Raw genomic sequence first — 144,179 nt, forward strand, 5'->3', positions numbered from 1 at the left:
TTGACTCGAATCATATGGTATTTAATTCAAATCATGTGAATCAAAAATTTCATTAAAATTGTGGAACCATGTGTTTGTAAGTTTAATCAGAAAGTGATCAAATCTAAGAAAGTCATGCCTAGACCTATTATGGTTTTGATGATGATGGCAACTCAAGAAGATATATCTCAACTTTGATAACAACTCATGAAAATGCAGGATGCAACTTGAATTTTATGACAACAAAGCATAAAGACAAGCAACTACTAATAGCGGTCAAAGATGCCCTAGATAGTTTGTGAAATTCTGGTAAGACAGACCCCAGATGTCATATACGATGTTGTGACATCTGGTCTGTCATCAGCTTGGCTGAGGCAGTACATACAGATCCCTCAATTATTTATTACATATAACATCCAGAAGTCTGGAAGTGTTGGGATCCCATATCAGTTCAGTTAATATTAACAAATCTGCTTAGCAGAGATTCTGTGTTAGCACAGTCATTAAATTACACACTGATGTCATGCACGATGTTATGACATCCAAACTGAACTTACAAATAAACAATGCAAAAACATAAATAACACAACAGAATTGTTCACCCAGTTCGGTTCAATCAACCTACTCTGGGGGCATACCAAGCCAGGGATGAAGTCCACTATTAGCAGTATCAATTCAGAGCTAAACTCCCAGTTTACAACTCCTCACTTAATCACTACCCAATGACCCCTCTACCTAGGTTCTCCCTAGATATGGAATATCTCCATTCCACTCCCAATCATAGCAATGATGTCTAGCAGTCAGCAACTCAGCCACTGCATCGACAGCTTAATCACCAACAATTTAAATATACATAATGGAGTAGTTCCAAGAACACAATCTTCACTCATTGCTTCACAGCTTCTGAGTGAATAAAGTAAACCTCTTACCTACAGGCTTCGAGGCACAACTCAGTGACCATCCCACAACCTGGGTGGTTCACTTAAACAACAAACCCTAATGACTACATTATGATCGTTAGGTTTACAAGGCTACAAAGATTCCTATATATAACCTGATCCTAGTTGGACTTGGGCTTAAAATCGCAGCACTCCATGCTGTTACAAATCAGCAGATTTCTTCTGCTACAAACAAGGCCTTTAGATCATAAGTTACCTAATTTATCTCCTAAATTAGTAACTGCTGAAACTTCAATCTTAGATTTGATTCTTCAATATTCTGACTTGATTCTTTGACCTTTAAGACTGCGCCACATAGGATTACATAATATCCACATAGAATATTCTGTATCTTTTAAAACCAAAACTGAATCTTCCTTCCTCAGTTCTGCAGGCGCGATGTCATGGTTAATGTCATGACATTCCTTGTAACATCTTGTTTTAGTACCTGTTTTTGTTCTTTTAATATTCGCAAGAGTACATTATATTACATTCAGCTGCTATTATGTTTTAGCCAAGCATGGATGCCAATAAGACAATAATACAGACCAGAGCACTAACAATCTCCCCCTTTGGCTTATTTTGGCTAAAACTAAACATAAATAATAAATACACATTAACTCCAAGAGCAGCTGCTTCAACTTTCAGGATACCTAGGCTGAACCACATCATAACATCTTCAGTCTGCTTCTACTTCTGTCTTCAAATCTTCCTTTGTTGCTTTTGACAGTAGCAAAATCAGCGTCACATCATAACATCTTCAGTCTGCTTCTACTTCTGTCTTCAAATCTTCCTTTGTTTCTTTTGACAGTAGCAAAATCAGCGTCACCTCTCTCCCCCTTTTTAGCCATAATATGACAAAGATGTATACAATGTCATAATATGCAATGGAAGAACCTGTAACTCCCCCTGCACATGAGGAAGAAGATACGAAAACCAATTCTTGCCACTGTAGTTCTCCAAGAACTAGCCCTTGTAACTCAGAACACAAATCACAATTGTGTTCATAACTCAGATCACAAATCACAACTAAAACGTCTCCCTTCTCGAAGACTGAACAAGAAGATGCATGCTCATTGTTATTGCTGTAACACCATTGGTAGAGATTCATGATTTCCCCACCCTGTGTTATTCTGAGCAGATTTTGGTAGAGGAACCCATCGCAATACCAAATCTGGACGCACCCAACACAAACACACACGAAACACATCTTTGAGAGATTTGATATCTGAAGCCTGCTGCGAAGATGCTAATTTATAGCCATTGGAGAATCATAGGAAGTAACGATAGTCTTTGGTCTTGTTCAACGGTCAAACTATTAATTAGGAAACAGTTCTAAAAGCAATTACTCTTTCCAAAGCAGTTTTTCCTTGTTTGACTCTGCAGAATCAATGTCTTTAACTATGTCATGACATCTTGTCAGACATTGTCCCTCTTTCACCCCTCAAGCACATAGCTTAAGATTCTTTAAGAGACTTGGACAAAGCATCCTATGAACCACGTAATAGACCTCCTACTCCTTTACTGACTCACTAGTCATAGACTTCTGTTGTTCTGATCACCTTGAGACTGTATACTGCAACTGTGAAGAGCCTTCCAACACTTGTTGACATGCAGCCACTAGAACAGTTCAAGATTTGTGGATACCAGACGCACATGGTTAGATTCAACCATTCCCATAAAAACTGACTGTAATGATACATCTTGTTAAATAAACCTTTTCATAAGAAACTTCCTCTAACTAAGTTGAAAAAGCTCCTGCTGACTTGGACCACCTTCATTATGATGATAGAGTATAACAGACCAAGATAATTTTCTAGAATTATATCTTGAACTAAGAAGACACTCCCCCTATCTGAGATAATTTGTGCTTCATACAGGAAAACTTGTAATGATGAATGGAAAATATAAGACGCATCTTCATATCTTCAAGAGCGCACCCTCTGCCCAACTAACTACCTGACACACTTCACTATTACAAAGTAACTCCTTTACAAAAGATACTCACATCAGAATTTAGATGTTATAACATCTTGTATAACATTAAGATACAGTTGAACAGTTCAGTACATTCAACTAACTCCACTTCTCTTTCTTCAACAGATTCAAGTCTACCACCTTATCTCCACCTGAAATAATCAACAAATAACCCTTTGACACTTGATGCTTCCATAGAAAGGTTGCCACAAACTCAACATAAAGAACTGCCACTTCTTCCACTTGTTGATCATAACCCTACCAAGTTGCACTCTGATCATGGTCTGCCAAGATAATTTGAAATCCTCCTTGATATGATGTTTCTCATAATGATTAACATACTCTCCAATTAGAATTAGAAGAATCCTTTTTATCCACAACTATGTTGATCATCTCACCAAACTTCTGTCTTCATAGTCATACTCACTACTGAAGTCTTCATCATGAAAGTAAACACGAATTGCCAGAACATGTTACCATCACCAAGATCAGAATCTGCTCATTCTAATCCACATTAAGTTAGAACGGTCACTTCAGACTTAATGTTGCTTCTTCATCCTTCACATGCTAGATTCTAGATAATTTTCCAAACCAACAAGATATAGTGATGTTATGACATCACGCAAGAAATTAGTTTATCAGACTTGAAATCTCATCAATATCTCTGAGTGTTCCACCACCTACACTGATTGATGTCTTGTCATACTTCATACTCCCCCTGAGAATTACAACATAAGGATGTTTTGAATAATTGTCCTTAACCTGAAGTATTCTTCATTTGGAACTGCCACACTTTCCAAATTTGGAATCCTTAGTTGGCTTGCTACACAAGATCCAGACTGCCACTTCATGTACCTTGAAATAGAAGAAACTTCTAAATAGCTCTTGAACATCTCTTCAACAGATGGGTCTAAACCTAATCTTTACTGGTGTCTTCAAGTGTTGTGATGTAACATACAAAACAAAGCATCACATACATCTTCTTCTTCTTGAATCAACTCACCAGTCAACCATTGCCTTTCTTAATGCTTAATTGAAGATAACACAGAACTATAATTGATGCATAGATCAAATCAGACCATGGACACTTCATACACATACTTAGCTCCCGACAGAGTATATGAATCTGTATTCAGGCTGTACATCCAATAAGTACTAAGTCTCCCATCAGAGCACCTATTAGTCACTCAGATAGAATTTGCTGCTCACACCAGGTCCTTCTAAATGATATCTTCTTCATACATGAAAGCATTCTTCTTGAAAATGATGTTACAACATCTGTTATGACATCATTCATTTAGACTCTTTGGATTTCTCATTCAACATCTCCTGTATGACACTTGGGGAAAGACAAAGAAAGCACGACCAACATCATCAACTCAGCTACACATCAGTCATGATTAAGGGATAATATATGCCATATCTCAATAAACTTTTCTTCAGACTTCTCTTCTGACTTTGAGATAATGGATGCCACAATCTGTACCCCATGAAGAGATTCCCTCAACAAGGTTTCTGGAACAGATTCACTTATGACATAACTCCTGAAAATACCTCAGATTCCACACAGTAATCTGACTCCCTTGAATCATCACACAATATTCAAAACCATATTTCACTATGCACGATACACAGTATTCAGTTTTCACCACTAACTGTTCTATGATTAAGAAAACAATTCACACATCTGGTTCCTTTGACCAAAAGAACATACCAGATATAAGCTCATCTTGAATTTTCATAGAGGTCTTGAAAAGAAAACCTGAATGAATCCTTTCACTTGCACTGAGCTCTACTTCCAACTCCCATAAGCTTATGCCTGAAATAAACTGACATTTGGGATGGAAGGTTCAGTTGATTGTATTCTGACCAATCAACACGAAAAGCAGATGTCTCCTCTTCCAGATCAGGAGTAGGTTCCAAACAAATGTACTCACACTACATAAGTTTAGCACCAGAACATCTGTTCTTCAACTGGTAGCTGCATACCAGTATGCCATCAGTTCCTTCTTCTTGGAACACACAATTCTTGACAATCTTGAAGATCATCAAACAACTTTGCACATGAATATGAGGAATACTGATCATTTGAACCTCTTCAACCTCAATAACCATGCCTTTATGAGTGGACTTGAGAAAAGATTTCAAGTATCTTTGACACTTGTACTAAAGTTGAGAACAATCTGCTACAAATTCTGTTGAAAACCATATAACCCTAGAGATCTTCTTTCAAAGATAGGATTATGCATCAGATGCTATGCAGCAGAAAATAGCCATATATCAACAGAGATTACACAATGCTTACTCCCAGAACCAGTTGTAAGCATGACATCCAAGAATTGCAGCTGAACAATCCAACAATATGCTTGCTTCTTCTTCAAGCAACACAACAAGACCTAACCAATATTCTGACCAGAAAGAAACAGATAAGCACAAAGAATACCTTATCATTAACTTCACTCCCGCATGGAGGTTTTGACAATCTTCTTCTCTGTACCTTGCTATATGCTGAATAAAACACCCCAAATTCTTCACTCCCGCATGAATCATTTGGATATCCTTGAAACCAGTAACACCATCTTCCCTTGCCAAGAGAATACACCTGTTTTGGTCAGTTTGGTCCAGTCTTCCACACATAGGTCCATCCTCCACTTCTAGGGACCATACAATATGAACATGAATGTTCAAATAATCATCTACCTCCAACAACCAGAAAGTATCTCCCATGGATCTCATCCAGAAATAGACAGGATGCCTGCTCTGATACCAATTGAAATTCTGGTAAGACAGACCCCAGATGTCATATACGATGTTGGGACATCTGGTCTGTCATCAGCTTGGCTGAGGCAGTACATACAGATCCCTCAATTATTTATTACATCTAACATCCAGAAGTCTGGAAGTGTCGGGATCCCATATCAGTTCAGTTAACATTAACAAATCTGCTTAGCAGAGATTCTGTGTTAGCACAGTCATTAAATTACACACTGATGTCATGCACGATGTTATGACATCCAAACTGAACTTACAAATAAACAATGCAAAAACATAAACAACACAACAGAATTGTTCACCCAGTTTGGTTCAATCAACCTACTCTGGGGGCATACCAAGCCAGGGATGAAGTCCACTATTAGCAGTATCAATTCAGAGCTAAACTCCCAGTTTACAACTCCTCACTTAATCACTACCCAATGACCCCTCTACCTAGGTTCTCCCTAGATATGGAATATCTCCATTCCACTCCCAATCATAGCAATGATGTCTAGCAGTCAGCAACTCAGCCACTGCATCGACAGCTTAATCACCAACAATTTAAATATACATAATGAAGTAGTTCCAAGAACACAATCTTCACTCATTGCTTCACAGCTTCTGAGTGAATAAAGTAAACCTCTTACCTACAGGCTTCGAGGCACAACTCAGTGACCATCCCACAACCTGGGTGGTTCACTTAAACAACAAACCCTAATGACTACATTATGATCGTTAGGTTTACAAGGCTACAAAGATTCCTATATATAACCTGATCCTAGTTGGACTTGGGCTTAAAATCGCAGCACTCCATGCTGTTACAAATCAGCAGATTTCTTCTGCTACAAACAAGGCCTTTAGATCATAAGTTACCTAATTTATCTCCTAAATTAGTAACTGCTGAAACTTCAATCTTAGATTTGATTCTTCAATATTCTGACTTGATTCTTTGACCTTTAAGACTGCGCCACATAGGATTACATAATATCCACATAGAATATTCTGTATCTTTTAAAACCAAAACTGAATCTTCCTTCCTCAGTTCTGCAGGCGCGATGTCATGGTTAATGTCATGACATTCCTTGTAACATCTTGTTTTAGTACCTGTTTTTGTTCTTTTAATATTCGCAAGAGTACATTATATTACATTCAGCTGCTATTATGTTTTAGCCAAGCATGGATGCCAATAAGACAATAATACAGACCAGAGCACTAACAGTTTGTTCAAGATCTCCTCCGAATAAAGCTAAAGAGTTAGGATTTAATGATCAGTGTGGTATCCTCCGATGATGGCGTCCTACTTGAAGGTATCTCAAGCCTCGTCTCCAAATAGATTCAAGAAAAGTGCTTATGTGATTGATATATTCGACAGAGACTTGAAGATTCATAGTGTGAAAGTTGACCTGGTCGTGTCAGAGAGATCAATGTTTTGTTAAAACACGAGGGTGATTTTGTAAAGTATTATGGCTGAATTACACACTCATTAAAACTCTTTTTAGAGCCTCTATTTCTCCAATAAAAGCACCTAAAATTGTTTTGGAGTCTAGCCAGATGAATTAGAAATTATCACAATGATTAGGACATTTTTTTGAAATGTCCAATCGATTGAACTATATAACCAATCAAAATGATAAGGTAAAATTGATTCTATAATTGATTGTGACGTTGTATTAAAGAAGGGTAAAAATGATCTATCAAATATTTTCAAAATGGTTACAAATAATCAATTATTTAGGTCATCCAATCGATAGGAATAAGGACCCAATAGATTTTGGATAATTAATGTTGCCCATGGATAATTTACTTTTTTGAACCATTCTTTGGCCTTTAAATAGAAGTCTTTGCGTTCACTTTTTCACTTATAAAAACGTGATTTATCTCACCTTTCTCATTCTCTCTCTCTAAAATATTTTTCTTTCTCTCACATGAATTTGGCCATAATGCTTTGATAAATGCTCTTGTGTTTAAGTGAGGAAGTTTGTTCTATAAAGAGTAATATTATAAATTTACCAAGAGTTCTTTTTTATCTTAAGTAAATACTTCTCCCTCTAGGAAGTTTATGTTTGGGTTCAAAGTTAAACCTGTTAATATCTTTGGTTGGGGGATTTAGTAATAAGTTTTTGTTTGGCTCGTGAGTTGTGCCACTTAAGGAAAAACTCTCATTCTGAATTCTTGAAGATAACCAATGGAAAATATTCTTATTAGTTCTTGAGCTCAACCCAATATAAATTTTAAATTGGTTCAAGATCATCCTAGTGTAAAATCTCAGTTCGGTTCGTGGCCAGCCCATATAAAATCCTAGTTTGGTTTAGAGGATATCCAATTCAAAACACTACATTGGTTCGAGATAAGTCTGCATAAAATCTCGATTTAAACTAGGAGACTAACCTCTCGATGCTTCATTTGTGTTTGGAAGGAAGACTTACCACTTTAGTTTAGTGTTCGTTGTTTTGCTTGGAAGTAAACCCGAAACTTCTTTTTCTTTGTATAAGGGAGTTCGTAAACTTAGCTTTTTATAAGTTCATAAGCAATATTAAAAACTCTCAAGATCAATTCTTAGGAATATGAATAGGTCACTTAATTTAGATTGAACTTTTATAAATCCTAATGTCATCTTTTTCCTTATATCTTTATTTTTTATATATTTTCTTTAAATTGAACTTTTATAAATTCTAATGTCATTTTTTTTCTTATATCTTTATTTTTTATATATTTTCCTTACATTGATTTAGTGATAGACCAAAAACCATAGATAAATGTAATTTATACCTAGAATTTCGTATGTCATTAAAAACTAGAGAGACAGTGACATTATCATTTTAATACCCCGGAAAGTCAATGCAGGTTTAAAAAATTAAAAAAAAGGTGTCAGTGTTAATTTAACAGAGTTGAGAGGTGACTGTAATTTCCCATAGAATATAAATCCCCTAGAATATAAATATGGTCTATTCCTATTTCATCTAATTCCATCTATTCAAATACAATATCTATGGCATGGAAAAATAAGCTGCAAAATCTTGTTGTTTTCCTCTTCCTCCGTTTTTTTATTCACTCCTCCTTCTCTCTCTTATTCACATACAAAAGAGGTAAGCACTCCCAGCTCCATCAACAATGACGTTGCTCCCAACTCTAACGAATTTTCCCCTCACGTTCTCCAGTCACAAATACGGTAAAAATTATTTTCTCGTTCCATCTTTGTTATGTTTTCTCATTTTTGTTTCACCGATTTTTTTTTCACTTAGGTGTGTGGCTATTCTTAATTGTGCTTTTGTGCGAAGAACCAACAGCGGAGCTCTAGAGCGACCATCCTTCGAAAAACACTTCCATTGTTGATCAAGATGTATACGTACATGGTACCCCTTTCCTATATCAATCTCTAGGGTTTATTCTAATTATTATAGTTCTAATATATTGATACTCTTTAATTTTTTGATCATGTGAAATTTAGTCTGCAGATGTAGTGTTTCTAGGGTTTCAAATTTTACTTTGGGATTATGATTCAATAGATTTCCTATTATGCATTGGTTTTTTTGTTGCAAGTTACTGGTCTCACATTGTTAAAATATTAATAGAAAAATCAATAAAATATATCAAAGAATGTCATCTAGATTAGAATAGAAGCTTTGAGAGATTAGCCTTGTGTAATGTGTGAATATTGTAACGATATAATTCAACATCATGTGGAAAATGAAAATAAATTAAAGGCTTTCTTGAATTAGAGGTTTTAGGATTATTGATTCCATCCTTTTGAATTAGTTCTGTAAGCTTATAGTTTTGGTCAATAAGTCATTGGCTTATGAAACTCAATGTTAATTGTACAACTAGGTCAATAAGTCTCTATCATATGTAGTTCAAATAGGTAGTCTATTTATTTTTCTAATATCATATTATCTGATATAGGAATAGGTTAAGAATCATATAATCAAATGCCTACATCAACATATATCAAGAGAAATTGAAGAGGAGAAGATATCAAGTTAAGTATAAAAGAAGAAGAGGTATTTTTATACATGTTTCCTGTGTTATGTTTACTGTACTTGTTTTCACTATGATCCAATCATATATATTCAGCCTCACTATTATTTTACTTTTGTCTCTGGTAAAGATGTAACAAAAGAAACTATTGTCGAGCTAGAACTTGCATTATTAATCAAGACGAGAGATCACTCTAAATAGAATGGAAAATTTCAAATCAGGTATTGGGGTTCTTGTGTTTATGTATAAGCTTGTTTAATTACCTAGATTTTGATTATATTTTCCTTTTTTATTATCCAATTATATTTTGTTTGTTGCACTAGGTATTGGCCCGTTACTGATACTTGTATGTATATGTTTTTGTTTTGTTTCTCTTGATAGAAGATAGGTTCACCCTACTATCTTTATAAACTTCCTTTAAATAGGATTTTGTAGAAAATGGAATTTGAAAAAGTGTTATTAAATCATTAAAGATGATACTTACCAAAATCAATATTCAATACTACATGTATTTCATTTGAGGTTGTTAGCTATACAATGAGGGTTTAAAGCACAAATTGTTTTCTGTTTCTTATTGAGAAAAGAACAACACTTAGTTTAATATTGGATAAATGGTGTCTCTCTCTCTCTCTCATAATTCTTTTATTTTTCTTCAAATTTTGGGAAGAATTATGTCTTTAATCTCTAACAAGTTTTAGTGGAGATATGAGATCCTATATAAACAGATTAGAAATTATAAAAAATACTCTAGAAGGGGAAAATGTTAAGGTGAAAATATAGAGGTTTCATGGATCCTAAACTGAGGGATGATTACCCTTTGGATCTTGCATATTCTATGGCTGAGATTGCCAAAAGTTGTGTTGCTTGTGACTTCAATTCAAGACCAAATTGTTTTAAGATTATCATGGTTTTGTCTAAGATTCAATCCTCTCATTGGGTTGGGATTCGTTTAATGAGCTGGAACACTCCAAATTTGTTGGCTAAGCTTCTAATAGCAGATATATGTAATGATTTTTGATACCATGCCTCAATTGAGCAAAAGTTTTAAGGGTTTATTTGATCTTTCTATGTGAAGAATTTCATGTAGGCATTTTTTGTTTCACATCACATGTATGGTGCATTCATTGAGATGATTTTTTTGCTATTATAAGTCTGCATGCTTTTTAAATAATAAACATTATTGTTCGTTTGATGGTGGAGATCAAACCTTCGACCTCCTTATGACTCCATAACTTAATTCTCCACCCCAGTCTCTATAATACCCCTTTTAAACCCCGCGACAATTAAATAAATATATCAGAGTAACATGGAACAAGGGTGCCACAATTCAAATTTCAAACAAACATCATATGTCATTGTCATGCATTTATTGAGGAAATTCAACATAATTCATAACAACTCATGTTAACACAGCGGAAAATCAGTCATACAAAATAGTTCAACATCTTTAGAAACTATATCCCATAAACTCAAATAAAATAAATAGAGTCATAAACATAAACTCAAAACATCACGTTCCCCAGTGTTACTATATCAGAGCATGACACCTGACGCTAAACTAAACGCACTGACTCATGAGTTAATCCTCACCAAGTCGAAAAGTCGCTATCCTCAATTTGAAAATAACATGTAAGGGTGAGTCTCATCGCAATTAACAAATATTACTGCATTATAAATAACAACACATCATATTTATATTATTCACCCAATTATATTATATTCAAACAATTCAACAAAACACACAACCAACACATCATCAATTCATAACACTGAAACACATTTAATCATGCATATGAATGAACTGACACTATGCATGTGGTACCAACATCATCAATGGGAATAACCCACCGACCGATCCAACATCATCAAGATACGGCCCTGCCAGCACAAATTCCACACAATGGGAATTATGTTCTTCACTGAATCTACAACATCATCTGGATTCAGCCTTCAACATATGATCATGAATGAATGCAAATATATACAACATACTTATAACATCGTCGATTTGATGAACATCATCGTCTCTTCTCTTACCATTCGTCATAATTATCATCATCAAGCGTGTTTACATATATATTATCATTATTCAAATACTATCCAATCATCATCATCATACAACCGACAAAATCATCACATGATTATTGCATCAAGCATAACATGTATATTATCACATCTCATCACATATATGCTCAATACATCATTCACAAAGCAATAAAATCATGATTCAAAATAATTTAAATTTACACCTCATTTCATCATTTAAACACGTAGGTTACTTCATGAGGTTCATCATACTCAAAAAGGCACTCAAAACAGGCCAACGGTTCAAAAGATACGTTATTTCCAAGTTCTAATAATTTTCTGCGCTCCAGGGTCCGCTTAGCGGCCACTAGGGCGCTTATGGCATAAAAATTCAATCACCCCGCTTCAAGCGAAGCATCACAGAGGCGAACCAAGTTGGGACCTCCGCTTAGCGGACTGCCTTCGCTTAGCGAGCCCTTTTATTTTTCTGGAAACAATCAACACCCGTTTAGCGAGCCTAACTCCGCTTAGCGGGCGTGCGATTCTGCGGATTCTCAGGTCTGCGACAGACCCTGCGATCTCACACATCCTAAGTCCAAAATATATTCTAAACATCATTTACAGACAAAGTCATCAATTGCATCATCATACCTCATCATACATCAAAACAACACATTATTAACCAATAATTCAAGCAATTTCATCAATTATAACATCCATAAACCTAACATACAATCCAATTGACCTAAATAATATCCCTAATCAATATTATCATTCAAAACACGATAAGAGATGTTAACCGGAGAGTCCCCGCTTACCTTAGTCAAAAGTTCTTGATTGGTCTCTCCCTCTAATGCTCCTCTTTCACGTTCTTCGAGTTCTCAATTCTTCAGTTCTTCTTTTCACGTTCTATCCTCTTTTCCAACTTCCTTCTTATTTTATGAAAAATAACATTATAATTAGTAAAAGTGCTTTACTAATATAACACCCCCCTTCTTACTAACATCACACATGGCCCAGTGCCATAAACCATTATTTTCTAGTTATTTTCATAAAACCAAAATAATTCTAATTATTAATTCAATTTTCAATTAAATTAAAAATTAAAATATACGGGTGTTACAGTCTCGAACTCTTTATGACTCCACTACTTAGTTCTCCACCACAATCATCAGACCACTCTTATTTCCTCTAGAAGTCCACACACTGAGCTTGTAAATCTATTATATTTTTGAAAATGGCTACTTCAATTTGTTATTATCTAAAATAGTAAATTTGAATTTCCAGTATTATTTATGTTAAGGCCAATTGAAAAATGATCTTGATTTGCCAAGGTCAAGTGTAATATTGCTTTTAACTTTCAAGTCAAACAACTTTGCTGGCTCTCAACATGCCTCTTTCTACTTCTTTTGTTTTCAATTTTTTAATGTTTTTCTTAAGGGTTTGTTTGGTTCAAATGAGAGGGAGGGGAGGGGTTTTAATGGAGGGAAGGGAATGAGAGGTGAGAGATTTTTTTAATCAGATAAGTGTTTGATTCAAAATAAAAGAGGGGAGGGGAAGTGAGGGGTTTTAGTTAAAAATATGTTTGGTTCAGGAGGGGAGTAGAGACGTTTTATTAATAAATTACATTTTTATCCTTATGATCTTATATAAGTGATATAATATTTAAATATGAAAATTTCATAAATAAATTTTTGGTCATAAGATTTTTAATATTGAGGGACTAAAACATTATAATTTATCATAACGCTAATAAACTGAGTACACTTGATTTAGATTATAACTCTCCGACACAAATGAAACTATTTGCTAATAATAATTTTTAAATCGTGATGAATCATCTAACAAAATAAATACATAAAATAAGTTATAATTCAAATTAATAATTTAAATTTTTTTATAAAATGAATAAACAAAAAGTAAAATAAAGTGAATGATTTAAAACTTCATATAAAAGAAAATATAATAGGATAAATAACAAAATTAGAAGAAAAAATAAACATAAATAAACATTAAAAAATTATAAAAATAATGCAATAATTATGATAAAAAAATTGAAAATAATTTGAAGATGGATAATAATTATAATAAGTTGATGGAAACAATCGAGAAAAATCACATAGAAGATAAGCATTAACACGAAAGAAAATATGTAATTTTAAAATATTAAAATTAAATTGAGGATATTTTGGTAAATATAATAATTTTGTACTTATTAAAATTCATATTCCCTCCCCTCCAAATCCCCCCCGATTTGAAAGGACACAAAAAGTATAGTTTGGAGGGATTTTGCTCCCCTCTCATCCCCCCTCCATTCCTTTCCTAAAATTTGAACCAAACATATTTAATTAGAAATTCTCCTCCCATCCCCTCTCTTCCCCTTCATCTACCCCAAACCAAACACACCCTAAAGTTTTAAAGTATTCCTCATGTCGATATTATAAGTGTCACATTTGATTGTTTCATACTCCTTCCAGAATGAAATACACAAAAAAAAATGACAAATACTTTTAGAAATGAAATATAAGCAAATATCAAATTATCTCCTATTTAATGACTATTTATAAACGATCCCTCATTTATTTGTTTTTGTAATTTCCAATTACCCAATTTATTAATCTTTAAGGATAACTTAGGCAACTAGCTTTATTTTTTTGAAAGTGAACATATTAAATTTGATTAATTACCTATATTAATATGTATAATTTAGTTTTATTATGCTAATATTTTATTCTAGAAGGAGGAGGGGATACAAATTAAGAAAAGACTAATTAACTTTTTTTACCAAACTGTCTTTGTTATGCATAAATATATTAATCATTATCATAAATACAAAGTGTAATTTATAGAAATAGATAGAAACAAAGTACATGTATACAATACTCTTAATATTAGGTATTTATTGATATTGGGTCACAAGAGGAACATAAAATTAGTGGGATTTATTTAATTGAATGTGGAGTTCCCACCAATTTATTCTGCGAGCCATGCTAGAAAAAGAAAAGGGTAGTAGGAGATGTATCGCATGGACTTTCTAGTTGATGCTGATGGGAGGAAAAGGACGATGTATAACAAAATCACAAGCACAACAAAAATCACTGCCATAACCAAAAAGAGATTGGCCAACCAACTAAGTTGACTGATAACAGTGTAGAGACCAGCCATGAAAGCCAAAGTTAGTGAAATAAGAGCGATTCCAAGAAGTGGCATAACAATCTTGAGAGTGAAAGTCACCAATTTAGTCAATCCAAGTGTTGCCCAAAAGAGTATGATAGTAGCACTAATGGAACTGAACAATGATATTGTGATGAAGAAGATGAAAAAATGGAACATTGCATGATATAGGTTGTGTGCTTTTCCTTCTGCTTCACCTGGAACAGCAAAACAAGCTGCTACCGAAGCAGTGATTATGAGGGTTGAAACCAATATGAGTGTCTGTACCCTATCTTTATATTGGGTGTCGGAGCCTGTCAAAAAAAAATATTGTGCAGTATTGTTGAAATTTTCTTTACTTTCATTCGACTTCGAGCCACTTTTACTTGACTCGGAGCCAGTCTCATTTGATTTCGAGTCACTTTTACTTGACTTCAAGCCAGTCTCATTTGATTTCGAGCCAACCTCATGCCACTTCCACTCACTTTCATTCGAGCCAGTCTCATTTGATTTTGAGTCAACCTCATGCCACTTCAACTCACTGTCATTCGGACTAATCTCGTATGATTTCGAGTAAACCTTACGCCACTTCCATTTACTTTCATTCGACTCCTCCGATTTTGATGAGCTTGAGTCACTTTGTCTTCTTTCAAAATTTGGTTTTGCGCCAGCAGAATTTAATGCAGTGAGTGTAAGTTGCTGCAAACATTAAAATGAAATTGTTTAGATAGTTACAACAGTTTCATAGATTAAATAATAGGAACAATACCTAGAGTATTAAGCTTATGGTTTTTTCTGTTAAAAACAAAAAATGCAATATTAATATGCAAAACAGTACACCTTAATTTGCATTTTATTTCATAGTATCATAAAAAAAAACTTTACAAAGTATTAAAATTTGCTATTAGAAAATTTGTTGTTGTATTATAATCAATTTTTGACTCACAAAAGAAACACTAAGACAAAGTATTCTAACCCTTACACATATTGAGAATCATTAACTAAAATTTGATTACTATGATTGTATGTTATAATTTTGTGAGCATATAACAATACTACTTACCTGTCTAGTGGATGAACTATCAAGTTGGGAAATTTCATTAACAACTTCAAAAGCTGTTTGCTTTTTTTGGTTAACCAGACCATAGTCCACTCTTTCATCCCAAGTTAAGTAAAAAACTGTTTTGGGATGACACGATTTTGCAGCCAGATGTAAAGGTGTATTTCCTTCTTTATCCTTTTGATTTATCATATAAATCTTATCAAGTTCACCAATTTGATCACTTTGTAGTAGGTAGCGTATAACCTCATGGTTTCCCTTTTTCGCTGCCATGTGAAAAATATTATGCTCATGAAGAGTGTCAAGCATCTCTGTTGGATAAGGACAATATTCTATTTCTAACAACTTCTTCACTACTTCCACATGTCCTCTATAAGATGCTAGATGAATTGGAAAATAACCATATTTGTCCCTTTTGATGGTGCAACATTTACATTTTCCAAGTAATAAATCAACACCTTCACGGTAACCTATAAATGCAGCATAATGAAGAGGAAGCCTTGTATGTTTGTCCCTTGAATGGATCCAAGTTGGCTTGTTTTCTAATATGATCTTCATCATTTCTAATCACATATATAAACATCAATATTATCAGTTATGACATTGCTTAAGGTCCCTAGATATTGAAACAAACTTAAGTTCCACATTAAAAAAGATACAAGACCTAAAGATGCATGCATTTTTTATAGGTATCTTAGCAACAATTAATATCAAGTACAATATTTGATTACCTTGATTCCGCATCATGATTGCTGCTACAATGGGTGATAGCCCCTTTGGCTTAGCTTCATCCTTTGGGCAATTGTCCAATATTAATTTGACCGCATCGTTGTCCCCATTTTTAACTGCAAGGTAAAGTACTGATTGCTTTGCATGGTTAACAAGATCTAATGCATATTCATGACAATAAATCGACAATGGATTTTCCGAACTATCTTGGGTTTTGAAAATTTTGAAAATTTTATCCCTTCCAATGCTCTTGTCACGACACAACATTGCCTCATGTAACATAGTGTTTCCTTCAACATTCTTCAGTTTAATAAATTCTAATAGATTCCCCATAATTACCTTTTCATTATATTTTCCTATTTCATACAACTTTTGAGTGTATTCTGACCATGCCATTTTTATATCAGGACGTTCCTCATTAGCATAACTTGCTAATAGCTTTTCAACTGTTGAGATGTGTCCACCTCTTGCAGCAACATGTAAGACACTATCATTGTTTGTGTTAAATGTGAACAAAAGTTTTGGAGCACGTTCAATTACAATGGTCACAATTTCATCATTGCCATACCAAGCTGCAATATGCAACATAGTGTTTTTCTTCATAGGTGTCCTAATTTCTGCTAAAGGAGAGGAATTCAACAATCTCGTTGAACCAGCTTTGTATACCTCGCTAAGCAATTCAGTTTGATTCTCATTCTCGCAACATCTTGGAAGGATGTCAGTCACTTCAGATGGTTCACTTTCAATATCAGTTTCTTGACTTACACGTTCTGTCTTTTTCAAGAAATCACATTTAATTGTCTTTTCAAAGAAATCACTTTTATCTACCGGCGGAAAATTATAGAGAGCAGTCTGGATCATTCGGACTTGGTCTTCCATGAAATGTAAATACAGTGGAATCTTGGCTAGTTAAAATTATCAAAAATTAAAGAAAGAGAAAATTTCAATGACAACTGCTCTCTCTCTCTCTCTAGTGAAAATCAGACCGGAGAGAATCTAGTCCCAATCGAGAACACCCTGTAATTACAACTTATGTTAGGAGTTTAGCAAAATGACACGAGAAATTATATACTTCATCCAGTGTTAAATATAAGAAAACAAATGGATAAACAAAAATTAATTAGGTTAAAATTTAAGTGTTATTTGTACCGAATATTAACAGATTGCAATTTAACAAGAAGTTTAAATAAGTTTATCTGGAAGACATTTATGCTGAAAGTGATCAAGAAAAGAGGATGCTTGAGTGAAATATATATGAGATTTTATTTCAAAATATGAGACTGTTTCAACCAATAAAAGTGAGTAATAAAAAAACTATTAAAAAGAGAGTCTAATAACAAATAAATCAAAATCAGACCGCATGATTGAACTGACTGTCCTAAGACATGTGCTTATGTTTGGTCCAAATAACACAAATGAATGTTACTTTTTGATTTTATAAATACGACAAACTTCGAACTAATAATAAGTTTGTTCTCAATTCAATGAGATTATATGAGTTTGATTTCTTAGTTGTAGTTTATATTATTTTCTAATGAAAATATATTAAATGGATAATTTATATATATGTTAAATGAGTAATATCTAATTGATTTATTATGTTAAATAAATTGTAAGAGAATTAAGCTTCACAGTTAGTTAGAATAAAAGTTGACATATATTATGAATGCATTATTGCAAGTATGTACTAATAATTATGTAAAAAAATATTCTCTCTAATGACTATAATGATTATTAATAGGGTAAGTTTACAGCTAGGTAATATAAGAAATGAATGAGTATTGAAATTAGACTTGAATTCAAGTTGAGGCGGTGCATCTATAAATTTGACATCTGTATATTTTTTTTAAAGTATGCATTCTCTAGTGTTTGCTATGTTCTTTTTTCATTTATTTAATTTTTGCAGTATTAACACTTTTTAATGTTTAAAAAGTGCAATGCTTGCAAACGGTTCTGCTTTGATTTTTTATTTTTGAAACGGACCAAAGTTTTAGCGTACTTTCAAAACTATGTCTGTCTTAATTATTTTATTTAAATTTTTTGTAAATTTTTACAAATAAATTTAAACAAGTTAGTATATCTGTTTGTCATCTCTATTATAAATATATTTAATATCAAATAGCTAATCATAAATATTTTTTAATAATAATTATAATAAAGATTGCTAGCTTAAAAAAAACAATTTAATAAAGGTATACAAATATCTTCGGTAGTATGGCTTGGTATTGAGAAAAATGAGTATAAGCAGCCCATTTACAATAAGTGTAATCAACCCATGTAATCAGAAAAATACTATATAATTAATAGAATATGTGCTAACAGAAAAACGAAGTAAATATAAAATAGCAATACTATGCAAACAAAACATTCAGTCTAAATATAGTCAAATAAAGATATGCAGAAAATATAGAGTAAGGAAGGAGAAGATGTAAAGGTAAACTAACATATTGTATTTAAAATTAGCTCTGCAAATATGCTTTCCCTTGCTTGATGTATCGGAAGTAATAGTATCATAGTATTGTGTGCAATGTTTATTACTCCTATATATTTATAATATTATAATTGATTCTCTAATTCTTTACTTGTTTAATGTTGCTTATCTATTTTTATAAAAGATGAAGCCACTATTGCCATGTGCAAGCAAACTAATTACTACAATTTAAGAACAATTCTTTCCCCTTTCATAATAAAAGTTACATATTCTTCTTTTCTTGATTTTGACGATTACATGCAAAAACGATTCAAGCTTTCTTTAAGTTTCCTATAGTTTCCATTTTATTTGGTAGACATATTTTTGAAAATTTGGGAAGTAAAGGATTAACGTTTACGAAAATAAAAGAGAAGAATAAGATGATTTTCTGCAGAATTTTTCTCTGCCCACAAACTGTGGAAAATCGTTTATTCACTTGCAACTCCAAATTCGTTGAATACAAGTTGTATTAAAAATTAGGGGTTACTTCCTCTATTTATAGTTTTAGGTTTACTTTCTTCCTAAGGCAAAGTCTAAAACATAAAAGCTCAAAATACCTATTTTAGACTCAAGTCGAAATATAGTGTGAAGCTAACTGCTTCGACATTTTGACAACCTAGACTATTTCAACACAACCTTCCTTCTGTCGAGCAACCTGCTTCGACACAAGGAATTACAATTTAACATACCACCTAATTCATTGTGTCTAAACTATCTACATTCATCGTAGCTCTTAGTCTTCTGAATACTTCGACCTGTGTCATACCCCAAAATTTGCCCGGTCATTTCATGTCTTTTAATTCATCAAGGATCAAAATTAAGAATCATGGGGTTTGACATCCCTATTGTCAAACCTGCGTTCTTATAAGATATCCTGAGTCAAAATGGGGGTTAAAATCAGAAAATGCTTGAGCTCAGTCATCTAGCTCATCTATTCCGTCTTCTTGAGGTTTTTTAGTCCTTTCTCACGAATTATTCATATGGTTTATTATTTATAATTAGTTTAATCATTTTATTATTATAACCAACTATTATTAATTAATAGTGGTTCTAATAATATTATTACTAAGATTATTATAATTATTTTTAATTATTATTGTTATAATATACCATTGATTAATGGGATAGTAATTTATTTGGGCTAAAAAAAAAAGAGTAATTAGAATATAAGCCCATTAGAAAAAAAACCTAAGTAACCAATATAAAAGAAAATATTTTTCTAACAACAAGGGGAGGATTGGCCGCGGCAGGGGCGAATTTTTTACATTAAGACCTTGTGAAAAGTCTGTAAAAAACCGTAAACAGAAGGGAGATGGGGATGAAGCATTGACTCGATTGAGACCACACAAGGCATATAAACAGGTTCACCGAAGGACTCTGAATGTGTTGCCATAATCCCCGTCGTCCAGAACACCTGGAATCGCGTTCACCGTTGCCTCGGTTTAGACTTTTTTTTTTGCTATTTCAATTGTTACAATTTAAGCATTATGAATATGATTTGATACCGGATTTTAGTTCACAGGGACGTGTAGATTGTTTCCGGACACTTTAATTTGATTTTAAGTGCAGCTTCTGAAGAACACCATTGTTAGGGATTAAAAGCTCTAAATTGGGATTTTTCCATAGAGGTGAAATTAGCCCGAATTAATGGTACCATCGTGTTCGGATGATAATTTACAATCGATTCATGTCTTTGGAATGTATTTATTTGTTGTCTTTTGTGAGATTCAAAATTACAGGGGTTATGGCAACATACATAAACCGTTGCCAAAGGTCTTCTATTTTTCAGGAAAAAACATGAAGGAGATGATACTGTGCGTGCTGATTTTTTTAAAAACAGCATTCACGTCGTTTGAACGTTTATGTACGATGTGTTTCTATTTGTTAACACCAAGCGAACGTGGAGCGGATGGTAAAGGCATATGTTTATCACAGTCCAAACGGGGGTTCGATCCCCGCAGGCAACATGTTATTTTCCTTTATTTTGCATTAACAAAGTCTGCAGATCCTAGGCGTATCATTCACCTGAAGACCACCATACAACCTCCACCAGTAGCCTTTAGATCCAGTCAGTGGGAGATCCAACGCTCAAGAGGTTCACCTCTACCATGGACTTTCACAGGGCTGTTACACTGGATGATAGCCAGGTTTTCTATATTATTTTTTTTATTCTATTATTTATTTATTTAGATTAGATATTAAGTAATTGTAATTATTTAATTATTTTATTTAATTAGGATTAAAAATTAAATTAGGATTAGGTTAATGACTAGGGTAGGATTTTTCTCGATTATTTCGATTATGTCGATTTAATTTATTTAATTATTTTTAACCATTATAAATCACAAAAATCCCTATAAAGGTGTAAGTATTAGGGTTCGCCCAATCCCATTGGCCACGTGGCCAAGAATATTAGGATTTAATTTATTATTCGTTCCGACTAAATCTATTGGTCGCTATGATTAATAATCGATTAATGTAATTAATCAAATCCTATAAATTAAAAGACACATTATTTTGCTAAATGGTTTTAACCATCTTATTGGTTATGAAGATTAGCATATTTCCCAATATCAATTCGTTATTATTTATAATCGAATCTATCGATTATGAGGGGTAACGATAAATTCAAATTAATAATTAAAATACATTAATTCATTATTAGTGATAACCGAATCAATCGATTTGAATTGATAATGGTGCAAAATCCTAATCTTTTAACTATGGTGATCAAACCTATTGATCATTGCGGTTAATTGTGCCAAATCAGGGTTGTACGCCCGAAACATCAAAAATACACTAAACCACGATACTACAGGATTTTTATCCTAGGCAACTCAAAATGCCCTTTCAAATCAAATTCAAACTGCGATAGGCAATTCAAAAAGCCTCAAAACAATTTCAAAACAAGGTCAATCTCTATAATCAATTCTAGGGCGTACAACCCGTTTCCCGAACTACGTTGACTCTGATTCTCCCTAAGGAGATACGTAGGCACTTGGCAACAAGGCGAGTCCCCTTCCTCAAAATCTCAATTTCCCCCCTATTCACTTCCTTAGCTATAAACCTCAATAATTTTAGCCACAAACCTTTACCTTAGATTCAAAGCCAATAGGGAAGGGTTGAGGGTGCCTAACACCTTCCCTCGACCTGAATATAGTATCTTACCCTGATCTCTTAACTACGTAAGGTTTCCTATTCGCCCTTTAGAATAGGTGGCGGCTCTCTAAGTAAAATTTTTAGGCAGGTTGCTACAGCTGGCGACTCTGCTGGGGACACACTTAATGGTGAATTACTATGCTCCTATAGGTTTTAGCAGGGTTTAGGTTTTTGGCGAAACATTTAGGTTTGTGGCAAACTTTTTTCAGGGTTTGGCTAATTGGCCAAAATTAGGGTTATTTTTAATATTTAAAATTTTTATTTTATTTATTTATTTAAAATTTCACTTTTTACATCAATTATTAAATACCTGGCTATTTAAATAATGACTGTTTGTTTAAATATTGGGTGTGCATTGCATTCTTGTTTAAATTGTAAGCGGCCGGATTTCAAGGTTAGTAAATATTTAAATTTTATTTATTTATTTTCCTCTGCAATTTCATTACTGCAATTTAATTATATATTTATTTAAATGAATATATTTTTTCCTACTATATCTGTTGGGTTATATAAAATTGTTGTTAAACCTTAAGTGTGGGAGTTAACTTTGAGACCAAAAGGGGACATGAATCGCCTTACGAGTCTCACTGATAACTCCACTCGGAGTGGGTTAGGTATTTGGAAAGGTCCGAAACGAAGCTTGACTTTGTGGAGGGCTGGACTGGATACTTAGCTGATCTCTCCGGGAACCTACCCAAAAATTCGAACCTCATGGATAAAATGAGTTGTTCTAAAATCCGAAGAGACAAAAGTCTTGGAGGCTACGAACGACCCCATGAGACCTTCTAGAACACTCCCATAAAAAGGTTGGCTCCCTAGAGCCCCCTACGTCGGACCTATGAACCTAGGACTTTTGTGCTTATTATTTGTTTGCAATATATACTTCGAATATCTATGCGTTGCGATTTTGCAGGTATTCCTAAATGGTCCCTAGCCTGTAGGGACTCAAATTTCTAAAGACCATGTCTTTCCCACGAAGGACATCACCATCTATGCATCCCCTAGCCTGTGGGGATTTTACTCTTATATCCTCATATGCTTGCAAGACCATGTCTTTCCCACGAAGGACATCTTCGTGTACGCACGTCGATTGGCTTCTTGATGGCCATGAGACTAAGTGACTGTCATGAACAGTCACTCCGTGCCTACATCTGCGCATTCCCTAGCCTATAGGGATTCTAACCCCAAAAAATGTGTCCTTCCCACGAAGGACACCTTCGTTAGCATACGTCAATTGGCCTCTCAATGGCCATGCGATTCAGTGACTGTCTCGAACGGTCACCCCGTGCTTGCTACTACGTACTCCCTAGCATACAGGGATTTTCTGTTACATCCACGTGTTTCCACAATGACGCGTCCTTCCCTGAAGGACAACTTCACTAGCATGCGTTCGATTGGCCTCCCGATGGCTATGAAATCTAGTGAGTGTCCTGAACGGTCACTCCATGCTTATTCCCGCGCACCCTCTAACTTGTAGAGTTTGGGATCTCCGTTTACACATCACATCCCTAGCCTGTAGGGATTTCCCTTCGTCCATATCGTCCTTAGATAGGTTGTGTTTCGCATAGAGAACCTTCCCACGAGGGACAAATTCATTGGTACACGTTGATTGGCCTCTCGATGGCCATGAGATTTAGTGACTATCTTGAACGGTCACTAGCCGTCATCTTCTGCATACTCTCGAATCCGAGGGATTTCCTTTAGCGTGTCATAACATTTATCCTGCAAAGATTCCAAGAGGGTCTAATGTCGCCTCTAAGGCTATCCCTAGGATCATATGTTACACGTCTGCATTGCATACACGGAGTTACAATACAAGGAGTCTCTCACTTACGCGTGCATTTGCATTTTCATGCATTCATACACTCTCATTTGCATTTTCTATCTTTGCCCGCATCCATACCAACCGTGCTAGCCGGTTTCCCGAAACTCAAAAAAAAATCAAAGGATCGTAGACTATGGAGCAAGGAGAATAAAAGATCTTAGTCTTACTAAGAAACAAAAAAAAGAGGATGTCTTTCACCATGCCAACTGCATGTCCATGCCTTGTCATAACAGGATTATGAATACAATAAAGGTTTTCATCGAGCAAGGATCAGTTCAACAAAGAGTTCCCTCATAGATACACTCAAGATGTATCTAGTCATAAAGGGGTTCATCTTAGAACATATCAAACTTTCAAGGACGCTCTACGATAACCTGGGGCAAGGGTCAGTCCAACTAGGGCAATACCCTAAGCAAAGATGCATGACTACAATGGAGGGAATGCGACGTATGTCGACCCCACACCAAAGGAAAAGGGGTTATAGGTGATGCTATCCTTGGGAAAGGCAAAAGAGGTTCAGTCAAAGGAAACTCATGAAGTTCCGATACGACGAAAACCCATCGCTTACAATTACTTCCGACAGGTTTGACGTGCCCAAAAAGAATTCGAGGTTACCCGTTACTTCTACAAGTCCACGAACTAAGGAGTAAAACAAAGTCGACGGATTCACAAAGGAGATTGCCCTTAGGATTAATAGGTGTATCTTTCTAGTTGTATTTCCTACGATCACAAAACGCTATTTGATGTAAAACGTTGTACTTTTCGAATAGTAATTCAATACAATAATCATGCATGTTTTGAAATCAATTCTTTCGCTCCGCTCTTGCATTACTACGACTTTCCACTCGTACGCTTCTATTCTATTTTCAATTTCAAATCTAAGAGTATTAACAAACTTGAGGGAGAATGACGAATACAAATAACTAAGTCCAGCTAAACATATGCTTTCAAAGTAAGACCGAGCCGAGGATGTACAGGCATTGTTTCATTTCCCAAACAGTGGAGATATAAGGATGTTAATCCCTTGTTACCCCCTCGAGCCAGGAGTTGGAGTTTTGTTTCTACTTTTCAAAAAAAAAAACCTTGATTTTAACCAGGGGCAGGGTAGATTTCAATTAATTCAATGGTGTATTTTGGTTGTCAAGAGAATCAATCAAGCCAAGCAAGGGTTCAAGCATAAGGATCGAGCAAAGCAAAGGTTCAAGCATATCTTCTTCCTCGCATTCATCTAAGATTGAGGAAGCAATGGAGATAATATTCACAAACTCTTCTTCCTCATTACATCATTCAAGATCGAGGAGGTATCAAAGGCGAAGCTTACAAATCAAAATCAACATAGCGGTCACAACATGCAATATCCAAGAATCAATCTCAAAAGGAGCTTTCAAGAATAAAAAACGCCCGCTAAGTCAAAATGAAAATTCCATAAAAGGAAACAAAAAGACTTAGGCAAAATTGGGGCATCCCGATGGGTCAAATTCAAAAGAATTAGCTCATGCAAAAATAAGGGATAAAAACAAAGGCGAAATACAAAGGATAATCTTGTGACTGCCACAGCTTCTCATAAACGCTTGGATCTTTACAACATTTTTCAGTGCTTGGATCTCTACTAAGGCCTCCGCGCAACATCAAAACTGATTCTCTTACAAACAAAGCACATCCATTGGATTAAGCGAATTTTAGGACTGGGAGAACATCAAGGAGAAAGGGGTGGGCTAAATAAATTTTGAGCCTTATATCCATTGTTTCTTAAAATCGTGAACCAGGCCAAGATACAACATTCAAAAGTCCTAATTGAGGCAAGGTTAACTACGAAAGCATATTAAGCAGGATTTGTTATACTGACTCCTATGTTTGTTAACACTATTTCTAATCACTACGCTTCTTCAAGCATTCATTTCTAATCATTCAACCTTAATTCATAACGAACCTCGATTTCAAAACTTGCATTTGCATTACATTGAAGTTACTTCTCAAAAGGTACAACACCGTCTACGAATATACACTTAGCATAAAGGTGATCATTTCTGATAAAGACTCTTGAATGGGGAAACCACGTCTAGAGGGTTTTCCTAAACAGAGGCATACAACCAAACATCCTATTAACTAGGGGCATTCTTCCTAAGGTTCAATTGACTTGGGTTACATCTCGAAGCAATCTCAATCAGGGGCATGTCAAACATGGGAAGAATTCAAATTCAAAAGGATATAACACTATGGGTAACCCTCCATATCTGGGAAGTCAAGGGCATACCCTTCAATCTAAACGTCGAAGCATATGACAAGGTTATTTCCTGGGGCATTTCCCTCATAAGCATCTTCTTCCACTAAAATAATGGGGCAATGGATACTAAATCCATAAAGCGCACAACAAAAGACACTTTCATATTCTGCAGCTTCGAACAAATCTTCCTCCTAACTACAATCTTCAAAATTCGAACAAAACAGGTATTGGGAAATCGCGCTAGCATCACACCCTACCTTATCCAACAACCTCACAACATCTCGCATACGCTTTGGTTATCAACAACATATCATTCGAGTACCATGCAAGTACATATAACTCATGCATTACATACAATGGCTGTTACATTACACCACACCTTTTTAGGTAGTCTTCTTTAAGACAAATCCTATGATCATTTCCGATAACCTTTTTAGGTAGTCTTCTTTAAGACATTCTTTCCTAAGAACCTCTTCAGGTAGTCTTCTTTAAGACGTTCCAAGAATCCTTTTTAGGCAGTCTTCTTTAAGACATTCTCTTCCTACAGGTAGTCTTCTTTAAGACATTCTACGAACCTTCCTAAGTAGTCTTTTCTAAAGACATCCATTATCCTTTCCAAGAACCTTTTTAGGTAGTCTTTTAAGACATTTCTTCCAACCTTTTCAGGTAGTCTTATAGAAGACATTATTTTGTTCCACTCGTTACATCAATCAACATATGCATAAGCATAAGCATTATCCCATGCATCGAAACATCCAATTCAGAACTCTGGTGCTAAGCTACATTGTCCACCTGCTTCCCGGTAACCTTACCGATGATAGCAACCCTGTTGAACATTTCATAAAACATATACATACGCATTAGCATATACATATCATCTAACATATTCACATACTGCATATCACAGAGGTCCAATTTTCATGTACGAATCCAAATCCTATTTCAAATCCTATTTCAAATCCTATTCAAGTTCCTAGTCCAATTCCTATTTCAATTCCTATTCCAATTCCTATTCCAAACTGATTCCTCATCCTATTCCCAACTCCCATCTTTCGAATCCTATTTCATATCCTATTTCTAAATCCTATTTCAATTCCTATTCCAAATTTCCAATTCCAAACCCCAGCTTTCAAATCCCATTTCAATTCCAATTTCAAATCCTATTCCAATTTCAATGACAATTTCCAACCAAATCGTAACCCTCGCGTTACGTCTTATCACGGCAGTGATAACGGCAATTCCAAACCAAATCGTAACCCTCGCGTTACGTCTTATCACGGCAGTGATAACGGCAATTTCAAACCAAATCGTAACCCTCGCGTTACGTCTTATCACGGCAGTGATAACGGCAATTTCAAACCAAATCGTAACCCTCGCGTTACGTCTTATCACGGCAGTGATAACGGCAATTTCAAACCAAATCGTAACCCTCGCGTTACGTCTTATCACGGCAGTGATAACGGCAATTTCAAACCAAATCGTAACCCCCGCGTTACGTCTTATCACGGCAGTGATAACGGCAATTTCAAACCAAATCGTAACCCTCGCGTTACGTCTTATCACGGCAGTGATAACGGCAATTTCAAACCAAATCGTAACCCTCGCGTTACGTCTTATCACGGCAGTGATAACGGCAATTTCAAACCAAATCGTAACCCTCGCGTTACGTCTTATCACGGCAGTGATAACGGCAATTTCAAGTTCAAATCGTAACCCTCGCGTTACGTCTTATCACGGCAGTGATAACGGCAATTTCAAGTTCAAATCGTAACCCTCGCGTTACGTCTTATCACGGCAGTGATAACGGCAATTTCAAGTTCAAATCGTAACCCTCGCGTTACGTCTTATCACGTTAGTCCCTTGGCAGTGATAATGGCACCTTCAATTTCAAGTTCAAATCGTAACCCTCGCGTTACGTCTTATCACGTTAGTCCCTTGGCAGTGATAATGGCACCTTCAATTTCAATCCAAATCGTAACCTATCGCGTTACGTCTTGTCACATTAGTCCCTTGGCAGTGATAAGGACACTTTCAATTCCAATTTCAACCCCAACCATGACTTATTGCGTTAGTCCCTGAGCAGCAGTAAGTTATGTCTTGTCACGTTAGTCCCTCGGCAGTGATCTTATTCAAAATTTCAAGCAAGGTTACATTTTTCTTTTCCAAAGTTACTAACTTCAACTAACGATCATGCGTCATCCAACTAATATATTTCATTCATACATAATGCATATACATACATCGCTCTCATTTATTTTGAGAAGCTCATTGCATCATACATCGCATGCATCATACCATTGCATAAAATTCAGGTTGCCTCTTTCAGGCTATGCTCCGATCAAAACACAGTGGTTTCTTAAAAAAAAAAAAAGCAGTTGCTTCGCATCCTAAAAAATGGTATTTACCTTGGGTGGCATCTGTAAGCCCATCTCCCACGGAATTCTTTCCCAACAAAGGCAAATTTCAGGGCATTTCAGTGTCCAATCATCTTCTACCTTTAGATCACGATAGGCAGACGTGCCTATCTGACTCTTCAGGTTTAAGAAGATTGAACAGGGGCAGCTGTCATACCCCAAAATTTGCCCGGTCATTTCATGTCTTTTAATTCATCAAGGATCAAAATTAAGAATCATGGGGTTTGACATCCCTATTGTCAAACCTGCGTTCTTATAAGATATCCTGAGTCAAAATGGGGGTTAAAATCAGAAAATGCTTGAGCTCAGTCATCTAGCTCATCTATTCCGTCTTCTTGAGGTTTTTTAGTCCTTTCTCACGAATTATTCATATGGTTTATTATTTATAATTAGTTTAATCATTTTATTATTATAACCAACTATTATTAATTAATAGTGGTTCTAATAATATTATTACTAAGATTATTATAATTATTTTTAATTATTATTGTTATAATATACCATTGATTAATGGGATAGTAATTTATTTGGGCTAAAAAAAAAAGAGTAATTAGAATATAAGCCCATTAGAAAAAAAACCTAAGTAACCAATATAAAAGAAAATATTTTTCTAACAACAAGGGGAGGATTGGCCGCGGCAGGGGCGAATTTTTTACATTAAGACCTTGTGAAAAGTCTGTAAAAAACCGTAAACAGAAGGGGAGATGGGGATGAAGCATTGACTCGATTGAGACCACACAAGGCATATAAACAGGTTCACCGAAGGACTCTGAATGTGTTGCCATAATCCCCGTCGTCCAGAACACCTGGAATCGCGTTCACCGTTGCCTCGGTTTAGACTTTTTTTTTTGCTATTTCAATTGTTACAATTTAAGCATTATGAATATGATTTGATACCGGATTTTAGTTCACAGGGACGTGTAGATTGTTTCCGGACACTTTAATTTGATTTTAAGTGCAGCTTCTGAAGAACACCATTGTTAGGGATTAAAAGCTCTAAATTGGGATTTTTCCATAGAGGTGAAATTAGCCCGAATTAATGGTACCATCGTGTTCGGATGATAATTTACAATCGATTCATGTCTTTGGAATGTATTTATTTGTTGTCTTTTGTGAGATTCAAAATTACAGGGGTTATGGCAACATACATAAACCGTTGCCAAAGGTCTTCTATTTTTCAGGAAAAAACATGAAGGAGATGATACTGTGCGTGCTGATTTTTTTAAAAACAGCATTCACGTCGTTTGAACGTTTATGTACGATGTGTTTCTATTTGTTAACACCAAGCGAACGTGGAGCGGATGGTAAAGGCATATGTTTATCACAGTCCAAACGGGGGTTCGATCCCCGCAGGCAACATGTTATTTTCCTTTATTTTGCATTAACAAAGTCTGCAGATCCTAGGCGTATCATTCACCTGAAGACCACCATACAACCTCCACCAGTAGCCTTTAGATCCAGTCAGTGGGAGATCCAACGCTCAAGAGGTTCACCTCTACCATGGACTTTCACAGGGCTGTTACACTGGATGATAGCCAGGTTTTCTATATTATTTTTTTTATTCTATTATTTATTTATTTAGATTAGATATTAAGTAATTGTAATTATTTAATTATTTTATTTAATTAGGATTAAAAATTAAATTAGGATTAGGTTAATGACTAGGGTAGGATTTTTCTCGATTATTTCGATTATGTCGATTTAATTTATTTAATTATTTTTAACCATTATAAATCACAAAAATCCCTATAAAGGTGTAAGTATTAGGGTTCGCCCAATCCCATTGGCCACGTGGCCAAGAATATTAGGATTTAATTTATTATTCGTTCCGACTAAATCTATTGGTCGCTATGATTAATAATCGATTAATGTAATTAATCAAATCCTATAAATTAAAAGACACATTATTTTGCTAAATGGTTTTAACCATCTTATTGGTTATGAAGATTAGCATATTTCCCAATATCAATTCGTTATTATTTATAATCGAATCTATCGATTATGAGGGGTAACGATAAATTCAAATTAATAATTAAAATACATTAATTCATTATTAGTGATAACCGAATCAATCGATTTGAATTGATAATGGTGCAAAATCCTAATCTTTTAACTATGGTGATCAAACCTATTGATCATTGCGGTTAATTGTGCCAAATCAGGGTTGTACGCCCGAAACATCAAAAATACACTAAACCACGATACTACAGGATTTTTATCCTAGGCAACTCAAAATGCCCTTTCAAATCAAATTCAAACTGCGATAGGCAATTCAAAAAGCCTCAAAACAATTTCAAAACAAGGTCAATCTCTATAATCAATTCTAGGGCGTACAACCCGTTTCCCGAACTACGTTGACTCTGATTCTCCCTAAGGAGATACGTAGGCACTTGGCAACAAGGCGAGTCCCCTTCCTCAAAATCTCAATTTCCCCCCTATTCACTTCCTTAGCTATAAACCTCAATAATTTTAGCCACAAACCTTTACCTTAGATTCAAAGCCAATAGGGAAGGGTTGAGGGTGCCTAACACCTTCCCTCGACCTGAATATAGTATCTTACCCTGATCTCTTAACTACGTAAGGTTTCCTATTCGCCCTTTAGAATAGGTGGCGGCTCTCTAAGTAAAATTTTTAGGCAGGTTGCTACAACCTGCACACCCTTCGTCATGATATTTGCAATTTGATTCTTAGTTCTGTAGTGTTTCAGATTCATCTTCCTTTTAACTACCTGCTCTCGAAGATAATGAAACTTCATTTTGATGTGCTTGCTTCGACCATGTGCTATCAGGTTCTTCACCAGATTGATAGCTGACATGGTGTCGATCTTCATGGTAATTGCTCCATGATCTTCTGCTATAATATCTTCGACCAGATTCACCATCCATGTTGCTTGACATGCACAAAGGGAAGAAACTATGTACTCTGCTTCACATGACGATAGTGCCACTACTGGTTCTTTTCTCGAACTCCAAACAATTGGTGCTCCACCTAGCATAAACACATAACCAGTTGTGGATTTTTTATCCTCAGCATCATTGAACCAACTTGAGTCAGTGTAACCCACTAGTTTACATTATTTTCCCTCATCAATTGCGGGAAACAAAATGCCATAGTAGAGAGTTCCTTTCAGATACCTTAGTATCCTCTCCGTCGCGACTAGATGTGATATCTTTGGCTTTTGCATGAATCTACTCACCATAGCCACACTGTATGCTAAGTCAGGCCTTGTGTGACAAATGTATCTCAATGACCCAATAAGTCTTTTGTACTGGGTTGGATTGACATCATCTTCATCTGATTCTTTCGACAGTTGCAATCTTGGTTCTGCAGGTGTCGAAGTCGAGTTGCATTCTTTCATCTTAAATCTCTTGAGAATATTACTTGCATACCTTCTTTGATGCATCATCAAGCCTCTACTACTCTTGTAGAATTCGATGCTAAGGAAATATGAAATGTCACCCAGATCATACATTTCAAATTTCTTGCTAAGATCACCTTTGAAGTCTTCGATATATTTCTTTGTTCATGAGATTCAAGCGTCCCCTTGAAGCTCTTCTTTAGTCAATTTCGACAAATCTTTAGATTCTTCTATGGCTACCACTATGTGGTCGAACTTAGGAGCCAATGAACTCAAGATCTTTGCACCAATTGATCTTGATGTCAACACTTCTCCACATACCTTGATTTGATTCACCAGTTTCGTAACCCTAGTGAAGAAATCAGTTATGCCTTCACTTTCTTCCATCTGAAGCAATTCATACGCTCTTTTGTGAGTTTGTAACCATACCTCTTTCACCTTTTCTGCACCTCCAAAAGACTTTTCAAGAATCTCTCAAGCTTCTTTTGTAGATTCTACATCACTAACCTTTTCAAAATTATCTATATTCAACCATTGATGAATTATAAAGAGAGCTTTATAATTCTTCTTCTTCAATTATTTATGTGCAGCCTTTTGTTCACCCGCCTCGACACTTCGACAACCTAAACTATTTCGACACAATCTTCCTTCTATCGAGCAACCTACTTTGACAAGAAATTACAATTTAACAATAATCCTAAAAACAAACTACTATAAATTTAACATATATATTTTATATGAAACATATCAAATTAATTATACTTAAACTAGATATATTTTGCATAATAGTGATCACATGATATATTTTTATCTGGGAAGAAATGTATGCTATCAACTTTAACTAAATATATGCTATCAATTTTATGAAGAAATGTAATAAAATTTGAGTTTTTTCTTTTCACATATTTTTTATAAACTTGACCTGGTTGTAGGGTTTTAAACATTTTACTAAAAATGCAGTATTTTCATATGGAAGGGGCACCATAGTAATGATTTTTTTTGCATTCAGGCACAATCAATCAAGGTTGTTTTTGGGACAATGCATATATTCTATGAAGATCTTGCAGCTGATTGAAAAAGGAGAATACTGAGTTTGATTCAACTCCAAGCCCATACTGCAGGAGTCTGTAAATAAGGACTTGCTAAACTTAGAATAACAAGCATTCACAACAAGAATATATGGGGTTGCAAATAAGATTTAGGTTTTGAGAGTAGTTCAAGTTCTTTGTATTTTTTTTTATGTCACTCATGTATCTTCTGATACAATGAGGTAGACTGATTGTTCTCGCTCATGAGCTTGCAAAGAGTTGAGTATTATTCTTGGTTGAAGCTTTTAAACAAAACCAAGTATTGTTTATTGGAAGTGTAATCTTCTTTTTGGTTCTTGATACAATCAGTGGGATTGTGCGTGGTTTTATCACCGAGGTGATTGTGGGAAGTGAGAGATGGTTCTCATATCTAGGAGGTTCCTATGTAGAAATGGCATAGAAGTAGTGATTAGGTGATAAGTTGTAAAATGATATTGTTTAAGCTTTGAATTAATACTATTATAGTGGATTTTCTTCCTAGCTTGGTAGCCCCCAGATTAGGTGAGTTGCATCGAATTGGGTTAACAATTGATTGTGTTTTTTTATCTTATGTAATTTAATTCTGTATAGTTTCTATTTTGGTAAAAGAATTTTTCTGTCAGTAGGTGATGTTATAACATTTGTCCTGACATTGTGGTTTGTGTTAAGACATCTGTATTGTAAGTGCCAGAACTTCACACATCCTCTTTCAATTTTTGATAAAAAAAGTTTAGGCAACGAGTACGAAAAATTACCATATTTCAATGATTAAAGAATATCAGCAATGCTATGCTTACACCTATTCCTACATCAAATACTTACACCACATGCACTGTTCACCGTATTTATACGGTGAACGATATTTTTTTAAATAAAAAAATATTTTTATGAACAGTGTCGTGAACAATACATAAATAGTGACGTGAACAATGTCCTTAAACAGTGCATGAACAATGCTTTTAGTAGTAAATTAAAGTTGGTTAATAAAATGTAAAAAATTGGTTAATGAAGTGATGAAGCTGGTTAATAAACGCCCAAATATTAAAAATAATTTTTAGTAGTAAAACAAAGTTGGTTAATAAAATGTAAAAGTTGGTTAATGAAGTGATGAAGGTGGTTAATAAATGATCAAATATTAAAAATGATTTTTAGCAGTAAACAAAGTTGGTTAATACAATGTAAAATGTTGGTTAATTAAGTAGTTATGATGTTGGTTAATAAAATTTAAAATATTGGTTAACGAAGTTATGAAGTTGGTTAATCACATAATTTTGTATCCATACTCCCTTAATATAAAAAAAACGTTATTTTTTTCTTAAATAACTTATTATATAATATTGGTGAACATTGAAATATGGTATTTGTGTAAAAATAGCATTTTTCAAAGAATTTTATATCGATACTTATTAACACCGAATAAATCGACTGTCTTGCAAAACATGAACATGTTCCTTTATCACCTCATTATGCCTTAAATCAACGCTAATTCGCAATTAGAGAGAATAAGTTTAGTCTGATCTTAGAAGACTTGAGTCTGGTTTATGATAAATTTTAAGGTATGAATCTGACTAATGACTTAGTATGAGTTTTTTTGGCTTAACATGGTCTTTTTAAAAATCTGGCCTTTTCTGAAAGCCTTTTAAAAGCTTGTTTCACATTAAGGCTTTCAAACAATCCATTTTGCACTCTAAATTCCGTTTTCTTTCCTTTTCATTCAAATAAGAGATTTCACATATATTTTTAATTTTTTTCTTCGTGATTTCGTTGTCTTAGTGAGACGTTGTGTTGGTCTTCGTCTAATTGCAGCGTCATTTTGTTTTCCCGTCTTGGCGCGGTGTTTGTATGATTTAGATTGACATATTAGTTTCGACTCATTACATATTTAATTAATGACGTCATCAACGCTGCAGACTCTAAGACATGGGTATTCTGAGCATTTCAAATTTGTCATATTTATAGGCTTTGTCATATTTGTAGGTTTTTTGCCGTTATATGCTATTAATATGGATGATGTGTACGTTTGTTCGCAGCTTCATTCTTTTCAGTTTATAGTACTTTTGAATTTGTATTATTCGATGTATTCTAACAATGTTGTTTTTAGTCCAATTTTTTTTTAGAATACGACATTTTATATGTTATTTATCCTATTTTTAATAAATATGCATATATAGATCCGACCTATAAGGCCTCATAGACGTTTTTAATTGCTTAGGTTTGACCTAGTTAATTAATTAGGCTTTTATAAAAGTGTAAGCTTATATTGAATAGGTGAGACAATAACAGACTTAAATAGGACAGGATATAGGTCCATGCAGACTCATATGTCATGTTCTCATCCTTAATCGCAATTTCGTGCCTTCTCTAAAACATAGAGACCAAAGTTTTTTCAATAAGAACTTCTTAGTTAAATTTGGTGATTCAACAAATAAACCTGCCTAAATATACCTACTACCATAATGGAAAAGCCAAATCAAGCCAACCTTAGATTCCATGCACCTTCATTCAACTTATTAATCACAATCATTACTTCATAAACCTTATCAAAAACATTCATGACTCGCAAAGAAGATCTTTCATTCATAGATGCTTATCTTTTATCATTTGTTCACTGTGACTGTGACTTCATGATGGCAAGTTAGGATCCAAATTAGGAATACAAACCTCTCACTTTCAAAGGCTAGTAAAAATTTAACCCATACCACACAATCATAGACTATATAATTCCAAAACATGGGGACACAGTTTTGTACATTCAGCATTTTTTGGCCACATAACATAACAAGTGGACCTATTAAAAGATAGTTATATGCCAAAGCATATCATTATAAAAAACTCTAAATCATTTCAAATCTGATTCTTCTACCTTTAATTCCTCTACAGCCTTCACCACAAGTATTTTTGAGCTGAAACACTTTATCATTATCTCTAGTTACTCTCTTCAACAAAACATAAAACATGGTATATATTCACTTCATCATAGTAAGTTTCCAAACCTTATAGCTTTGTTGAAAGCTTAATGTTTTGTATTGTTTTGGATAGGTTCTTGTTGCAAGTAATGGAGAGGACAAAGGCACAGAAGATAATGCTGCAGTCGATTTTCGAGGTCGCCCTGTTGACAAAACAAAAACTGGAGGGTGGTTAGCTGCAGGACTAATCTTAGGTAATTCTTCCCAATCCATAGAAATTGTCAAGGTTGAATATCAATTTGGTTCCAACATACACATATATATCTGATTGTGTGTGTCTTTGCGTGCGCGCGCGGGTATGTAGGTACTGAACTTGCAGAAAGAATATGTGTCATGGGAATAACCATGAATTTAGTGACTTACTTGGTTGGAGATTTGCATCTTGATTCAGCTACTTCCGCTACCATTGTTACCAATTTTATGGGAACACTCAACTTGCTTGGCCTTCTTGGTGGCTTTTTAGCTGATGCAAAGCTTGGCAGATATGTTACTGTTGTCATATTTGCATCCATAGCAGCAATGGTAAATTTTTCAATCTTGGAATATTATTATTATTAATAATGCATAATCTTACTTTTTGGATTTACTAGCACACCCTTTTCTCATCTTAAGTGGAATTCACAATTACTATTAATTAAAATGACACTGATATAACAATTTTTAACTGTTTTTTGGATGAAATTTTAACTCTTTCACTTACCATTGAACTGACACCTCGAAAACCAAACCGCCACTCAAAATTCATGCAGATAACATGCAAACACTTCTCTAGCTGTCGCCATGAAGTATGAACACTGACACTGAATACAAATGTGACATGTAAACACCATTAATAATTTAAGGAAATTGCGACATTAAATATATCAGTGTCACGTGTTAGACACCAGACACGCTTACAATTCAATCTGAAGTATCTGTGTTACATAGGCAGTAACTAACTAGTTATTTTTTCTTGTGAATCATTGTCTTGCAATAGGGAGTGTGTTTATTAACTTTAGCTACAACAATTCCTAGCATGATACCACCTCCATGCAGTGAAGTAAGAAGAAAACACCACGAATGCATTCCCGCCTCAGGAAAACAGTTAGCACTTCTCTTTGCAGCACTATACACAATAGCTCTAGGCGGCGGAGGAATAAAATCCAATGTGTCTGGGTTCGGATCCGATCAATTTGACACGAGAGATCCAAAAGAAGAAAAGAATATGATATTTTTCTTCAACAGATTCTACTTTTTCATAAGTATTGGATCCTTATTCTCGGTTATTGTCTTGGTCTATGTTCAAGACAATATAGGAAGAGGTTGGGGATATGGAATTTCAGCAGGAACAATGGTGGTTGCAGTTGGTGTTTTGCTTTGTGGTACCCCATTTTATAGATTCAAGAAACCACAAGGAAGTCCTTTGTCTGTTATATGGAGAGTATTGTTCTTGGCTTGGAAAAAGAGGACTCTTCAACTACCTTCAGATCCTTGTTTACTCCATGGTTATCTTGAAGCTCAGGTTCCACATACAGATAGATTCAGGTATTTGAAATCACTCTTGTAAAGTAGTGAATAGTAGTATTAGTTAGATGAACATGATTAGAATTCTCTTCAATTATTGCTTACTAATCACTTTTAACATGATTGTGATGATTATGATTATTATTAGTTATTGGTGGTAGGAAAAGTGTTTTGCTTTTTTAGAAATCATGTTGTCTTTTCATGTTTCATTTTCAGAAAAAGACATTACTTATATTTGATTAATAATATTCTACCAAAATATCTTTAGGAATATAAAAAGATGCTTAAATATGTTCTTTCTTCTAAAGTATGGTAATTTTGGTATGAGATTCTCCACAAATATTTTGTCTTATTTGATATTACATGGTTTATCTGAAATTGTCAAGATCGAGATCTTGCATAAGATAGAGATCTTGCATAAGATCGAGAGAGGAATAATAAGATTGTAAAATATAAGATCATAATTAGGATTGGAAGATTCTATCCAAGTATTTTTTTGATATTACATGGTAGCAAGACCATAAAGCTTAAAATTTTTACAAAAATCGTAAGATACTAATAAAACTTAAAATAATACTATACATTTGATGTGTCTTTTTACACATGATTCTACTTAAAATCTCGATCGTTGGAGATGAGTGAGATCACAAAGTCGTAAGATTTTAAGATTTAGATCGAGATTTTGACAACCTTGACAATTACAGCTGTGTGAAATATTGACAACATGCAGTCCATTTCAGCTAGCTAGATTTAGACTTGAAATTTTGTTTTGACAAATATATTTTCACTGCATGGATTTTGTATGATAGGTCTCTTGACAAAGCTGCTATCTTAGAAGAGATAAACTCAAAAGATGGAAACAAAGAAAGTCCATGGTTAGTTTCAACAATGACTCAAGTTGAAGAGGTTAAAATGGTAATCAAGCTCATTCCAATTTGGTCAACATGCATCCTCTTTTGGACAGTTTACTCACAAATGAACACCTTCACCATTGAACAAGCAACATTCATGAACAGAAAAGTAGGGTCTCTAGATATCCCATCAGGATCCTTATCAGCTTTTCTCTTCATTACAATTCTACTTTTCACTTCCCTAAATGAAAAACTCACTGTACCTTTAGCAAGAAGATTCACTCACAATGTTCAAGGAGTCACTAGCCTTCAAAGAGTTGGAATTGGACTTATTTTCTCTATCATTGCAATGGCAGTTTCTGCAATTGTTGAGAAAGAAAGAAGGGATAATGCAGTAAAAAAAGACACTAAAATAAGTGCTTTTTGGCTTGTTCCTCAGTTTTTTCTAGTTGGTGCTGGAGAGGCTTTTGCTTATGTTGGACAGTTAGAGTTTTTCATAAGGGAAGCACCAGAGAGAATGAAATCTATGAGTACTGGTTTTTTTCTAACAACACTTTCAATGGGATATTTTGTGAGTAGCTTATTGGTGTCCATTGTGGACAAAGTAAGCAAGAAAAGATGGTTGAAGAGTAATCTTGATAAGGGTAGGTTAGATCACTTTTATTGGTTGCTAGCAGTGCTTGGAGTGTTGAATTTTGTATTTTTTCTTTTCTTGGCAAAGAAGCATGAGTATAAAGTTCAAAACAACAATGTTGAGACTAATGAGAGGGTTGAGAAAGAGCTTGTGGTTGTTGGAGTTGAGGGGGTGGAAGAAGCATAGAAAGTCATTTGGTTTGGACTTATGAATGTGTGCATAAAGGAAATATTGTTTCATGTTTGGTGATTTTGGGTGATTAGAAGAATATTGTTTTTAAAGAAGGTGATTGGTATGTAATATTAAGTGTTGAAAGATACATATTTAATGTGTGTTTGACTCTAAAGAAATTGAAATATATGTTGTAAAACAGATTTTAGTTAATAGTCAATTTAATGTAAAATTATTTGTCTTTGAATATGTTCACAAGAAGTTTGATTCAAATCAAGAACTTTTTAACTTTTGATTTGAATCTCTCTATATCTTGAACCATATTTTTCGAGATCTAATCTCATTAGTTAAAACTCTTGAACTTTCAATATGATATGTCCATATTTTTATATTTAATAGGCAATTTTTTGTTTTTCATTCATCTCATTTGCTATATTCATTCTCTCCCTATCCAAATCTCTCTCAACCTTCATTCAAGTTCATCCATGCTCATCAGGTGATCGAAATTCATCCATTTAAAATGGAAAATATTAGAAAGTCATAATAATCCAATAAAGTCAAGCTTTCTCACACTTCCTCGTATCCTTTAGTTCCTACTAAGAAAAGATCAAAGATTCGTGATTAGAAAGCAAAGGGAGATTCCTCTAGATCAAAAGTCCGAGTAATTATCCCTAACCCATTTGTTTATTATTCATTTGCTTCGCATCTCTGAATTTTATGTGATTGAGAACAAAGTTAGGCATCTCATTTTTTAAGATGACTACAAGCAGTATCACAAGTTATTTCTGAACAAGGACTGTACTCAGGAATACTATGTGTTATGAGCCGACCAAAGACCCAAATATCTAAGGCCCAACTCGCCTCAAATCCACTCTACTTGACCCAAAATATAAAAGTCAGTTCAAACAAGGGACAAGGTACATTCTTTGATCTCTTCTTTTCATTATACTCATCTTGAATCTTGTACTGACATATGCATTAGAGTGCTAACCTTGAAGCTCCACCCACATCGTTGTAACGAAGATCAACACCACCATTTTGAGACATCCAATTCGTCAATTACATATATTTCTTGTTCTTGAATGAATCAGTGGCACCGTCTGTGGGAATTGACTTCCTATTCCCACAATTTCCATGATTTCAGACCTAATCTACGATTTACCCATTTGTAACCTCCTCGGGTCACCAAATCAAGAACATTTCAGAATTGAACACGGAGATCTGTCACATTTGATCCAGTTCGCTATCAATTCAGGAACAAGTCATCAGATTTCTATATATATGATTTCTTCGGGAACTCCACGAAGTAAAAGAAGAAAGGTTCCTAAATCCAAATCCATAATGAAATTACCAAAAAGTGGAGGCAAGTTCCTTCAAATATAATTCCAAAGATTTACGGTTCATCTTCGATCTAACATCGCCATTGTCTTCCCCTACCGACCTGATACTTACTATGGGGATGTTGAAGATACAACAAGTTTAAAGCTAATAACTGATGTAGATATGGTATTGCCGCCTCCTATAGGTATCAAAGAATCTACGACCGGTGGATAACGCCTCCTTAAACCGAAGCTTGTTGGTCATAATGGAGCATGCTGGCCCCATTACATAATTTCCTTATCACTTAGGTCGATCGACACCTGAAGAGGAGTTGAGTTCGACACCGACCTCCTAGTATACTTCCATTTTCCGATGACTCCGGGGAAATACATCAAGAATCAAAGACGTTCAAGCAAAAATTCGGTTGAAGAGCAAGAACTTTGAACAAACTACAATCTTGGGTCGTCCGGTAAGTGAAGTAGTTTACATCGGGGCCGAAGTTCAAAAGAGGTGACTCATAAGCAATGTTCTTTGAGCACCGTTGCTCTAATCGAAGTAAATGACTACCAAATCCCCACATTCGGACCAACAAAGTAGATGGGACTCCCGAACTATGTTAGAAAGGAAACTAAGCCTCCTCTAAAGGAACTTATGGTCAGCACTCATCAGTGGCCCGCCAATTGGCATTCCCTGTCCTCGGAAAGAATACCAGATGAAGGGAGCATGTCAATCTACTTTCGTAAGAGTTAGGGAAAAAAATTCATAAGGTGTTTCACCTTTTTCCTATAATACTCTTGACCACAAGAGACCCGACCATGACCCCAGAGACAGACTAAAACGGTGGTATAATTGAAGGTTTACTTATATAATACTCTTGTCTCAGTGTAAAAAATTTACTTCATTATGAATGAAAATACTTGTCTTTTATTTTTAGTTCCTATTGCACTCTTTTATGTCAACCTCTCTTTAGAACTCTAAAGGCGAGGAGATAAAGATTACACGCATTCATACGTAGACAAAGACTACACAACCTGATACAAATTATACGCATTTATGTGTATCTGATACGAATTAAATGCATTTATCGCATGATAACGTACCCGATACATACTAAACACATTTTTGTGCGTATGTGTTTCGCCGTATCTTATGCAAACTAAAAGTATTTATGTGTAGTTGGTGCAACCCCCCATCTTCGTAGTTTGCTAATTCAAGGGTGTATGCGGGGGAGCTCAGTGACGTCCATCTTGATCCATGCCAAGCATCGGGGGCAAGAACAGGGATCCTACCCTTGCTTAAGGAATGTTCCTCTGTGATGTGGAGCATAGTACAATGATACAGTTGCATTTCATTATCCTCGCCGACTATTAGCCTATAGAGGAAAACACAATTAGCACACTTAATACAACAAACATAAATAAAAGAAAACAATGCAGCAACTAAGAATGGTAGCAAATTTCGTTCAAAGCGCTCGACTGCAAATCGCGAAAACCATGCCCAGGAAAGTGCAAAGAGCATATTGAGTAAGTTGTTACAAAAAGATACCTTATTTTCTACTAATGGTAAGAATTCAGGGTTCTCACACCCTAAGCAGTCTTTTATTTGTTGCATGTTGACTAGATAGACAATTGGATGCTTACGTTGACCTAATTAATTCTAGTGTGTATTTTTTATGTTTAACAGTCAATTAAAATAGGCCAAGTTCCAATTTGTGAAGGAGGAAAAGAATTTGTATCCTCTTTCACACCTAGAAATCCCAAAATTGAAGACATCGTCTTCTTTTTTGTTTCATCTTCCTTCCTATCACACCATTTCCTAGAAATCAAACCATCTTCTTCTTTGTTTCACCATGCGCAAAAACCACATATCACAAATTCCTCTTCTCTTCGATAGTCACCACATATTTTCTTGTGATTTATCCTTCCCCTTTCCTAGAAACTTTAATTGTGTCTACTGCATCCAAAATAATACGAACAAAGTTAGTAATCATGTATTGGGCTTCTATAGAAAAAAACTTATCTGTTTTGTTATATGATTGTCATGCTCGTATGGTGTCCTACTATTGCAATAATATGCATAACAAAGAAAATATTTTTTTAGAGATTCCCCTTTTGAAATGGCTTTAGGCCTTATTCCAAACTATCACTCTCATGTTTCCACCAAAGTTTCACACCGTCTTCTTAAAACATCAAGTTCATTTCCTTAATTATATCACAAGCTTCAAAATATGGCCAGATGTCTGAATTTTGACAATTAAATGCATATACCACACTACCTTCTGACTTAGGATCTTTGACAAAACAACCCTTAGTGTAGAATACAATCTTATGACTGTCATGTTAGATATCTAATCAAAAAGACAGTAAAATTTTATGAAAAAACTATACACACACAAGTATTAGCATGTAGAACAATTTTAACGACATGTGAGACCAACTTAAACTGCAAAAAAGAGTATTTTATGCTTTGTAATGCTTCAAAAAATCCTCCGTCTCATAATAAGTGTCTTATTTGAGCTTTGCGCGGTTTTTAAGAAAATGATTAGATGTGTTGGTTTTAATGAAAAAATTAGTATCATTTACTAAAGTACCCTTATTTATTATAGGTAGTGGAGTAAGCGAAAAACGTGAAAGTTAATATATAGGGGTATAGTAATGGAAAAAAATAATAAATGTTACATTGGTATTCTAAAGAGACATTTATTTTGAGACAAAGAAAAGAAAAAGTGCAAATGAGACACTTATTATGAGACGGAAGGAGTAGCTTTTAATAGCCTCAACAACTTAAGGAACCACCACTTTCTACTTAAAACTTCAATGGGATCACAAACTAGGGGTGACAAACAAGCATTCTTACCCCATTTAGAAATGTCCCGCAAAAGCCAACAAAAAATAGGCACATGCCTAAAACTTTTGTTTGCCCCGGAAAAAAAAAAGAAGAGGGTGGAAATTAGGGGCCCACAGACACTGCACCTTTATAGGCTTAAATTGAAAAAAAATACATTAATTAATGCGCTAGCAAAAGCGCGCAAAAGAAGGGACAATTAGGCGGGCAATAATTAGATGGACACGTTTCGAATATGCGTAAATTTCAACAAAATTTAAGATTTTAGCGTTCAATACGTTGAAGGTTCTACCTTAAAATAAATTTTGGTGTTTGTGGTGATAGTTGCTTCTAGCTTCAAGAGGAATGGAAATCAAGGTTATGGGATGAAAACGATTTGGAGGAAGAAGTTTGTTACACTAACTTATTTTATATTTCCATTTTCCATATTTTAATTAACGGTTAAAATAATAAAATACAAGTTAGATTTCCATTTTTATAATTTCATTAACTGTTAAAATAATAAAATACAAGTCAGAGTTGATAACATTCAAGTGTCTTTCGAGTCTAACAACTACAAAAAAAAAAAAAGTATCCCTCTACATTGACTTCCGTTAACGAAAGTTAATCTTAAAGAATAAAAAGTAAAGTGAAAAACTTTAAAGGAAATAAATATATTCAGAAAGATTAAACAAAATTTAAAATATTTATTAGAACAATACACATTAAACTCTAGAGCAATCCTAATATCCTATTAGTCAAAACTCAAAATATTCATAACTCCTAAACGCCCTAGACTATGATCACTGCATTCATAACTCCTAAACACCCTAGACTTATCACCACATACTGCTCCCAAAATCTAACCCCAATACTACTTTTAGAACATTAATCATGCATAAATAAGTTATTGTTGAACCAGTCAAAGGAACACTAGAATGTGATAGTCACACGCTTGGTCACCTTATTTACTACAAGAGCAACGAATCAAACAGAATCCACAAAGATTACAAACCTTTTGTTCCAAGAACATAAAAGTGCTGTTTCAGAATAGTCCTTCATTGATGACATTAAATCATGTATACCTTGCTTGTACAAGCATGTGGCCCATAAGGTTTTACCGTTGCCAAAAAATAACACACGAGTTCAATTCAACCATAGGTCCACAAACACCAAAATATACACCTAAACTGCATGTTATAACTAGACCTGTTTTATTGTAGCTAAAATTAGATAAATATATAACCTAAAGAATACAAACACCATTTATGACTAGCAATGCATTTATCAACGTTACTCATAAAATTTGTGATGCATGTGAACAAAATAACTACATTATAAAATGGTTGAAAAATGTCTATTTTACATTGGTCAAAATATATACAATACCATGCCATCAATTTCTGCAATTTTAGATAAGTCTACAATTTATCTATATAATGCAAGGCCATAAACCTAGTATTTCTACAAGTCCCATGGCTAATCAAGTTTTTTAAATTCATTGATGCAAATAAAAAATGGTATGGTGGATAATAATTTAATGAATATAAAGATAAAGAACTTACCATTAGAAATAAATAATTTAATAAACTTAAGATTAACTTAAAAATAAATAATATTAAAAAGAGAATTGCTATTTGTACACCAAATAATGACACTGCACCGTATAAAACTACTACTTTATAATTTTTTAATATTTTAATTAGAGTTAAAAGGTAGTGCACTGACAGTGTAAAATTATTTTACACTGTCATCCAATAGAAAAACATAAATGTGCCATGTCATTAAGTTTTTTTTAAATAAAAAAATGGTTTATTTGGATACATGGGTGATGATTGGTTGACAGTGTAAAAATATTTTACACCGTCGGTGCATCACCCCTTTTCTCTTTTAATTATACCTCAAAATTTGGGTTTGTACACAATTTAAAAATACCACTCACATGAATATACGGTGTAGAATATAAGTGTAAAAATCTAGTGTCATCATATCATTGCTCTTTTAAAAAATGGCATGGTGGAAAATAATTGAATACTAGTATTATTTAGAAAACATCTGATATAATCAAATCTAAAAATAAACTTAACTATTTTTAGTAGATTTTGCTAAAGCTTTTTCTTAATATAACATTAACATTAACTAAAAACAGTAATAATAGTTCAATTTTAGATTTTTTTTGAAAAGTCCACATTACATGGACTCTATTATTTCCAACAGAATTCTAATGTATGAATATGAAAACATTATATTAAGCAAAATAATATCACATACAAATACAAACATTACACAAATATTGCACTAGTTAGAATAATTAATAGCATATATGTAGATTCAAGTTCACTCTAATAGATGTAGTTCAAGGATAGCATGGATTTTTCACCCTCCATTTTCAACAGTTTAAAGTAAAATAGCATACATTATAATTAATATATATAGTACCTTCAAAACCTAGGTAACTTATAACTTATATATAGATAGGGTTTTGGATGAGTTGAGATCTAAAGAAGCATAGGCATGGCATCCATGGGAAATGGTTTGCACATTACATTTTCCATGTAGTAGTTTGTGGCATCCATCACAGCAAATTGCATATCCTCAGAAGGTTTCCAGTGACGTTTTCTCTGATTGATGAACCAGTTGTTGATCTGTTTCAAATCTAGCCCTGTCGATTCTGCAAGTGCTTGTTTTTGAGATTCCTACATGTAGATAGAATAAGGTTTCAATATTCAAATATCATCAAGTTCATTTCAGATACATTGAGATGCATGGTACATGGTATCTTTAAGAAATGAAAATGTAGATCATAGTTACCGATGGATATGGCCATTTGTAATGCCGGTTCCACCAATCGAGTAGTTGTTGACGAGCTTCCTTTGGTAACTTTCCATTCTTTTTCTTCTTCAGGAACTCTTTCTTGAGACTGCCGAGATATCCACTATACTTGCGCAACAGCTGCACTTTTAATTCCTGATCTTCGCCTTGAGTATCGAAGTTGTTTTCATGAACATCAATCTCATTCATAGAAGGTGGTTCACTTTGGCCTATCAAATTGCCACAACACAAAAATTGAATATAACTATTAGTGAATCAAATTAATGGAAAATTCTTGGATAGACCAACGGTAAGAAATTGTTTTACACAATCAATCACAAATTTTTTAATTAATTAAAAAATAAATACAAATTTGTCTCTCTCCTTCATTATTACAACCATCTCATGAATCCATTAAAAATGAAATTAAAATTTAAATAAATTTAAAATTTTCTCTCTTCTTATTGGATGTTTCTATAAATATGGATTTAGGTGGGTTTCCATGCAGGAATTCCTCCAAATTAATAACTATCAAGGCAAAATATGTACTAACCATGAAATTGCTAGTAGCCATGGATTGCAAATTGAAGTTTATAAGAAAGGCAATACCTAAAGAATGATAATGGAGATCCTCATTACTTTGAAAACTTGTTCATTTATATCTTTCATTCACTCTAAAACTAACTCTATTCATTTCTCAAATCATTACCATATATACTACATACTCGTGCATTCGCACGGATATTTAACTAGTTGTGTTAGTGATGAAGGATAATATAACCTAAACATGTAGATATCTGTGCAAATGAATCTTTAACCTTAGGTTTGAGAATCAAATTGCAAATGACAAGCCAGTGTTCTTTTTAGTAACAAAGTTAAAATTAAAGGACAATTATAAAGTGAACCATATTCCTTAAACCTAAATGAAGAGAGGATTTTAAAGAAGGACTAAAACCTTACAAGAAATGACATTGACAGACACCACACACACTAGATCACTAGATCTGTGTGAAACAAATTAAACAAAAAGATCGTGTTATTCAGAAGTACCTATTTTGAATTAGTTTTATAGATTAAACATACCAGTTTATTTTTCCCTATTTTTGCACCAGAGGTGTGGTTATCATTATTTTACTAATAAATATTAATATTAATATTTAATACTCAATATTGTTAAGCTTAATTAGAAGGGCAATAGTACTCATGAAGTTCATAAAACATAAGAGTAATCACCAAAGTCAGTTGAAACAGCGAGAGCCTTAAGCTGAGACTCAATTCTTGAGAGGAAAAGCATGGCTTCTTTGAAAGGTTTAGTGAGTTCTTGCTCATACTTGATAAGCATCTCACAATATGCTTCCATGAACTGATCCAAACCTGGATCTTCACCTATACAAGAACTACTTCCTGTCCTTCCTGAAGAGCCATTCAACATTTCACATTTAGCACATGATTCTTCTAAGCTAGCCACCACTTCAGGTGGTGCTCCAACCTGCAAAATCACACACACAAACACCATTGGAAAAACAACAAAAACAAGATAATATAAAAATAATATTTAAATCTCAAGTTATAAAAGTGTGCATGATCATGTATATCGAGTTGTATTATATGTATGCATCAGTGTTTTCAACAGCAGATCACAGAAAACAGCTGTTAGATCAAATTCCACTACTCAATACTTGTATAACACAAGAAAAGTTTAAAGTGAATATATAGATTTACTATGAGGGTTTGAAGTTGAAGATAACCTTCAAGCAATTGAGGTAAGAGGACAAGAGACGAGGAAAGAGAGGATGAGCCATGATCTTATCTCTAACAACAACACTTGTAGAAGTGTTATTGTTATTGTTGTTCAGGTGAGTAAAGTTATGATGCTGATGATCTTGAACACCAGAAGAGTTGTTATTGTTGAAAGGAAAAGAAAGAAACTTCCTATTACTAGTTTCCATATTGTTCATCATATGATGATGATGGTGATCCATAGAAGAAATCTCACTGCAACTGTTTCCTCCAAACCCTAACATAGTTACAAAACAAAGTTATCCTCAAAATTGTTACAACTTACAACCCTAAAAGAAAAAAGTTGTTTTTCTCTCTTTATCTATAGAAAGTAAATTTATATTATATATTATATAGTAATAAAGATAAGGATATAATAATACCTGTTTTGCTTAGTCCCCAGAGTTTACTGTTTGGTAAAAAGAAAACTGCAAATAATAGTCATCCAGAGAGAGTACTCCCGGAAATGAAGCTGAGTAGTGAAAATATTTTTATTAGAAAGAAAAGAAAAGGAAAAAGAAAGAAACAGTGAGTCAGAAGAATAGGGATTTTTGGGGTTCTTGGACAGTATAGTCTTCTGAAAAAGGTGGAATCAGATTCATGGTTTGCAAAAAATGTTGTTGGTGGTTTTTTCACAAGAGAAAGAGAAGGATGATGAATACTCCTACAGTGAGTAGTAGTGTTAGAGTGTTAATTGCAGGTGGAGACAGAGAGAGGGTTGATGGGTGCAGAGTTAACGTGTGTGTCTGTAAGAGTTAACTGAGAGTTTTCCTTCCCAATGAAATTAATGAATGAATCTTGATTCATTGGTATACGCATTTCTACTGATCATTCTACTGTTTCTGTACTGCTAACACTATTTGTTGCCTATACTATCTAACCCCTACCTCCTGCTGCTGCCTTCACATACTATAAATTTATATATCTTCATAAATCATTTTTCTTTTAAATATAAATGGATTATTTAAACATCAAAATAATTTCATAAAGTCAAATTAAATAAAAAGAAAAGTCAAATTAAATAAAAAGGGAAAAGATCAAGTGCAGGCAATATGCGATTTCCGGTTGGGGGTTTTCCGGTGGTCCCACGGTGATCTACGGCGAGCGCTTTCTTCTCTGTGAACGGCGGTTTCTGAAGGCTACTAGAGCGGTGTCGCGAATCCTATCATCTTCGGTTTAAATTTCTGGCTTTAGGGCTCAGGGACCTTGGTGAGAAGATTCAATTGATACTGTTTTAGGGTTTCAGGGACCAACGTTGTATAAGCGCTCTGAAGACCATCTTTTTTTCTTCTTCTTCTCGATTTGTGACCTATTTGTGTCTGTGGGTTGTTCCACTCTTGGAACGGTGTCTTCTTTGTTCGGTGTCAGGGGCTCCCGTTGGTGGTTCTTTTGATTTAGGTTAAACCACGACTGTTCTTCGGTGGTGTCTGGTGTGATTATTTCGGGAATGTATCGTAGATCTGTTCAGCAAGACGATGGGTGGAAGCAGGTATCGCGGTTCCGTCAAACAGCTAGAACTTCCTCTAGGTGGGATGTCTTCCCGTTGGGGGGAAGTTCCAGCAATCGTCCTGTGTTATCTAAAGTGGTGACTTCCTTCTACGTCTCCGAATTCCCAGAAATCTCCTCAGCGAAGGATTTATTTGAGCTATTCGGGTGTATAGGGAGTGTGGTTGAGGTGGCTATATCGCCTAGAAGAAACAGTTTTGGCAAGAGGTTTGGTTTCGCAAGGTTCGTGGAGGTCGAAGATGGACGAATGCTCGCGGTCAAACTAGACAACGTTGTCATTGGGGAGAAGAAGCTTCACGTTAATCTGCCACGGTTTGAGAGGAAGCGGGGAGGTTTCTCAAGAAATCCTGTGAAACCTTTTTTCCCGCACAGAGGAGGAAATTTCAACAGAGGGGGGTATGTGAAACCGTTAGATCACTCCTTTGTCAATGTTGTTAAGGGCATTCCAAATAACAATAAGTTGAAAGGTGGGGAGGGCAATCCGGTTAAGGAACTTCTCTTTAATTCTTCGGAGGATATAAAAAACAGACTAGACAAAGCGTATGTTGGGAAAGTGTCGGTGCCGGGAACAGCGTACAATATTCAAACTTATATGGAGATGGAAGGGGTATTTGCGGTCAAAGTTTCTCCGATGGGTGGTAATGTTTGCCTTCTCGAAGAATCGGAGGAAGGATTCATTCAGGATTTGGTCGGTGAGGGGCAGGATTGGTGGAAGAATTGGTTTTGTGATGTCAAGAAGTGGGAGGCGGGTATGATCGAGGAACACAGAGAAGTGTGGCTGAGAATCTACGGCATACCGGTGCACGCTTGGAACGCGAAGTTCTTTGTCTCTTTGGCTGAATCGTTGGGAACCTTCGTTTGTATTGATGAGAGGACGTCTAAAGGTCTCAACTTTGACGTAGCCAGGATTTTGGTCAAAGTCCAACTGTCGTTTTTGGCCCCTCAATCGCTTACGGTAATTATCGATGGTAAGCGGTTCTGTTTAACTATCAGGGAGGACCGGTGGGGTCTGCCTTTCGTCGCTGCAGCCAATGATAAAGCTCCATCTACTTATGTTTCTTCCTCTGATTCGGAGGATCGTCTCTATGGTGATGAGAATTTTCAGAATGATTTTTTGTCGGCTGACGGTTCGGAGGAGAGTATTTCTCAATTCTCAACCAGGGTGCCTAGTGAGGTTGCTGTGAGTAATGTTAAAGACATAAGAGACGCTGTTCCGAGAGTTAACAAGGCTGCTGCGAGACAAGGTGGAAGCTTCGAAGGTGGTATGGAAAGAACAGTATCGGGGGAGTTTGATGATGCTGTGCTGAAGGCACGCCAGGCTCGTGACATTCCCAACAGTACCGCTGCAAGCAATTTTGCTGCTTCGAACACCGCTGCTCCGTCCCAGCTCTCTGAACCGAAGACTGTGTGTTCTGGAACAGATTTAATTCACAGCAAGGAGGTTAGCTGTTCTCCCAGCAAGGTTTTATGTTCTTTGGCCAAGGATGAGGTAATGGCTAAAATCAATTTTAAGAAAAAGCTGAGACTGAAATTGATTAACGAGAGGGTAGGGAGGAAGAAAAACAGGAAGGGTATTAAGGAGGGGGCTGTTTCGGAGGTTAGTGGAGCTTTTATTAATGGTCCTATTTTGAATCCTATTAATATCTCGGAGGGGACAACGAATTTGGTGGTAAATGGTGATAATTCTATTTGTTACGGGGAACAAATTGAAGAATCGGATATTGGGAGAAATAATGAGAGACAATGGAAGTTAATGGAGGTAGACATTGGGGGCAAACTGTGTTCGGCTATTGTTGCTCTTGGGGTGGTGGACTCGAAGGGGAGGGAAAATCTTTTGACTAAGATAATTTCTTTGGAGAGAGGGGAGACAAGGAAGGAGAACAAAGAAGGTGAACAATGATTATAGGCTCCTTGAATATTAGGGGGGGAGCGAATGCGCTCAAAAGAAGGAGGATTGGAGCTTTAATCAAAAAAGGTAATGCGGATGTTTTTTTTATTCAAGAAACTAAGATTGTAAACATGGAGGGAGGTTTGGCCAAGTCTTTTTGGTACCATCCGGAAGTGGATTTTTCTTTTTCCAATTCGGTTGGTAGATCGGGTGGTTTGATCATTTTGTGGAATAAAAAAGTGGAGGTCATTAATAGTTTTAGAGGAGAAGGTTATTTAGGAATAAAAGCTTGTTGGGAGAATAAGTTTTATTACTTATTTAACGTTTACTCTTCTTGTCTTGTGAACAAAAAGATTGAGTTATGGAAGAAATTACTTGAGCTAAAGGAGGATTACAAGGACGGGGATTGGATCATTGGAGGGGATTTCAATGCGATAACAAATCATAGAGAAAGGAAAGGCCGCGGGTTGCATGTGAATAAAAGAGAGATGGAGCTTTTTTCGGATTTCATTGAGAAAAGCAACTTGGTGGACTTACCTTGCAAAGGGAAGAAATTCACTTGGTTTAGCGGCGATGGAAAGGCGATGAGTAGAATTGATCGTTTCATTGTTTCCAACGATGTAGTGTCTAGATGGAAGGTTATGGGTCAACTCATCGGGGATAGGGATATTTCGGATCATTGCCCAATTTGGATCATAAAGGACCATAAGAATTGGGGTCCTAAGCCTTTTAAATTCAATAATGAATGGTTTAGTGATGATTCCTTAATTCCTTTTGTGGAGAAAGAATGGAAAAGCATTAAGGTGGAGGGCCGTGGAGATTATGTGTTAAAAGAAAAGCTCAAGTTATTAAAAGAGAAATTGAAAGCTTGGAATAAAGATGTGTTTGGTAGAATTGATTTGGATATGGAGGATGGGGTTAATAAGTTGAATGTGGCCGATGAGGTTTTGGCTTCCGATGATGTTTTTGACTTTGATAGTATTATGGTGGGAAGGAAGGAAGCTTGTTGTAATTTTTGGAAGAATTTGCGGATAAAAGAAAATATGTTACTCCAAAAGTCGAGATTGAGTTGGATTAGAGAGGGAGATTCCAATAGTAAATTTTTCCACAAGATGTTGAAACAAAGAAGAACTATCAATCATATCGGTCCTATTATTTCTTCGGGTGGTGTGGTGGAATCGGTGGATGATGTTAGGGAAACGGTTTTCAAGCATTTTGAGGAGAAATTTGTCGAACCGGAGTTTTCTAGACCTTTCTTAGAGGGAATTCCTTTCAAAACTCTAAGTAAGGAAGAGGCGGATTGTTTGGAGAAACCTTTTCTTCATGATGAGATTAAAGAGGCGGTTTGGGAGTGTGGAGGAGACAAAAGCCCGGGTCCGGACGGGTATTCTTTTCTCTTTTTTAAAAGATGTTGGTTCTTTTTAAAAGAAGACTTTCTTAATTTTTTCGACTACTTTTTTTGGAGGGAATAATTTGTCTAAGGCTATCACTTCTTCCTTTTTAACGCTTATCCCTAAGAAACACAATCCTTTGGGTTTGGATGATTATAGGCCTATTTGCTTGGTGGGGTGTATTTATAAAGTGGCGGCTAAGCTTTTGGCGGGGAGACTCAAAAAGGTGTTGAATTCTATTATTTCCCCTAGACAAACCGCTTTTGTTCCCGGTAGACTTTTGCTCGACGGGGTGCTTGTGGCGAATGAGGTGGTTGATTATGCGAAGAAGGAAGGAGTTAAGTGTTCTCTTTTCAAAGTCGACTTCGAAAAGGCCTATGATAAGGTGAGTTGGTCTTTTCTTCGGTTCATGTTCAAAGTTATGGGTTTTGGAAATAGATGGAGGAAATGGATGGACCTATTGGTGTTTAAAAGTGACATGTCGGTGTTGGTGAATGGGAGTCCTTCGAGAGAGTTTGGTGTGTTTAGAGGGTTGAGACAAGGAGACCCTGTCTCCCCTTTCCTCTTTGTTTTGGTTGCGGAAGCGCTCACGGCGCTAGTAAGTAAATCTATAGATTTAAATGAATATCAAAGGTTTGTTATCAAAGGAAATAGTAGGGTGGATATCCTACAATTTGCGGATGACACTTTATTGGTGGGTGATGGTAGTTGGAAGCATATTCGAGCTATTAAGGTAGTTCTTAGAGCCTTTGAACTTGTTTCGGGTCTTGGGATTAATTATCATAAGAGTAAGTTAATTGGCATTAATCTTAGTCCTCACTTCTTGGAAGCGGCATCTCACTTCTTAGCTTGTAAGGTGGAGGATAGCAAGTTTAATTTCCTTGGAATTCCGATTGGGTCGAATCCAAGGGTGGAATCTACTTGGGAACCGCTCTTAATCAAGACTAAAGCTAGATTGGATGGTTGGACTAATCGATTCTTGAATTTAGGCGGTAGAATCACTCTCTTGAAATCGGTGCTTACCCCCCTCACCATTTTCACTATGTCTTTTTATAGAATGCCGGCGAAGGTGGTGAAGAAATTTAATAGCTTGCAAAGTAAATTTCTTTGGGGAGGTTTAGAGGAGAAAAAAAAAATCCACTGGGTGCGGTGGAAAGATGTTTGTATGCCCATGGACAAAGGCGGACTTGGAATAAAGGACATTGCTTTATTCAATATTTCTCTCCTCAACAAATGGAGGTGGCGTATTCTTCAAGGTCGGAGTTCTCTTTGGATGGATGTATTGAAAGGCCGTTACGGTGATTTATCTTCCACTTTATTGATCAATAGTAAGGTTAGTAATCCTCCTTCATTTCTCCGAAATTTTTTCTCATCTTCTTCTACTCCTTCTTCTTCTATTTGGTGGAGGGATTTGGTTAAAATTAATTCTTTGTGTCATTCGGATCCGATGGTTGACAAGGTTAAGTTTAATGTGCATAACGGGTTCCACACTCCGTTTTGGGAAACCGCTTGGCTAGAAGGGATTTCTTTGAAAGAAGAATTTCCGAATTTATACTTAAACTCCACTTTGAAGGGTGTATCGGTGGCGGTTATGGGGGGGTGGTTGCAAGATTCGTGGTGTTGGGGTGATTTTGGTTTAAGGTTGGAAAACAATGTGGTAGAAGCGGAGTTGGTTAGGTTGAGGGAGCGGGTGGAAATTTTTAACGGGTGGAGACATGGGTGTGATTCCGTTACATGGACCGAAGGTTCGTCTTCGGACTTTTCGGTTTCTTCTTGCTATAATTTTTACTTGAAGTTTCAAATCCCGTACGGTCCTCCAAATGTTAATGATGGAGCTTTTGGTATTTTGTGGAAAGCGGAAGTTCCGTTCAAAATCAAGGCTTTTTGTTGGAGACTTTTCCTCGATAGGCTCCCAATGATTGACGGTTTGGGTAGTAGAGGTATACATTTTCCCGTGGATGATACTTTTTGCGTGTTGTGTGGTAAAGTCCCGGAAAATAGAGATCATTTCTTTTTTGGTTGTTTGGTGGGTACAAAGATATGGAATGAAATAGCTTATTGGATTGGTAAAGAGGGAATTTTGGAAAATAAGTGTTTACCGCATTTTATGGAGTGGCACATGTTTTTCCGCTCTTGTAGGATTAGAGATAGTAAATTGGATGTCGTGTGGCTTGCCACCGTTTGGTCTTTTTGGTTAATTAGGAATGGAGTTCGCTTTAGGAAGGAAGCTTGGAGCGTAAACAATACCGTTTGGAACATTAAGTTATTGGTTTGGAAATGGTCTTTTTGTGGAGAGATTACTCATCCCAACTATTCTTTTTACGATTTTAGTAAGGATCCGCTCCTTTTTCTTTCGTAGGGGTATTTGGTGTGTAATTTTTCTTTTTGTCGGCCTTTCCCGACCTCTCTTTGTAATCGGGTTGGAGAACCCTTAGTTCTCCGTTTAATATTATTTCTTGATTACAAAAAAAAAAAAAATTAAATAAAAAGGAAAAAATAAGAAGGATGAGACATAAAATATGAGACATCAAGCTGCTACATATCCCTCAAAGAAAACTTTCAAAAATACAAATTTACAAGTGAATTTAATCAAGTGTTATAATAAAAAAAATGTTTATATTGACTAATCTCTCTTATAATTTTTTTTAAAATGTGATATTTTGAATCTAAAGCTCACAAGTAGGAGTCGAAATAGGCTGGGCCGAGTTAGGCTGGTCTATAAAAAAACAAAAATTTAAGTCTGGCTTATACTAGTAGTCTGTTGTAGACTTATTTTTAGACTTGAGTCTAGCCTTTTCGAATTTTCTTTTAAATTTTTATTTGTGTTACACTTATTCTAATTATAAATAAGAGTGACAAACGAGCATACTCGTCCTGTTTAAGTCCTCGCACACATACACACACATATATATATATATATACATATATATATATATATATATATATATATATATATATATATATATATATATATATATATATATATATATATATATATATATATACATATATATATATATATATACATATATATATATATATATATATATATATATATATATATATATACATATATACATATATACATATATACATATATACATATATATATATATATATACATATATATATATATATATACATATATATACATATATATATATATATATATATATATATATATATATATATATATATATATATATATATATATATAATAGGTATGTTGGTGATGCATGGTGTTTTAGTCGGTAATACAATTTCATTCCACCTCATGAATCTCTCACACACTATTTATTTGCGTTTCCAAAAATACAATCTCTTTTCGGAGGCGTATCTTTGTAAACACCTTTTTTTATTTTACGTTAATTTATTTCATAGAAGCATCTATGAAAGTGGAGAAAAAAATGAAATTTCATCATGTACCTAAGAATATTATGGATGGATATCCTCGTAATTTTAATAAAATTAGAGTATCTCTCATTTTCATGTCATCCTCTTAATATTATATTTTAGTAAAAGTAATAATCATCTAAAAACACTTTTATTTAGTTTAAATTTTTAATTTTTTCAAATTAGGTAAACATTTATTCAAGATGTATAAAGTTTTCTTATATGCTATTCCAATATTTTTTAGTGAACTACATAATTACACCTATCAGTCATTTAGTATAACACTACACTTTTGTAGGCAGTTTTGATAGGAAGCATATAGCAAAACATAGTGGCTTAAAATTGGATTTTTTTACCTATCTGCCCCAATAATGAAAAGATAATACCAACATGCCATGAAATGAAAAAAAAATACTCAAATGCCACACTTTTAGTTCACGTCCGTCCAGGGGTTGGCCGGACCGGTGAAGATTTTTTTTTCCCAGTTAGGGTCCGTCCAGGGGTTGGCCGGACTCTAACTGGACCTTTTTTTTTTGTTTTTTTTTTTATTTTTTTTTATTTTAATTGATTTAAATCATTTTAAAAAAAAAAACGAAAAAAAAAGGGCCAGTTAGAGTCCGGCCAACCCCTGGCCGGACCCCAACTGGGGAAAAAAAATCTTCACCGGTCCGGCCAACCCCTGGACGGACGTGAACTAAAAGTGTGGCATTTTAGTGTTTTAATTTTAACATGGGGCATATTGGTATTATTATTTTAGAATAGTGGCAGGTAGGTAAAAAAATCTTAAAATTGTCCCACTTTGTTGTGTTGTTGGCATTCAATTATCTTCTCTGTTCTTAGTTTTGTAATGGCATTAGTCTTTGCGTTGGTTGTGATTGAAAGGAATCAAACATCAACCGTCCATCAACACCTATCTCCCATGTGATGTTCTCTCAGTGACATGAGATCTTTATCACTTACTTTTGCTTTTATTTATTTCTATACCAAAATACATAATTATTTTAAGATATTATTTGTTAGTAGCATGGTTTAAATAATGCTAAGCTTAAAATTAGAGTGAAGTAATTGTGTAATTGATGGGTTGGTGATGAAAGCAACACGACAGCGTTTTGTAAATAGGAATCCATGCAAAGAGACATACCCTATGTCAGAAGGGGTCATGTCAAAATCTAATCAAATAGTGGAAAAGTGGGTTGTAGTAAGAGATAAAGAGAGCAAAAGAAGCTCAATATTACATAGATGTTGCCCTCTTTGTGGGACACTTCCTTTCAAATTCTTACTATTGCGTTTGTAAGCCGTACCCTACACGAATCATTGACCATTTGACGCTTTGTGTTGCTTTTTTCTTTTACAAGAAACCACCCAGTGTTATGTTATGTTATCATGATAGGAAATATTTATTTGAATTTTTTTATGTATGTTGCACGAGAGATTCTTATTTTTAATAAGTATAGCTGTCAATAGGGGTGGAAATAGGCTGGGCCGAGCTAGGCTTTGCCAAGCCTAGGCCTGGCCTGGCAAAAAATATCGAAGCCTAAGCTTGGCCTGTGGCCTGTCGTAGGCTTAGTTTTAGGCCTGAGCCTGGCCTTTTCGAAGGCCTGGTTAGCCTGTTAGCCTACATAAAAGCCTATTTGTTTTGACATACTAACTAAAATAATATTTGAATAGACTAACTAACTAAAATACCAAGAGACAAAAATTTATTTTAATTGACTTATTTGAACTTACCTATTAGCATAAGTTCAGGGAGACTATTTGTTTAAGATAACTTATGAAAACAATGTTCATCAGGTATTTTCATCTTATTTTCACAAGTTCTTTAAGATAACCAAGTTTTATTTATGTATTTTAATTCAAAGTACAAAACATAATATAATGATAATAAAAAAATTATTCATATTTATTTAAATAGGCCGGCCTGATAGGCTTAAAAGGCTTTTTTTTAGGCCTGAGGCCTAGCCTTTTTAACTAAATAGGCTTATAAAAAAGCCTAGGCCTTTTCTATTTATAAAAAATATGTGGCCTAGCCTAAGCCTTTATAGGCCAGCCTGTAGGCCCCTGTTATCGGCCTGGCCTATTTCCACCCCTAGCTGTCAATTGATAAGACTTTGAAATTGAACCATAACTCCTACTAGTAAAAAGTTTACAATTTTATTATGATCGTTTATACAACTTAATTTAATAGTTATATTGGATAATATAATAAATTTATTTCCATGAATACATGTTGAGTAAGTGTTTATTTTATATTCTGTTAATTGTTATAATTAGTTGAACGATTAAAAAAAATAGTTGGTCTAAATTATTCTGGAAATAATAATAAATGTTAGAATTGTAGTTTTTTTTATCATGGACATTTTTTTATTTCTTTATCTTTTATGGTAGAAATATTTTTTAAAACTTTAAGTGATGAATAGAAAAATATCATTAAGATTTGAAAATATTGTTGTGGGTGGCGACAATTCAATGATTTGTCTGGAAGTTCGATGACGGAAGTTGTTGGCGTCATAACCAAAGGGCGATGGTTTGACAAAGAAGATGACCAGAGTCCGGTGGAACGGAGGCAAAGTCGTGATGGTGATATGATCGTCAATGGAAAAGTGACAACATGAGTCCAGCCGGTGGCGGTGACAAAACTCACACGAGGGACAGTGGTGGGACCGACATCAGGCATAATGGATCGTCGACGGTCGAGAGGCGGTGACAGAACTCTAACAAGGGACAATGATGGGACAGACATCAGGCACAGTGGATCGCCGACAATTGAGTGGCGGTCTAGACGAGTCTCGGGTAGGTCGATTTGGTTCACAGAATAGTTCAATAATGATTGTATTTTGGGTCTGTTTTTGATATCTGATCTATTAGGGTTTAAGATATTATAAATATGATTTTATATCATTTTTAGAAGATAAGAGAAGAAAATGGAGGAAAAAGGTGATAATTCTAGTTAGAGAGACAAAGTTAGAAATTTCTTAAAGTGTATTTTTGAAATTTGACTGATCTTTTGAGGATTCTAAGGAGATTAGGAAACACTTCTACAGATTTCAAGGTAGTGTGATTTATATATGGAGAGTTGAAGAGATTTGGAAACACCTGAGTAAAAAAATAAGACTTGGTATTGAGAAGTTTTCTAGAGACAACAATTTTGATTTGTAGAAAGATGCGTCCAAAGATGCATATTTGTAAACACCATTTACTCAAAAAATGTGTTGGTGATCCGGAGATGCATCTCCGAACGCATTTCATACATATTTTGTGCCATAACCCTTCCCTCTTTCCCCTTCTTCTTTTTTTAAAAAAGTTCTCAAAAAAACATATTTGAGCTCTCCATCTCCCAACAATTGAAGCACCTCTTCATTGCATTGAAGCATCAGTGTAGCTCTTTCTCCTTCCATCCATCATCTCATGACATTGAAACATCTCCTTCTCATCAATCAATTTCATGTTGGAAAGTTTTTCAAATTTTATTTTCTTTGTGTTTTGATATGTAGTTAGTTTTTTAAGATACATTAGCTATTTTAGGCACTTTACATAGTAATGTAAACAAACTAGGTAGGTTCGAACAACATGCAATGATTTTTTTGGAACGGTTAGGGCATAAAATGAGTTGCTTCCATGGAGACCATCTAAGTTTTGTTCGAAGATGCATCTTCAAATATGTTATGAACTTTTTTGAAAATGCATTTGAGGATTGTACACAGAAAAGATTTGGGTGTTGTTGTGGGATTTGTAAATTTCCTCGGACATGTTGTTTATATATATATATATATATATATATATATATATATATATATATATATATATATATATATATATATATATATATATATATATATATATATATATATATATATATATATATATATATATAACGTAAGTGCAATGGATGACAGCAACGAAGGTTAGAATAGGGTCAGGCGTATGCCCAAAACCGTATCAGTACGACGTGAAAGGGCCGCTGCGAGGACCACGAGGCCACGAGTTACTGATAACTCGTTTGATGTTGCATCTACTTTGCAACCCCAAATGTATGGTTCTATTAGCCAACTCTCCCAAACATCTCAGACATATGATGTAACAGAACCTGAGGATCCTGAGGCCCATGTTTACCCTAAAGTCCAGGAGGAATTCGTCCAGGATTCTCCATTAAAGAGTTATCGAAGAGGGCCATATGAAACTTCCTTACTTTATAATTATGTAGATCATGCTGCTAGACATATATGGAATAAAGAGGTATATTTCTTTTCTTTTGCAATACATATACATATATCTCAACTAATTAAATTATATTGATGCTTATGTTTTATTTTTACAGGAGCGTGATTGTTTGAAATCAATTAACCATGACAAGAAGATATTGTTGTTGCCACAACCAGCTGATCGTTGGTTCGGTGATGTTATATGTTATTTTGGTATTGCCGGTTTATGTTCATCTACATACGTGATCATAAATCATGTAATGCAGGCGAATTTTGTAGAGACGTGGCACTCAGAGACATTAAGCTTCCACCTACTTATAGGCAAGATGACAATCACTTAGGATGACGTCTCATGCCTACTACAACTTTCCATCATGTGGAGATTACTGAACCACAGGAGGATCGAGCGAGAGGAAGGGATCGATCTGATGATCACCATATTAGGGGATGACCCTGGTAAGACGTTAGAGGAGGCAGCTCGCACTAGAGGTGATCATGCACGATTTAGATTTTTGGAAAAGCTTTATAAATGATCATGTGAAGGGGTTACATATGCCGATTATGATGATGAGCATGTTAAGTACTACCAGTATGCCATTGAGGTGTTACCTCTTGTTCTTCATTGGCACGTTCATGTTTATGGACAAAAGTGCAACATATATCTCGATGTGATTATTCTCAAGTACTTCACAGACCCGAGTGTGATTCATGAGTACAATTAGGAGGCAACGTGTTTGGCCTACCTATACTCATAATTGATTTGTTATACTTGTTATTCATACTTATACTAATTTCTTGTTATTAATTTTTTGGGATGTATCATCTCTCACTTCCCTCGCATCACCGGGTTTGAAGCTTCGCCTAAATACGCAGGGAACTGGTCCAATGCAACTGCTTTTGTTTATATAGGATGAATGGTGCGGTCGAGCCATTCAGAGTCTCTCTTGAACGTATGGTACCAGATGATGTTTGCTTCTGTCCATATCAGGGTCACCTCTAGACACGTCAGCTTGATGTCATTTTATACTCTGGTTGCCTGGGATGTAGGTCATCTCTTATCTATCCCTATCTCCTTGAGTGAGCGACACACTAGTTTGGCTACTTGCAGATTATTCTGAGACCTCTCCACGAGTCTGCTCCTCCCACCGTCTCCCGCAGAGACCTACGGACGATACTGGATGATTTCAAGAGTCTCCTGATACCAGAAGAGTATCGTCGGGAGCCAGCTCATGTACATTAGGCATGTGTTGAGGTCTACTTATGATGGTTCTATAGGATGTCACACGCTATCCTATATGAATTATGTTGACCTTTTCTATATATGTATGAATTTTACCCTCCTTTAACTTTAATATAATTGAATTTTACTTTGATTTTACCATAATATAATTCAATATAAGTTGGGATAAAAAAATTTGAATGTTTGGACAATGATGCACAATAATATAATTCAATATAAGTTGGCATAAAAAAAATTGAATGTTTGGACAATGATGCAACTCTGAATTGATTCAGAGAGGATTTCGGAAATGCATCTCTAAAATAATTTCCCCTTTATATTTACCACGCTTTCAAAAGCTTTCAAAGGACATTTAGAAGATGTACCTCCGATTACATCAAATACCATACAGAAATGCATCTTCAAACCACATTTTGTTAAAAAATGTGATGGATCTCAAAATAACGAATTTTAGTTGTGATTTGGATGTATCCGAAAATACTTCTCCAGACGCATGAAAGACAATATTAAAGTTTCAAGGATTATTATATATAATGTCTAACGAGCAATTCTCTAAATAAATGTTTCATAACAATTTATGTGTTTACTTTCAAAAGGTAATTACTAAATGATTGAACTAATAAAACTATGTCAAAGTATATAATTTAAAGTAGTAAACATGACATGTTTTTTTTTTCTTTCAAATTATTCATTTATCATCTGAAACATTTATACTGTTGACTAATCTTTCATTCTCAATCCACTTACGATGCCAATTTGTGCACATAATGTAAATTGCATAACGAGGAGGTCATAGGCAGTTAGGCACCGCAATTAGACTCTATTTCAAACACTGCTTCACCACAAACATTGCAATTAGACTATTTTGATGATAAGGAAGACACAATCTTAGATAAAAACTAGCCACAAACAATGCAATTAGACTATTTTGATGATAAGGAAGACACAATCTTTGATAAAAACTAGAATAAATTGTGTTAATACTGATGAGTTAGATATTGTAAAGATCACAATGGTGCAGTTTAAAAATTGTCTTCGTAAATTAAAGATACAAGTTACCCTTTTGAATAATCAAGTAAAACTTGTTATCAACATAAAAATTAGGTTAGGTCCAATATTGATGTTTTTAAACATGAGGACCAATTAGACACTATTTTTTAAAACAAAAATTAGTTTAAAACTTTTAATTAAGTTAAGAGACTCTACAATTTAGCCTAACAATTAAGTAGAATATTCTGATTTCAATTAAAATGTGTACAAAGATAATAGACCATTTTGTTGACTTGTTGTTCTACATCATTAAGTTTGCATGTTATTAAATCCTAATCAAGAAAAAGCTGGAAACTATGAGAACACAGTTCAATACTGAAATGTGGAGGGAACATGAAAGCATCTACTAAGCAGATAATAATAAAACATAATAATGTATGATTGTGACCTTCCAAGTAAAATACCTCAATTTAGTATGGAGTATACCAACAAAGTACATTTTGTGAAATTCACAAAACTAGTTCAATCAATGTTTATGCATTAACATAATAATTTCGATATGGTTTGAAATAAAATTGGAAAAACAACCTATAACTTTTGGATAACAACTGAATTGGCTATACCAGCTTGCTCTATTGTCTGGTCCAAATCAGTAAGTTGTTTGGGAGGAAAGCCCATTGTCTGCAGTTGGTAACTTCTTACCCCACCAGTTCTTGATGCATCAATGAATGCTCTAACATCTCTGATTGTATGGCGGTGATTAAAGCGAGAAACCATTCTTGTACCATCAGCTAACCTTAGCTGGATTGATGTCACTGGTTGGGACTCATCTACAACTAGACCCATTGTTGGCATCGGAACAGTAAATGAGGAAGCACTAGCAGCAGTTTGAATAGGCTCACTGGCAGCTTCACCACTGGAGCTACTGTCACCTAAAGTTCTTCCAACCCCGCGAAAAGCAGTATTCCTTGGCTTCACCGGTTCCTAGATATATGTTGCCAAAAAAATATAAGTCAAAAAGAAAATATAGAAATATAGAAATAAAACACAAACTCAAGGCTGATGAAAGAAAACAAGAGACATACCGGGTAGTTTTCATCACGCCTAGTGAGGTTGAGACGGACAGCAGTTTGCCGATCAGCTGGTTCAAGCTCTTTGGGACATTCAGACTTCTTTATGCTCTGCATTGAGGTAAATTAATGAGAAGCCTATAATACTTCCAACAAGAAAATGATAGAATTCCCAATACCAAAGCTCGTCATGGGAGCGATGTTTATCCCTCCCTACCTAATGTAAGAGGCTCCAACAAAAAAGATACCTAATGATTCTCTACTTGAGCTCTCCTTTTCTTATATCTTCTCTCCCAACCAATTGGTCACATCAGCAATTCCCTAGACCATTCTTGGGCAGCTTAGGTCCAAAACCAGTATCCTATCTTTAACTACCACTCAAAGAACAACCTTGTTTTCAAGATTGAAATTAGTAATTACACAATGAAGGAGTTATTCTGGAAGTTATAAGAAAGATTTTACAGCTGATAGCGTGTTCACAAGATTGTCCAATTCCAGCTCCACATGTGTTGAGTTAGCAAGTACAGCTTACTTAATAAAATTCCTTTTGGTTTTCAGCACTCTTTTTTGTGCCCTCAAACAGGGGTTGGGTGCAGAAATAATGAGATAGTTAATTTGTTGGGCTAGGTATCCGTATTGGCCTATTATGTCCAGAAGTATACCCACAAACTGACTGTTCCTTTTGGTTTTCAGCACTCTTTTTTGTGCCCTCAAAAACAGGGGTTGGGTGCAGAAATAATGAGATAGTTAATTTGTTGGGCTAGGTATCCGTATTGGCCTATTATGTCCAGAAGTATACCCACAAACTGACTGTTACCATGTGTAGCTTGGAACCTCCAGAAACTAGCTCTTAGAGGATCTCATAGATCCGACTCAACTGGTAAAATCCCGAGTCAAGAGAAAAATTGTATTATTGACTGACAGAGAAAAAAGCTGCAAAAGAGAACCCTACTGTAAGCCCAAAACACAGTTCCTAAGCAAAGAGACTATTCGCTCTCTTCCCAACCGCTTAAGGTTTCTTAAAAAACAATATACCCCTCACACTTGTCCTCCTCCCTCCACTTTCCTTATAGCTATGTTAATTAACTGGCCATATCAGCAATTATTCTCTAACTTCTCTATTCAACCCAGTTGTCGGGATTATAGCTAAACCCTATCCTATTAGAAGTTCGCAACAACGTCAATAACATCCACAAGTTGCAAATGATGAGAGCAAGCAATAGTTTTCAATAAATTTAGAAGATGTCAAGACAAATGTTAAAATTTACAAAATATATGAATAAAAAAATTAATAACAAATTTGATAACAAGTTAAGATACCTCAAGGAATGATGCATTTTGCGGGTCTTCCAACCTCCGCAAAGGACCATCGTTGACAGAAAACCCATTCCTCCAAAAAGTGACCACATGTGTAATTGACTCTACTGGCTGAGGAGCAGATGGCACTGCCTCTCCGGAAAGCAATCTGGCTGTTCCAGTAAAACTTCTTGACCTTGAAGAACTTTCAGTAGGAGGATCAACAGCTACTTGTCTAGCCTGATCAAAAATATCATCCACAGTATGGCCACCTCTAGTAGGATCTTGGACAAGCATACCACTGCAACAATTAAAACAATGGTACATTAAAACTGCTTCTAGCTTATTGAAACTTGTCAATTATATCTAACGACTGAAACATAACTAACCTATATGATGAGCTTCTAACCCGTTGAAACTTGCTAATTATATCTAATGAAACTAAGCTATATGATGAGCTTCGAACTCATTGAAACTTGTCAATTATATCAAATGAAACTAAGCTCTAGGATGAACTTCTAACTCATTGAAACTGTCAATTAAAATAACTTTTACAATGCCTCACTAACCATGTTAAATAATAGAGCTTATACTAACACAGATACAATAACTAATTTAAACTTATATTTCAACATTTGTTTGATAAATGAATATGATTTAAAAAAGTTTAACCAAACTAATCTACCTATATTCTACTAGCATGTGTGGTTTGGCTTTTTTAAGAGCCAAAAGCAATTCTAGATGTGTTGAATTGATTCTGGACTGATTTTAAGAGTGATTTTGAGGTGTTTGGTTCTTCTAAAGTAGAATTGATTCTGCCACCATAATTGATTCTTCTTGAAACTACAATTTGCAGCTTCTCTGAGTTCAAACGTGATATTTACACTGAAATTTATTGTTCAACTTTGTTTTACATAAACGTATCCAAACATAAATGAATTATGCTAAACTCAATTATGTTAATATCAATTCTACAAAACTCAATTATGTCAAAATCAATCCAAACACACAATACAATGAGGAAGACATTAGGGTTTGTTTGGGATAAAGATTTATGAGGATTAGGTCAATATTTTATATGATCACAAAAATTGTCACTAGCTCATTCAATTTAAGAAACAGTTTATAGCTAGCTAAATATAGAAATGAAAAACAAACCCGCCCCAAACACACCTTAAGATTTAGATATAAACACACAAAACAACGGCAAAGACGTAAATGGAAACACAATTTCACAAAACCTAAACCCTAGTTTCGCAATTACGAAATCCAATCACGCAATGCTCTATCCTGATAAAAGAAAATCGTCATCGTTACCTCTTCTGACCACCAGCATAATACTCCTGCGGCTCATCCGATTCGGAACCAGACCCCGAATCTTGCTCCCCTTTCACATCCCTCAGAGTCCGAATCCCACTCTGCCGACTTCCCGACGCTTTCTTTCCAAGAGCCCGCCTAGATCGGAGTACACGAGACGGCGGCGGCGACTGCGACCGAGACGGAGATTCAGAAGGTTGAAAATCAGGCGATAGAGATTCATTAGGCGAAACGGTGTTACCAGTATTGTCGTTTATAGGGATATTCGGAATGGCGGCATTGTCGTTGTCTAAGAACGTCGAAACGGCAGCGTCTAGGTCGAAATTGTGACTCTCGAGGAAGAAAAGAGCTTCTTGTTGAGTGGAGGAAGTGATTTCGATGAATGAGTTGATGAGTGCGGCGGCGTTTGCGTCGGAATTGGGATTCTCACTCTCCATATCTTTACGACTTCTCTTCCCTTTCGATTTCATTTTTCTCTGTTTCCAAACCTTATAGTATATACTCTCTCTCACTCAGTTGCGAGTTTTCGTCGGGAGATTAGGCCCACCATGGACAGGTGTTTTATTTATATATACAGGGTAGACGGTAGTAGTAGTCTCCATTCACACGTCACATTAAATTAGGGTAATATAAATTTAGAAATATTTGTTTTTAAAGGGAATTTAATTTCTTTAAATTTAAAATATTATATTTTTTAATTAAAGTTGTTGATTTTTAAATTTTATCAATTTATTTAAATAAAAAAACAGTAGGATATTGTAAGGAAATATGAAGAGATATTATTGTTAAAATTAATACATTAACTAAGTATCATTAGTATATTAAAATCTAAATCAATTTAAATAAAAACCACAAATCGATCATAAAAAACAAAAAATCACAAAAAAAAAAATTCAAAAATCATTGACTTGTAATCGAATGCTATTTTGTGAAAATTTCCTAGATTGTATTAGATTTTAGTTTGATTTTTCAAGATCAAACTAAATTACATATATATATATATATATATATATATATATATATATATTTAATTTATTTTCTTTAATATTATTTATTTATTTGATTAAATTTATTTATTTTTACTTATTTTATTTATTTCAATCATAATTAATTATTCTTATTTATAATATTAATGTTAATATGTTATATATGGTACATATTACATCGAATTTATATTTATAATGTTTTTTATAATTTTAATACAAAATCATATATTATAATCTAGATATTCAAAACTAAGAATAAATTTAAGAGATTGAATTTTCTAAATTAATAATATAAAAATCGAAACGAATCACAAATAAATGTATCTTTGAATTAGACAAATTTTATTTCAAAATAACCGCACTACAAACACTTAGTAAGGATCACATATCAGTTTGGTTCGCACTACAAACACTTAGTAAGGATCACATATCAGTTTGGTTCGCTCTTGAGAGAATCTGATACTTAAACCGATTAAAAAATTATGGGTTGATTTGGATTGATTTTCCACATTTTTGAGATAAAACTCAAACTGAAAAAAACGAATTGATTTGAGTTGTATTGATTAGGTAGATTAAAAAAATACAAAAATATTTAAAATTAATTACTTATTGGGTTAAATATATGAACCCCCCCTGTAATGTTAGCGAGTTTCTTGTTTGCCCCCTATAAAGATTTTTTTTGTAATCACACCCTTAACTTATGTAGATTCTCTCATTGCTGCCCCCTTCTGGCCATGTGGCATGGAATCTTTAGCATAATTTGCAAGCGTGGCATTTTGAATAAATGTTTATGTTCAATACTTTCCAGCATGGCATAATTAGGGCTATGTCTTCCCCACTTCATCTCCTTGCTCGTCACATTCACTCCAAATTAGGGAAAATTTCTTCCCCAATTCAAATTTCTTCCCCAATTTCTTTCATCTTCTACCTCCAATTCACTTTCCATTGATTGTTTCTGCTGCTACATCCACTCCAAATTAGGGCAATTTCTTCCCCAATATCGTCTCCTTCGTCGTTTGTTTATTGTTCAACCGAATGGGTGGGAGCAAGGGTTCCTCTTCCACGAATGATTATGGAGTGGGTTTACCCACGTGTGGGTGCAACATGCCAATGAAGATGTGGGTGTCCAAGTCACTTGATAATCCAGGGAGAAAATTTTGGAAATGCAAGAACATGATGGTTAGTTGATTTTAATTTGAATAATTTGATTATGTCATATGTTGTGTGGTATTTTAATGGATGATACGATTGGGATGCAGGATGGTTGTGGTCTGTTTTTGTGGGATGATTTGATTGAAGGAAAACACACTAATCCGTCCAGATGCTTACATTGTGATGGAGAGAAGAAATACTTGAGAGAATTGGCTAATGAGATTGTGGACGAGATGGAGTGCAGAGCTGGAATACACAAGAAAATGGAAAAACACAAGAGAAAGATTGCAAATGAAAGGAGGAAAAATTTCTGGTTGATGATTATAATTGGGCTGACTTGGATTATGTTTTCAGCTTTGCTTAAGTTAGTGTAGGTAGAGACTTAGTTTGTCATTAGCACGTGTATGTTGTTAATTTATGTTCTTTGAATATTGTAAGGGCTTTGAAATGTGTAATGGCTTTGAATATTGTAATGGCATTGAATTTAAATTCTGTTATTTGATTTACAAGTTCTGTTATTTGTAATGGCTTTGAATATTGTAGTGGCTTTGAACATTATAACATTTAAATGAAGATGACAAGCATAATTTTGTGCATAACATTCAGATACATTAATAAGCACACTATGGTGCATAACATTCAGATATAACAAAAAGCACACTATGGTGCATAACATTCAGGTACATTAAAAAGCACACTATGGTGCATAACATTCAGCATACAACAAAAAGCACACTATGGTGCATAACAGTCAGCCACAACAAAAAGCACACTATGGTGCATAACAGTCAGCCACAGATTCAACAAAAAACACAAAAAACACACTATTCTGGCAGCACTATTGGTTGGTTTTCTGAACCTCGACCTGTGATGGGTTTTTTGAACCAAAACAGTTTGATCCTCTCACTTTGCCTCCTTTTGTTGCTTCTTTGTACTGGATGTGAATCAACCACACTAGACCCTGATTGACTCATTTCAGTTGGGATATTTGATTCAACAGCATTATCAGGTGGTTGAACAGCATTTGCAGGTGGTTGAACAGCATTAACAGGTGGTTGAACAGCATTAGCAGGTGGGACCCTTGATTCATCAGCATTACTCTGTGGGCCTCATTTTTTACAAAACTTATCTCTCTTCCATTAAGCACTGACCACTCCCTAATAGCCTCTCGAAAATCGTTGAGGGAATTAAATTCCATGCCCCACTTGAACTTAAAGTCTTTGTTTAAGTGCTCTTTCTTGTACTTGTCATACTTGGGCTTATCTTCATCACAAGAGTCATCTGGGTCATCACTATTCAATTCATCACTTTGATACTGGTCTTCATCATCCAAGCCCTTATTGGGCTCACCTAAAGGGCCTAAATGACTGTCATCTACATTTAGGGGCAAAGTATCATCTATTTCTTCATCAAAACCATCAGCAAGTCCGGTTGCTCTCTCATCTTCACTATCATCCAGTCCATCAACAATTTCTTCTTCCAACCCATCCAACTGCTTTTCCTCATTCACACAATTTGGTGCCCTATCACTACGCTCAAATTTCACACCCTTACTGTGTTCCACATACAAATCTCCTGTGACATTCATTACGCTAAAATACATGGCAAAATCTACGGCATCATCGTCACTTCTAATATAGAGAAACCCTTCTTGGATTTCTAATACCTTTGTCCAAACCCTAAAACTACCCTCCTCATAACCCAACCTACTAACTATTTTTACAATACTATCCAATCCCCAGCTACCTACGTGCATACCTGTAATGGTTGTATCAACGCCTCCTCTGTAGATGATTTCTTCGCCACCAACCCTCACGAACTCACCACCATGATGAAACGTCACATTGAAATGATCGGATTCCTGAGATTTCACTTGAGCTTCTTCCTGAACATTGCTCTCACTAGGATTTTTCTTCGTCTTCTTTGCCATTGTTTCCCAGGTGCTGAAACCCTAAACGTTGCAAGGGGGCATTTGAGAGGAACATTGTGTAATATACCCACTAATAAAAAATTAAATAAAAATTAAATCCACCTGTGTATTCAGAATGCCTTCGTGGCAGGTGTGGCAAAAGATTCCATGACATCTGGCCAACAGGGGGTCCAATGAGGGAATCCACAAAACCTAAGGGGGCGCTTAAAAAAAAAATATTACCAGGGTCTATTATGGAAACTCGCTAACATTACAGGGGGGGTTTATATTTTTTACCCTTACTTATTTAAGAAAAATAATTTTCCATAATAATATAAAAAAATATAATATTAATATTGTTCAATTATAAATATTAGACTAACAATTTTCTTCACAACAGATTCAAAAATATACAACTTTTAACTATTTCAATTAACCGATTTTACCACTATAGAAAATTTCGTCGAAAAATTTAAAATATGAATATTCTTGATAAATTATGAGATCCATTTTAAGATATACAGTATGTGATAAGTTGTAGGACCCATTTGAGTTCTTATGGAGTTTATCTATAGAGTAAAACTTGAATGGATTGCTTTAAAGTGATGCTCTAACTAATTAGTTGACTATTGCTTGAACATTTTTATGCCGAGCCTAGCAGAGGGAAGAGGCAAGTCAATAGTTAAAACACATTCTCGACCATACAAATAATGTTCTCCAATTTTAGTTCTTGATTGCAGTTGACATTCCCCACATCGGGCTAAATGTATGTATGAACAAATGAATTTCGTCTAAAAAAACTGATTCCTGTTACCAAAGTGTTGTAGTTGATGAATAACCTAGGGCACTATGTGCTTACACATGGCCAATAAGGAATTCCAATGGCTACACTATCCTCATGTATTTGCAACTGGTGACTTGATGTCCTCTTTGTTGCAAGTATGTGACAGTAGCAAATAAAATTCCTGTCATATATACATTGTTCAAAGATCAGTTGATGTGGATTCCTGATGTGGAAAAACCTGAAAAAGTAGAACATTGATTAAGTATTAATGTGTATACAATCCATATAGGTGTCACCAAATTTGTAAGGAACACGGACACCAGTCAAAAGAATCAAACCTTATTTCCAACCTCAGCACACATATGTGCATAAACCATCCACCTTGAAGATGCATACGAACCAAATAATTTCATCAACATTGCCAAGTAAATCTGTGGCATTGTCATTCACTTGTATCCATGTTTTGAAATGGAGTAATCTATAATGACTGCAGATCTATTTCATAGCTACAGATGCTGAGACAGACGCTGCCTCAGTTATTAGGCAAATAGGTTGACAAGCCTGGAGGCAAGCACCTATATCAAATGGAAGTAACTTAGAACCATCAAAAATAAGATTAACACCAGGAAGGATTGCTTCTTTACTATCATTTTCTTCTGCTTCAGTTTTCATTGTATCCGCTTGAGTTGCTTCTTTAACATCTGCTGTGGCAGCTACATCGGCTGGAGTTAACTCGTATGATCTGCATGCACCATTCATCAGACTTGAGTTAACAAGGAAATCAAAACAATGAGCCTTCTGTTTTATGTTTGTTAATATAGTGCTAATAGAATTTTATGTAATGAATCTTCAAGTATATTGAATTAATAGAAGTTCGATAACAAACCTAAGAACACTGCCGTCAAAGCTCAACACTTCAGTTTGGCAGCGCTGTCGATTAGCAAGTTTTAACCTCTGATGGACACTTGATGCCCATGAAATAGGACAAGAAGGATCTAGAAGTGGATTCAACTTTCCACTAGCTTGGTTCTTAAGCTTCCCAAAAGTCTCCTTTGCTTGCTGTTTCTGGTAAAGAAGCTTTCCGGTGAAACCTGTTGATTGGTACTCAGCACTAATGTCATATAACTTCTTCCTTAAGTTTTGCATTGCATCATGGTGTTCTGCAAATGAGCCAGATTGGAGCATCTCCGATGAAATTATCCTTCTACATATATTACTGCACAAGGTTGGACTAAATAGTGGCATCCCAAATTCCAAACTCAATGGAACCCATTCGTACTTCACTTCAGAAGATAACTGATCTGATTCTTTTCCAATAAATAATCTCAAAAGTCGAATATAACCAACTGTCCACAGTTCCATCTTGTCGGACAAATTCATCAACAGAGAATTCAGCTTCGAATTTTCCTCTTCACAAAGTCCTAACTCTTCTCCTACTGAAGCAATAGTTCCATCTGCGTTCTTTAACGGTAAAGGGATATCCAAAGTAGCTGTTTTGCCAGATTTATTAAGATCGTACTTACTGAGAGGCAGCACCAACACCGCGGAATGTTTAAGAAGTGAATTTAAACAATGCAAGAGTATACTTCCCTTTATTAATTTTCCTTCAAATTTCCTTCCCAGCCCTCCTACTGTGGTACTGTCCCAGGACCATATAAGGGCTTTCTCACAACCAGCCAATGGAGCAGGAAGCAAGCGCATACACTGTCCTTTCATTAGAACAACTGACAGAGGCCCACTAGCTGCAGTTGAATACAATACCAATTTCATCCAAGGACTCATAGAAGAATATGTGGGAGGACCAAAATGAACTGGACCTGTGGGTCTAGGAAGAATTGAGGAATGGGAAAGAGGCACTATGGACACAAGTATATCGTAGTCACGAAGAAACAATCGGTTAAGAGTTGCTGGTGCAAGAGAAGCCAAGCTTTCAGACCGGAGAATGTCTACACGATATTTCTTTTTCTGTTGCATTTCTGTTTCAACATCTGACCCTTCAACTTCTACTACTTTATCATTGTTATGGAAATTTGTGTCTGACTTATCGACTTGCTGAATGTGATTACTGCCATCTTCCAAAGTAACGGAATGGTCTCCATCATCCATACTACTAGAAAGTTCTGAGTGAACAGAAGTCTCTACTACATTCTTCTCTGATTCAAAATTTTCTAAATCATCAGTGTTTATTACAGTTTCTCCATCACTAGATTTTCTTGATCTGTCAGCCAAAGAGGTTTCAGGCTCAGCTACCACAGAACTTGACTTATCATTGACTGAGGTAGTTGTACCCAGTTTATTTATATCTCTCTCTTCTTTTTGGTCGGCAGGTATTCCACCTGAATGAAGACATTCTAACACACAACGCAGACTATACGCATGATTTGCAAATTCCTGTAGTTCTCCTTCAAATGTTGTACCCTCCAGGGTGCTAAGATCCTTGCAAAGATCAGCAATGCTGGCATGACCCAATTTTCCCGCTTCGTATAGTGTAACGGCATGAGTTTTCAGGCCTGACAAAGTTCAATAAAGTAGTATGATCTTGATCAAAGATGCAAACCAAACTCAATCAAAGGAAAAATATTGAACCGAGTCAAGCAGGGTTGACTCGCTACAAGGGAAATAGCTCTCCTACTGCCTATTTTTTTCCCATTCAAAAGACTTTACTGCGACAGTGTTCAAGAGAAATCAACCTCTTTACCATTTCAACTAACAGAGATAGTAGATCTGCATTTTACTTTCGCAACTAGAATATCCAAAAAACAAGTAGGGGAAAATTGAAACCTACATAGATTTATTAGCCCAACACATGGTTATTAAAATTGAGTTTCTACCTTGAATTTTCTTGTAAGATACTTGCATTATATATTACAAGACATGTCCAAGCTGACAGTCCCATCATATCTCTTATCCATGTCCTGAAATGGATTTGCATGACTGATTTTCTATACTATTGGTAAGCACATTACCGAAAATATGTGAACAACAGTACGAGTCATATTAAATTGTTTCAAGAATCTTGTCAAATTGTTGATAAAAATTAAAATTTTACGTTGAGGATATTCTGGATTACTTATTAATTTCTGGTAATCAATTCTACACATAGCCAGATTGTTATCACGTTGTTTATGCCCCCAAAACACAAAAGGTGTCCACTGCTAACAGCATACACTTTGATCTGTAGGAAAGCAGAAACTGGAAAATGTTGGCACTTAGAAGCTTGAAAACATTATCTTGCACTAAAAACTATCTAGGGCAGAATTAAATTTTAGAGCTAGAAACATCTGCATGAGATGTGACTGATAATGGTAGCTTACTTGTACAAATCAATAATAGACCACGAGCAACCTTAATATGGATTACTCATAACTTTCTATGTCAGCACAGACTGACTTAACAAATATAATTCAAAAACATAATTCTGAAAACTATACTACATGAACATAAGCTTCAAGACAGGAGCAAAAGATATAAACCTGGTGAAACAGATCCCATCATAAGATAGGATGTAATATTAGCATCAACTATTAAGGCAACGCGAGTAAAGGCAGAACGAGGACCATAGTTTCCTGAAGCTGAAACATCTCCTTGCTGAGTGGAGTCATTGTCAATAAACATATTCTCAGAGCCCTGACTAGCAACAGAAGCATCTTCGTCACTGAATGTACTTCTTCTAGGAGATATATTTATACCGGAGTTTCCAATAATAGATTCGGGATCAATCATTTTTGTAGCCCATCCCAAACGACACACAAAAGAAGCAGCAGCTAGTAACTGTGACAATTCAGCCTGTAGGGTTGTTGCCAACTCACTAACAGTTGCATTTTCATTTGAGACTACAAAAACTGCATACAACAGCCTGAAAGCAAAGATCAATAATTACTCGCACTATATGGAAATATATACTTTGAACGAAAAATGATGTAAACACAAACTGAAACAACTACTTTACTCTTCAATAGGATCTTCATAAGACTGCTCCCTATTGGAAACAAAGCCTTCAAGCCTGGAAACTGAGACACCATAAATACAAATATTATTGATATTACTTAAGAGACACAGCTTTTGAAAATGATGTTTTTCATATTATATGTCTATATCTTTCACTACTTTTCATGTTTATGTATTCACTTATGATTTTGTAACAGAATAAGACCATGGATATTTGTGGCACTTCAATAGCAGGTAAAGATTAATAATAGAAAGAATAACATCAAATTTTTAAAAATTCTTTGGTCAGTAATTCTACTTTTATTATATCAAGTTATGAGTCCATAAGATATCAACTAAGGAAATCATAAATTAACCAACATCGGGAAAAATAAATAAATTCCGTTCACAAGAACTGCAACATAATGGAAAGTGCACCGTAAAAAATATATTTAATAGTTATTATTTTAATAAGGTTTTTAGTAGAAGAGGGGCAATTTGGATCTGATGGGCAACACTATATAGATTCACTCCATTCACTCCGGCCAAATCTCAGCCATTGGATTAATCTACAACCGAAACCTGAGAGTGTTGATCTCTTAGCCGTCAGATTAACTCAACAGCTGAGATTTCACAGGAGAGACAAGAGTGGCTGAACAAGATCTAGCTGCAAAGGAAACAAGTTCCATGTCTTTCTTTATACCCAATAGGTACCTGCACCCATTAACTGAATCTTAAATAAATAAAAATACTATCTGTATTCAAGTAGCTATTGAATTATTTTGGATATATTTCAATCATTTAAGGTCAATGCATTCTTGTAAATAAATGAAACTAATTTAGAAATGTTTGTTATTGTGCAGTTATGCTTCCATAAACAGAACTGTATGGTTTCAATTTTGGGGAACCAATATGGTCAATCCAGTTGGTCAGTTGCCTCAATTTAGATCAAAACACAACTGATCCTACCCTGCTTATTTAAATTATGAAGCTTCAGACAAAAACTCAGGAATTATACTTTTGATATAGAAGTTATGAAAGTAAAACTTATTAAGCTAACATATATAGAACAAACCATAGGCAGAATAAACCTTTAAACCGGTCATCAGGATTTATCGGAACTTCGAAATAGACCAGTCCTCGTCTGCAAAGACCCCTTACGATATCAGGATCAAACATGACAAATGAATTTGCTTCCTCATTACAGACTTTGTCTACTACGGCCGTTTCCTCATTTGATAGCTTCTATTAAAGATGAGAAGAAATAGACAACAACGTAAGAGAAGACAATTGCTAGCATTTCTCTAAATGTTATTTTTCACTGCCAATGAACCATTAATTTAGTAAATCCTCCTCTATCTAATAAGGGTGAAAGACATACCCCACCTTAAATTCCTCCAAGGTAAAGTTCACAAGACAAACTCCCCACCAGGGTTCAACTGGAAAATCCACAGGTTGAGTAGGCAAAAGCTCTTTTGCTATTGACTTGTTAAGTTTCCACATTATTTTCTGGATATTCCCAAAAGAACATTGACAGGTGAGTTAAGAATAATATAAGTTGTAAGCGTACTTTGAGCATAATGGTATATTTGAGATGGGTTGACTATATTATGCAAAACCAAATCATTATCCAGAACAAGGGGCAGCAAATTGCTGAATTCATAAACACAAATTGCCGAGCATAATGGTTGGAAAAGAAGAAAAATGAGGAAATCACCTATTTTATAGTAATGTCATTGAGAATATATAATGCAAGCATATATGTCTGTCTTGCTAGGATCCTGAACATAACTGATCCCTTCTATACATGGACTTTAATGGCATGTCAGCTTATACAAAGATTCATTGAATTTTCCTTTTTACCAATTGAATAGAAGCCTAGAACGTAAGATGGAAACAAGGATTGCTACAGGTAAATATTCATAGAATAACATAGATACAATTCAAGTATTAAGTTTACTTTTATGTGACACCTACAGTAGTATTATCAAATATCGGCCATGCAGATTGTGTGGGCAGATTTTTGGACAATCGCCATGCCAATTTGTGAAGGATGGCGGCGCCATGGTGTTTTATGGAAGCACCATATGGCAGATTTTTGGCTTTCCGCCATTGTCCACTGTCGATAACATTGACCTAAAGGAAAAATCTGTGCAGTACCTTAGATCTGCACTTATTCATTATATCAATAAATTCATTTCTCCCGATTCCTGTAAGTCTTAAAGCATCTGCAGCGCTAAAGTTTGGGATGCTGTCATAAGGTTGTTCTGCAAATAATCAAAACAAGCAGGAAATTGGCCAGTTTCTACTCAAACAAACATTTAGTATAATATGAAGTTAATCAATGAAGAAATATGAAGTCCAATAAATCATGCACATATAATGATATAGTAACAAGAATTGAAAGATCATATCAAACCAAAGTGACATTTTAGTATCTTGTGCATTCATTCATGTACTTTTTAGAATGACTTGTTTTCTTAATCTATTCTCCTAAAAAATGACATGTTAATATTAATTTCTTTTCTTTTAAATTCAAGTTGCCTATTTTGTATATCATATCTATAATTTAAATAATTTCCTCTTTCAATCTAGATTTTCTATATTCCATCAAAATCAATTATACATGCCCCATTTTAAACATTTTTCTCTTGAATATTTTTTTTCTTTCATTCTATGTTTTTTGGTTTTCACTTGAATCGATGGAGGAATACTTTCTGGTATAATTTAAATAAAAAACAATGTGGCACGAGTGTAACACTACAGAGATGCCAAACAAGCAAGCAACTGCAATTGAAGTAGATATCTTTTTCTCAAGCTTCTATTATACTAGCAAGCATTCCTCCAAAATAATGTCAATGTTAATGTTAACTTCTTTTCTATTAGTAAATTTTAAATTCAAATTCCCTATTTAATGCTATATTTAACAAAAGTTAGGCACAATCTTCATGCATGGAGTGAACTCTGTTGGAATTCCAACAAGCAAGTAACATAGTTACCATTTTTCATTACTTCAAAAAGCATATCACGGTAATATCTGAAAGGTGATAGTCTCATTACACGACAAACATAATCCACCAGATGATAAGGAAATATCTGCAAGTGACGCCAAGGATATTAAATTCAGATGTACAACTGAAAAAGCAAAACAGAGAGCACTGGCTAAAATATGGAAAGTACTGGTTATATCTGGAGTTCTTAAATACTAAGTACAAGAAATAACAGTTTTTTTCTCTCTTATAAAATAAAACTACAAGGTAATTTGATCAAATTAGTTACCAAAAATGATCTTAGAGCTAAAGAAATCAAGATATCTTACAATTACAATTACAACATTCACAATTTTGATTTTCGAAGCATAATAAAAATTTTAAATCCCTCCACAAAATTCTATCATATCTTTCTGATTTTGTAAGAACAAAGGCATATAAAGATCTGTATATTTGATATAGAAGTTTAAATTTCAGGAATCAAACAGAGTACCGGACATTCTGAAAAGCACATACAGCTAGATTCTTCCGCAAGTACCGCATCAGATTTTCATAATACTCGCTTTCTTTACAAAATTTACGAGCGAAACAACTGTTCCATTGAAGTCTCTTCTTTACGCAGTATTCAATTATCCTGCATAAAATACCCGTCGCCAGCAATAGAGAAGGTGGTATCAAAGTTATGAATTTACCAATGAAAAAAGACATGAAATTCAAGAAATTGTCTCATGAGCCCTAAAATGAATGAAGTGTACCACCTTACGGAAACCTAATAAAAAGAAGTAAAAACACCCAGATATGATAATCAGCTCTCAAAATCAGAACTTCTGCTTATTATATTTATTTTCTAGTTAAAGGCAATCCTGCCTATGTTAGCTTTGCTAAATATAGGCAGTCCCAAACCCAAATAAAGGGAGAGAATTGCGTTCGACCATCAACGTAAAACTTTGTCAAATCTCTATGGTATGGATCAACTACGAATTATCGCGAAAGTTGATCCATGTAGCTGATCCCACTTAGTGGGATAAGGCTTTTTTTTTTCGTTGTATTTTCTAGTTAGAAACACTACATACAGCCATTGAAAATCAAAAGCTTCCTGGTTCCTGTGCAAATTTATACTATTATATACTATTATACCCTTGAAACATATGCTTCTTTCTAAAACAAACTATCGAGCTCATGAAAATTTTCACTAAGCTCCCTGATAGTTTCATGATGAAGAATTTTCTTTCTAAACCAGATATTAAGTAGTAGTAGTAGTAGCAGAAGTAGGAAGATTTAATTTGGGTAAATCTTGTAGAAATCAGTATGATAATGCAAGTTCTTCTTCTTTGGAAAGGATGCATTATAATAAGAGTTATAGAAGTACAATAAAATATCTCTAAATTCCTTCTTTGAATTTCAATAATGAAAAACCTTACCCAAAAAGGGCATGGGTGTAACAACGCAGAGAGGCGCAACAAGCAACTGCAATGCTCTCTTGATTCCAAAGTTTTTAAATTATAGGGGCACGACACTCCACTACTTAGGCCTCAGCAGTTCTTAATTTATCATTGACTCTACATAATGTTGTTTATGGTGGAAAAAACTAAAGAGCAAAGCCACAAATTTTAATTCTTTCAACGGTCATAAGCAATGTAGTCAAGCTAGAGATCTTAAGTAGGATCGGTCGGCTTGTGAAAGATCGTAAAACTTGGATAGTTAGCATAAACGTAAGATCATACCAAAGTAAAAAATGGCAATTTCATACATAATATATACACACACATACACCAAAACTTGAAAATCGTAATACAAGTCCCAAAAAAAAAGGTCCAACACTTTTTTTTATGGTCTTGCTTTAAAAAGCTCGATCCTGCCACACCGGCAAGGAGAACGGTCTTTCTCTGATCATAGCACTCTCATGCATCGTAAGCACGTAAGATCTTACAATACAACACTAGATCTTGCACTTCATAAGAGTACAATGTTGGATAAACTACTTATTTAATCGCCTATCTACAAGTGTTTCCGTTAACAACGAGAAAATGTGGCAAACCATTTTCATAGAATTTTTTAATTAATTTTATAAGCTATCATGTCGAACTTTTTGAAATAGGTTAAAACAGCTTATGAACATGTCATAAGATGTTTTCCTAAGCTCCCACAAAAACTTACACAACTATTTTTTTTATAAAATAAGTTGAAATAAATTGTAAATAAGCTCTTCTAGGTTAAGAAGAGTTTATTTAAGCTAAATTAATGATTAAAGTACTTATAACCACGTTGAATTACTTAGTTGTAATTAAATGGGATAAGATTGTCCCGTTAAGTCGGCGGGGTTGATAATTGTGCAGAGACATCAGTTGCATGTAATAATGAAAAATGAGAGGGAGATTATTTTTGGTACCTTGTGATCCATTCTTCCTTGGAAGGAACCGTTTGTTGAAGTCGCCTGGGAAGATTCTCCCATGGGCATTCATCCTTAATCGCTTTTTCCAGCAACAGTTCCTCCACCGTCACCTCAGCACGCTGCATTTTTCACCACACATTAAACAACACTGCACTTTCTGCAAAAACAAAACAAAAATACGTGATTAATCAAGAAAATGATTGCCGATAGCTCAATTTCGGAATTGATAATGGAATTAGCGTCGACGTGATTAGCGTCGAGATCGTAGCGACGGTGTGAGTGAGAATGTGGATGAAGGAGAGAACCTGATGTGTGGCGAGAGTGTTGAATTCAGCTTCATGATTTGGAAATTGGAAATTGGGATGGAATCTGAACAGACGCAGAGTTTGTTTGTTCTTGCGATCTCAACTCAACAGAAAGCTCCTAGTTGCATGGCATTTGGGTGAATTCAGTGTAACAAAAATTTAATAAATACAGTAAAAAAACACCTTTTCATGCATGGAAATTAAACTCTTTTATGTAATTTAATTCATCTTCAAAATTTTAGATTAGTCCAATTTGGGATTTTATTGTTCTCTTTAATCACTATTCAACACTTCTTTTGGCTCAACACTTTTTTACGGGCACTATTCAAAAAAATAAAATGTGTAACCAATATATAGACAAAACTATTTTAAATTTTAAATTTTAAATTACATGCCATTTTTTTATTTTATTTTAAGTTTTACATGAGATATTAAATAGTTGGTTAATAGTATTATTGTTGTGCTATAATTGTGAATCGAAAGTTCCATATTATTTAAAAAAAGAAGAAATGAAGGTTGAATAAAATGACTTATATATCAAAATTTTTAAAATTTTGAATTAATATATGGTGTGTCTTGTATGTTATTCTTATTCTTGAGCTAGTGTGAGTGTTTCTCTTTCTCATCCATCAATTATCCCATGTTTTAGATAAGGTTGCCAAAGTTAACATTAACCATGTCTTTTACAATCAAGCTAAAAATAACATTTGTGAATTTGTGAATTTGTTGCCTAAGATCCATCGTAACATATTATCAGCATGTTTGGGGTGGCGTTGAGTTATCCAAATTCGTGGTAAATTATCACGTTTGTGTAGAAGCAACCATTTGTCACTTCTTGTTTTTACGGTTGAGTCCTATCCAAAAGTGCGTCTATGCCTTCCACACTCATATCCAAACACGCACTCTATAAACTCTATAAACTTCACACTCTTTAGACATGATCATCTCTCACAACTTACAAGCATTCAGCTCTCACACACATTCTAATATTATAATAATTTATTCTAAATTATAATTGAGACAATATTATGAATTAATTATATGCAAAAAGTGTCAAGGATGAAGAAACTCATCGAGGAGTAAGAAACTGAAACCAGTTACAATTAAGAAGATGAATGCAAGAAAGGGAAAGTAGAGAAGATTTACTGTTGTATTGAATGAATGAAATAGAGTTACAATAGTTGTGTACTTATATACATGATATATATATATATATATATATATATATATATATATATATATATATATATATATATATATATATATATATATATATATATATATATATATATATATATATATATATATATATATATATATATATATGTGTGTGTGTGTAAATATACAGTATAAAATACAATATGGAATGTACAATATAAAACTAAGAATAATATCCCCCCTCAAGGTAGACTTTGGATGCTACAAAGGCCAAACTTGGATATAATGAAGCTTAGTGCAGGAGAATGAAGAGGCTTAGTGCAGGAGAATGAAGAGGCTTAGTGAATGCATCTGCAAGCTGATCTTTTGTGGATATAGGCAACAGATGCAGTAGCTTGGTGTTGAAGCAGGCATAGCGACAAGCAACAAAAGATTTAGAAATATTATTCCGGGATTTATCGTGTCCACAGAGATGGAGAGATCATTCAATAGTTTATATAGTTTCGAGCTTGGGTTTGAATGAACGAAAAGTAAACAAAGATATGGACAGGAAAAAATAAACACATTCTTAGAAGAGAAATAACTTATCAGGCATGCAAATATACTCACTCGTCTCAAATTTAAACTTATCGACCAGTTATTCACAACCTATGATACTCGTCCATGTTATCACGTATCTCTCACATAAGTGTCCATCTCTGGAGCACCTACTAGATCAACTCACAACTAAGGTTATCTCTAACGCAAAGTCACGAGAACATCCATATTCTCGCGTCGGCGATCTCTCGCGCGCCGCTCAAACACGAAAGCATTAAGTACAGATACAAACAGTGAATGTTAGCTCTAAATCTATCTCTAGAGTTTAGAAAATAACAGATAATCATCCTAGATAAAGATTCAATTAGTTTATCTCTAAAGCAACCTAAATCCCCAGCACAGAGCAAAAATCCAAGGTAACAATCAACACAGATTTGTAAAGCAAGTTTTATATAACACCATAGACGATAAATATACATAAGATTCGAGTAAATATACAAACAAAACCCAACACAAAAGAAATACACAAATAAGAGAAGAGATAAATCAAACATCTCGCGGGTTGTCAGCTCCAGTTAATGAGAAATCCACCTCTGATCATCCAAGTGCATGTCCTAGTGTTGTTTTCTAAGATAATCCTACTCTAAGAATGAAATTGATGGAGTTGGGACCAATAGCTTTCCCAAAACCATAACCCTAAAATGTGCCAAATGAAAGAATATAAAGACAATTATGCGCAGGTCCGCTAAGCGGGCTACCCAACGTGGAAAAAATATCTACAACAGTAAAGTCAAGCTCGCTTAGCGAGTGACCTCCGCTAAGCGAACCCAAAAAATCTTCCAGCTTCTGTTTTGCTCCGCTTCAAGCCGGCTTATTGAAAATCAATCTTCATAAGCGCGCTGGACAGTCGCTTAGCGGACTGTTCTGCATAATTTTGCTTATTCAGCTCCAAAATTGCGCAATCGAAGCTGTGCCTTTGACACTTTATTCCTTGAGGCTCCAATATGCATGAATACCTATAAAAACAAAGAAAATACTATCAAACGGTACATAAAACAAATGAAAACTCAAGTATGCACGTATATACACGAAAGTTGGGATTTTATTACAAAAACTAAAAGAATAGAATCGATATGTACCACAAATATATACTCAAAATATTTATATTTTGACACTTATCACTTGGACACAATTTTCTCACGCACAACATGACAGTTGTAACAACCCAAATCTACCCTGCAATTAACACGGAAAATCAAAGTGTAGAAGTCTCAAAACAACATCACATTTGAGGCGTCACAATTTTGACTTAAATCAAATCATAAACATGCTCTTAATTCATAGATACATAACACATATATTGGAGAAAACTCATAACTCATTAGTCATTCAATCTAAAACTTAGAAACATCGCAGCGGAGTTCATTAACAACATAAACCAAAATATCACATCTATGCCAATCTTGGCATTCAACAAATCCAACATATCTCATAAGGATGTAACAACATAATCCAATAAAAGATGACAACTTTCTAATATAACAACAAGAAGCAATAAGATGACACGACACAATAAAAACAGGCTAGATGTCTCCCGAATGCTACGTATCAGAGCATTAACACACCGACTCGAGCTAATAGTTATACGACTACTCCACGTTATTACCTGCACGTTACCAACAAAGGGTAACATTCAAACAGAAGGGGTGAGATATCCTTCATTATAAAGAAACATATGATAATATTCAAAGCATAATAAAGATCATACATATATCACCACTTCTCATTATATGACATGTTACCAACAATTCACATCATTCAAACATCTTACGAATATTTGTAAATCTAGAGGGACATCTAGAACTTAATTTGAAAGGAAAAAATATATTTGTAAATCTAGAGTGACATCTAGAACTTAATTTTACAAATTTAAATAACTATAGTGTAGTTTTTTTTATTCTCATATCTTTTTAATACTTATCTTTGGTTTAGATATTTCATTTTAAATTGTTAATGAAGTGCATTTATTTTAGTTAATTCAAACTAAATACTGATCAATTAGTTTAATAGTAATTTAATTAAATATTAATTAAGTTATTTTTATTTGATTAATTATATTTATGATTTATATTTTATTAATTTTATTTTTAAATTTTTGTATTATTTAAAATTAATAAATATTTATTTGTTTGCTATTTAAAATAAGTACTCCATCCGTCTCACAATAGGTGTTCTCTTTCAAATTTTTATTTGTCTCAAATTATTTGTCAATTTAGAATATCAATGTAATATTTATTATTTCTTTCCACTAACTTACCCTTATTTATTTATTTATTTATTTATTTATTGTATTTTAATTCATTTAAGTACTCCACTACCTATTATTAATAAGGTTATTTAAGTAAATGAAACTCATTTTATCATTGAAATCAACATAATTAATCATTTTCTTAAAAAATGTGAAAATCTCAAAGAGGACCCCTATTATGAGACGGAGGGAGTAAATGTCTGTTCTAAATTATTAACTTAAGTATTCGTTATTAAGAATATTAATAACAGAAATTAATTTGTCTAGTTGTAAAGAGATTATCATTTAATTTGAACAAACTTGAATTTAAGACCCATTGGTACAATTTTTTTTTTTCTTTTAAATTCAGAATCATTTAATATTATTAAAATTTATAAGAATTATTTGTCATGAATGTACATTGGACTAGTGGTAAGAACTAAAGATATTGGTTAAAGGTCCTAAGTTCAATTCCATATAAAAAACAATTTTGATTTTTTTGATATTATTAATTCAGAATTGTTTAAAAATGAAATTATAATTAAAAATCAATTTCGTATTTAAAAAATGAAAAATAAAAAATAAAAGTCAACGTAGAAGTCTAGTCACGGTTTAAAAATATGAAGAAAAAAAACCGATTTGAAAAAAATATTAACATAAAGACTAATATGATTCACTTAAATTTTATAAAGAATTAAGTCAAATTCTTTTTTGTGAGGAACTAATTTAAATTTTGTAATTTTTGTTAGAAACCAAAGTGAATCTCCACTCTAAAATTTAAAGTTTATTTGCAACTATTATCAAAATAACCTTTCAATAGCTTTATAAATTTATGTCTCTATCAAAATTTTGTTATATGATGGCATAATGGTTGTAAATGCGAGTCACTATATTAGCTTTATAAATTTATGTCTCTATTATTAATTTTTAATAATAGAATTCAAAAAAAATTATTTAATTTTGTTGTTGATATTTGTTGAAATGTGAGCTTTCTTCTTTATCTCTGATTTTATTATACTCCATATACTTCCTATTATTAAAAAAAACTATAATTCACCTTGAGAAAACTCTATATTCTCATCTGTGAGAAATCAAGAATCTTGTTATTTGTTTTTAGTTTATTTATTCGGTATAACATGATAAACGTAATAGAGAAGTATACATACACAATACAAGATTGTTACTTATTCTATTATATATATCTTAGGGTTAAATATATTTTTGGTCATGATAAATATTTCAGATTTTATTTTTAGTTCCTATAAATATTTTCTTTAAAGAATAGTTAATCTAAAATTTTTTATCCACACTTTTGGTCTCTCCTGCTAGCGTCTGTTGTCAGAACTATGTGGCACTGTCACGTGACAATGCTGTAGAAAAGATGCTGACATGGATGTCATGTGACATTTTATCCGCATTTTATATTTTTTATATAAATTTTAATTACAGCGACAGATATTCCGTCACAAAATTCGTCGCTAACATGAATAAAAACCTAGATTATATTGCTAATCTACAACTAATCCGTAGCTAATTCTAACTAATTCAAACACATCATTCTTATAATTTGAATTTCGTTTTTCTTTTCATGATTATTTGCAATAAAGTTTATCATATTATAAAAATATCTCTCACAATTTTTTTTACTTGAGATGAATTAAATATAGTTTTTTTACGAATCGGGTTTCTTTAAAATGGAAACAAGAAAAACATTAAATATGATTGATTTTTAGGCTATTATTTTTCAAGGAGCTATATCATAATACATAAAAAATATCTACAAATTTTCATGCTAATTCAAATAAGTCTCGATTTATTATTATTTTCTGATCGAAACACATATAAAATTAATTTCATAAATTAGACAAAATAGGAAGATTAAAGGGTAATTAATTAAACTTTATATTTTAATATAAAAAGCGAAGGCTGCGGCAATTTTAAGTTAAAAATTTTAACTTAAAATAGTTATAATATAACCTCAGGTTCGCGTGGTACCATTTTCTGTTGTCCACGTACTGCAGTCTGTTAGCACCGTTTGCAAAAAAATAATCATATAATAATAACCACGCATGACACGCGTAACCATTATACTAACATTATTATTCAATTATTCCATACTACTATAATTGTGTATATATTTAAGTATGTAATGCTAGAGTGTCACTGCACAAAGATTTTGTAGCAGATTAAGATATAGCCATGGCAATTTACTCTACTTCAAAGCTCAACATCATTTTATGCTTATCTTCAACACTTTTGCTACTCTCTTCTCTTCATGCTGAAGCTGAATCTCAGAATCTTAAATACTGTCGTAATTATACTACCCTAAAGCTTACTCTTAATTTGTTTTTTCTCAGTATGTTTGTTAAACTATTTGGTTATTAATTTGAGTATTGTGCTATGCAGAAAAGAATGTAGACTATGCAGTGAAGGTTAGCAGTGTAGAAATATTACCTGACCCTGTGGTGAGAGGAGAGCCATTCACCTTCAAAATTCAAGCTTATACTGGTCCATACTTTTTTCTCTCCTAGGCTATATAATAAACACTAAATTCATTTACTAGCATTGGAAATTAATTGAATGATATCTATCTTTGATGCAGATGATCTAATTCGTAAAGGTAATTTAATATATGAAATTTCATATGCTGGGATAGAAGGACAACCTGCTGTATTTTACCATGATCTCAGCGAGGAAACATCCCTTCCTGTCCGTCCAGGCCACTTTTTGCTCACTCACACTGAATTATTGCCTCCAGTCACCCCGCCGGTTAGTTTCACTTTATCGCATACCATACATGTGCGTGCGTGTGAGTGCACTTTTAAGAGTTCCACTTCAAATGATATATGATCTAAGCATGTGCTTATAAGACGCGCTTTTGTTTGCTAGGACAATGTGTTATGTATGGAGTCAGTTTCTCTATAACTTTGATGACTTATTTGCTTAAAATTGTGCTACTTTTTGCAGGGTACCTATAATGTGAAGCTGACCTTCGATAATAAGGACGGTGGTGTGTTTACTTGTATCACCTTTCCTTTCACCATCGGCGCTAAATCTTCAGTATCTGCTATTTAAGTGACCTAGGACTGATCTGAAACTTAAGCATTGTTTATGGTTTATTTTTGAAGTCATATGTTAACTAGTGAATTGTCATGCTTCGGACTATGACTACTGAAATGTTTTCTTACTCATAATAATAAATAAGTTGTCCGACCCGAGTTTAACTGTCACATTACATATATATGCTTGCTTTATCTTTCATAAATAACTGTTGTTAGAAGCTATATATAATTTAATGTTTTGTATGGTAGATAGTATTAGGGAGTCGAAGCGTTTGACTGAGTGAGAGTAGTGTGTCTAAGTAATTGTAGATAATATAGTTGCATTCTGTAAGTATATTTGGATTTTGTATTTTGTATTTTGCAAGTTTTAGGCCTGGGCTTTATAGTTGCCTATATAAAGGCATTGCATGATGTAAATAAAACAACTTCACACAGTAAAAAATCCTAATTTTATAGTTACTAGTTTTTCTCTTATTTCTCTCATTTCTCTCATCTTTTTTGAAACCCTAATGGTTTCATTTGTTCCAATAAATTGGTATCAAGAAGTTTGGGTTGCAATTAAGAGTGATCTGTAATGGCAAACGAAACAATAACATCAACGCAATTTCCAATGAATCTACCAGGTATCAAAGGTGAGAGCTACGAACAGGGGGTTGTGCAGATGATAGTCATCTTCAAATTTCAAGATGTCTCTGAAATCGTGAACGATGGAGTAATGGCATTGGAAGCGAATGCAGATGATGTTCAGATAGCTGCACACAATGATCAAAGGAAGAAAGATGGAAAAGTTGAAGAACTTATACGACAGAGGTGAAAAGCTGAAGAGGATGAGGTTCTAGACACTGAGAAAGCAATTCGAGATGACTCAGATGAACGAAGATGAATCTGTCTCATGATTCTTTTTATGAGTGGTGCTGTTAGGGAACCAAATGAAGGCGTGTGGTGAATCAATCAACAATTTGCAAAAGATTGAGAAAGTGTGCAAATTTTAATTACATTGTAGTGTTCATTGAAGATTCGAAAACCTTGTTGAGATGAATTTAGAAGAACTTCAATCCTCATTAGAGGCTCATGAGGTGAGGTTGAAGCAGAGAAACTCAAAAAGGGAGAAGGTGGCTGAACAGGCACTGCAAGCAAGATTCATAAAGAAGGTTGTAAAAGAGAAGGCAAAGCAGTGGAATAATCTTGCTAATGATGAGAAGTCTAGCAAGAATTCAAAGAATCACTGTGATTCAACCAAGAAAGACATGTGAAACAAGTATTATCGGAAGAAAGTTGACATGAAAGAGGTGCAGTGTTACAATTGTCAAGGATTTGGCTATTATGCACGAGACCGTCGAAGAAATAAGAAAGCACGAGTGAAAGTTAACGATGAAGCACAATCTGCACATGCAAGAGATAGTGATTTTAGTGATGTGCTACTCATGATAAACACTCAATCGACCACTAAGCAAACCAACATGTGGTACCTGGATTCAGGATGCAGCAACCATATGACTTGTAATAAAAACTGGTTCACCAAGTTAGATGAATCAGTTAAGAAGGTGATAAAGTTTGCAGATGAAAGACACGTCACATCAGGTGGAAAAGGAGACATGTCTATGGTCAGAAAAGATGGTCAAAAAACATGTATCACTGATGTATTCTATGTATCTTTGATGACAAGTAATTTGATAAGCATAGGTTAATTACTTGCAAAAGGTTCCAACATGAAGCTGGAAAACTATCAGATGCTGGTGTATGATGGTGATGAGAGGTTGATTTTGAAGGCACCATTGGCATACAACAAAATCTAAGGTAGAGATCAACACGGTTAATAACAACTGTCTTGCTTCTACTGCATAAGAAGATAAAAATTGGCTATGGCGTCACAGGTATGGAAATCTAAACTTCATATGTTTAAGTATGCTCAACCAGAAGAAGATGGTGTACGAGGAATGTTGTAAAGAAAAGTGGGATAGGAAATCATTCAAGCATGACTTGCCTATAAGGTAGAAGGAAAAGCTGGAGCTAGTTCACTCTAATGTGTGTTGACCTTTCAAAGTAAGGTAGAATGGAGGTTAAAACTATTTCCTAACTTTCACAGATGAATTCACTAGATATATGTAGATGTATCTGATCAAAAAGAATAGTGAGGTATTCAAAAATTTCAAGAATTTTAAGTTGCATGTCGAGAAACAAAGTGGATGCAAGTTGAAGAAACTGAGAACTGATGGTGGGGTGAATACACTTCTAGAGAATTTGCTAGATTTTGCAATAAGGAAGGTATGGAGCATGAAGAGCACAATGGTATAGCTAAATGAAAGAATAGAAGTATATTGAACATAACAAGGAGCATGTTGAAAGCTAAAGATATGCCAAGGAGAATTTGGGGTGAAGCAGCTTCGACAACATTATATATTTTAAACAGATGTCCAACAAAGAAGATGGTCGAGAAGACACCTTATGAGGCTTGGAGAGGACAAAAGCCAAATGTAAGTCATATTAGAGTGTTTAGATCAATGTGCTTCAGGCATGTACATGAACAATTGAGGAAGAAGCTGGATGATCAAAGTCAGGCCATGATGCTCAAAGGATATCATTCGACTGGTGCATACAAGTTGTATTCGCCGAACGATGATAAACTAGTGATCAATAGAGATGTCCTAGTTGACGAGATAAAAAGGCGGGATTAAAGTCATGGGTCACTTCGACAGGAGTCAGATACAGTCACAACTGTGTTTGAAGATACCAACAAACTGGAGTCCAGATCAATCTAAATGAAGAACCACCATAGCACAATGACAAGAGATCGATTAGAACGAGAACTGAGTCAACAAGGCTAGTTGGATATGAGATATTTATAGATTAAGCATTCTTTGCAATTGGTGACTTAATAGAAAAAGCAATGACGATGGCTGAAGCATAACCAATTAATTTGGATCAAGCCATGATTGATTCAAATTGGTGCGAAGCCATGAAAGAAGAATTCAGGGTTATCGAAAAGAACAAGACTTGAGAGCTTCCCAAAAGAGCTAGCAATAAGCCAATTGATTTGAAGTGGGTCTACAAGCTTAAATGAAGGACAAATGGTGAGATTACCAAGCATACAACAAGATTAGTGGTGAGAAATTTTATGTAAAAACTGGTATTGATTTCGATGAAGTATACGCACCTATTGCAAGGATGGAGACAATAAGAATTGTGGTAACGACAGCAGCATTCAGAAGGTGGATGATACATCAGTTGGATGTAAAATTAGAATTTTTGAATGGACCTTTGGAATAATATGTCTAATGTCAGTCAACCACCAGGATTCTAAATCAAAGGGCAAGAGCCGAATGTGTACAGATTGAGGAAGGCTCTTTCGAAGCAAGTTTCACAAAGTGTGTCTCTGAACATGGAGTGCATGTAAATGATGCTGACAGAGTCAATTAAATCATTATATGCTTGTATGTAGATGACTTGTTGATTACATGTTCAATTGAAGTTGAGATAAGAAAGTCAAGTCGAAGCTGATGCAAGAATTTGAAATGTCCGACCTAAGGAACTTGTCACAATTTCAGGGATGCAGTTCAAAGAAACATGTGAAACAATGTCCTTATACCATAAGAAGTATGCCCAAGACATCTTGAAGAGGTTTATGATGAACAACTTTAATGCAACTACTGCAACACCATTAGAAACTAAAGCAAAGATGAAGGAGACAAATGATGACTTTGTAAATGCAACACTGTACAAACACGTCATTGGATCCTTAAGGTATCTTTGCAACACAAGACCACATATCTATCAAAGTGTTGTAATGTTGAGCAAATTCGTGGAGAAACTACCAAAAATATCATCTCATAGTATTTAAAAGGGTGCTCAGATACATGAAGGGTACAATTAATCATGGTGTAATGATGCCAAGACAAAAGAATACCAATGTAATAATTGATATTACTATTTTAACAATGACAAATTATAGATATTAAATATGTGGTATTTATACTACTAGAAAAAGTAACACCAATTTTCTTTGAAAGACATAAGTGATATCATTCTCAGTTACACATATATGTCTTTCATAGAAAATTGATCACTTATAGCTTCATACATTATTTTGACATAAGCCATAAAAATTATACATACCACATATTTAATATCCCTACTTTTATGGCTTATGTCTTTCTAAGAAAATTGATCACTTATGGCTTCATACACTATTTAATATCCCTGTCAATCATATCAGTTACAAAAGCATTTAATTAGATTTATAAAAGACTCCAAACTTTGATCTTAGCTTGATCAAAAAGTTATGAATATTTCCTATTTTTCACTTTTTGGACATCCCTTATATTCCCTTTTGAAAAAACAAAGCCACCACAACAACTGATGTTATTTTTCATGAACACTGATTTTCTTTTTCTACATTATTTCCTTCTAAATCGCATTCATCCTTTGAACTTGTTAGGGAGTCTGAGTCTCTTCCATGTCCTAGGATATCTTCTCATAAAGTGCCTATCCAACCTATCTTTTGACAAATGGATGATGTCTCTTCTCCATTGATAGTTGATATTAGTCTGTCTTCTGGTTCTATGGTGGCTAATAAGTCCAATCCTAGGTCTCCCGTGAAACAATCTAAGTATGTACCCGGTTTTTCTGTATACAATTATCACATATATTCACCTACTTAACTAGGTTCTCCAACTGCCAGTTCTTAATTTAGGTATACACCTCACATCAACTTCCCATCTAGTTCTCAATTTTCTCTTGATGTTAGTAGCTCAGCTGAGTCATTGTCTCCAACTATTCAAAATTCTTCTCTTCCTTAAGTGCATCAGTTCAATGAGAACTCTATGTTAACTAGGGAAAAAGTAGGCCACTTAAATCCTAAGCAATTTTAACACACATAGAACCAACCTCATTCAAACAAGCTCTTTCTTAATTAGCTTGGCTTCAAGCTATGAAACTTGAGTATGATGCACTCTCTGTTTACCATACATGGACATTGACTACTATTCCACCTCATAGAAAACCAATGGGATGCAAGTGGTTTTTAAGTGAAATAAAATCTCGATGGAATTGTAAATAAATATAACACAAGGCTAGTTGCAAAAGGTTTTCATCAATATTTTGATTTTCATTTTAAGGAAATGTTTTGACTTGTTGTCCAGCTAACTACCATTCGCGTGATTCTTAATTTGGCTCTCATTGACAAATAGGAGTTGTAACAAGTTGACATCAATAATGCTTTCTAGAATAAATTTTTACATGAGAAAGTGTATATGTCTCAACCACCAGGTTTTGGGAAGGAAGACTGTGCACTTGTTTGTAAGCTACGTAAACCATTGTATGGGCTCAAACAAGTTCCTCGTGCCTGATATAAGAAATTGACTCTATCTCTTGTTAATTTTGGCTTCACTCATATTAAATGTGACCACTCTCTATTTATATACTCTTACCAAGGTGTCACTATCTATGTGTTTATCTATGTAGATGATATTTTGATCACAGGTTCATCATTTATGTTGGTTCACAAACTGATAGATTCTCTTTATGAGACATTTGCTATTAAGAAAATGAGCGTTCATGAATACTTCCTTGGCATTGAGATAAAACATCTATCTTCAAGGAACTTACTTCTCACCCAAACCAAGTACATTCGTGATTTACTCATCAGAGCAAATATGTGCTAATGGTGTTACTACTCCTATGCTTAGCAATTGCATGCTCAATAAACATGGAGCTTAACTTCACGATCCTAACTTATACTGATTAATGGTCGAAGCTTTTCAATATGTGACCCTTACACAACTAGATGCCTTCGGTCTTAATAAAGCGTGCTAATTTACGGCCTTCCCTCTGGAGGCGCATTGGTCTATGGTTAAACGCATCCTCAGGTATCTAAGTGGCACCATCAATCATGGTTTTATTGTATCTCTAGCTCCCTTGTCGTGCAAATTCTCTTTTCGTTCTTATAGTGATTCAGATTGGGCAAGTGACCTGGATGATAGGCGTTCTACTTCAGAATCTTGTATCTTTTTTGCCCAAATATTATCTCATAGAGCTCCAAGAAACAACCTCTTGCTTACAGTTCAAGTACGTCAGGCCTTGGAACATACAACCTTATATATACTACGGTTAGAATACCTCCTTATTGAACTTTGAGTTCCCTTTCTTTCTCTCACGCCTTTGTGTGATAACCTCGGTGTTGTTCTTCTATCACATAATTCCATTATTCATGCTCACCCTAAGCATATCGAGTTAGATATTCATTTTGTCTGTGAACGAATTATTTCCAAACACATGAAAATCCAACATCTCGTTGCAAGTTGTTGATACACTTACAAAACCCCTTGGCACTGCAACTTTCCAAAAACTTCGTACCAAACTCAAAGTCGTGGCATTGCCCTCTCCATGAGTTTGTGGGAGAGTATTAGAAGAGAAGTTTGTGTTGCAAGAAACAAAGCATTGTATCAAAGTGGGTCAGGATCCTCTCTATTTTTCACACTCTCTGTTTTCTTCATTATTATAGTTTTGTGTGTAAATAGCACATATTTCTATGACATGTGACATTTATTTAACTTTATATATATATATAAAATAATAATAATAATAATAATAATAAAATATTCTATTTCTTTTAGGAAATTGAGAGGATCCCTACCCATATCAAAGTAGCATTACCATGTGCATGGAGGTATGTAACCATGCTGCATGATGGATGCATATAATTACTAGAGCAATCATTCATGTAAGTCATGACATTGTAATACTTGAGAAAACAAAGAATGAAATATGAGATCCAAAGATACACTAATTCGATGTACGATCTTATTTTGATTATCTTGATAAGGATGAAGCGTTTATCACAAAATATACTTTTATAATATTGTTTGAGGGCTCCGATGGATGCATATAATTACTGGAGCAATCATTCATGTAAGTCATGACATTGTAATACTTGAGAAAACAAAGAATGAAATATGAGATCCAAAGATACACTAATTCGATGTACGATCTTATTTTGATTATCTTGATAAGGATGAAGCGTTTATCACAAAATATACTTTTATAATATTGTTTGAGGGCTCCGAAAATATTCACTTTTAAACTTAAACAAATAGAAAGTCAATAAATTTATCAATATTTAATATTATGATTAATAAATGCATTTTCATGAAAATAATAAAATGAAATACCTTAAACTATACGAGTCTTATTAGATGTAAAATTAGATACCTAACTTCAGCCTTAATAAGTCAATATTAAATTAATCAATTTTAATTATACCTTGCAAGCAAACAAGCTAACTATTAATGCAACCAAATTCAAATTTTGACCAACCAATGAAAAGTAAGAACAAATGCTACAGTCAAAACTAGAGAATAGCTACCGTAAAATCCACCGTAACTTTCCAAAAACTAATTTTCAAAATCATTATTTTAAAAAGGGGACAACTTCTCTACTAATCACAAAAAGTTAAGTAATGTACATTCATCCAATTATATGATGTCATCTAATTTTAACATAATTAATTTTTTATTAAATATTATAATTGATTGTTGTTTTCAAGGTATTTTACACAGGAGGTACTTTACCCACTTTTTGAGTTTGGTGGATACGAATTTATCTTATAAAAATAACTAGCAAAGATTATGCATAACAATGTTTTCTAAAATAATAATGCAATTTTTTAAATGGATAAATTTTGTCATCTAAAAAAGATGCCGATCAAAGTAGTTAAAGAATGTATCAAGATTCACAGTATTTTCCTTTGGGGGAGAGTGGTGGAGAAGAGGATTATTCATTGGGTTAGTTGGAAGGCGCTGACGTTGCCTTATTTAAAAGGGGGTTTAGCCATTAAAGATATTAAAGATTTTAATTGCGCTCTTTTGAATAAGTGGAGATGACAGATAGCTAAAGGAGGGGGGACGTTATGGTGGGAGGTTTGGAAGGCCCGATATGGAGATGTCAAAATGCAAGTTTTATGTGGCGGAGATTCTCACTCTCGTTCATCTTCATCTTTTTGGTGGCGGGACTTATTAAAGGTTGGTGTTTTTTCTCCTTTTCTTAAGGACCCTTTAATCTCCGATTGTTGTTTTAAAGTGGGTAATGGTTTTAATACTCCCTTTTGGGAAGTTGGATGGATTAATAGTTCTAGTTTGTTGGAAGATTTTCTGAAACTTTTTGCGTTATCTTCTTTGAAAAAAGTGTCCGTAACGGCTATGGGAGGTTGGCGAGACGGGGTGTGGGTTTGGGGTGATTTAGGTATCTCGGTGGTTGAGGTTGCGGAGGCGAATTTGTCTCCGAGGCTAGTGGTTTTGAGGGGTCTTTTAGAGGGTTTTGGAGGTTTGAAAGAATACAAGACTCCGTGTGTTGGCTTCTTGATTCAGAAAAGTGCTTTACGGTTTCTTCGTGTTATCATTGGTATTCTTTATTACGCACTCCTTTTGGTCCCTTGAACAAGAATGAGGAGGCTTTGGAATTGATTTGGAAGTTGGAGGTTCCTTTTAAGATTAAAGCTATTGCTTGGAGACTTTTTGTGAATAGGCTCCCCACTAAAGATCTTTTAGTGTATAGAGGTATTAATTTTTCTACTTCTAACTTAAATTGTGTTTTTTGCGACTCGCATTTGGAGGATATGGACCATATTTTTTTCAAATGTGAAGTGGTTAAGGTTGTTTGGAAGGAAATTGTTGAGTGGGTGGATTACCCGAGATGGAAGGAGATTGATTGTATTCCTTTTTTTATGGAATGGTATTCCATGGGGCGGGTAAAAGGCATCAAAGTTGGCAAATTGGGGGGTGTTTTAGTTAGCCACTTGTCGGATTATTTGGTTGACAAGGAATGACTTTTGTTTTAGAAACGAAGTTTGAAATATTAAAAATATAGTTTGGAATATCAAAATTTTGATATGGAGGTGGTCTTTCTTGGGCGATATTGCTTATCCCAATTGTAACTTTTACGATTTTAGTAAAGATCATTTATCTTTTATGTCGTAATTGTAATTGGTTTGTAATATCATTTTTTTGTCGAACTTGTTCCGTTATTGTGTAACAAGGTTGGAGAACCCTTAGTTCTCTCATTAATCAAATTCTTGCTTACACAAAAAAAATTTATTGTTCGTTTGCCTGGTGTTTTTATATAATATTGATTTTATCGGTGACTTCTAAAGTGAGGGCTTCAACAAATCCCTCACCAGTGGACCACTTGAAGAACAAATAAGAGTCATTAAATTAATCTAATTTACAAATGTTATTATACACCCTACACATCAAATCACACCTATTTTTTTTCCAACTTTTTCTTCCTTTCTCTATTCCCAACTGCACACTCACCGTCACAAAGCCCTTTCATCTTATCATCTCCGACCAATTTACACTACAACATTGAATCAAACAAATTTAGAATCTTTTGAAAACCTGTGTTTCTCAATATGAGAATCATATAAAGTAAAACAATAAGAATCAAAATGTTATTAATTTTTTTTCAAAGGAAGTGAATGATAACAAAAAAGAATATGATAAAAATTGATTCAAGAGCCCTTAGCCATAAAATTTAAGGTTTTTTATGTCAAAATTAAATCCTTATTTTATATTTGAATTACAATTTTATTTGTCATATTTCGGATTGATCATTGTATTTGGAAATTATCAACATTTTCAAAATTAGTCTCATTAGACACAAGTAGTATCATTCAAGGACCGCAGAAACCAATTTCGTTTGTGCGAGAAGTTAAAGCAGGAATTGAGGGATACATGATAGAGCATAGAGATGGTGGAGTAATCTAAACCTTTAATTATTTTTTAAATAAATCTTATGGTGTACAAAAGAGTCTCACGAGTGAAACACTTTTTTTAATGGTTGATGCTAGACACCACCAATTTTATCAAATTATATTAAATATATATTTATATATTTACTAGGGATGTCAATGGACGGGGTCGGAGGATATATTCTCATCACAATCCACACCCTCGAATCTATTCTCTATCCCCGCTTTGGATCTCTGCTATAGGGGATTTTGTCCCCTATCTCCGTCCCCGCGGATCTCCGCAGGTCCCACAGATCCCCAAGGATCCCAAAATTCATGCGGAGATCCATAAACATGATTTTTTTTTTATTATTTTAAATCAAATTAATAGTAAAAGCTTCAAAAACTAATCACAAAAAATTTAAAAATTATTCATCTGTGATAAATATATTATTTTAATATTATTTAATCTAAAATATTGAGTGTCATGACCACCAAAATTTCAAACTAAAAAAATTAAAATAATCTTTTAAGTTTCACTCTTTTACTAACAATATAGATATATTTTAAATTTGTGTATAAGATTAATTATATAAAATGACAAATAAATTTACATAATAATTTAAAATTATATATAAATTAGTGACATTATGCTATTTTAAGCGGGGCGGGGAATATTTACGCCACATCCGTCCTCGAAATACGTTCGGGAGACTTTCCTCCGCATCTCCATCTCCACGGGGATATCCCGTCTTTGAACTCCAAACAGAGAATCTCCCCAAGAATCCCGCTAACGCAATGCAAGTTGACATCCTAATATTTACTAAGTAGCAAACAATTTTGAAAGAAATGAACACTGTTTTTGAAAAGTTAATATTGTATTCACTACAACGATGTTTGTTTTTTCCACATTATCCAAATGAGAGAACAATTGGCACCTCATATCTAAATATCCAAATGAGAGATAAATTGTCACTGCATAAGTCTCATTCACAGTCAAGTCTTTCCATTTTGTCTTGCTCTTATTAATTCTTCAGTATCTTTTTTTTGGGAACGTGAGAAAAAAATAATTTGATTTTCTTTTTTAGTTTGACAGCCTAATAGTTTGAATTTTAAATAAATAAATAAGATATCATATATTCGAAACAACGTTGATGTTTCTATGCAATGAAATATCTTTACACAGCTAGCCATAAATTAATGTAATGATATTTTTGTTTTATCTCTTAATAAAAAAATAGAGTTTTATTATTTTAAGAGAAAAAATAGCAATTACTATTAATAACTACAGTTTAATGGAAATATATCAATTCATATTTAATTATTATGAGTCTTATTTTCATTTATTTTTAGGACAAAACTTACAAACAGTTTCATAGGTGCTGACCAAGTGGAGTGCATTCTCATGAAAATAATCAAATTAATTTGTTTTTCTATTAACATGGAAGTTAAAATACACGGACAATATTTAGATAGACACAATTATAACACCTGCATTTACACACAACCAATCACATTTTTTATTAACTAAATATATGGATTTATGTTTGTTTCCATGCAAGTATTTCTCTATAAATATTTAAAAATATCTTTGTATAGAAGTTAATTTTCAACGCACACTGTATTATGTTCATATGATTTGACTTACAAAATGACTAGATGAAATTTTGATGTCTGAAATTTAACTTCTAGACGTACCCTATTTCTTTTAAACTTCTGAAACTATTACCCTATGAAAATACCACAATCATATCTACGGGAAATGTTAAGTATTAGCAAAAACCGCAATTATATCTATGGGAAATATTAAGTATTAGTAAAAACTTGTGAAATTTGCTACGAAAATTTTTAAGGTACGTCTGAAAGATAACTTTTGAATAAGGTGAAGGGGTGAATTTTCATTGAGTTTGGGAGAAATATATAGGGTGTATAGAGCAACCGCTATTTTTATACTCTTAATATTTTGATTTGACTTTAGTGATAAGCGAAAAGAGTTAAAACTATCTCATATGTGAATAGGGGTGAAAATAGGCTAGACTAGGCTAGGCTTTAGAAGGCCTGAGTCTGGCCTACGATAAACTTAAAAGACCTAAGCCTGACCTAAGGCCTATCATAGGCTCAATTTTTAGGCCTGGCCTGACCTTTTTAAAAGCCTGGCCTGGCCTGAAAGCCTATTTACAAAGCCTTTATTTCATTAAAGTTTTTAATTTATCCATATTACTTACACTACTAGAAATACTCTGTTTTCCTGCGGATTTACCTGCGAATTTGAGCTAAATTTCCGCAGGAAACACTTTTCCTGCGGTTTTTCCTGCGGTTTCTGGTCCCCAGCTAAAACCTTCGTGGGTAATATTTTCGGCAGGAAGTTCCGCAGGTAATTCCGCAGGTAAATCCGCAGGAAATAATCCGCAGGTAAATCCGCAGGTACTTTCTTTCTCATTAAAAAAAATAATTTTATAAATTTTTGATACATTATAAATTATAATTTAAAATAACCATAATATAAAAATAAAATTAGAATTTAAAATGTTTTAAATTTAAATAAGACAAATTCATAGAACAATAACTTACTTTAATTTAATCACAAAACAGTGTTAGCATTAATTTAGTACTAACATATAGTATTTTTAGTCAAATAAATTTAAATAATTGCTACTAATTATTATTATAGCCACGTGATGAAGAAAATTGGTTTGCTGAATTCTTATACTCTCATTAATACTTTGCTTATAAAAAACATGATGAAGAAAATATTAATAAAAAAATCAATCTTTTGCATGACAAAAATGAATTGATACATAGAGTATACACCTCATTCCCAGAATGCAGTACAGCTCTGCACCAAACTTTCCAGGGTTTCCACTTGATGCTTCATCTTTAACCAGTTCAAGTCTGATCATTTCAAATTCAAAGCCATTTTTCCATTACCTTCCACAACGGAACTGAGTAGCAACTCCATTCTGAACAGAAAAAACCACTTTGGGAAATAAGCGCTCCGTTGGAGCTTTTGGGAAAAACCTCTTATGCGTTGTAAGATAGTAAATAATATATTTAATTCTAAAGTTATTAAAATGACAAAAAAAGGCTTACTAGACGGTTTGTAGGCAGTAACATACTCAGCCGGTATCTGAATCTCAATCAACAAGTTCACACCCGTGCCGAAGCACCTTGTGTGGCGTCCGAAGTACAACTTGATCAATTCCATTCCAGTCCTTTGTAAGTTTAGTTCCTGCTCTAAATTCCCATACAGCAGCAGAATGCCCCATCTATCAAAAAAACCTAATAAGCTTATTGAATTTAGTACATGCCAAACTTCAAATAAATTCCCATGAAAGACCAATTTTCAAGTATAACAACTAACATAAAAGTAAGATTAATATTATGTCTTAACTAATTAAAAAAATATACACAGCTTTTATAACTAATTAAAAAAGTTCTAGACAACTATGTCTTGAATAGAAACAATTCCAGAACAGGAATGTGTTGCCAATGAAAATATATGCAGACCTGCTCTTGATGGATTGAATTGACAGCTGCAAGTGGGATTTCTGCATATTCTGTATCTGCAGGGATGATTTAAGATGCATGAATATATATGAACCAACATAATCAAAAGTAAGCAAAAAAACTACCAAGCAACTCGAGAATGATTAACCATATACTTGTGTTCAAATTTTGTCTCAATGGAACTTATGTATGACTATATGTTTAAACGGTAGGACTATTTTCCATATACTTGTTTTCACTTGATTCAGAAGGGGTTGCAATCCTTTCTACCAATCAATAGCACCAAGACCACCTTGACAAGCTGCATCACCAACACTAGACTTTCGAAGTTGACATGTCCAAAATAATGTCCACTAGAAAAACTACCAAAACAATATAGTAAAAAAGTAGAAAACATGAGCTATGTTGCTTTAAATTGAAACAAACATTCACACCATACTATAGTTACCCTGCCTTCAGCGAATGTCGTCGACAATAGAGAGAAAAGGAAAAGATAGAAGATTTGGGCACATGTTGGTGAAAGGAGAGAAGAGGTTTTATGATTAACAGTGTAGGAGCCACCCGCTTGTGATTCCCAAATGTATTGCTCATCATCATTATGTTTGGTGGTGACGATGACTTTCTCTGCAACCAGATAAGCAGATTAGAGCCAAACACCAAATTGGCCAATCATGCTGACATCAGCACCAGCCTGCAAGGCCTCCATAAACTCCTTAGTTCCAGACCTCGCAATAGTACCCAAGTTATTCACCAAATCTGAGAAAAAAAACCGAATAAGAACTTTAAGAAACAGTTTCCAATTCCAATTGAACAGTTTGAGTTCATATTTTAAATTACATTAAGTTTGATAGAATCCAACTGCAGGGTCGTGTTCGAATCGGTGACATTACTACTGATTAATACTAACATTACTGATTTCAGAAACTAACGAGCCAGTGAAACAGTATGAAAGACCCGTGGCAGTCGTGAATAATAGAGTCAAAAGAATATTCTTCTACTAAATCAACCTTGAAGAGTTGCAACCTATCCTTTGCACAATCAAGTTTAAGCAAATGGTTAACATGTCCCTGCAGTAACTATGTGACACATTAATCAATCTCAAATGCCGAGACTAAAATTGTTTGCTTTCCATTAAATAGAGTAATTGACTTACTTGAAAATATTAGAAAAAGCTACCAGCAATGTCTGTAAGGGAAGATAAATTGAAGCAAGCACTGGCCCTCCTTTGCTAATAGTCCATATTTGTATTGCTGCTGCCACTCCTGAAATCACCACTCCCTGATACAGAAAAAACGACGAGCCGAATTCATATACTGTAGTGAAATATCAGATTGAACAATCAAGTTTGATTTACGAACCGAGTACAAAATACTATAGACCTCGTCAAAGGAATTGAGCTGCCAAGCTTTGGGATCCTTCTCAAGAAATGCTGCAATCGTCCCAAACTGCACAATACCAAATAAGCTAGTAAAAGCAGAAACAGTGAGTTGTGTTGAATTTTTTTTCAGAACAAATGCTTGCATCAAAATCCAACCAGACCAACTCAAACAGTGACCAAAGAGAAAAATTCCACCCGAGTTCATGTTTTTCCCATTGAAGTCCTCAAATAGAGACAAGAATTGTCCCTGATATACTGCTAAAGGTGATTCTGGAGCATAAATTGTTGGTCCTTTGTATAGGGTAATGATTGAAGCTCCTCCAACAGAAGCAAGTACTCCAAGAACCTTAGCTATACCATTAAGCCTATTTAAGCGCAAGCTCTCATATCTGCACTTTGACATACATAATTGAACAAGTTCATGAATACATAATCAAAAAGTTCTGAACTTTAAGCCTTAGAGCACAAGGTCTATAACTTATAACTTGCCTTAGTATCACAGCCATCAGAAATGTTAGGGCAGGAACAGAATTTTGCATAGCAGAAGCAAATGTTGGCGATGTATTGTCCAAACCCACAAGGTAATCTTTCATAGTTATTCTGTTATAGGCAGGTAATATTTTAAGTTATATAAACATGTTTTATTCAATAAAAAAATGAAAGAAATGGCTTCATGGAAAGAGACTGTACCCAACAAGTCCAAGTAAGAAAAACTGTAACAAACAAGAACTGTTTATTGGTGGCCTATCTTTCCTTGCAAAGAGGGAAACAGATAAAAAAACAAGAATTGAGAAAGTTGAATACTATAAGTAAACTCATTGTGGCATTTGAACAAACACCTTGATTACAAAAATCACCTAAGTTTATAATCAATATAACATAAGTAAACTCATTATGGCATTTCAACAAACACCTTGATTACAAAAATCAGCTAAGTTTATAATCAATCTAACTTATTGTGGCTCAAAACAAACACCTTGATTCAGTAGAAATCAAAATCGTTAAACAGAAATTAAGAAGATCAGATGAATTTACCTGAGTTGAAAGGGGAAAAGTACAAGCTAGGGTTCAGAGATTCGATCGGTGGTTGCGATTGTGAGAGTAGATCGTTGCGAAGAAGATTAATCATGGTGTAAACTGTAACGGGTGATGGCTTGGTCAACTCCAAACGTGGCCGATGATAGAGCGATTCTGCAATTTATCTGTTATGAAGGTTTTTGTTTTGAGCGAACTCCAAAAGTTTGTTTGGTTTTGTTATGGTTGAGTTGAAGTACTTAGGCCTTTGTTTATTCGTTTAAACTTGAAGCATTATGGTTTAGCTTGGATAACTCATGTTTCCGGAGATGCATTTATGGAAGTGGGAGTATAAATGAAATTTTGCGTGGTGTCTAAAAGATCTATAGGATGTCCGATCTATTGAAAAATCGTCAACCATGTTTGCGGGTATTTTTCACGTAATCGCCATTCCATATGGCGCCACGTACTTTTTAAAAAAAATCTGCGATAAAATATTTTAATGTCCGATCTGCAGGTAAATCCGTAAGTAACAGTAAATCCACGGATTATAAAAGTTTTTTTAAAAAAAGGAGGCGCAATATAAAATGGCCAAACATGGTTATTGAGATAATATTTTTGAAATATAAGTTACTTATGTATTTTCTTAAAAATTTGATTATTATAAAAAAATCTTCGATACCAATTTTCAAAATTTTTAATACCTTTTATTAGTTTTATTTTTCAAATATTTTATACCCTTTATTTCATTAAAAAATTAAAATGAAAATTTAAAAATACAACAATTTCACTTTAAAACATTAATTAATATTATAATATTAAATAGTTAACCATTAAATATAACAATGATTAATTTTTAAAAAAATTTAGACAAAAATTACTTATTTTAAGAAAATAGTTAAATTTGCAGCAAAATCCGCAGGAAACTTTCCTGCGGAATTACCTGCGAATTTTGTATAACAGTTTGGTTCTAATAAAGTAGATATCCGCAGCAAAATTCGCAGGAAACTTTACTGCGGATTTACCTGCGGATTTTGTATTATAGTTTCGTTTCATGTTTGAAATATATAAACCGCAGCAAAATCCGCAGGTATTGCTGCGGAATTTTCTGCCAATTCTTGATCCGTAGTAAAATTTATTTTATTTAAGAAAGTCCCAGGAAATTCCGCAGGAAATTCCGCAGGTAATACGTGTATTTCTAATAGTGTTAAGAAGCCTTATAGGTCGGCCTATATATGCATATATAAGTAGACCTATTTAGCTTTTGTTATATATATATATATATATATATATATGGTAGTCTATTTAGCCTTTTTTTCTAATATATATGTCTACATGGACCAACTTATTTAGCATATTTCTAATATATATGAAAATATAGGCCGGCCTATAAGGCTTCATAGGCTTTATTAATAGCCTAAGCCTGGCCTATTTAATAAAATAGGCTTTTAAAAAAGCCTAAGCCTTGCCTTTTTATTAAATAGGCCTGGCCTGGCCTAGGCCTATGTAGGCTGGGCCGTAGGCCCCTGTAGGCCGGCCTGGCCTATTCCCACCCCTATATGTGAATGATCCAATTCACAAAAAGGTGATTTAGTTTCTGTTTGGTAAGACACACTTTTGAGATTATAGCTTATAACTTATAGCTTATAAGCTCATATGATAATTTAAACCTGTTTGGTACGGTCTTTTCATCTCGAGTTTATAGTTTATTTTGCTAGCTTATAGCTTATTTCTAGACATTATTTTAAATAGCGTTTTATCTTATAGCTTATAACTTATTATTTTTTCTTTTTTTTTATCCATACTATTTTAGTAAAAACCCACATTTATTCTTTACAATTTATTTTATTTTAATTTAAAATAAAATAATTATATATTAAATATCTTTTATGTCATTTTACATGTATAAGTTACTTGAACTGTTAATTTTATGAAACACTTCAATTAACTTATCAGCTATCAGTGTTATCCATCAGCCATAAACTATAAGCTATCAGTCATCAACCATCAATTATAAACTATAAGTTATTAGCTAGCTTATCAGTCAACCGCTATTTTTACTAAACAGACTCTTCGTCAAGCTTGCCTAAGGGTAAAGTCATTAGAAACGTCTTAGACCTCTAAAAATGTATAAATAAAAAAATATTAAATTAATATTAATTGGAATTGATTATATTAAAGCAATATTGTATTTTAAGAAAAAGTTATTGTTGACTTATAAGACGTATCTTAGTTTTTTTTTTTTTATAATAAAAGTGCTTTAAACTTAAATTTGACTTATGTCTCTTAATGTATTAAGGTGGCCATGGATTTAGTATATAGAATTTTATATGTTAGTTGGGATAGAGCCACCTGCAATAGTTCATCATACTCCCAAGGAGGAACCATCCCTTTCTATACCTCTTTTTCTCACTCAGTCACACTGAATTGTTACCTCTATCTTCTTTAAGTTAAGAATAGCTCATAATGGATAATGATATTTTCTAAACTAAAATAATTCAGTGGAAGGTATGAGCCTAATGAGATGAAAATGTCTAAAAGTGTTTGACCTTTAAAGATCCCATTCATGATGAGTGAGAATGAGGAGTGGTACATACAAACACTTTGTCGTTCAAGTCAATGAATGAATAAAGCAAAGAAGAATGTTTTTAGGATTCTGGGAGTGTGTATCTTGATTATGATGTTTTTCATTCCTATAGCCTAATTCTAGGGATTACCTTCTTTCTTGAGGGAGGTGTCACCATATTAATTTTTATGTCGTCTAACACCCTTTATTTTGATCACACTAGTTTATAGAACGTGTCATTAGGGAAGAACTTAGTATGTTCATAATGTCTTTTCAACTTATTTTCTTATATCACTTTTCTTTGCTACCCGTAATCTTATCGTCCATCACGATCAGTCGTTGTAAATCCTTTGCTATAAAAGTAATTATCAGTTGTAAATCTTCAGGCTTTTGCAACGTTCTCCTAAGTTTTCACATGTCCAGAATAGGACAAATTAACCTCAAAGTCTAATAGCGACATGTTAGAAATTTATCGGTTCTTGAGCTTTGTCTGAGTTCAAGTTCTGGTCCTTTAGAGTCTGAGTCTTAACTTTTGATCCTTCAGACTCTGGCTCTTTAGAGGAAGAATTGATCTTCAGAAGATGACTTGACCAGATTCTAGATAATTCAATTTCTGATAATCAAAATATGACTTGATCAAAAGTTGATTCTTCAGAGTCTGATCTTCAGAATCTCCCTCTTAAGAGCTTCTCTTTGAATATTTTATGCAGTTTCATACTTAACTTCAAATAACTATATTAATCTTTATACCTGCCCACTTGAATACATATTACTCTACTCAATTATCTTTAAATACTTTGTTATCATCAAAATCTAAGGGATATGGTATAAACCAATTTTATTCCAACACTGTTTGTCAATAAATAATGTAACTCTTAAAAATTTGTAAGCTTAATCTTCTGCCATGTGTCAATCCATATCTCATAACATGATGACCTATTACTAACTCTCTTATGATAAGCTAGCGCTTGGTTATTGTTGTGATATTTAAAGCTAGCACTGGAATTTAGAAGATTTCAAAAGATTAAAGACGAGTTGAGCTATCACATTAAAGGATAAGGGTGTAAAATAGGTAAAAAAAGACTGTGATGTCTCTCATGTGTGTTGTATTATCCTAGTACACGTTCTATAAAAGATAATATGCTTTATTTTTGGACAAGGTTTATAGATCATTTAAGAGTTACAAAGAAGCAAAAATAAGGGCTTTTTACAGCATGAAAAGCCTTACTATATGGAACATGTATTAGAAAGTTATGAGAGTTTGTAAATCAGAGATTCTACAAAGAAGAAGAACAAACTATAGCTCCCATATCCATTTTATTCTCCAAAGTAGTTATGAATAAATCTAACGCTTAGACGCACAACACTAAAGGTCACTTACAATTGACAAATTGCAAGATACTTGAGTACTTTCATAGTGAAATTATGTTCTCTGGATAACAAGATGTCAGACATAATGTTGTAAAAATGTGTATGGCAAGTATAATGCATTTTGTCAAAATAAAGGAAAATATAAATAACACTTGTGGTAAACCAATTCGATGTAAAAATCACCTGCATTTGGAGAGTGTTAACCTGATGAAAGGAAGTTCACTCTTAGTAGTCAGAAATACAAATTGGTTTGATTTGAAATCTCATAATTCAATGTCTCTTTTGTTAATACTATCCATATACTTCGATCCATGGCTCCCCCTGAATCCGAGATCCCTGTCATTTTTTACACACAAACTTTTCCAACTACTTTGATAGCTACAAATGTATATGAATGATGGAACAATACTATAACACACATACTATATTCTTTTAACTTAATATTAATATGCATGAATAAAGTATTACACAAAAACAAACACAAGACTTAAAACAAACTAACACACCTAACTTAGTAATACAAAGTGGGTATTCACATTGTATAATTCCTCTTTAAATAGTAACAATGGTCCAACTTCAAAGTCAATTAGGGTTTAGGTTTGAATGCAGCTAGACTTCTCAAAAGCACAAGAAACCAATCTTCAATAATGTTGATTGTAAAACATTATTGATTAAATATTGAACAAATCAAAATTCCCCAAATTTTATTTTGCTAAAAAAATATTGAGTAAAACTTTTTTAATCTAAAACGCGCACAAAAGTCAAATTCTTAATTATATAAAAGGAAAAAAATTATTAAAAGCGCGAGAATTACTCAAACTATCTTGGGGGAGAAGTAACCTAGAGTATGACAAGATGTCTCACAAAACGAATGGCGTTATGCTTAACAGGTTTCTTATTGAAGTGTCTTGATCACATAGATAGAATATGTCTTTCACATCTTGGTAGAACATCTTGCTTAACATGTTATCTATAAAATATTGCCAATCATATGTAATATTACTTAGGTTTATCATTTTCATTATCATTGTTTAGGAATGTGTAAATTAGGATCTTAGTTTGTTTTATCTTCTTCGCTTATTATGTGCTAAATCTTGCATTGTGAATAATGTGAAATTTCATGGAATAATATTCTTTTAATTGTGAATGAATGTGATGTTGTTTTATGTTTATTTCTTGTGATTTAATGTCATATGTGTAATTCAGAGTTATATCACCTTAGAGTTAGATACAAGTTTGTTAGATTATAGTAGTGTTTAATAAATGAATTTTAAGAACTAGTATGGTAAAGTAGCAAGTAGACATACATTGCTTACTTAGTCACTTTAGGTATAAAGGACTAAGACCATAGAGGTAAATTTATCATGTTTTATTTGAAGTATACTTGTGTTATTGTGTGGCTTTGGTACAAGATCAATAATTACTTACTAGATATTTTCAAGTTGTTAACAAATATCACAAATTTAGCTCTGACCTCACTGGACACGACACCGCATGTCATATACAAAAACATTGGATGAATTCATGAAATGGTTCATTGTCCGACATATTCTCATACTCTATTTTCACCCTTTGATATCTCTCAGTGATTATAAAATTTCAACCACGTGACATACATAATTATTTGTTAGCATATCTCATGCATTATTTTACCAGGTTTAGGATTGTTTATCAAAACATTTAATTCAATTCTCGTGGGATCAATTTTTTTCTTATCACTTTCTACAAGATTGACTATGTATTTACACACGTATAACTAAGCAATAAGCTTTGTTGCTGTTGTCGAAGACTGTGTCATTAACCTTTGATCCACTGTCGCGCGCGGATCAAAAACGAGTTGTTTTGAATAAAACTGTAGATAGCGACAATTAACTCGAATATCGTCTCTCAAGGATTCTTAGTTATTACTAACTGAAATCGAATTGGGGGGGTTGGTTTGATTTCTGATTAACAAAAAGTACTTAAAATAAGTGATTATGTAAATAAGCTAAAACGACAATTCTACTGATTCGGTTACCGACTTATCATTGGTTCAATAAACTTCAATCCCCTAAACGGATTCTATTCCCCTACCGATTACAACATCAATTAACAAGCGAAATTGACATTATAAGAATTCATTCCTATTTTCCGAATAAAGCAAACGGATTAAGCACAATCACGAATTAAGCAAACGTGATTCTAACATACACACTTTAACGATTAAGCAACGATAAAGTATGATAAAAGTCAAGGAACATAAATCAATCGGTATAAATCAATAATATTCTATATAACTCGAATTAAGCAAACAAGACATATAGATTAATATCAAAAGGAAAAAGAAATTGGATTAAAGATTAAAAACCTCAAAGTATTGGAAACCGTAACCAGCAGAAATTGCCTTCGGGGATCAGTTCCTCATCATTCGTAAAAAGCTTTCAAAATTATTTGGTGAAAAGTAAAAAGTGAATGTAAACAGTACGGCCAGACCTAGGTAAAATGGGAGAGACAATAATTCGGGTCATAACCCAACTGGGTCAAACAAACATAACCCAGGCCCAAAACTAACGATCCAAAACTAAATAAAACTAATGCTGCAGTTTCAAACGAAATTCTGGAAAATATGCACTCCGAGTCTGACTTTGACTCCAACACGAAAGTTGTAGCTCTTTCTGTTAGCTTTCCGGCGATTATTAGAACGCCTCAATCGGATTCCCGAAACTCCAATTATGACCGTTTTAGTGCAGACTGGTAATGCTGAAAATAAAGTGCGAAAATGAAATTAAACCAAAAATAAACTAAATTAGAAAAACATTATAAAATATAAAAATAAGCAAAGCAAACCAAAGAAATGCCTAAGTACAAACATAAAGGAACGTGCATCAAAATGCACTGATCAAATTCCCCCACACTTGAACTTTTGCACTCCGAGCAAAATAAAATCAAAACAAAGAAAGCACAAATACATCAACAGTTACTCATCCTAGGCTACAAATTTTCTTCGGGTAAGTTTGCATCGACAGGTACTAATCTTGCACACTAAGGACATCGTAAGAACACTAACCACAGATATGCAGACATAAGCCTCCTAAATACACAAACCAATTCATATTATTATACCATAGCCTAACTTACTCATCCTTTTTGCTCTTTTTCATTCAGGTGCAATCACATTAAGCCCGTTATCTCCACACACTTATAGCAGGACGACCGGTTAGTGACTCTGGTCCTTTTGCACGGGGTTCCGGTACTTACGTGGCATAACCTTTTGTTTACTCAGATGTAGTTGCGGGGGATCGGACCGTAATCCTCCCTACCAAGTTCAGCACCAGAAACCGCTGAACCAACTAAAAAAGAGTTTTGAAAAACTTTTTCTTTTGAAGGTTCCACAACCGTTGGGTTAAGTGACCGGGTGAGGGTCACCAAACTTAGAAGGTGCATTCCCTTTTTCTTTTTTTTCTTTTTTTCTTTCGGAACACTCACTTATATTCATCGGCTTCTCTACGTAAAGTGTGTGAGAGATGGTGCCGACTGCTGAAATAAACTACTCAAGAGCTGTCAGAGAATGAGAATTTAAGGCTAAAACATAATAAAAAATTCAAATCAATTTGCATATGCAGGAGACTTACGGTGTTAAAACGATACCGATCTTGTGAATTTTTCCCAAGTCTCCGCAAACTCGACTCAAATCAGTCTATAGCCTAAAACTTTCAAAACGATGCATATTTTTTTTATATTTTTTTAAACTGAAAACAAAACAAGAAAACAAAAAAAAAAATTGAAAGAAAACAAAACAAATAAATGATTCTCTCCCCCACACTTAAGACATACATTGTCCTCAATGAAAGAACATAAATATAAAATAAGAGTGAGAGAAAGGAAAGAACACACCCGAGGAGTCATGGAGGATAACTGATCACATAAGCAGTCTTTCCCAAAGAGATATCTTCTACATTCTCTTCTTCCAGAGTGGGGATCTCATGGAGTAGCTTTGGGTAATTCCCATTGAACTTGGAATTTATATTAGTGCCTTCGCCTTTTATTCCAGGATCAAAGAAGAATCTTCGATAAGTAAAAGTTTCGAATGGGCATGTGATCTTCTTTTCCACAACCTCGGAGATCAAAAGATTAAGGGGCCGCCTCACTACTTTTGTTTCACCTTCCACTTCAATTGAGACCCTATGCAAAATCATGGACGGGCTAATATCGGGAATGTCGTCCAAGGTCCATCCAATTCCTTTCTTATGCTTCTTCAAAACCTGCAAAAACTTACTTTCTTGATCAAAATAAAGTTTAGAAGAAATTATAACCAGAAGTTTTTCATTCATCTCTAAATAAGCATATTTAAGATTTTCAGGAATTGGTTTCAGCTCTCGGGAAGGTGGTTGTTCAATGGATGGTTTGTTCCAGGCAGCCGGGGTGTCGAGAGCTTCATCTACATGAACAACTTCATTTGCAACCTCATCTGCAGTAAGAGTATCATTTTGCAAGGCAAGCTCAATTTCAGCACAAACAGAGCAAATATTAGTGTCAGTACAAACTTCGCAAGAGTAAACATCATCAAAACCAGACAATGATGGAAAATCATCTGCAAACGAATCATTACGCGTATCATCAACATTTTCAGAAAGCGACTCTATTTGAAAAACAGAATGCTCTTCCAAGGGTTGTTGGTTTGATCCTTGAGCTTGCTGCATGGCATTCATCAGAGTGGAAAGTTGTCCAATCTGTGTTTGCAAAGTCTGAAGAGTAGAATCTATTTGTTGTTGATACTGGAGATTATTCATAGCCATTTGCTTGACAAGGTCCTCTAGTGAAGGTCCGGAAGATGCAAAATTGGTAACTTGGGGAGGGAAGAATCTTTCTAAGAACACTTTTTTGAGATCATTCCAGTTTGTAACAGAGTTCGGCTCAAGGTAGTATAACCAATCTTTTGCAGCACCTTGAAGTGAGAACGGGAAGACTCTCAGCTTGATATGGTCTTCTGTTATTCCTTTAGGTCTCAATAATGTAGAACAAACAATCTGGAATTCCTTTAGATGCTTATGAGGATCCTCACCTGCAAGACCACTAAACCTTGGCAACAAGTGTATTAAACCAGATTTCGATTCAAAGGGATCAACAACATCAGCATATTCAATACATAAACCATTATAATTAACATCAAGCGCAGCTAGCTGCCTTAGTGTTCTTTGATCAACCATATTATCAAAATCAGGTTCAGAATCAAAATCAATTAAGCAATGCATCAACAAATGCGAAAATGCCAACAATGTCCTATAACAGCCATAAACAAATAGAATGAAGGAACACGATTAAAATAAGTTCATAAAAATATAAAAACACAAAATTTAATCTAATTAGATGAAATAAGAATTTTGAGAATTTTTTTGGATTTTTTCGACTCTATGAAAACAGTAAAAAATTCATTAAAAATAGAAAAACGATGAATTTGGCAATTTTGGCTCGAATTCCCTTACTCTTCTAGAGTAAGGGAGTATTAATCGCACGATTTTTCTACTTCCAGTAGGCAAAAACTGATTATCGATCAGACTCAATTTCCAAAAAAAAACTTTTTTCGACTCAAAAATGCGTTATGGCCGAAACCGCGAGGAACCTATGGCCTAAACACACAAACACTAAACCTATGACTCTAATATCAGTTAATAACGACAAGAATCCCCGGCAACGGCGCCAATTTGATCCGCTGTCGCGCGCGGATCAAAAACGAGTTGTTTTGAATAAAACTGTAGATAGCGACAATTAACTCGAATATCGTCTCTCAAGGATTCTTAGTTATTACTAACTGAAATCGAATTGGGGGGGTTGGTTTGGTTTCTGATTAACAAAAAGTACTTAAAATAAGTGATTATGTAAATAAGCTAAAACGACAATTCTACTGATTCGGTTACCGACTTATCATTGGTTCAATAAACTTCAATCCCCTAAACGGATTCTATTCCCCTACCGATTACAACATCAATTAACAAGCGAAATTGACATTATAAGAATTCATTCTTATTTTCCGAATAAAGCAAACGGATTAAGCACAATCACGAATTAAGCAAACGTGATTCTAACATACACACTTTAACGATTAAACAACGATAAAGTATGATAAAAGTCAAGGAACATAAATCAATCGGTATAAATCAATAATATTCTATATAACTCGAATTAAGCAAACAAGACATATAGATTAATATCAAAAGGAAAAAGAAATTGGATTAAAGATTAAAAACCTCAAAGTATTGGAAACCGTAACCAGCAGAAATTGCCTTCGGGGATCAGTTCCTCATCATTCGTAAAAAGCTTTCAAAATTATTTGGTGAAAAGTAAAAAGTGAATGTAAACAGTACGGCCAGACCTAGGTAAAATGGGAGAGACAATAATTCGGGTCATAACCCAACTGGGTCAAACAAACATAACTCAGGCCCAAAACTAACGATCCAAAACTAAATAAAACTAATGCTGCAGCTTCAAACGAAATTCTGGAAAATATGCACTCCGAATCTGACTTTGACTCCAACACGAAAGTTGTAGCTCTTTCTGTTAGCTTTCCGGCGATTATTAGAACGCCTCAATCGGATTCCCGAAACTCCAGTTATGACCGTTTTAGTGCAGACTGGTAATGCTGAAAATAAAGTGCGAAAATGAAATTAAACCAAAAATAAACTAAATTAGAAAAACATTATAAAATATAAAAATAAGCAAAGCAAACCAAAGAAATGCCTAAGTACAAACATAAAGGAACGTGCATCAAAATGCACTGATCATTGTTTATCAAAACATTTAATTCAATTCTCGTGGGATCAATTTTTTTCTTATCACTTTCTACAAGATTGACTATGTATTTACACACGTATAACTAAGCAATAAGCTTTGTTGCTGTTGTCGAAGACTGTGTCATTAACCTTTGATTTTTCATCTAAAATAGTGATATAATTTATTTGATATGTTTTTATCCTTTAGTGAAATGACAGGTTGCATCCAAAAACCTGCACGTGCATATTGATTTTCCTGGAATACGAAATAGGTCCATAGCCAGAAAGAACATTTAATATTAAGGAGATCTCAACAAACTCATCATTTGTTAGGAAGCCCTGTTCTAGAACTTGAACAAGTTGACATAGAAGTTGAAGACAGACAAAAAGAGGAAGAAGAGAGCATGGCTAATCAAGATACCATTAACATTGCCAATTATCAAGTAAGAAACATCATAGATTATGAATTTTTTTATCCTAATGCCATGAATACCAGTGTCACAAGTTATTGGACAATACTCAAGTGTTGCGACATATGATCCTAATCTACATTTGAAGTAATTCCTTGAAATTGCGAACAATTTCAAAATCTTTGAGATAATTGATGACATATTTGGCTCAAATTATTTCCTTAATCTATAAGGGGTCGTTCTAATAATTGGCTCAATTTTTCATAATCAAATTTCATAGCCACATGGAATAATTTAGATTAAAGGTTTTTAGCCAAGTAGTTTTTTCCTTGCTAAAAAATGTCAAAATGAGAAACCAAATTAGTTCATTTGGACAAGGAGAAGATGAATCTTTATTTGTTAATTGTTATTTGAAAAAGATTTAAGGAGCTGTTGAGACTTCCAATTTTTGTACAATTGGATACTTTCTACAATGATCTAGATGAAGATACAAGTTGGAAGCATTTTCTAATGGAGTTTTATTATCCAAGTCATATACTGAGAGTTTTAAATTGATTGAAAGGATCACAACCAACATCTCTCAAATCAAAGACCAATTCTATAAGCTACATGTAGTAAGAGGCTATATGGAGTTCATAAAGTCAGTGAGTCAACTGCTTTTGGTGCACAAATCGTACATATTCAGAACATGATAAAATCATTTATGACACCACCTGACACGTCACTTCTAAATCAATAAAAATAATTTAATGTATAAAATATTAGATTTAGAGAGTCATATACAATTATTTTTATAATACTAATTCCAAGAATCTCCAACTTGCAGGAAGCAAACAAACTCAAAAATAGAAAAACTTACTAATAATACAACAAAATTCCAACTTTGACCAAACCAAAGAAAAGTGATAACAAATTATAAATCCAAAAATGTTTCAAAATGTGACTGAAGAAAATATTGATATTGAATACCATACGTTATAACACTAAGAGTCCGTGTAAACGAAAAAAGAGAAATAATAAAGGATTATTAATTTTTTGGTTTGTGAAGTACAAGATATTGTCATGAGAGATGCTATTAGAGTAGTATTAATTGAATAATTTAAATAATAAAATATTTATATTAAATTGAAGTTTGAATGTGTTACTTTGGTAAAATGTTGAAGTGAAGAAAATATGGTAATGCAAAAAGAACATAGCAGTTGATTTAAATTTTATTATAATAATTATAATTATTTTGATTTATATTTTGTGTAAAGTTTAATTTAAATATATGAAAAGAATTCTGAAATCTAATTGATTTTTTTTATTAGAAAGTAAAACCGGAACACAAGTTTTTTTCTAAGATTAATCTTCCAAATTTTCACACATGCTAACATAAGTTTTCACTCTTATATTATAAAAATAGTTTAGCAAAACAATTTATTTAAATATGAAAATCGATTTTGAAACGTTGTGCGTTTTTTCCACAAGAGAAAAAATTGGCACCACATACCAAAATGAGAAAAATAAGCACCGCGTATTCCAAGTCATACTGATATAGTCAAGTCTTTCCATTTTGTCTTATTCTTTTATATTCTTCATTTCATTCGTAGTTTGTTTCTGAATGTGAGAAGTAATAACAACAAGCTGAATTTCATTACTTTGGTTGAGAAAAACATGAAGATAATATTGAGTATTCTCAAGTTAGTTGCAGTACTCTTTATTGTGGTGTTGAACTTGTTTGTGAATGGAGCTGTTGGTTGCTTAGAGAATGAGAGACAAGCTCTTCTTCAATTGAAGGCAAGCCTTGTGTTGGATGACACTTCCTTGTTGACTACATGGGACAGTAAGAGTGATGGTTGCTGTGCATGGGAAGGAATCCGTTGTAACAATCAAACTGGACATGTTGAAATGTTTCATCTAAGTCATCCTCTGTTTGGATTTTTTCCAGGTGAGATCAACGCATCTTTGATGGAGTTGAGACATTTAAAATATTTGAACATTAGTGGGAATCGATTTTCAAACAGTATATTTTCAGAATTATTTGGTTCACTTACCAACTTGAGATTCCTTGACCTCCAAGATTCATTTTCTGGGGGAAGAATTCCAAATGATCTTGGTCGTCTTTCAAACTTGCAATATCTTGATCTTTCACAGAACGATCTGGAGGGTACAATCCCTCATCAACTTGGAAATCTCTCTCATTTGCATTACCTTGATCTTTCAGCAAATGATTTTGTTGGAACCATTCCTCATCAACTTGGAAGCCTTTCAAAGTTGCAGGAGCTTAATCTTGGATACAATTTCAGACTCAAATTTGATGATAAGAACAATCATGTTGGAGGTCAGTGGCTTTCTAATCTCACTCTTTTAACCCATCTTGACTTGAGTGGCATATCAAATCTCAACTCTTCTCATGTCTGGCTGCAAATGATTGCTAAGCTACCTAAAATACAAGAGTTGAAGCTATCTTTTTGTGGCATTTCTGATCTTTACCTCCATTCTCTGTCCCATTCACGGTTGAACTTTTCTACTTCTCTTGCAATCCTTGACCTTTCATATAATGCCTTTTCATCTTCCAAAATATTTGAATGGGTGTTTAATGCCACCTCCAACTTAATTGAGCTTGATCTTAGTTATAACAATTTCAATGGCACTATTTCATACGATTTTGGCAACATCAAAAGCCCTCTTAAACTACTTGACTTGTCGGAAAATGAACTACAAGGTGGAGTTCCAGAATCTATTAGACATATATGTACGTTACAATCATTGCATCTTGATCGTAGCAACTTGAATGAAGACATTTCAACCATTCTACACAAATTGTCTGGTTGTGCAAGATACTCGCTGCAATATTTGAGTTTACATGACAACAAAATTACTGGAGCACTGCCTAATTTTTCAATATTCTCATCTCTAGTAACAATCGACCTTTCATTCAATATGTTAAGCGGGAAGATTCCAGATGGAATTCCAAAATCATTGGTGTCTTTGGGATTTGGCTCAAATTCTCTAGAAGGTGGAATTCCAAAATCATTTGGTAACCTATGTTCATTAAGATCGCTAGAGTTGTCAAGTAACAGGTTGAGTGAAGATCTCTCAGTGATACTTCATAATTTATCTTTTGGGTGCACAAAAGACTCACTTCAAGAATTATACTTGGATATCAACCAAATGTCTGGCACTCTACCTGACATGTCAATGTTCTCATCTTTAAGAACTCTGAGCCTATCCAGCGGTTTATTAAATGGGAGGATACTAAAAAATTCAACATTCCCCTTTCATTTAGTGAGTCTATACTTGGATTCTAATAATTTTGAAGGTGTGATTACCGACTCTCATTTTGGAAACATGTCTATGTTAAAGGATTTATACTTGAATGACAACTCATTGTCTCTCGTATTTCCTGAAAATTGGGTGCCAGCTTTTCAATTGAATACCATTGGGTTAAGGTCATGTATGTTAGGGCCTAGATTTCCAAAATGGTTGCAGAGTCAAAACCTTCTTCAACAGATAGACATTTCTAATGCTAAAATTACAGATGCAGTTCCAGTATGGTTTTGGACTCAAACAAAATATTTAAAGTTCATGAATATTTCATACAATAATCTCTTTGGCACAATTCCAAATTTGCCTATAAGATTTTCTGAAGGTTGTGAAGTAATTCTTGACTCAAATCAATTTGAAGGTTCAATCCCTCTGTTTCTGCAAAGTGCAGCATTTCTACGGTTGTCTGAGAACAAATTTTCAGATACTCGTTTATTGTTATGCTCTAACAATACAATCGATAGATTGCACCTATTGGATATATCAAAGAATAAACTATCCAAGCAGCTCCACAATTGTTGGAGTCATTTGAAATCATTGGTATTTCTAGATTTGAGTGACAATACTTTGTCTGGTGAAGTACCATCCTCAATGGGATCATTACATGCACTTACAGTATTGATATTGCGTAACAATTCCTTCACTGGGAAGTTGCCCGTCACCTTGAAAAAATGCACACGACTGATCATGCTTGATGTTGGAGATAATAGTTTCTCCGGACCAATACCGTATTGGTTAGGACAAGAATTGGAAATGTTAAGCTTACGAAGGAATCAGTTTAATGGAAGTATTCCACAGAGTCTTTGTTACTTAACAAATATTCAACTGTTGGATCTCTCAGAAAACAGTCTATCAGGAGGAGTTTTCAAATGCTTGATGAATTTTTCCGCAATGTCTCAAAATGATTCCTCAACTAGAGCCATACTCTTAGGTTTACCTTACTCATATGGAAACGGGTTTACTTCCGGCTATATATCCTATGATTTGATTGCTGTGCTGATGTGGAAAGGTACAGAACGATCGTTCAAGAATAATAAACTCATTTTGAACAGCATTGATCTTTCAAGCAATCAATTGACCGGAGACATTCCACAAGAAATAGGGAACTTGATAAGATTGGTATCCTTGAATTTATCAAGAAACAACTTGTCTGGAGAAATCACTTCAAAGATAGGAAGATTAACATCACTTGATTCTCTTGACTTGTCACAAAACCATTTCTTTGGTCCAATTCCTCAATCTCTGACTCAAATTGACCGTCTGTCTACGTTGAATCTATCTCATAACAATCTGTCTGGAAGAATTCCAATCAGCACACAGTTACAGAGTTTCGATGCATCAAGTTATGAAGGGAATGTTGATCTTTGTGGGAAACCGCTTGACAGGAAATGTCCAGGAGATGAAGAGGTTGCTCATCCAAAACCAGAACCACATGAAGAAAGTAGCCCAGAAGATAAAAAACCAATTTATTTGAGCGTGGCACTGGGATTTATCACAGGATATGGAGCACTTTGGGGATCATTGTTTCTCATCAAAACTTGGAGACATAAATATGTCTTGTTCTTGAACAACATAGTTGACACGATGTATGTGTTTATGATGCTGAAAGGAATTAAATTTCAAAGGTGGCTCAGAAGTTTGCAGGTAATCTTTTTCTTTCCCACTTTGTTCGTATCATTTTTGTTAAATATGTGAAGTTTGAGCTTACAATAAAATTGTTTCATCAAAATAAAAGATATTTTTCTGCATAATTTTTTTTTCAAAATTTAAGGTTGATTGAAGACTTTAAGCATTTTAGCCAGAACATTTAAATATAAAAAAGAATATTGAAAATTCATGATTTATTAAGTTACGTCCTTTGATCTCTGTGTAATTTTTACAGGAAAAGTTTGTCTAATTGAAGCATTTGCATCTCTGTTGAAGAAAGATAGCAGCTGATGAGACAAAAATAAAGGAGTTCAAAGTTCTCTGTTTCAATTCAGTTTGTGAAGCATGTATGCTGTGAGATTGATATTGTTATTCTGAAAATGTTTTATAATCTAGTTATTGAGATACTGTAATGGTGCTACTCTTTGTCCTACTTTACTTTTCCAACATAGTTGTATTAATGTTATTTAAAGAATAAGTAGAACTGGAAGTTTCCAAATACTGGATTGGAGTAAAAAATTTGATTGTTTTTATGTGTGTTTCTTGTAATAACTATTTTTATGGAATAAAATGGAGAGTAAGGTATTATTATGAAATATGGATTATGGAAGCTTGAATAAGACATGAAATAAGCTTGATAAAAATTAAAAAATGTGGTGTATGATTAAATATTTACAGATATATGGTAACTCAAATAGGGACGATGCATTATGCTCACTGAATTTGGTGATTTTCGTCACACCCTTTCATTTATTACTTGACCTTTTTGAGTTCAATAAGATCCATTTGATGTGTGTAAAGGGTGGAAAATTTAGTATAAGAAAGATACAGAACATATCTATTTGATAAACGTTCTTTAAATGACCATCATGCAGCATCATCAATACCTATCACCATATGCTCGGAACTTTTAACGTTTTTGATATGGACCATTGAACCAGAGATCAGCCTCAACCATCTTTATAAGATACCGACACTGCTGAGTTTGATGCACAAAGTGAGTAATCGTTGACTGTCGAAAGCAATTTATGGTAGAAGCTATTTTCGAACATGTTTTGCTAAACAGATGTTTTGAGGCAAGCTCAAATATGATTGACAGTAACCAAACCTACATATATTTTTGCTAAACATGTACCCTCATTACTTCCTAATGTATATACAAGATCAGAATGCTGCGAAAGTTCAAAGTAGTTTACTGGTATTGAATGAATAGCAACAACATACAACTATGAGAGATATAAAACTCATCCAATTCTAAACTTGTTGTGTGCCAAATTAAGTAAGTCCCTACCTACCTTGCTGAAGCCACTGCCATCATCAATAGCAATCATAATAGGCTCAAAAACTATAATGTTTTCGATACGGCCTGTTGAGCCAGATCAGCCTCAAACCACTTCAGATACCGGATTAAGTCTCCTGCAACAAAATGCATGAAATGCGTACTCCTCTCAGGAACAATAGTCAATTCACCTTCTATGTACACCAGTATGTTTATCTTCCAGTCCCATGGCAACCTGTGTTTTCCAGTATTACAAATTGGCCATCCTGAAACTTCAAGCAGAGCTAGTTTTTAAGGTGAAACTTTTCTTTTCCGCCTTCACATTGTATAATTCTTCCATGGATTTCCCTATCCTCGTTGTTTTTATGCAATGCCTTCGTATGGAACTTTCTAGACTTTCTGAAAGGAGAACAGGCTGAGGTCATGAAAAAACACCGTAGCATAATCAAGGGAATTCAAACATTGGATAAAGAATAAACGGCTTGTATTTTTACTTCATTAAATCAGCTTTAAATGGTTGATACTTGCAATTGGGTGACTCCTTAGAATCACTCTTAAAATACACTTCCTTGCCTTTCTTTCATAATATGGCTTTTGTCGTGTCTCAAACAGGAAACAATTTTCCGAAAGAATCACTGCAGATAAAAGACTATATAGTCACCACAGATAAAATAGTATAGAAACCTAACATTTCTACCTACTGTAGGACTTTATATGTCTTTTTTTCCACCTAAATGTCCCAAAAAGGAAATAACTTTTGGAGGGATTCACAGCAGGAAAGTTATATAGTTACTGCAGCTCATACTTCAACTTCATTCATGAACTTCAAATTCATTCATGAACTTGCATTAAATAGCTTTAAATACAAGAACTTTATTCAAATTGGCATATGTGAGCTAACAACTAAATACAATTGGATAAAAAAACAGTACAAAAATCAAAGCAATTAGGTGTTGAGCACATTTAGAAAATATCTGCAAAATTATCATCTATGTAACTGATATATTTTCATTTTTCCGCTCTCTTTTGCCATGTTATACTCAAGGTTGTTAAAATCTTGATTTAAAACCTAAACTCTATAGATTTCACGTATTTAGGTCAGCATTTTGTGTTAAATTGCAGGTAAAAACCTTTGTATGTAAAATCGTATTCCAGAACGATTTTAAGTGATTTAAATCTTTCTAAAATCGGCGAAATCGTGTAAAATCATGTAAAATCATTGGATTTTACTCTTGGACCTGATTTTACTTTTTTTGTCAAAATTTATAAATCACATTTTATATTTTGGCCCATAAAATTTTCTCTATGGATTTTTAATTTTATTCACATTCATATCTTGGTTATAATATTAAAGAATCTTTAATATTTAGAAATGATGTTGTAGAAGGATTAAATGTTTGATTAAGTTGAAGAAGATGATGAAAAAGATTTGTTTTTTTGAACTTGAAAAACTTATGAAACTATTGTTTTTTTATAATCTTTTGGATTTTATATTTTATGATTTGGTGGACATTTTATATAGTTTGATACAAGTTTGTGAATATTACACTTTATTATGATGATATAATATATTTTTGCTTTATAATTAAGTTAAAATTTTAAATAATTAATGCATTTAGATTATTATATAAGTGTGTATATATATATGTCGTATATATAAATTTAATATAATTTTAATATAAAGTAAACTCTATGATTTTAAGTTTCGATTTTATCTAGTTAAAAAGAGTCAAGATAAAAACTTGATTCTGACAATCTTGATTATACTATATTATTTTTTCTATCATACTTTGAGAAATAGAAAGTAACTTTCAGTTTCAAAATTACAAGTTTTTAATCTAGACAAACTTTTAGCCGTCACTTTTCTTCTTTTTTTCTTCCTCTCTCTCAAAGAGGGGTGATTTAGGATCAATTTTAATCCAAAATCACCCCTCCAAATCGTTTTTGTTTATCTATTACTTAAATAAGTGATTTTCACACCTTTTCTTTTTGTCTTTTTTGTGATTTCGTGAGTCATTTTTTGTGATTTCGTGAGTCATCGTTTGTTTTGATTTCCCATATTTCTGTGGTGTATTTTGATTTCTCGTCTTTGTGCGGGTATTTTGTTTTTCCGTTTTTGTGCGGTGTTCATTTGTTTTAGGTTGAAAGATTAGTTTCAATCTAGTGCAGATTCAATCAATGACTTTGGTGCCGTCAACGCTACAGATCCGGAAGCATGAATATTTCGGACATCTCAATACAGTCAATACATTAATATTTGTAGGCATATGCAATTTGGCGTTTTATGCTATTAACATGGATGCTGTGGATTTGTTCGCAGATTCATCCTTTTTGTTTTTGGCGATTTTGAATTTGTATTGCAACGATGTACTCTATCGATTTGAATGAATGAATATCATTTATTTTCTGTCAAAAAAAAATCTAGACAAACTTTTCTTCTCTCTCACTCACTCTTCATTTGTATGTTTAGGTAAAAAAAATGGGCCTTTTCCTCACTTCTTTTTGTAATGCTAATTATATGCTTAACATTAATTGATATTGCAGGATGGTCCTATTCCTATCTAAGAGTGGGATTTGGAAATTTTTGACAAACTTATAGCAATAGCCTGGCAGATAAGCACAACAAAATCAGAATACACCTTAAACCATTATCTCATGAAGGTATATAACTGCCTGAATTTGAGCAGAAGCCAATCAAATAGAAAATAGTAGGGTTAATCTATGGGTTAAATATTCCAAAGTGCATGACATAGTGGGGTTATTCAATCATAGAAAACGTTTGCAGACGACTATTTTCCCATTAAGCGATTATTGAGAATTGCTTAAGCATTTACCTCTTAAAATAAACAAAAATGGGAAATTGAGAGCATTCACCACAAGTTATATGGAGAACATATCATCATATGCCAACAAAGGGACCAATTGAATTTGATGCGACAATTGTTAGATATGTCTATGTGAGATATTGGATCAAACTCTAATATGATCGAAGGGTAGCTTCTTGGTTCGACTGAGTTAAGTATGAAGTCGAAGGTTATTCATATGCTGGTGTCGAAATTTGTATGATGTAGTCGAAGATGGATCTAACCTGCAGGTGTCGAAGATGGTAGGGTTATTAGCATGTTAAATTAGATTTTAGTGTTTAAACCCTAATTTATTAAGTTAGCTTGTGTAATAGGCCTTGTGAAAAAAAACTCATTAGTTAGTATGTTAGGTTTTATTATGAATATCATACTAGTCTCTCATCATTGCATACTGCAAATCCTAATTTAGGGTGAGAGAGGTTATTTGTAATTCTTATAAACTTGTAATCTTGTTTTCTAAGAGAAAGTAAAAGAATAGCAATTATAACCAATTCTTGTGTTCTTCTTCTTCCTTGTTCTTTATTCTTTCCTTGTTTTATACTTCATTATTGACATTGAATTCACAACAAATTGGTGCGGTGAGCGCGGAGAAGATGCCTTCAATAAAGTATGAGATTGAAAAGTTCACCAGAGTGAATGATTTCGATCTGTGGTGCTTGAAGATGAAAACCCTACTGGTTCAGCAGGATTGCTTGTAAGCGTTGAAAGGATAGGCAACCATGAATGTTGAATTAACGGCAGCGGAGAAGCCGACTATGATGAGTCAAGCAATAAAGCTTGCAAGATTGCAGGTGTTGGATCTGTGAGATTCAAGCTCCATGATGAGTCAATAAGGTTGTTCACTGAAGTCAGGTACGTTCCTGATTTGAAGAGAAATCTGCTTTTTTTTGGTGAATTGGACAAGATAGGATATGTTTTCTAAGGAGAGAAAAGTATCCTAAGAGTCATGAAGGGTTCGAAGGAAGTCTTGAGAGGTGTGAAGAAATAAGGCTTGTATACCCTTGAGGATGAAGTTGTAAGTGGTTCAACAAATGTTGCATCCACGAAACCTTTGTCGAAGACAGAAATCTGCCACATGAGATTGGTCATGTCAGTGAAAGGGGTCTGGTCGAATTAGGGAAACAAAATCTGATTCGTGCAGACAAATTCGAAAAGCTGACGTTTTGTGAACCCTGTGTACTTGGAAAATCTTGTAGAGTGAAGTTCAACAAAGGCAAACAAAGAACACATGGATCCCTTGATTACATCCATGGTGATCTTTGGGGTCTGCAAGGTGTCCATCACATTCAGGAGCGAGGTATTTTCTATCCATAGTTGTTACTACTGTGAGTTAGGCTACTATTACTTTTTACTATTCTTTTACCAAACAGGATGTGCATTCTAATAATTTCTATAACTTACTGGAACATTACTAGGCCATTGAATATTTTGATTATACTAGTTTAAGTTCCCTAATATTAATTCTTGTCATTTCTATGAATAAGTTCACCTAATTATACTAGAGTTTACTAAGAACCACATATGAAATCACCCTAGCACGTATCCTACATCAAGGGAAACAAAAGGTGGGGCCCTCTAAGGGAGGGAGGCGCCTGCCTCCACCTTTTTCTACATCATGGAGACGTCGTCTCCTTATGTGTGGGGGTGGGGGGAGGATCATTTAGTTCTTTTGGGGCCCCCGTCTCCACTATGTCCTGTTCATCTATTTACCCGCATTCTTGTTCTTGCAATTTTGTAAACCCATAACACATACAAGATATAATTTCTAACACAAATCATTGATTCACCAACACATATATTACAGACTTGAATCAATATGACACAGGCCAACAACATCAACCACAAAACAACTTAGTTTGGAAATCCAGATCAACCGATACACCAACAAATCACAAAAAACACAATTTCAATACATGAACACAAAATTAGTAGTAAAATCATACAACCTTAAATCCCACATAACAACTATCATACAATCGATTATATTAGTCGAACCTCACCCCTTACCTTTGGATTGAACGAAGCTCGAAAATTCGATCGGTAAACTACAACCTCTAACACTGCAACCTTCAAAATCCAGACTGCTAGCACCAAAACCCTTAGTTCTTATTTTCCTCCTTCTCTACTACGTGACTGTTTGTGTTCCTTTTGTTTGTTTGATAACTACTACTACTCTAACAAACCTAATAGAAATAATGAACTTCAAAAACTCATGTTTGAATTTTACTAACTAATAACCCTCCATTGTTAATTCCCACCTATAATTAAATCCAACCAAATTTATTTAATAACTCCTAAAATAAATAATAACTCTAATATTATTTATCTTCCGACTTTATACGACTTTCTACCCGATTATTAACTAATTCCACAAATCATCGCAAAAATACTCAATATATTTAATTTAAAATTATTTAATTAAATACGGGTGTTACAACTCTCCCCCACTTTGAATATTTTGGTCTCTTTTTTAGATATAGTCGCCACCTAGGGTGGCGACAATGTATAAAAAGTGTGAAAAAATGGTCATTTTTGTAAAAAACAAGTTTCAATATAAGAGAAGGCCATTTTTATAATTAATTTGAAATATTGGTTATTTACGTAATTTTTTTTTTTTGAAAAATGTAGCTATTATAAAAAAAATTCAATAATCTTACATTCCATTTTGCTTTGCCATACGGTTAAAAAAATAAAATTAGAGTCATATACAAGTATTTTTAGTACTAATTTCAAAAATCTCCAACTTGCTGGAAACAAACAAACTCAAAAATAAAAAAACTTACTAATAATATAACAAAATTCCAACTTTGACCAAACAAAAGAAAAGTGATAGCAAATTATAAAATCCAAAAATGTTTCAAAATGTGACTGAAGAAAATATTGATATTTAATCCTATATGTTATAACAGCAAGAGTCCGTGTAGAAGAAAGAGATGAAAAAATTTAAATAACAATGTTTATAAAAAAAATTACATAAAAAACAAGGTTTTCAGAAAATTTACCAAAGTGTCTAGGTTTTGTAGGACCCCCTAGAGTATGCGCCAAACCATTTGGCGTATTAGTATAAATTTTCTTGAATTAGCCAATTCATTTGCCGTATATGTGTTTGTGAAAAGTAAAAAAATAAATAAAAAAATAAAAAAATCCACATTTGCGCCAAATCATATGGCGCATACTCCTAATTTTTGTACTAATGTGCCAATTCATTTGGCGCATACTCCAGGAGGTCTTCAAAACCTAGACACTTTGGTAAATTTTTTGAAAAACTTGTTTTTTTGGTAATTTTTTTTTAAACCTTGTTATTTAAAATTTTTTTCGAAGAAAGAAGAGAAATAATAAAGGATTATTAATTTTTTGGTTTGGAAGAAAATATGGGAATGCAAAAAGAACATAGCAGTTAATTTAAAATTCATTATAATAATTATAATTATTTTGATTAATTTTTTGTGTAAAGTTTACTTTAAATATATGAAAAGAATTCTGAAATCCAATTAGTTTTATTAAACTATGAAAATTGATTTTGAAACGTTAATAATGCAATCGCGATCACGTTGTGCGTTTTTTCCATAAGAGAAAAAATTGGCACCACATACCAATAATTAGCACCGCGTATTCCAAGTCATACTGATACACTCAAGTCTTTCAATTTTGTCTTATTCTTCTTCTCATTTCCATTTTGTTTTTCAATGTGAGAAGTAATAATAAATTAATAACAAGCCGAGTTTCATTACCTTTACAGAGAAAAAAAATGAAGATATTGAGTATGCTTAAGTTAGTTACAGTACTTTTTGTTGTGGTGTTGCAGTTGTTTTTTAATGGAGCTGTTGGTTGCTTAGACAATGAGAGAAAAGCTCTCCTTCAGTTGAAGGCCAGCCTTGTGTTGAATGACACTTCCTTGTTGACTACATGGGATGGTAAGAGTGATGATTGCTGTGCATGGGAAGGAATCTGCTGTAACAATCAAACTGGCCATGTTGAGATGTTTCATCTAAATCCTCCTCAGTTTGGTTATTTTCCAGGCACGATCAACACATCACTGATGGAGTTGAGACATTTAAAATATTTGAACATAAGTGGGAGTGGGCTTCCAAACAGTATTTTTTCAGAATTATTTGGTTCTCTTACCAACTTGAGATTCCTTGACCTCCGTGCTTCATTTCTTGTGGGAAGAATTCCAAATGATCTTGCTCATCTTTCTCACCTGCAATATCTTGATCTTTCACATAATCAACTGGAGGGTACAATCCCTCGTCAACTTGGAAATCTCTCTCATTTGCAGTACCTTGATCTTTCATGGAACAATCTTGTTGGAACCATTCCTCATCAACTTGGAAGCCTTTCAAAGTTGCAGGAGCTTAATCTTAGAGACAATTACAGACTCAAATTTGAAGATAAGAATAACCATGTTGGAGGTCAGTGGCTTTCTAATCTCACTCTTTTAATCCATCTTGACTTGAGTGGCATACCCAATCTCAATTCTTCTCCTCTCTGGTTACAAACTATTGCCAAGCTTCCTAAAATACGAGAATTGAAGTTATCTTATTGCGACCTTTCTGATCTTTACCTCCATTCTCTGTCCCATTCACGGTTCAACTTTTCTACTTCTCTTGCCATCCTTGACCTTTCACAAAATACCTTTTCATCTTCCAAAATATTTGAATGGGTGTTTAATGCCACCTCTAACTTAATTGAGCTTGATCTTAGCGATAACAAATTCAATGACACCATTCCATATGATTTTGGCAACATACAAAACCCTCTTCAACGGCTCGACTTGTCGGCAAATGAACTACAAGGTGGAGTTCCAGAATCTATTAGACATATATGTATGTTACACTCATTGGATCTTGATCTCACTGACTTGAATGACGACATTTCAACCATTCTACACAAATTGTCGGGCTGTGCAAGATACTCACTCCAACATTTGAGTTTAGCTTCTAACCAAATTACTGGAACATTTCTTAATCTTTCAATATTCCCATCTCTAATAACAATCGACCTTTCAAATAATATGTTAAGTGGCAAGGTGCCATATGGAATTCCAAAATCATTGGAGTCTTTCATATTTAGTTCAAACTCTTTAGAAGGTGGAATTCCTAAATCATTTGCTAACCTATGTTCATTAAAATCACTAGATTTGTCAACTAACAAGCTGAGTGAAGATCTTTCAGTGATACTACATATTTTATCTTTTGGGTGTGCAAAAGATTCACTTCAAGAATTATTCTTGGATAGCAACCAAATTACTGGCAAAGTACCCATCATGGCAGGGTTCTCATCATTAGTGAAGTTGAACTTTGAAGACAACATTTTAGAAGGTGAGATCACTGACACACACTTTGACAACATGACCATGTTAAAGGAATTAAACTTGAATGACAATTCATTGTCAGTGATATTCAGTGAAAATTGGGTCCCAACTTTTCAATTGTCTAACTTACGTTTAAGGTCTTGTACTGTTGGGTATAGTTTTCCAAAATGGCTGCGAAGTCAAAAAGATCTTGAACATGTGGACATTTCCAATGCTGGAATCTCAGGTGTAGTTCCAATGTGGTTTTGGACTCAAGCCACGAATATAGCAATCATGAACTTTTCTTACAATAATCTCACCGGCACTATTCCAAATTTGCCCACAAGAATTTCTGAAGGTTGTCAAGTAATTCTTGAATCAAATAAATTTGAAGGTATTGTCCCTCTATTTTTTCGTAGTGCATCATTGCTTCAGTTGTCGAAGAACAAATTTTCTGAAACTCCTATGTTCTTATGCGTTAACATTACAACTGATAGATTGACGACAATAGACATATCCAAGAATCAATTATCAGGGAAGCTTCCTGATTGTTGGAGCAATATGGAAGCATTGGAAAATCTAGATTTGAGTGATAATACTCTCTCAGGTGAAGTTCCTTCCTCCATGGGATCATTAATTCAACTTAAGGTATTGATATTGCGAAACAATAGCTTCACTGGGAAGTTGCCTCTCTCCTTGAAAAATTGCACAGAACTAATCATGCTAGATGTTGGAAATAACAAATTCTCGGGACCAATACCGTATTGGTTAGGACAACAATTGCAAATATTAAGCTTACGAAGGAATCAATTTTATGGAAATCTTCCGCGGAGTCTCTGTTACTTAACAAACATTCAGTTGTTGGACCTCTCTGAAAACAATCTGTCAGGACAAATTTTCAAATGCATAAAGAATTTTTCTGCAATGTCTCCAAATTTTTTCTCAACTAGTCCCATAGACTCTGGTTTACTTTATCCAGTTGATTCTGGAGATATTTTTGATGGTTTTAATTTGAATGCATTGTTGATGTGGAAAGGTGAAGAACGATTGTTCAAGAATAATGAGCTTATTTTGAGGAGCATTGATCTTTCAAGCAATCAATTGATAGGAGACATTCCAAAAGAAATAGGAAACTTGATAGAATTGGTATCACTGAATTTATCAAACAACAATTTGACAGGAGAAATTACTTCAGAGATTGGAAGGTTAACATCACTTGAATTTCTTGACTTGTCAAGAAATCATTTCTATGGTTTAATTCCCCCTTCTTTAACTCAAATTGATCGCTTGTCCATGTTGAATTTATCTGATAACAATCTTTCTGGAAGAATTCCTATTGGCACGCAATTACAAAGTTTCGATGCATCAAGTTATGAAGGGAATGCTGGTCTTTGTGGAAAACCACTTGACAAAAACTGTCCAGGAGATGAAGAAGATACACCTTGGAAACCAGAAACAAATGAAGAAAGTGAACCAGAAGATAAAAAATCAATTTATTTGAGCGTGGCACTGGGATTTATCACAGGATATGGAGGACTTTGGGGATCATTGTTTCTCATCAGGACTTGGAGACATACATATGTCTTGTTCTTGAACAACACAGTTGACATGATGTATGTGTTTATAGTGTTGAATGGAATTAAATTTCAAAGGTGGCTCGGAGGTTTGCAGGTAACCTTTTCCTTTCCCTCTTTCACACTAGCTTACATAGCTTCATTTGATAATTACCTGACACATTAATTAGGTCTGCAGGTCAATTTCATGATCTCAATTTGTTAAATAAATTAAGCTTGAGCTTACAACAAAATTCTGTTACATCAAAATTATAAATGTTTAAATTTTTTCAAGCAGTATTTTATCTTAATATTTATATTTGAAAAAAGGATGAAAATCTATGATATTTAAGAGATATGAATAACTTATATATTGCTCAGACAGTCAGACACATGGTTCATTCATTTCTATGATTATTTTATTTTACGTAAACTCAAGCATGTTCTTTGATCACTTTGTAATTTCCACAGGAAAAGTTTTTCTAAGCACCTCCAATAGAATCACGCGGGGTTTTGTTGAAGAAAGATAGCAGAAAAATAAAGGAATTCAGAGTTCTTTGTCAAGTATTAGTAATTTACATCCCCAATTTCTGAAGCATATACATGTTATATATGTTGTGAGACTAATAATGTTATTGTCAAAGAAAAAAACATGTTTTATAATCTTGTTATTCAGATACTGTAATGATTGCACTCTTAGTCCTTCTTCAATTTTCCAATATTGTGTTGTAATGAAGGAATTGAAAAAACTAATATGATTGTTGTGAATCACCATTTTATGTTTGTGTTTCTTGACACAAGTATTATTATGAAATATGGATTGCAGAAGATTGAATAAGAAATGAAATAAAGTTGATTATAAGTAAATAGTGTGATATATGATTACATCTAATTATTTTTATGGTAACTGAAATAGGGAAGATGTATTATGCTCACTGATGAGATGTTTATGTGTATTATATTTCCATAATATTCCAGACATAACTTCTTTAGAATTCTAGCCTTTTAGAATATAAACAGAAACATGTTCAGAATTTGGTGCTTTTCATAGAAACTAAAGATCCATTCTCATAACTTCCTAATGTAGATTTTGCTCTGTCTTTTGAAAGGACTTGCAACATGAAATTTTTTAACGGGCTATCACTAATTAAGCATATTTTAATATAATTTGATGCAACATACTGGAATGTGTCTTGTAAGTTGTAAATACTGATAGACTTCTTTCTCTCCTTGTAATTTTGTCATGTAATTTTATTTTATTGGATACTTTTGGAAGGTACGTTGGATACCAGATTAAATCTCTTGCAACAAATTGCATGAAATGCTTGCTCACTTCTTGAACAACTCTCACTTCATCTTCTTCTATTTCAACCGGTAGGTCTATCTGTCAATCCCATGGCAACTTGCATATCTCAGTCTTCCATACCGACCATAATTTCAAACTAGCAAGTTCCACATACTATAACACTGCCAAAGAATCCTAAAATATTACCTTAAGCCGCCTATAGCTACAGTAAGCATAAATTACCTTATAGATATGTCAGGTGAAGTTTGATGCATCAGCTTTTTCAAGCAAATATTTTATCAGGGTAGAAGGTTATTTCAACATATTTTATACTATCTATTAGTAAGTATTTGTGTAAGTATTTGGAAGGAGCTTATGGATAGCATGATCTATTTTTAAGCTTATTTTTACATACTAACCTATCGAAACAACTTCAATAGAGCTTACATTAAGTCCTACCTATCCAATCATAGAAACAGTTTGTCAATAACAACTAGCCCGGTAAGTGATTATTGAGAACTTCTTAAAGCATTTACCTCTTGCAATAAGCAGAAATGAGAAAATGGAGCACTCACCACAAGCAAATTAATTAGGAGAAGATTGAAACTTACCATTTTCAAGCCCTTCAAATGCTGCTTTTTAACTTCTCCAGGTTGACATGGATGGCATGCAAGTCGTGATGCAATTCAATGGTTGAAGAAGTTGACACCCAGTGTTTTGGTCAGGCATTTCCCTTCTGAAACCAAATCATCATCTCAAAACATGAAATACAACTAAACATTGAATCAGGTTTATAATTAACTCGGAAAATGAGTCGTCAAATCTTTATTAAATTATTAATACTTGTAATGGCCTGACTCCGAAAAAACATTTCCAACCTTTTGCTGCATAATGTTTCCTTCCTAATATAGGTTTTGTTGTGTCTGTTTCCATATGAATGGCCATAAAGGAAACCATTTATTAATAGACTCATGCAGTAAGAAAACTTTAAATTCACATGACTCAATAAATATATACCTTTATATAAAGATGAAAAACCACACTTTTTGATTTCAACAAATTGAAATCAAATAAAAAACCTCAATATGGGAGTCATCTTATCAGTCATCCAATGGTTTCAGTTTACATTTTACATTTTACAACTCACACCTGAAAAAACGTAAAATGAAGAACCTTAAGCAAATGATATTGATCAAACAATTAATGAATTGAAAAGGAAGTGAAATTGAGAGAATGATGAAGAAATGGACCTTGGAGAGGATTGAGAGCATCAGAAGAATGAATTCCCTAGAATACAAAAAAGGTCCATAGCCAAAAAGAAGATTTAATATTAAGGAGATCTCAACAAACTCATCATTTGTTAGGAAGCCCTATTCCAGAACCTGAACAAGTTGACATAAAAGTTGAAGACGGACAAAAAGAGGAAGAAGAGGGCATGGCTAATCAAGATACCATTAACATTGCCAATTATCAAACAAGAAACATCATAGATTATAATTGTTTTATCCTAATGCCATGAATACCAGTGTCATATGATAAGACATCATTGTCTCCCAGTTTGAATTCAAGCATAAGTGATACAAATTATTGGACAATACTCAAGTGTTGCGACATATGATCCTAATCTACATTTGAAATAATTTCTTGAAATTGCGAACAATTTCAAAATCTCTAAGATAATTGATGACACATTAGGCTCAAATTGTTTCCTTACTCTATAATGGGTCGTTCTAATAATTGGCTCAATTTCTTATAATTAAATTTTATAGCCACATGGAATAATTTAAATTAAAGATTTTTAGCCATATAATTTTTTCCTTCCTAAAAAATATCAAAATGAGAAACAAATTAAATTAGTTTATTTCAACAAGGGAGGATGAATCTTTATTTGTTGCTTGAAAAAGATTTAAGGAGCTGTGGAGCATCTAATTTTTGTACAATTGAATACTTTCTACAATGATCTTATGTCATCTTAAAGATACATGTTAGAAGCATCTTCTGATGGAGTTTTATTATCCAAGTTATATACTGAGAGTATGAAATTGATTGAAAGTATCACAAGTCACAACCATGAACCAACATGGTCAAAGACCAATAACATAAGCTACATGTAGCAAGAGGCTATATGGAATTCATAAAGTCAGTGAATCAACTGCTTTTGGCGAACAAATCGCCCATATCATAAAACCATATTTATGACACCACCTTACACGTCAATTGCTAAATCAATGAAAATAATTTAATGTATAAAAAAATAAATTATTAAATTCCAACTTTTGACCAAACCAAAGAAAAGTGATAACAAATTATAAAATCCAAAAATGTTTCAAAATGTGACTGAAGAAAATATTGATATTTAATAAATGTTTTAACAGCAAGAGTCCGTGTAGAAGAAAGAAAAGAAATAACAATGTGTTATTAATTTTTTGGTTTGTGAAGCATACAAGATATTGTCATGAGAGATGCTATTAGAGTATTAGTATTAATTAAATAATATAAATAAAAAAATATTTATATTAAATTGAAATTTGAATGTATAATTTACTTTAGTAAAAAGTTGAAGGAAGAAAATATAGGAATGCGAACATAGCAGTTTGATTTAAATTTCATTATAATAATTATAATTATTTTGATTTATATTTTGAGTAAAGTCTAATTTAAATATTTGAAAAGAATTCTGCCATCCAATTAGTGTTTTTAAAAAAAAAAAAAAAAACTGGAACACAAGTCTTTTTCTTAGAGATTAATCTTCCAAATTTTGACACATATTGCTAACATAAGTTTTCACTCTTATATTTATTTTACAAATAATAAATTATATCCTTTCATTTCTTTGTCACATTCATCACACAATATTTGCTCTGAACTGTGTTTCCCGAAGCGAAAACCAGTTACTAGTTTTCAAAACTGTTATATAAATATTTTAGAAAATAAACATAGTTTAGCAAACAATTTATAAAAATATGACAATTGATTTTCAAACGTTATTAATGCAATCGCGATCACGTTGTGCGTTTTTTCAATGAGAGAAAAAATTGGCACCACATACCAAAATGAGAACAATTAGCAACGCGTATTCCAAGTCATACTCATATTGTCAAGTCTTCCCATTTTTGTCTTATTCTTGTCTATTCTTCATTTCACTCACATATTTGTTTCTGAATGCGAGAAGTAATTATAACAACAAGCTGAGTTTCATTACTTTGGCTGAGAAAAAAAAAAGACAATAATGAGTATTCTCAAGTTAGTTACATTACTCTTTGTTGTGAATGGAGCAGTTGGTTGCTTAGAGAATGAGAGACAAGCTCTTCGTCAATTGAAGGCAAGCCTGACGTTGGATGCCGACACTTTCTTTTTGCCTAGTTGGGCCAGTAAGAGTGATGATTGCTGTGCATGGGAAGGAATCCGCTGTAACAATCAAACTGGACATGTTGAAATCTTTCATCTTAGTCCTCCTCAGTTTGGTGCTTTTCCAGGCGAGATCAACGCATCTTTGGTGGAGTTGAGACATTTAAAATATTTCAACATTAGTGGGAACCGGTTTTTATTCAATACTTTCCGTGAATTGTTTGGTTCTTTAACCAACTTGAGAATCCTTGATCTTTCCGACAATTTCCTGGAGGGTACAATCCCTCATCATCTTGGAAATCTCTCTCATTTGCAGCACCTTGATCTTTCAGACAATTTCCTGGACGGTACAATCCCTCGTCATCTTGGAAATCTCTCTCATTTGCAGTACCTTGATCTTTCAGGGAGCGGTCTTGTTGGAATCATTCCTCACCAACTTGGAAGCCTTTCAAGTTTACAAGAGCTTTATCTAGGATACAATTTCGGACTCAAATTCGAAGATAAGAACAATCACGTTGGAGGTCAGTGGCTTTCTAATCTCACTCTTTTAACCCATCTTGACTTGAGTACCATACCCAATCTCAATTCTTCTCATGCCTGGATGCAAACGATCGCCAAGCTTCCAAAAATACAAGAATTAAAGCTATCTACCTGTGCTCTTTCAGATCTTTATCTACATTCTCTGTCCCATTCACTATTCAATTTTTCTACTTCTCTTGCAATCCTTGACCTTTCATTCAATACCTTCTCTTCGTCCAAAATATTTGAATGGGTGTTTAATGCCACCTCTAACTTAATTGACCTTGATCTTAGTGATAACAAATTCAATGGCACCATTCTATATGATTTTGGCAACATACAAAACCCTCTTGAACGTCTCGACTTGTCGAATAATGAACTACAAGGTGGAGTTCCAGAATCTATTAGACATATATGTACGTTACAGTCATTGGATCTTGATATTACCAAGTTGAATGAAGACATTTCAACCATTCTACACAAATTGTCTGGTTGTGCAAGATACTCGCTGCAACATTTGAGTTTATTTTACAACCAAATTACTGGAACATTGCCTAATCTTTCAATATTCCCATCTCTAATAACACTCGACCTTTCAAGCAATATGTTAAGTGGGAAGGTTCCGGATGAAATTCCAAAATCATTGGAGTCTTTGATATTTTATTCAAATTCTTTAGAAGGCGGAATTCCAAAATCAATTGGAAACCTATGTTCATTAAGGTCGCTAGATCTGTCAAGAAACAAGCTGAGTGAGGATCTTTCAGTGATACTTCATAATTTATCTTTTGGGTGTGCAAAAGATTCACTGCAAGAATTAAACTTGGAAAGCAACCAAATTATTGGCACGGTACCTGACATGTCAATGTTCTCATCTTTAGGAACTCTCCACCTATCCAACAATTCATTAAGGAGGATACTACAAATTTCAACATTCCCCTATCATTTAGAAAGTCTATACTTGGATTTTAATGATTTGGAAGGTGTGATCACAGACTCCCAATTTGGAAACATGTCCATGTTAAAGGAATTATACTTGAATGAAAACTCATTGTCTCTCGTATTTCCTGAAAATTGGGTGCCAGCTTTTCAATTGAATACCATTGAGCTAAGGTCATGTATGTTAGGGCCTAGTTTTCCAAAATGGTTGCAGAGTCAAAAACTTCTTCAACGGATAGACATTTCTAATGCTAAAATTTCAGATGCAGTTCCAGTATGGTTTTGGACTCAAACAAAAAATTTAAATTTCATGAATATTTCATACAATAATCTGTTTGGCACAATTCCAAATTTGCCCATAAGATTTTCTGAAGGTTGTGAAGTATTTATGGATTCAAATCAATTTGAAGGTTCAATCCCCCTGTTTTTGCGAAGTGCAACATTTCTACGGCTGTCCAAGAACAAATTTTCCGATACTCGTTTATTTTTATGTTCTAACAATTCAATTGATAGATTGCGCCAATTGGATATATCAAAGAATCAACTATCCAATCAGCTCCATGATTGTTGGAGTCATTTGAAATCAATGGAATTTCTAGATTTGAGTGACAATACTTTGTCTGGTGAAGTACCATCCTCAATGGGATCATTACTTGCACTTAAGGTGTTGATATTGCGTAACAATACCTTCACTGGGAAGTTGCCTGTCTCCTTGATAAATTGCACAGGACTGATCATGCTTGATGTTGGAGATAATAGATTCTCCGGACCAATTCCGTATTGGTTAGGACAACAATTGCAAATGTTAAGCTTACGAAGGAATCAATTTTATGGAAATCTTCCGCGGAGTCTTTGTTACTTAACAAACATTCAGTTGTTGGACCTCTCTGAAAACAACCTGTCAGGACAAATTTTCAAATGCATAAAGAATTTTTCTTCCATGACTCAAAAGATTTCCTCAACTAGAGAAGAAGGCTTATACATAGATTTCTCACGTGGACCTGGAATTATTCAGAAATCTAACAGCTATGATTTGATTACTGTGTTGATGTGGAAAGGTGAAGAACGATTGTTCAAGAATAATAAGCTTATTTTGAGGAGTATTGATATTTCAAGCAATCAATTGATGGGAGACATTCCAAAAGAAATAGGAAACTTGATCGAATTGGTGTCACTGAATTTGTCAAACAACAATTTGACCGGAGAAATTACTTCAGAGATTGGAAGGTTAACATCACTTGAATTTCTTGACTTGTCAAGAAACCATTTCTTTGGTCCAATTCCTCCTTCTCTAGCTCAAATTGATCGTTTGTCCATGTTGAATCTTTCCTATAACAATCTTTCTGGAAGAATTCCAATTGGCACACAATTACAAAGTTTCGATGCATCAAGTTATGAAGGGAATGTTGGTCTTTGTGGAAAACCACTTGACAAAAATTGTCCAGGAGATGAAGAAGATACACCTCAGAAACCAGAAACAAATGAAGAAAGTAGTCCTCTAGAAGATAAAAAACCAATTTATTTGAGTGTGGCATTGGGATTTATCACAGGATTTTGGGGACTGTGGGGATCTTTGTTTCTCATCAGGACTTGGAGACATACATATGTCTTGTTCTTGAACAACATAGTTGATACAATGTATGTGTTTATGGTGCTGAATGGAATTAAATTTCAAAGGTGGCTCGGAGGTTTGCAGGTAACCCTTTCATTTTCCCTCTTTCACACTAGCTTACATAGCTTCATTTCATAATTACCTGACACGTTAATTAGGTCTACAAGTCAATATCATGATCACAATTTTCTTATAGCCTTATTGTTAAATAAGTTAAGTTTGAGCTTACAACAGCGTTCTGTTACATCTAAATTATAAATGTTAAAATTTTTTTTGATAAGACAAATGGTTAAATTTTTTCAAGCAGTATTTTACCTTAAAATTTAAATTTGAAAATCTATGATATTTAAGAGATATGAATAGCTTATATATTGCTCAGACACATGGTTCATTCATTTCTATGATTATTTTATTTCACTTAAACTCAAGCATGTTCTTTGATCACTTTGTAATTTCCACAGGAAAAGTTTTTCTAAGCACCACCAATAGAATCACGTGAGGTTTTGTTGAAGAAAGGTAGCAGAAAAATAAAGGAATTCAGAGTTCTTTGTCAAGTATTAGTAATTTACATCACCAATTTCTGAAGCATATACATGTTATATATGTTGTGAGACAAATAATGTTATTGTCAAAGAAAAATACATGTTTTAAAATCTTGTTATTGAGATATTGTAATGATTGCACTCTTGGTTCTTCAGTTTTCCAATATTGTTGTTATAAAGTTATTGAAAAAATAATATGACTGTTGTGAATCACCATTTTATGTTTGTGATTCTTGACATAACTATTACTATGAAGTATGGATCATGGAAGTTTGAATAGGAAATGAAATAAAGTTGATTATAAGTAAATAATGTGATATATAATTACATCTAATTATTTTTATGGTAACTGAAATAGGGAAGATGCATTATGCTCACTAATGAGATGTTTATGTGTATTTATTTCCATAATATGCCAGTCATAATTTCTTTAGAATTCTAGCCTTTTAGAATATAATCAGTAACAAATATATATATTGAAAGTTACGAAACACATAATAACCCACCAAGATGCACTCATTACTTTTACATGATCATTATGCATCATCATCAATAGCCATCACCATAGGCTCAAAAACTATGTCGTTATTAATATGGACAGTTGAACCAGAGATGGTTAGGTTTTATTTTTTATTTTAGAAAATAATGTATAATCTTCTTTTAATTTTTAATATTTTATCTATTTTAATTTGGTCATACAAAATTGATTAAGATTTACTATTGTTTCAACACAAATAAAATTAAATAATTTTAAATTAAATTTGTAAGACAATATTTTATTTTTAATATAATTCTTAAATCACATAAATATAAAAAGTAATTATTTTTATTATGTTGTTCAAGAAGGTATTAAAATTAGTAAATTTAATTCACGCTGTTAAAATGATAAAAAGTAATATGAAATTTATCAATATTAACTAAGGATTAAATAAATAAAGTTAATATATTTAGTTTTATATTATTTATAAATTTTATTGAAGAAATTTATTGATGGTTACTTTTATTTAAAATAAAATTAATAAAAGTTTTTTTAATATATATATAAATATATATATATATATATATATATATATATATATATATATATATATATATATATATATATATATATATATATATATATATATATATATATATATATAATTATTTATATATAATTATTTATATATAATTATTTATTTAAAAAAATTATTGTAAATTTTGACTTAGGCTTCCTTCCAAATTCATTTAGCCGGCCCAGATTCTAATGTTCTAATGAAACAAATAGAATGTACTTGATTTGTTGCACTATTCCTCGTCAACGGTTTATTCATTACTCACTGTCAAGTCTTTCCATTGAGTCTTCCTCTCATTCCTATTTTGTTTATGAATGTCATAAGTTTAGTTTTTATTACTTTAACAGAAAACATATATGAAGATGATGAGCACTAGTGTTGCATGTATTCTCAAGTTAGTTGCATTACTCTTTGTTGCGGTGTTGAAGTTGTTTGCGAATGAAGCTGTTGGTTGCTTAGAGAACGAGAGACACGCTCTCCTTCAGTTGAAAGCCAGCCTGACTTCGGATTATGACACTTCCCTTTTGTCTACATGGGATAGTAAAAGTGAGGATTGTTGTGCATGGGAAGGAATTGGTTGTAACAATCAAACTGGACATGTTGAAATGTTTCATCTTAGTCCTCCTCGGTTCGGTTATTTTCCAGGCCAGATCAACACATCATTGATGGAGTTGAGTCATTTAACATATTTGAACATTAGTGGGAATCAGTTTTCAAACAGAATTTTTTCAGAATTATTTGGTTCACTTACCAACTTGAGATTCCTTGACCTCCAAGATTCATTTCATGGTGGAAGAATTCCAAATGATGTTGCTCATCTTTCACACTTGCAATATCTTGATCTATCATGGAATAACCTGGACGACACAATCCCTCATCAACTTGGAAATCTCTCTTATTTGAAACATCTTGATCTCAGACAGAATTTTGGCCTTGTTGGGGCAATCCCTCGTCAACTTGGAAATCTCTCTCATTTGCAGTACCTTGATCTTTCAGGAAATTCTCTTGTTGGAACTATTCCTCATCAACTTGGAAGCCTTTCAAGTTTACAAGAGCTTCATATTGGAGACAATATAAGACTCAATGTTGGAGGTCAGTGGCTTTCTAATCTCACTCTTTTAACCCATCTTGACTTGAGTGGCATACCCAATCTCAATTCTTCTCATATCTGGCTGCAAATGATTACTAAGCTACCTAATATACAAGAATTGAAACTCTCTGGTTGTGACCTTTCCGATCTTTACCTTCATTCTCTGTCCCATTCACGGTTGAACTTTTCTACTTCTCTTGCAATCCTTGACCTTTCATATAATGCCTTTTCATCTTCTAAAATATTTGAATGGGTGTTTAGTGCCACCTCTAACTTAACTGAGCTTGATCTTAGTTATAACAAATTCAATGGCACCATTCCATATGATTTTAGCAACATACAAAACCCTCTCGAACGTCTCGACTTGTCTAGTAATGAACTACAAGGTGGAATTCCAGAATTTATTAGACATATGTGTATGTTACAGTCATTGCATCTTGATGTTAGCAACTTGAATGAAGACATTTCAACTATTCTACACAAATTGTCAGGCTGTGCAAGATACTCGCTGCAACATTTGAGTTTACGTTCCAACCAACTCACTGGATCAATGCCTAATCTTTCAATACTCCCATCTCTAATAACAATTGACCTTTCAAGCAATATGTTAAGTGGGAAGGTTCCGGATGGAATTTCAAAATCATTGGAGACTTTGACATTTAAATCAAATTATTTAGAAGGAGGAATTCCAAAATCATTTGGTAACCTATGTTCGTTAAAGTTGCTTGACCTTTCAAGTAATAAACTGAGTGAAGATCTTTCAGTGATACTTCAAAATTTATCTAGTGGTTGTGCAAAGTACTCATTGCAAGAATTATATTTGGCTAGAAATCAAATTAGTGGCACAGTACCCATCATGGCTGGGTTCTCATCATTAGTGCGTTTGAAATTTGAAGACAACATTTTAGAAGGTGAGATCACTGACACTCACTTTGACAACATGACCATGTTAAAGGATTTAAACTTGAATGACAATTCATTGTCACTAATATTCAGTGAAAATTGGGTCCCAACTTTTCAATTGTCTAACTTACGTTTAAGGTCTTGTACTGTTGGATATAGTTTTCCAAAATGGTTGCGAAGTCAAAAAGATCTTCAAGAACTGGACATTTCTAATGCTAGAATCTCAGATGTAGTTCCAATGTGGTTTTGGACTCAAGCAACAAATATAGCGTTCATGAATTTTTCCTACAATAATCTCATTGGTAGAATTCCAAATTTGCCTATAAGATTTCGTGAAGGTTGTCAAGTAATGCTGGAATCTAATCAATTTGAAGGTTCAATTCCTTTGTTTTTTCGCAGTGCATTATTGCTTCTGTTGTCGAAGAATAAATTTTCTGAAACTCCTTTGTTCTTATGTGTTAATACTACAACTTATAGAATGAGGACATTAGACATATCAAATAATCAATTCTCAGGGCAGCTTCCTGATTGTTGGAGCAATTTGAAAGAATTGAAATATCTAGATTTGAGTGACAATACTCTCTCAGGTGAAGTTCCTTCGTCAATGGGATCATTACTTGAACTTAAGGTATTGATATTGCGAAACAATAGCTTCACTAGGAAGTTGCCTTTGCCCTTGAAAAATTGCACAGAACTAATCATGCTAGATGTTGGAGATAATAATTTCTCAGGACCAATACCGTATTGGTTAGGACAACAATTGCAAATGTTAAGCTTACGAAGGAACCGATTCTATGGAATTCTTCCTGAGAGTCTTTGTTTCTTAACAAATATTCAGTTGTTGGATCTCTCAGAAAACAATTTATCAGGACAAATTTTAAAATGCTTGAAGAATTTTTCCGCATTGTCTCAAAATGTTTCCTCAACTAGTGGCATAGACTCTGTTTTATTTTACACAGTTGAAGCTATAGATAGTATTTATGGCTTTGATTTGAATGCATTATTGACATGGAAAGGTGCAGAGAGACAATTCAAGAATAATAAGCTTATTTTGAGGAGCATTGATCTTTCAAGCAATCAATTGATGGGAGACATTCCAAAGGAAATAGGAAACTTGATCGAATTGGTGTCACTGAATTTATCAAACAACAATTTAACCGGAGAAATTACTTCAGAGATTGGAAGGTTAACATCACTTGAATTTCTTGACCTGTCAAGAAACCATTTATATGGTCTAATTCCTTCTTCTCTAACTCAAATTGATCGTCTGACCATGCTGGATCTATCGGATAACAACCTGTCTGGAAGAATTCCAATCAGCACGCAATTGCAGAGTTTTGATGCATCAAGTTATGAGGGAAATGTTGATCTTTGTGGGAAACCGCTTGATAAAAAATGTCCTGGAGATGAAGAAATTGCGCATCAGAAACCTGAACTATATGAAGAAAGTGTACCAGAAGATAAAAAACCAATTTATTTGAGTGTGGCATTGGGATTTATCACAGGATTTTGGGGACTTTGGGGATCATTGTTTCTCATCAGGACTTGGAGACATACATATGTGTTGTTCTTGAACAGCATAGTTGACACAATGTATGTGTTTATGGTGCTGAAAGGAATTAAATTTCAAAGGTGGATTAGAGCTTTGCAGGTAACCTTTTCCTTCTTTCACTCTAGCTTACATATATTATATTAAGACATATCAATAGCTTATACTTAAGTATGTTCTTTTAAAGTTCATATTATTTTAAAGTTGCTCAGGCATATGGTTCATTTATTTCACTTAAACTCAAGCATGTTTTAAATGACTTTGTAATTTCCACAGGAAAAGTTTTTCTAAGCATCTCCAATAGAATCATGTGCGACTTTGTTGAAGAAATTAAGGTAGCAGAAATAAAGGAATTAATTCAGAGTTCTCTGTCAACTATTAGTAATTTACATCACCAATTTCTGAATCATATACATGTTATATATGTTGTAAGAATAATAATGTTATTGTCAAAGAGAAAAAAAACATGTTTTATAATCTTGTTAATGAGGTACTGTAATGACTGCACTCTTAGTCCTTCAGTTTTCCAATATTGTGTTGTAATAAAGTTATTGAAAAAATAATATGATTGTTGTGAATCACCATTTTATGTTTGTATTTCTTGATATATGGAGTATACATTGAACAACTAATTATTTTTATGGTAACTGAAATAGGGAAGATGCATTATGCTCACTGATGAGATGTTCATGTGTAGTTATTTCCATAAATGCGAGACATAACTTGTTTAGAATTCTATGTACTAATTGTTCTCATATGGGTGTGGGAATGCTATGTACTGTGGTGGCACTTTTTTCTTTCAGAGATATGAATGATTGCTGATGCATTATTAACGTTTCAAAAACTGTTATTCATTTTTTAAGTTTCTTTTGCTAAACTATTTTTACAATATAGTTTGGAAAATTTGTTACTGGTTTCGGAGAAACACAGTTCAGAGC

General features: G+C 33.9%; 10 protein-coding genes across 14 annotated transcripts in view; 6 read left to right on the top strand and 4 right to left on the bottom strand.

Annotated features, from left to right (window-relative positions):
- Window positions 1-14,448: 14,448 nt before the first annotated feature.
- On the bottom strand, window positions 14,449-19,097 carry LOC131617714 (ankyrin repeat-containing protein ITN1-like). The gene is made up of 4 exons (XM_058888975.1): window positions 19,035-19,097; window positions 16,593-17,607; window positions 15,865-16,424; window positions 14,449-15,500 (listed from the first exon to the last, which is right to left on the bottom strand). Exons 2-4 carry the CDS (start codon window positions 17,467-17,469, stop codon window positions 14,622-14,624), a joined length of 2,316 nt encoding a protein of 771 aa, XP_058744958.1. The 5' UTR covers window positions 17,470-17,607; window positions 19,035-19,097; the 3' UTR covers window positions 14,449-14,621.
- A 16,817-nt stretch (window positions 19,098-35,914) lies between these two features.
- LOC131621103 (protein NRT1/ PTR FAMILY 6.4-like) lies at window positions 35,915-39,460 on the top strand. Its single transcript, XM_058892318.1, has 5 exons — window positions 35,915-36,065; window positions 36,147-36,267; window positions 36,378-36,595; window positions 37,050-37,597; window positions 38,386-39,460. Exons 1-5 carry the CDS (start codon window positions 36,063-36,065, stop codon window positions 39,245-39,247), a joined length of 1,752 nt encoding a protein of 583 aa, XP_058748301.1. The 5' UTR covers window positions 35,915-36,062; the 3' UTR covers window positions 39,248-39,460.
- A 6,193-nt stretch (window positions 39,461-45,653) lies between these two features.
- On the bottom strand, window positions 45,654-48,838 carry LOC131617715 (homeobox protein SBH1-like). 2 transcript variants are annotated; one of them, XM_058888977.1, is made up of 5 exons: window positions 48,349-48,838; window positions 47,935-48,203; window positions 47,420-47,675; window positions 46,187-46,416; window positions 45,654-46,071 (listed from the first exon to the last, which is right to left on the bottom strand). In XM_058888977.1, the coding sequence occupies exons 2-5, from the start codon at window positions 48,166-48,168 to the stop codon at window positions 45,874-45,876; spliced, it is 918 nt and encodes a 305-aa protein (XP_058744960.1). In that variant the 5' UTR covers window positions 48,169-48,203; window positions 48,349-48,838; the 3' UTR covers window positions 45,654-45,873. The 2 variants fall into 2 exon arrangements, with proteins under 2 accessions (XP_058744960.1, XP_058744959.1); XM_058888976.1 differs by lacking the exon at window positions 48,349-48,838 and having other exon boundaries at window positions 47,935-48,241.
- A 14,155-nt stretch (window positions 48,839-62,993) lies between these two features.
- Window positions 62,994-66,798, bottom strand: LOC131621104 (plant UBX domain-containing protein 4-like). The gene is made up of 4 exons (XM_058892319.1): window positions 66,256-66,798; window positions 64,963-65,239; window positions 63,658-63,753; window positions 62,994-63,556 (listed from the first exon to the last, which is right to left on the bottom strand). Exons 1-4 carry the CDS (start codon window positions 66,723-66,725, stop codon window positions 63,161-63,163), a joined length of 1,239 nt encoding a protein of 412 aa, XP_058748302.1. The 5' UTR covers window positions 66,726-66,798; the 3' UTR covers window positions 62,994-63,160.
- Window positions 66,799-70,903: 4,105 nt separating this feature from the next.
- LOC131621106 (uncharacterized) lies at window positions 70,904-80,873 on the bottom strand. 2 transcript variants are annotated; one of them, XM_058892320.1, is made up of 12 exons: window positions 80,701-80,873; window positions 80,393-80,552; window positions 78,520-78,637; window positions 78,013-78,109; window positions 77,174-77,280; window positions 76,400-76,522; window positions 76,105-76,258; window positions 75,036-75,096; window positions 74,560-74,942; window positions 71,973-73,596; window positions 71,425-71,828; window positions 70,904-71,324 (listed from the first exon to the last, which is right to left on the bottom strand). In XM_058892320.1, the coding sequence occupies exons 2-11, from the start codon at window positions 80,518-80,520 to the stop codon at window positions 71,582-71,584; spliced, it is 3,042 nt and encodes a 1,013-aa protein (XP_058748303.1). In that variant the 5' UTR covers window positions 80,521-80,552; window positions 80,701-80,873; the 3' UTR covers window positions 70,904-71,324; window positions 71,425-71,581. The 2 variants fall into 2 exon arrangements, with proteins under 2 accessions (XP_058748303.1, XP_058748304.1); XM_058892321.1 differs by lacking the exon at window positions 80,701-80,873 and having other exon boundaries at window positions 78,497-78,637; window positions 80,393-80,415.
- Window positions 80,874-86,827: 5,954 nt separating this feature from the next.
- Window positions 86,828-87,906, top strand: LOC131617716 (uncharacterized). Its single transcript, XM_058888978.1, has 4 exons — window positions 86,828-86,993; window positions 87,089-87,190; window positions 87,285-87,451; window positions 87,650-87,906. Exons 1-4 carry the CDS (start codon window positions 86,882-86,884, stop codon window positions 87,755-87,757), a joined length of 489 nt encoding a protein of 162 aa, XP_058744961.1. The 5' UTR covers window positions 86,828-86,881; the 3' UTR covers window positions 87,758-87,906.
- A 28,109-nt stretch (window positions 87,907-116,015) lies between these two features.
- LOC131621107 (receptor-like protein EIX1) lies at window positions 116,016-119,946 on the top strand. Of its 2 annotated transcripts, XM_058892323.1 has the most exons (3): window positions 116,016-116,387; window positions 116,664-119,410; window positions 119,649-119,946. In XM_058892323.1, the coding sequence occupies exons 1-3, from the start codon at window positions 116,114-116,116 to the stop codon at window positions 119,661-119,663; spliced, it is 3,036 nt and encodes a 1,011-aa protein (XP_058748306.1). In that variant the 5' UTR covers window positions 116,016-116,113; the 3' UTR covers window positions 119,664-119,946. The 2 variants fall into 2 exon arrangements, with proteins under 2 accessions (XP_058748306.1, XP_058748305.1); XM_058892322.1 differs by having other exon boundaries at window positions 116,016-119,410.
- A 7,235-nt stretch (window positions 119,947-127,181) lies between these two features.
- On the top strand, window positions 127,182-131,236 carry LOC131621108 (receptor-like protein EIX2). Its single transcript, XM_058892325.1, has 2 exons — window positions 127,182-130,520; window positions 130,874-131,236. The coding sequence occupies exons 1-2, from the start codon at window positions 127,305-127,307 to the stop codon at window positions 130,886-130,888; spliced, it is 3,231 nt and encodes a 1,076-aa protein (XP_058748308.1). The 5' UTR covers window positions 127,182-127,304; the 3' UTR covers window positions 130,889-131,236.
- A 3,551-nt stretch (window positions 131,237-134,787) lies between these two features.
- LOC131621109 (receptor-like protein EIX1) lies at window positions 134,788-138,944 on the top strand. Of its 2 annotated transcripts, XM_058892327.1 has the most exons (3): window positions 134,788-136,165; window positions 136,232-138,186; window positions 138,564-138,944. In XM_058892327.1, the coding sequence occupies exons 1-3, from the start codon at window positions 134,917-134,919 to the stop codon at window positions 138,576-138,578; spliced, it is 3,219 nt and encodes a 1,072-aa protein (XP_058748310.1). In that variant the 5' UTR covers window positions 134,788-134,916; the 3' UTR covers window positions 138,579-138,944. The 2 variants fall into 2 exon arrangements, with proteins under 2 accessions (XP_058748310.1, XP_058748309.1); XM_058892326.1 differs by having other exon boundaries at window positions 134,789-138,186; window positions 138,564-138,943.
- A 1,008-nt stretch (window positions 138,945-139,952) lies between these two features.
- The window catches only part of LOC131619599 (receptor-like protein EIX1), a 4,243-nt gene continuing 16 nt past the window's right edge, over window positions 139,953-144,179 (top strand). The window contains exons 1-2 of the mRNA XM_058890679.1: window positions 139,953-143,343; window positions 144,136-144,179. The exon at window positions 144,136-144,179 is cut by the window's right edge and continues 16 nt beyond it. Coding sequence (XP_058746662.1) covers window positions 140,056-143,343; window positions 144,136-144,179 — 3,332 coding nt within the window. The 5' untranslated portion in view covers window positions 139,953-140,055. The remainder of the gene's footprint in view (window positions 143,344-144,135) is intronic.

Source organism: Vicia villosa, linkage group LG7, assembly GCF_029867415.1.
Source record: "Vicia villosa cultivar HV-30 ecotype Madison, WI linkage group LG7, Vvil1.0, whole genome shotgun sequence".
NCBI lineage: Eukaryota > Viridiplantae > Streptophyta > Magnoliopsida > Fabales > Fabaceae > Vicia > Vicia villosa.

Coding starts and splice junctions, on each gene's coding strand:
- LOC131617714 (XM_058888975.1), bottom strand. CDS start 17,469: ATGGAAGACCAAGTCCGAATGATCCAGACTGCTCTCTATAATTTTCCG. Junction 16,425..16,592: donor AATCATGATGCGGAATCAAG/GTAATCAAATAT, acceptor ATATGTGATTAG/AAATGATGAAGATCATATTA. Junction 15,501..15,864: donor ATAGTTCATCCACTAGACAG/GTAAGTAGTATT, acceptor TAATGTTTGCAG/CAACTTACACTCACTGCATT.
- LOC131621103 (XM_058892318.1), top strand. Junction 36,268..36,377: donor AGCTGCAGGACTAATCTTAG/GTAATTCTTCCC, acceptor GCGGGTATGTAG/GTACTGAACTTGCAGAAAGA. Junction 36,596..37,049: donor TTGCATCCATAGCAGCAATG/GTAAATTTTTCA, acceptor GTCTTGCAATAG/GGAGTGTGTTTATTAACTTT.
- LOC131617715 (XM_058888976.1), bottom strand. CDS start 48,210: ATGTTAGGGTTTGGAGGAAACAGTTGCAGTGAGATTTCTTCTATGGAT. Junction 47,676..47,934: donor CTTACCTCAATTGCTTGAAG/GTTATCTTCAAC, acceptor GTGATTTTGCAG/GTTGGAGCACCACCTGAAGT. Junction 46,072..46,186: donor ACAAATGGCCATATCCATCG/GTAACTATGATC, acceptor ATCTACATGTAG/GAATCTCAAAAACAAGCACT.
- LOC131621104 (XM_058892319.1), bottom strand. CDS start 66,725: ATGAAATCGAAAGGGAAGAGAAGTCGTAAAGATATGGAGAGTGAGAAT. Junction 65,240..66,255: donor TATGCTGGTGGTCAGAAGAG/GTAACGATGACG, acceptor TAATTGTTGCAG/TGGTATGCTTGTCCAAGATC. Junction 63,557..63,657: donor GGCGTGATGAAAACTACCCG/GTATGTCTCTTG, acceptor ACATATATCTAG/GAACCGGTGAAGCCAAGGAA.
- LOC131621106 (XM_058892320.1), bottom strand. CDS start 80,520: ATGCAGCGTGCTGAGGTGACGGTGGAGGAACTGTTGCTGGAAAAAGCG. Junction 75,097..76,104: donor TCCTGATGACCGGTTTAAAG/GTTTATTCTGCC, acceptor ATGGTGTCTCAG/TTTCCAGGCTTGAAGGCTTT. Junction 74,943..75,035: donor TATGAAGATCCTATTGAAGA/GTAAAGTAGTTG, acceptor CTTTGCTTTCAG/GCTGTTGTATGCAGTTTTTG.
- LOC131617716 (XM_058888978.1), top strand. CDS start 86,882: ATGGCAATTTACTCTACTTCAAAGCTCAACATCATTTTATGCTTATCT. Junction 87,191..87,284: donor CAAAATTCAAGCTTATACTG/GTCCATACTTTT, acceptor TCTTTGATGCAG/ATGATCTAATTCGTAAAGGT. Junction 87,452..87,649: donor TGCCTCCAGTCACCCCGCCG/GTTAGTTTCACT, acceptor TACTTTTTGCAG/GGTACCTATAATGTGAAGCT.
- LOC131621107 (XM_058892322.1), top strand. CDS start 116,114: ATGAAGATAATATTGAGTATTCTCAAGTTAGTTGCAGTACTCTTTATT.
- LOC131621108 (XM_058892325.1), top strand. CDS start 127,305: ATGAAGATATTGAGTATGCTTAAGTTAGTTACAGTACTTTTTGTTGTG.
- LOC131621109 (XM_058892326.1), top strand. CDS start 134,917: ATGAGTATTCTCAAGTTAGTTACATTACTCTTTGTTGTGAATGGAGCA.